This window comes from Taudactylus pleione, unplaced genomic scaffold, assembly GCF_031769625.1.
Source record: "Taudactylus pleione unplaced genomic scaffold, aTauple2 ptg000703l, whole genome shotgun sequence".
Taxonomy (NCBI): domain Eukaryota; kingdom Metazoa; phylum Chordata; class Amphibia; order Anura; family Myobatrachidae; genus Taudactylus; species Taudactylus pleione.
In genome coordinates this window covers 991389-1135567 of record NW_028285105.1, presented here as the reverse complement: position 1 = coordinate 1135567, position 144179 = coordinate 991389, and positions in this window count along the sequence as shown.

The following is a 144179-nucleotide window of genomic DNA, read 5'->3' as shown; positions in this document are numbered from 1 at the left end:
CACATCTCACTCACACTGTGCTCCCCATCCCTCATCTCACCCACACTGTGCTCCCCCTTCCCTCATCACACCCACACTGTGCTCCTCAGTCCCTCATCTCACCCACACCATGCTCCCCCTTCCCTCATCTCACTCACACCGTGCTCCCCCTTCCCTCATCTCACCCACACTGTGCCCCCTCATGTCACCCACTGTGCTCCCCCTTTCTCTCATCTTACCCACACTGTGCTCCACATTGTACTTCCTTTTCCCTATCCCACACTGTGCTCCCCTTCCCTCATCTCCCCACACTGTGCTCCCCTTCCCTCATCACACCCACACTGTGCTCCCCTTCCCTCATCACACCCACACTGTGCTCCCCCTTCCCTCATCTCACCCACACTGTGCTCCCCTTCCCTCAACACAACCACACTGTGCTCCCCCGTACCTCATCTCACCCACACTGTGCTCCCCCGTCCCTCATCTCACCCACACCATGCTCCCCTGTCCCTCATCTCACCCACACCGTGCTCGCCTTCCCTCATCTCACCCACACTGTGCTCCCCTTCCCTCATCACACCCACACTGTGCTCCCCTTCCCTCATCACACCCACACTGTGCTCCCCTTCCCTCAACTCACCCACACTGTGCTCCTCCGTCCCTCATCTCACCCACACTGTGGTCCCCCGTTCCTCATCTCACCCACACTGTGCTCCCCATCCCTCATCTCACTCAAACTGTGCTCCCCATCCCTCATCTCACCCACACTGTGCTCCCCCTTCCCTCATCACACCCACACTGTGCTCCTCAGTCCCTCATCTCACCCACACTGTGCCCCCTCATGTCACCCACTGTGCTCCCCCTTTCTCTCATCTGACCCACACTGTGCTTCCCCTTCCCTCATCTCATCCACACTGTGCCCCCTCATCTCACCCACACTGTGTTCCCCTTCCCTTATGTCACCCACACTGTGCCCCCTCATCTCACCCACACTGTACCACCAATGCCACCCGCACTGTAACCCCCTTCCATCATCTCACCGATGACTGTACCCCCTCCTCTCACCTACACTGTGCCCCCCCTCCAACATTAATCTATAATAATGCTGGCCAGTCCTGCTCCAGCAGGCATGATGACAGCACAGCAAGCAGAGCCTGCTGTGCTGTCATCATGCCTGCTGGCAGCCGGGTCCCTGGAGAAGCTGAACATGGCACAAACTGGGGTGGGGGCAGAGGTTCAGGATGACTCATCTGCTCTCTTAGCCAGTGAACAGAGGAGTCTGAAGCAGACAGCTCAGCTTACTTCAGACTCCTCAGATCACTGACTTACATATATGAGCAGTTATCACAGGCAGCCGGGCCCCGCCCCCTCCCCAGTGCTGCTCACAGTGCTCAGCATCAGCATCCTCTCTTGACTCAACTTCTCTGCAAATGCCAGGTCCTGAATGTGTGTGCAGCATTCGGCTGCAGACTATTAGTGGCACCTTGTCCTCTGGTCCAGCCAGGCAGCCTCTGGGGGTATAAGTGGGCATCCTCAGCATGTTGCCAGAGCGGGCATCGGCCGCACCTGTAACACTTTTTTTCAAAGGGATGTTTGTGGCGGCTGCAGAGTAAGTAGGCGGAGCAGGAGGGCAGTCGGCACACATTTTTACAGTGCAGCAGAAGGGGGTTGGAGCGGGCCCCCCAAGTGTCTGGGCCCAGGACTCTAGTCCCAACAGTCCCCCCATGGTGGCGGCCCTGACTGCATGTACAATGTATGACTTGGCAGGACCACTTTGAACCAGTAATAGAAAGGCACATCAATCTCTTACAGAGATTAATAGCTGTTCTACCTTACTGCAACCACATCAAGTCATTAATACAAATAGCACATAACACTTTCAGTCCTGGATGCAATAAATTACATGTGGACAATGAAACAAACTTTATTGTCCCAGTAAACATGAGTCCATAATGGAAAGTGGTCCGGGAATGCAAACAGTCCCTGTCATTCAATATAGTCTGTCTGACACTAACCTAGAAAATCTGTTTATACTACTAATGCTTTCCTCATCTTGCTGATGACATTCCCATCTGGCTCACAAAAGTAATTCTACTGCCAAAATAATGTAGCCGCCTTTATAAAATGGACTTACATTGTTTCTTGCTTCCTAACAATCTGATGCTAGTTTTCCACTCTTGGGGGGAGATGTACTAAGCCTTGGAGAGAGATAAAGTGGAGAAGAGATAAAGTACCAACCAATCAGCTCCTGTCACTTTCAAATACAGCCTGTAAACTGACATATTGGAGCTGGTTGGTTGGTACTTTATCTCTCTCCACTTTATCTATCTCCAAGGCTTAGTACATCTCCCCTTTGACCAGCATACTCTATGATGGTTTTCTCATGTAAAGTTGAAAAATTTACCTTTTCATGTGACTTAATGGTATACAGTATATAGATTACCAAGTTTAGTTGATTTTTCTTCTTGATTCACACTGAACTTTTGAATGAAAAGAATGGGAAAGATTTCTGGACTGCACAACCTGACTATATATATGATGGGAGGTGCTACCTGATGAGACTAATTGCAGGCACAGAAACAGACAAATCTAAGATGCACAACTCAAAATTATTAATAATATATATAAATGCAATCAAATTTTGCAATCAATAGAGGTTTTTAGCATAATCATGGCCAAGGTTATGGGCCTACCCACCTTATCCAGGTAACCTCTTTCGGGTAGGTCCCTAACATACTAGGGTTCAAATCCAGAGTGCAGGACCCCACAAAACTGGCCCAGCCAAGCCACCCCAGGGCACCACCATAGTAAGAAAAGTGCAGTGTAAAGAGATAGTTAGGAGCAGCTGCAGCTGCACATAAAGAATGAAAATAAAAAAATGATGTACATATATATTAAACACACACAGTGAAGGGTTAAAATGTGTTATAAAGGAAAATGTGTTATAATGCGGTGCCCTGAGACAGATTAACCAACGCAATCCAGGGGGACCCACACCCCAAAAATGAACCAAAGTTGCACTACAGTATATAACTTGTAGGACTTATCTAGAATTGTGCCTAATACAGTGTGCATATACATTACCATACTCCATGCTTTTAAACCAATAAGGAAGGGTGCTAGTCCAGAATGAGGGTGCCTGTTTTCCCTCAGAAGTGCAATAAAGCACATTAAATGGAGCATATGGGAAAGATTTCTGGACTGAACAACCTGACTATATATATGATGGGAGGTGCTACCTGATAAGACTAATTGCAGGCACAGAAACAGACAAATCTCAGATGCACAACTCCAAATTATTAATAATATATATATATGCAATAAAATTTTGCAATCTATAGAGGTTTTTAGCATAATCATGGCCAAGGTTATCGGCCTACCCATCATATGCAGCTGCAGCTGCTCCTAGCTATCTCTTTACAGTGCACTTTTCTTACTATGGTGGTGCCCTTGGGCGGCTTGGCTGGGCCAGTTTTGGGGGGTCCAGCACTCTGGATTTGAACCCTAGTATGTTAGGGACCTACCCGAAAGAGGTTACCTGGATATAGGCCGATCTGAGTCAGGCTCGACTTTTCCCGCCTGACTCGGATCTGAAATCGAGGCAAAACGTCATCATCCCGCCTTCCGGGTCTCACGGGTTTTGAATCCTATATAAGGTACCCACGTCGGCGCCATTTTCTCACTCGGCTGTGGACAGTGAAGAGGGAGGGTGGGAGTTAGGGCTGGCTGGGCTGTGTAGTGTAGTGTAGTGTTGTAGTGTAATGTAGTGTAGTGCAGTGTAGTGTTGTGCTGTGCTGTGCTGCGCTGTGCTGCTGTTGTCCATAGGGGCTGTGTCCACTACTTCAAAGTCCATAGGGGCTGGCTGGACTGTGTTGTGCAGTCAGTTGACCATAGGGGCTGTGTCCACTCCAAAGTCCTGTGCAGTGTACCAGTCCTAAAGGGGTGCTGTAGTGTTGTTCAAGGGGTGCTCTGTCCGTCAGGGGTGCTCCCCCCAAGTGCTACAAAAAAAAATTTTTTTTCTGTGTTTGTGAATTGTGTGCACTGTGGCTGCACGTGCATCAACAAAGGAGCAGCGCCAAGCGTGCCCCTGTGTCCCATAAGTAAAAGGCCAGCTGGCTTGTCCGTTAAAGGGTGCTGTAACCCCCAAAGGGCACTCCAAACAAAATAAAAAAATATATTTTTTGTGTTTGTGAATTGTGTGCGCAGTAGCCGCACGTGCATCAATAAAGTAGTGCCAAGCGTGCGCCTGTGTCATAAGTAAAGGGCCGGCTGGCTTGACCGTTAAAGGGTGCTGTAACCCCCAAAGTAAACTCCAAACAAAATAAAAAAATATTTTCTGTGTTTGTGAATTGTGTGCGCAGTAGCCGCATGTGCATCAACAAAGTAGTGCCAAGCGTGCACCTGTTTCCCATAAATAAAGGGTCAGCTGGATTGACCGCTAAAGGGTGCTGTAACCCCCAAAGGGCATTCCAAACAAAATAAAAAATTTTTTCTGTGTTTGTGAATTGTGTGCACTGTGGCTGCACGTGCATCAACAAAGGAGCAGCGCCAAGCGTGCGCCTTTGTCCCATAAGTAAAGGGCCGGCTGGCTCATTTCTTAAAGGGTGGTGTAACCCACAAAGTGCACTAGTCTCCAACAAAAATAAAAAATTATTTTCTGTGTTTGTGTGCGCCTTAGCCGCACGTATATATCAATATAACATAAATGGAGGACCAAACTTTCTCCGATAAAAATAAAATAGGGAAAGATCAAGAACCACTTCCTCCTAGTGCTGAAGCTGCTGCCACTAGTCATGACATAGACGATAACATGCCATCAATGTTGTCTGCCAAGGCCGATGCCCAATGTCATAGTAGAGGGCACATACAATCCAAAATGACAAAGTTCAGGAAAATGACCTTGAAAAAAACATTTAAATCATCTGAAGAGAAACGTAAACTTGCCAATATGCCATTTACGGCACGGAGTGGCAAGGAATGGCTAAGGTCTTTCCCTATGTTCATGACTAGAGGTTCAGCTTCACATGACGATGGAGGCCCTCCTCCCACTAAAAAAATCAAACGAGTTAAGCTGGCAAAAGCACAGCGAAGAACTGTGCGTTCTAAGAAGATATCACAAATCCCCAAGGAGAGTCCAAGTGTGGTGGTGGTTGCGATGCCTGACCTTCCCAGCGCTGGACGGGAAGAGGTGGCTCTTTCCACCATTTGCACACCCCCTGCAAGTGCTGAAAGGAGCACCCACAGTCCACTTGCTGATATGCAAATTGAAGATGTCACTGTTGAAGTACAACAGGATGAGGACACTGGTGTAGCTGGCGCTGAGGAGGAAGTTGGCGAGGAGGATTCTGATGGTGATGTGGTTTGTTTAAATCAGGCTCCGGGGGAGACAGTTGTTGTCCGTGGGATGAAAAAGCCCATCACGGTCATGCCTGGGCAGAAGACCAATCATTCCACCTCTTTGGTCTGGCAATATTTCTATCCAAATCCAGACAACAACTGTCTTGCCATATGTACCATATGTAAAGGTGGAATAAGTAGGGGTAGGGACGTTAACCACCTAGGAACATCCTCCCTTATACGGCACTTGCAGCACATTCATAAAAAGTTACTGTCAAGTTCTGAAACTTTGGCTAAGACCGTAAGCAGTCCAGGGACACCTAAATCCCGTTGTCCTGTTGTATCCAAGCGCCTGCAAACCACACCGTCAACTCCCTCCTCATCAATTTCCTCCTTAGTCAGGATCGGAAGTAGTCCTGCAGGCCATGTCACTGGCATGACTGACTCTCCTATCCGGGATTCCACCGGAGGATCCTGCATTGCTACGCCTCCTGCTGCCGCTGCTGCTGTTGCTGCTGCTGGGAGTCGTTCATCATCCCAGAGAGGAAGTAGGAACACCACTACTTTTACTAAACAATTGACCCTCCAACAGTCCTTAGCGAGGAGGATGAAGTACGACAGCAGTCATCCTGAAGCAAAATGGATAACTGAGGCCTTGACTGCTATGTTGGTGTTAGACGTGCGTCTGGTATCCGCCATTAGTGCAGTGGGATTTAGACAATTGATGGAGGTAGTGTGTCCCCGGTTCCAAATCCCATCTAGATTCCACTTCACTAGGCAGGCAATACCGAGACTGTACAGAAACGTCAGAAAAAGTGTGCTCAGTTCCTGAAAAATGCGGTTGTACCCAATGTCCACTTAACCACGGACATGTGGACAAGTGGAACAGGGCAGACTAAGGACTATCTGACTGTGACAGCCCACTGGGTAGATGTATCACCTTATACAGCAACAGCAGCAGCGTCACCAGTAGCAGCATCTCAGAAACGCCAGCTCGTTCCAAGGCAGGCTACGCTGTGTATCACCGGTTTCAGTAAGAGGCACACCGCCGACAACCTCTTAGAGAAACTGAGGGAAATCATCGCCCAGTGGCTTACCCCACTTAGACTCTCCTGGGGATTTGTGATATCTGACAATGCCACCAATATTGTGCGGGCATTACATCTAGGCAAATTCCAGCACGTCCCATGTTTTGCTCACACAATAAACTTGGTGGTGCAGAATTTTCTGAAAAGCGACAGGGGCGTGTAGGAGGTGCTTTGGGTGGCCCGAAAAATTTCTGGCCACTTTCGCCATTCAGCGACTGCGTGCCGAAGACTGGAGCACCAGCAAACACTCTTGAACCTGCCCCGCCATCACCTGAAGCAAGAGGTTGTGACGCGGTGGAACTCAACCCTCTATATGCTTCAGAGGATGGAGGAGCAGCAAAAGGCCATTCAAGCCTTTACATCCACCTATGACATAGGCAAAGGAGGGGGTATGCACCTGACTCAAGCGCAGTGGAGAATGATTTCCGTGTTGTGCAAGGTTCTCCAGCCCTTCGAACTTGCCACACGTAAAGTCAGTTCAGACACTGCCAGCTTGAGTCAGGTCATTCCCCTCATCAGGCTTTTGCAGTAGCAGCTGGAGAAAGTGAAGAAGGAGCTAAGACGGAGTGATTCCGTTCGGCATGTGGGACTTGTGGATGAAGCCCTTCATTCGCTTTGCCAGGATTCCAGGGTGGTCAATCTGTTGAAATCAGACCACTACATTTTGGCCACCGTGCTCGATCCTAGGTTTAAAGCCTATGTGGTGTCTCTCTTTCCGGCCGACCCAAGCCTGAAGAGGTGCAAAGACCTGCTGGTGAATACACTGTCAGCTGAAGCGGAACGTGATACGTCAACAGCTCCTTCTTCATTTTTTCCCGCAACTGGGGCTGCCAGGAAAAAACTTAGGTATCCTAAGCAACCCGCTGGCGGTGATGCAGGGCAGGCAGGACCAAGTCTGGTCCGGACTGAAGGACCTGGCAACAATTTCTGACATGTCTACTGTCACTACATATGATACTGTCACCATTGACAGAATGGTGGAGGATTACATCGGTGACTGCATCCAAGTAGGCATGTCAAGACAGTCCATACCTGTACTGGCAGGAAAAAGAGGCAATTTGGAGGCCCTTGTACAAACTGCCTCTATTTTACCTGAGTTGCCCCCCTCCAGTGTGTACTCCGAAAGAGTGTTTAGTGCAGCCGGGAACCTTGTCAGCGAAAGGCGTAGGAGGTTGCTTCCACAAAATGTGGAGAAGATGATGTTCATAAAATGAATTATCAACTCTTCCAGGGAGACCAGCCTCCAGAACGTACAGAGGGACCTGTGGTTCCAGCGGGGACAAATTAATACTCTGTGAGGATGAGGATGTACACACTGAAGAGGGTGAGGAATCGGTGGATGAGGAGGATGAGGATGACATCTTGCCTCCGTACAGCCAGTTTGTGCAGGGACAGATTAATTGCCAGCTTGTTTTGTGGGGGCCCAAACGAACCAATCATTTCAGCCACAGTCGTGTGGCAGATCCTGGTGCTGAAATGATTGGTTTGTTAAAGTGTGCATGTCCTGTTTATACAACATAAGGGTGGGTGGGAGGGCCCAAGGACAATTCCATCTTGCACCTCTTTTTTTTCTTTGCATTATGTTCTGTTTGGGGCCTAGTTTTTCAAACTGCCATCCTGTCTGCCACTGCAGTGTCACTCCTAGATGGGCCACGTGTTTTTGCCACCCACTCGTATCTCTTAGCATAGTCATCCAGCTACCTCGGTGCAACCTTTTGGACATAAAAACACTATTGTGAGGTGTAAGGTGTTCAGAATAGACTGGAAATGAGTGGAAATTAAGGTTATTGAGGTTAATGATAGCATAGGAGCAGAAAAACCCACAATTTCTGTGAATTTAGCTGTTTTTATGCTTTTTTTAAAAAAAATACAGATCCAAAACACAAAACCCAGAACCCAAAACACGGAAGGGTGGTTTTGGCAAAACCAATCCAGATCCAAAACATGAAGAAAGATCCAGATCCAAAACCAAAACACGAAAAGTGGCCGGTGCACACTCCTAATTTATATATATTATTAATAATTTGGAGTTGTGCATCTGAGATTTGTCTGTTTCTGTGCCTGCAATTAGTCTCATCAGGTAGCACCTCCCATCATATATATAGTCAGGTTGTGCATTCCAGAAATGATTTGTCTGTTTCTGTGCCTGCAATTAGTCTCATCAGGTAGCACCTCCCATCATATATATAGTCAGGTTGTGCATTCCAGAAATCTTTCCCATATGCTCCATTTAATGTGCTTTATTGCACTTCTGAGGGAAAAGAGACACCCTCATTCTGGACTAGCACCCTTCCTTATTGGTTTAAAAGCATGGAGTATGGTAATGTATATGCACATTGTATTAGGCACAATTCTAGATAAGTCCTACAAGTTATATACTATAGTGCAACTTTGGTTCATTTTTGGGGTGTGGGTCCCCCTGGATTGAGTTGGTTAATCTGTCTCAGGGCACCGCATTATAACACATTTTCCTTTATAACACATTTTAACCCTTCACTGTGTGTGTTTAATATATATGTACTTCATTTTTTTATTTTCATTCTTTATATGCAGCTGCAGATGCTCCTAACTATCTCTTTACATTACACTTTTCTTACTATGGTGGTGCCCTGGGGCGGCTTGGCTGGGCCAGTTTTGGGGGGTCCTGCTCTCTGGATTTGAACCCTAGTATGTTAGGGACATACCCGAAAGAGGTTACCTGGATATGGTGGGTAGGCCCATAACCTTGGCCATGATTATGCTAAAAACCTCTATTGATGGCAAAATTTTATTGCATTTATGTATATTATTAATAATTTGGAGTTGTGCATCTGAGATTTGTCTGTTTCTGTGAATGAAAAGAATGGTATGATTTCCCTGCTGTGCCTTATAGTGATATGAAATTACACCAGTTAAACTGTTGCATGGCTCTGCATTAGACAGGGCTGATGTAGATGCTTAGACAAACAAACACGAGACCAAAAGACAAACATTATACCTATTGTGTGATGATAACTTTCATTTAATAATAGTTTTGGAGGTCCCCTAACACTCGTTTTAACCCTTCACAAAGCAGAAATTCCAAACTGATTTGTTACCTGCAAAAATGCTCTTACATTGCTGAGCAATTTCCTCCCAGTCCTCCAAACTCACTATCCTCTTTGTCACCTTCAAATGCCTCCTATGTCCTCCTTCTCCACTCTTCTCTCTACCTCTCCACCCTTGAGTTCGTCACTCACTTCTCCAATAGAATCAAGTCCACTTAAAAAGATATCTCCTCCCATCAGACTACCCAAACACCCACAATCCCTTTCTAGGTTACCAACATTGTTCTATTTCCTGGGGATAAAATACGTACATTCTCTCTTCTTCTTCCCTGCCAACTGCCCCCTCGACCCTGTTTCACTTCACCTCCACTCCCACTTTCCTGATGCCTGCACCAACCTTGTCCGTCTCTATAAACAATCCCTCTCCTCTGGTACCTTTGGAACTCAATATTGCACCCAATAGTATATTCATTAGTATATTCACTAGTCTCCAAAGCTTAATCATAGCCAACTTGTCCTCCGCCATCTCATTCCCTACTGCCCCCCCTCCACACCTATTTTTCCCAACTCATCTCCTTCTGCTCCGACACCTATTCATCAACTCTTTCTCACCATCTTTATGTTTCTAGCCCCTACTTTAGATTGTAAAATGCTTATGGCCTGGGCAGAGGTGGTTTAGAGTGGAACGGGCCTGCCTGCAGCCTACTTGTGGGCCCCCTCCTCTCCAGAAGCTTAGTAGACTCTGGTGCAAAGCCAGAAAGGCTGCTGCTGGCTTCCTATTGTCGGCAATGGGGACCACATCGCTATCGCTATTTGTTGATGGCAGCTATAAGCGCTACAGTGACAAACGCAGGAAGCTAAACCTACTGCTATTTGTTAAATACTGAAAGGAGGACATAACCAATTTAGCTAGTACTAAAGGGGTTATCTCTCCTTTTTAAATGGTGCCCTTAGTACTTGTATGCTCTCTCTCTCTCTCTGCCTGAAAGGCCTAAATTTGTCCTGCCAATATAAAATAATGAAAAACATCTTCTCCTTATTGAATGAACAATTAAGAGATATAAGTTGGTCTTTAGATTTATCCAAATGAGCATCAATTATTATTTATTTCAAAGCTCACAGATGAATAAAATTGTTATTAGTAGAAATTGGTATGCTTCTGGTCATATTGCCATAGGCTTACTCATATTGGCCAGCAATCTGGTGACCTGGTACTCTCTGGTTTCTGGGCCACCCATCCCTCCCTGGCAGGTAAGGGCCAGTTGACCATCGGTTCATCCCATGTATCTTCCCAGCCTCATCCCAGTGTCTTCAGCACCATCCCCATGTGTCTCAACAGCCTCATAACTCTCTCTCTTTGCCTCTTCAGCTTTATCCCCATGTCTTTTTCTTCTTCATCATCCTCTCTGTCTCTTCGACACCAGCACCTTATCCCTCAGTGTCTCTCCAGCTTCAGCACAATCCCTGTGTCTCTCTGGCACCAGCACCCTCCATGTTTATCCAGTTACAGCACAACCCCCCCTGTATGTCTCTCCAGCAACATCACCCCTAGGTCTCTCCGACACCTGAAACCCCCCCAGTTTCTCCAGCACCAGCAACCCCTCACACCCAGTGTCTCCTCATTCCCAGCCCTGACAACCTCACACTTACCTTGTTTGCCTTCGACTGTATGACATCATGACGTCATGCCTACAGCACCACAAAAATAAATTATTACACTGACCACTGGGTTATCTCTTCATGTCTGTGCCCTGAAGTATTCACTGCAGTGGCACATGCAGGATGGCCGCAGTCAGATACTGTGCTGGTTTCTGCGGTTCTCTGAGTGACCAGGCCCCCTCGGAGTCTCATGGCCCGGTACAAGTGTCATGTCCTCCTAGTACCGTCCTGTCACCGGGCATGCTTGCTTATCCATTACAGACTCATTTTCTTAGTGGAAACTGGCCACCTATGTTGTTAGTTTAATAAAAGGAATGTGCTGTATTGAACTGTTCAGATGCAGCTTGTCCATATACTGCCATATTCAGCATTGTGTCTTAGAGACATTCATGATGCGGAGTTATAGTTTGTAGAGAGAGTAATACTGTTTATATTACAACTACTGTACTTATGATGATGCATATCACGAAAATCATCAACGCAGCAAAATTTGTTCCATCACTTCTAAGCCAAACCTCTTCTTAATATAAAGAATGCAGTTTTCTTCTGCTATCTGCATATCTATTTGGTGTTGTCAGTTGTGGTGATTCATTTCGATAACAGACTAGTGCTCTGTGTCTCAGCAGTAACAAATGTTACAGTTTACCAACTAGATGGAAGAATGCAAGTAATTTTCAGCCCCCGCCCCCCCCCAAAAAAACAGCGAAATAGCACAACACCTTTCATGCTATGCAAAGCATGCACTTTTACTATATCTACACTTAAGCTTAATAAAAACATAAATGAATGAAAATTGTACAGCGTGTGCTCATATAGAAATTAGAATAGTAAATCTGAGAACACATGTTCAGTAGATGCAAATCAAAATAAAATATCAGTAATTATTCATATTTACATTCTGGGGCTAATTCAGAGTTGTGTGCAAGTCCATTTTATGGATGGACGAAGCAATTTTGCACATTACCAATAATACAAGATTATAACCGACCACTACACTACCAAAGGAGCTGCCAAAAGGAACTGAGGGCCTGACTCAGCAGTGTACACAACTGCAATTACATATGCATATAAATCGATTGTTAAACACTGCACATGCATATGCACCGCACTGCACATGTGCTGTGATCGCACTGCAATTACGTACGCAGATAAATCGATAGTTAAACACTGCACATGTGCTGTGATCGCACTGCAATTACGGATGCACGGAGTGAGTGACAGGCTGCCAGCGTTTGGGGGTGGTGACAGGGGAGTGGTCAGAAAAAACGCAGGTATCTGTCTGTTTGAACGCCTTTCCTGGGTGTGCAGAAATTAGCCACTGTGATTGCATACACAGCTTGAGTACTAACTGCGTGCAAAGTGTCTTGCAGTTTCTGCGGCTGGACCTAATGCAAATGTTGCGTGACGGGCCGATGTGCGTCGATAGTACCAATGTATACACAGGGGTGCGATGTAGTACGAATGTGAGAAAGCACCAGTGGGCGTCTCTATGCCGGATGAGCTATGGCAAGCATTAGCATACATTCGCAGCTGCATATGCAATAGCGGTCCTTACTGAATCAGGCCCTGAGAAGCAAAAGTCATGTCACCTATAACAACCAAACAGATAAATATGAAACCAGAATATGGTGCTCTATGTCCTGGCGCTCACAAAACCATATTGTCATAAACCAGTAGACAGAGAAAGGGAAACAGAAAAAACATGCACACAGTATAACTCCTTCTGTGCCAACAATAGGTCACTCCATGCAATGTACAGACCGATACACCACCATGGAGAAATAAAGTGATTCCCAGATACACACGTTACCACCAGATAATTTATAGGCTACTTACATTGTATTATTCTCAAAAATACATGAAAAATAGAACAAAATATATTGGACCTCATTTATCAAGGAGTTTTATTACTCACAACGGGCAGGATGTACTAAAGACAAAATGCGGTAAAAACCTAGTTTTTGGGGTTTTACTGCATTTTCCCTATGTATCAAAGGCTGGCCGCCATGGATCCGATGCGGAAGGTGACACCAGCTTTTGCTGCCATTACCCTATAAAAGCCTATGGGACTCTACCATATCTCGCTGGAATGAGAAGGCCCGCGGCCGACGCATCTCTCTGCGCATGCGCAGATGGACTCCCCGGTCATAAACTCGGAAGTCCACTCGGTGCAGAGTGGATCGCAAAGGACAGCGTTTATCGGAAGAGCTGTCCTTTGTGCTACTGATCACATATGTTAGTACATATGTGATCAGTAGGGATACGAAGCATGGCGGAATGTACTACGCAAGGTTAGTACATCCCACCCAATGAGTGATAAAACTCGCTGCATATGATAAATGGTGCTCCAGCCAATCAGCTCCCAACTGTCATTTCTCAAACAGATAACAGTTGGGAGGCGATTGGCTGGAGCATCATTTATCATATGTAGCGAGTTTTATCACTCGTGAATAATAAAACTTGTTGATAAATGAGGCCCAATGCGATATACTGTAATATAACTGTACATGGGAGACCTTCAATATTGTGTAATACCCACCGAGGGTACTGTTTTAAGTGTGGTGTGTCGGGGTGTTTCCTTACCAAGTACACTGACTCTGGATCACCTTGGGTCCTTCCGGAATGTTACCAAATATAGATACAGGCAATAATGTGCAATCAGATGGTGAATTTATTCAACAATGTCAGTTCAGCAAAGTAACAACTTCTATATCAGTAATTTAATTCAACAATTTGAAATACAATTTATTACACACACATTTAAGACCGAAAATTACTCTGGGATCCGTAAATTTTATTAAACTGGAAATCTCTTGTCTCCGTGTCTGTACATCTGCGAAACTGAATGGGGTCAACACACAAGGCAATGAAACAGAATATTGTACAAACTCTACAATTTTGCACTATATCTAACCTGCATACCTAAACTGCTAAATTTAACTGTTTAAGTCATTACATTACAACAGTTGCTGGCCAGATAAATGCTTTAGAGGTGGTGCACAATCATTAACTCGCTGCTCTTATGCTCCTTAGAGAAGTGTAGATACAGTACTTAGCTTGACGTAGAACAACTTTTGCTATATTTGTAGCAGTAAAAGTGTTGCAAAGTGAGTACACTAGTTGCCAATGGTTGTAACAATTACAGCTTCTATCCCTGTGTGCTTTGCGTGATCCTAATGCTGCATAAACTGTAGAGGTGACCAGAGGATTACATACAGACACCTGTGTCACTCTTGTTACAATAATGCAGAGACACTGCATAAACTGTAGCCTGACACTGAAATTGTCACCCATCTTCTACATTTAAACAGATATGGCAGAAACCATGTTGATTTACAAATACACTAGCACACACACCTAATGACTACAACAGTTGTGCTAATTTTTCAAACACAGTATTGAAATTAGGACTTAACACTTGTTTGCAGCCATTTTAATATTAAAAAATGGCTGCAGACCTTAATATGAAACAAACAAACAGGGCATTAAAATCTGGATATTTTACATACACACACAAACGCAGAAAGACATACACAACACAAAGCATACACCACGCAATGCATATAGTGCGCATTACTTACCTTGGCAGTTAACCGCCTGCAATTGATCAAGGAGGGCCGAGGTCTGCCTTTGGAGATCCAACCACCTCCTCTCCAGTTGAACTACTGTTTAGTGGAAGCCCATGCAGTGGAGCCTCTTCCTCACCTCCGCGTATGCCCACATTTTAATTCAATTTGGCACATGCGAACCCAAGGGCCCCAGGCGCCGGTCCATCACGTCTATGAGGACACGCAGCTCCTGCCTAGTAAAACTAGAGGATCTCATGATGAGAATGACAAATATTACGGTGTGCAAACTTTATATCACCTAGGGTGCAGTCTGATTGGTTGGCCATTCAAAAATGGAGGAGAAACACAGGACATTAGTTGATTTAATACATCTATAACAACACAACACCTATCATACATCATGTGACTCACCTCATTCCACAGCTAGGATATGCCTGTGTGGGCAGTAGTACACTCCCAACACTCTGCAGCTCCTTGTGAAAGTGTTAGGAATTTTGAGAGCCGCTTTTAAATAGTGTGTTGGTCGCTTGTGTATTGCATAGTGCACTGTGTGGGAGCGGCGCACTGTAGCAGGCACATACGCATATTGCTATAAATAGTAATGCCTGGATTTTTTTAATTTGCAGTCGTGGATTCTGAGGTGGCCAGTGTAGAGGACTACATGATAGACATGCATGATTTTCTGGATGAATTTGGTTTGGGAATAGTATCAGAAATTTAAGTTGTGGACACACTTTCAGATGTGACTGAGAAAAGTATGCCTGAGCCCACACCAGATGATCCTCCTCCAGCACTTACAAACACATCACCTACAAATGTGGCTTGCCCATCAGATGGAACTATACAAGGTCAAGATAAACCTTGTCGGGTTACGGGTACCCTCATCCAGGTGGCACTAACCTGATTCACTTTTGGACACAAAATTCCTTTTTTTAAGGAAAAAAAATCTGGGTGAAATTTGCCAAGATCATCAATCGGAAGCACTCCACTTATTTGGAGGCATCTTTTCTTCGTAAAAAGTAAGTGTTTTTAAAATAATTTTCTGTATTTTGGAAACTGTCGATGAAATGTGTTTTTTTTCTCTTGTTTACCAAACCAAAAAAAAATAAGTTGTTAGCCAAATGGTCAGTATATCTTTTTCACTCATAACAAGATGTTTTTGACAAAAATTAATAGAAGCTAAATTTATCAAAAGGTGGAGTGACATTTGCAGTCCACTCAAGACAAAGCTGAATTTGTGGAGAAAACACTTTAGTGGGCCAGGGGGTCCCCTCCCTGACAGCTTGGCTTTGACCCAAAGGCAACATCAACTTTTGGGGGCCTTAGATTGGAGGCTAGTGTTGGAGGCCAAAATAGATCATCAGGAACCTCCACAAGATGACCCACATGCTGAGTCTGGTAATTATTTGCATACACGTCTCTGTATATGTCTATTTTTTAATAAATTTTTTAAAATAATTGTTTTTTCTACCATTAATTAGGAACTGACATGGCTGAAAGCTTGCAGATGGATGGGGTGATGGCACAACCTCCATCAATTGTGCCTCCCCCATCCTCCACTGCCACCCTTACCCAAGTCCTGGATGGGCTTAGGGTGGCAGTGTTAAGGCAAACACCAGCCATGGAGGCTGTCCAGGCCAGCATGTTGGAGCAAATCTCCTTTCGAAGGTCCATAAGCCAAGATGTCAGGGAGATCAAAGAACATCTGACTGGCCCAATAGAAGGTAAGGTGGACCAGTGCCCTGCTGTGGCTGGACTGAGCTCTCAGCAGGGTGTACGACGGTCCACCCGGATCCGTAAATTCAGCTTTCTGGATTCAGCTGCAAAGAAATAAAATCTGATTGATGATCTTGGATTTATTTCACCCAGAACTTTCCAAATGTTTATGTCCAACTATGTAATCTGGTTAGTGCCCCTGGAAGGCCCACAAGGAATATCTTGATATTGTATTGTGCCATGTGATGGGCCTGCCACATTTTGAGGTGATGTGTTTGTAGGAGGTGGAGGAGGCACATCTGGTGGCGGCACAGGCACACTTTCCTCTTCCACATCTGTAAGTGTGTCCACATCTTCATTTTCTGATGGTAATCCTAAATCAAATTCGTGCAGAAAATCATGTATTTTTAATTATATAAATTGTTTGTAGTTTTATTTATTAAAATCTTATTTTCAATAATGCATTTCTAAAATATGTTAATGATAACATTTTGGGTTTTTGAATTGAAAAAAACCCCCCAAAAATAAAAATAAATAAAATATTTAATTTTTAATGAAAGAATGTTTTTTGTACCATCTTCCCAAAAAAAAACCAGTATATCTACTATGGTACAACAAATCCAGCCCTGGCCTGCCACAGTATTGCTAATAAGGCATGTATTTACTCTGGAATGGCATGCTGGGATGTGCAGTTCCACAACAAAAAAAACTATTTCACTTTAAAAACAACAAAACCAAAAGAAAATGTATTTGTGAACTTTAAAAATATAGGGTCTATTGTTTGTGAAGTAAAAGTTTTTTGGGATTGGTATCTTTAATATCAAAATAACAAACAAATAGAGTCAACACAAATAAAAAAAAATATATGCTAATTTGCACATCCACTTTGATATTATACAATGCAATGAGTAACACCTGCTACTCTACTAATTGACTGCATACAGAAACCATCGGCTGCACACGCAGTGCTTATGGTAGACCCTGGGCTAACACAAGCACTGCGAGTACTTCCATCAAAATAGATGCGAACTGACGTGTACAATGACGCCGCCCATAAATTATGCACTCTCTTAAAACTCCATTTTGACGGTCAGACACGCCTGCGTTCACAGCACCTCTGCCCCGTTCACAAGCACCTTCCCCTGTTTCCACCCACAAACGGCACTATCTGTCACTCAAAGTAGTGGCAAGTTTGTGTACTACGAGCGCACGACTCCCCATCGATGAAGCTGACTTGCACATGCGCACTGCGAATTATACGCATGCGCACTGAGCAAAAATCGCCCGGCAGCGAGCGATCACGCCTTAGCGAGTGGGTCTGAATCAGGTCCTACAGATGTGCCCACCTAGTTTGTTGTTCATGGCACGCCATTCAGGGCACTGTGTCGTGCCATGGAACGTTACGTGATGGCTGGACTTGTGGTGTACTGTGGTATATTTCAACGAAGGATATGCTACGGCATGTAATACAGCGCTTAACCACTGGGTGGCGAGGGCTCCACTGTTGTAATTTGTACTGGATACCATACTGTTAAATTGGATGGATATCACATTCACGCACTGTACAGGTTTTGCATGTTCACACAATCAATATTTTTAATATCACATACAGTACATACAGTAAGCTCTTAGAACAGGATGCATCACGGTATAACTGACACTGTAGATTAATGAGATGCCCACACAGCTTTCAATGAGATGGGGTGAATTATTTTCTAATGGTGGGGTACTGTGTATATACAGTATGTACTAGTACTGTATAATATCTGGAAAGGAAGACACATTTTTATTATTAAAAACAGCAGCGGGTGAGTGGAGTGCCCAAGGATGAGCCAGCTACAGTATGTGCTATTCTTCATATACTTTAGCTGGCTTGTGGGCTAGTGGTTAGGTGATCTCTTTGCAACAATGATTGTCCCGGGTTCGAGCCCTGCAAAAGAATAATTTTTTTTGGGCACTGTCGGCTCTGGACACTATAGTGAAACTACTGTAGTAGTGGGCTGTTTAAAAGTAAGGCATTACAAACTGATTGTGCGTTTAAAAAGTGCAAACTTGCGTTAATGTTTGCGCTGTGGTGGCTGTCAGCTCTGAGGGGTTACAAGGGGATCTCTGGTGCATGTCCAGTGGAGGGTTTACAATGGGATCTGTGGCACATGCCCAGTGGAGCCAAGCCATACACCATGTACCGCTATGCCATGGCGTATGGAAGATCTTTGCACTGCGCATGCCCAGTTGTCTGTATTACTATGCGGTTGAATTTTCACACTTTTGCCACTCTCTGTACTGTCCCAAACTTGGACACTATAGTCAGAAACTTCAGAAACTGGTAGTGGGCTCTGTTTGAGAAAGAGGTCTCTGTATTACAAACTGAATGTGCGTTTAAAGTGCAAACTTCCGTCAATGTCGATGCTGTCCCAGACTTGTACACTATAGTGATTTCATGACTTCAGTAACTGGTAGTGGGCTCTGTTTGAGAGAGAGGTCTCTGTATTACAAACTGATTGTGTGTTTAAAAGCTCAAACTTGTGTCACTGTCGATGATGTCCCAGACTTGTACACTATAGTGATTTCATGAGTTCAGTAACTGGTAGTGGGCTCTGTTTGAGAGAGAGGTCTCTGTATTACAAACTGATTGTGTGTTTAAAAGTGCAAACTTGTGTCAATGTCAATGCTGTCCCAGACTTGTACACTACAGTGATTTCATGACTTCAGCAACTAGTAGTGGGCTCTGTTTGAGGGAGAGCACTCTGTATTATAAACTGTGCGTTTAAAGTGCAAACTTGCGTCAACGTCAGTGCTATCCCAGACTTAAACACTATAGTGATTTCTCATGACTTCAGCAACTGGTAGTGGGCTCTGTTTGAGAGAAAGCTCTCTGTGTTTAATGTCCCAATGCCACAGTATGCCCCGTCCTTTGCCTGTAGCCATAGACACTTATTTGCGTATAGTATCTATCACACACCGTATGCCGCTGATCGTTTGCTAGCCTCCCGCTGCCCCTTTATAGTCTCCCGTGGCTGTCTTCTCCTCTCGGCCAACTTGTGTTTGGTCACTGGCCATCTTGTTTTAGTAACAATACTGCTGTGTCTAATGTGCTGTATAATGTCTCCTTCGTAGATGCATCTTTGCATATTAAGGGGCATATGTATCAAAGCTTGATGTGAGATAAAATTGGGAAATATATATCATCAACCAACCAATCAGCTCCAAACTATCATTTATTAAACACAGCCTGCAAATGTAAGTTACGAGCTGATTGGTTGGTGATACATATCTCACAATTTTATCTCACATCAAGCTTTGATACATACTGTATGCACCTTAGTTACTATCGAGCAGGCCACATTTCACATTATCTGCTGCAGTAAATGTGAGGAAACTTAATGTGTAATACTTTTAGCCTGTATTGTACAGTATGTTTAGCCCTGGCCATGACAGTATGCCTGGTATATATATATATATATATATATATATTATATACACACACAGCAGTGTTAGGAGACAGACAGTGAAAAGAGATAAGGTACTACTAACCAATCAGCTCTCAACTGTAATTTTCCAAACACAACTTTGAAAAATTACAGTTGGGAGCTGATTGGTTGGTACAGTACCATATCTCTTTTCACTGTCTCCTAACACTGCTTAGTACTATATATGCAGTATATACTGTATTTGATTGACTATATATTTACTGTAGAAAAAACACTCAAAACAACCTTTAAACTAAAACTAAAAGTACTGTATCTTATCAAAAGTAAATTTTGCCCTGTCAAACTGTAGTTAATGATTGGTACAGGAACTGAGATATTGATGAAAAATAGCCCCACCCTTTTCACACAGAAATACTGTAGCAAAAAACCCTGTCTTTATCCGACATTTGAAGCACAGGTTTATTTGATGGTTCCGCTTTGTACCCCTTTTGGCACAGACAATCACATTACTGGGCATACAGTACAGTAGCACTTTTACACCATGATTTGCAGATTGCAGAGAATTTATTCTGTGTGAAAGGGTCAACCCATGTCGAAATTACCAGGTCTCAGACCCAAGTAAAATGTAAGGTCAAAGTGACCCTTTCACACAGTAAAAATCTCTGTTCATCAGCAAATTACTGCACCAGGTACAGTAAAGTGCTTTACTGTAACTGCTACAGTAATTTGCTTTTCTGTGTGAAAGGGTTATTACTGGAGTTGTATAGAGTACAGTAGCAGCACATTCTTGATAGTACAGTACTGTACATACAGTAGTTATACTGTAATTGTTTACAGTGCTGTAATGTGAAACATCTATATTTCCACTATTTTGCTTAATATTGTATTTAGTGTCTTTATACTTGTGTATTTCAGAGTGCACTGAACGGTGAAAATGGTGAAGAGTAAAGGTTTTTACTCTGGTGATTCATTTTGCCCACTTCACTGAGCAAGAGGCTGAATTCAGTAGTGCCACAACGATCTACAACCAAACCTTCCAAGAAGAAAGCAGGGAAGGAAAATGTACCTGTACTTGTCAAGGCTAGGAAAAGTGCAAAGCCCAACTGTGTGTCTTTGGATCTGCACATAGGAGAAAATGGCCCAGGGAAAGCGGAGCAACCAATGAACGTGGAGAACCAGGAGGAAACACCAGTGATTGATGGACCAAATACACTGAACAAAGAACTGGACACCTTGGAGCCTTTGGTTTGTACACCTGTGAAAGATGCATCCCACTCACCAACCCGTCGAAAACTGTCTTTTCAAGAAGAGAATGCATGCACATGTAGCTGTGCTAAGATGGTGAGAGCCTTATTGGAAAAGTGTGTCATCTGGAGGCGAAAACTGACAACTTGAAAGAAGGGCTGAAGGACACCATTGCAGAAGCAATGAAAGAAGTAATCCGGCAAACTAAAGAAGAATGGCAAGAGGCCGCTGCCCAGCGTACCAGGAACAGACATGACCAGGCAGTACAGTATGAAATGGTCACACCTGATGAATTTGAGCCTGAGGATAACAACGACCATGAGGATTTCAACTTGGAGACTGACCCATCATTCCACTTGCTAGATGTGGACATTACAGTGGCATCAGAGCACTTGGACATGACACCAGTGCCATCATACAGTCTGCCTCATTCGGAGAGTACACCAGTGACAACGTATCGCCTGCCTGAACGGTTATCTGAAGAATTGAGGCTCAACAATGCAAGCTTGCCTGTACTTTCACTAGGAACGCATGTCATGTCAAGCACCCCAGCACCACAGACTGTATTTAGAACACCCATGCCAGATATACCACTGGCTGTAATCACCGCTGAGAAGGACAATGAACTTTACAGAGCTGGCAATGGTGAGATGCATCGATATGCACAAGCAATATTTCAAGAACATGTGCCCTACGACCTTTATTGCAATTGGACCAAGAGTGTGAACTTTGATGGCAGTTGGAAGAAAGTACCAATCCCCAACAATTTAAAAGAAGATATCCTCTCAAGATTTCGGACAAGATTCAGGATTGGAAAAGTGGAACTGAACCGGATAATGGACACATTGAATGGGGTGCTGCGCATGACAAGGAAACAAGCATGGAGGACTGCCACACAGCCACCAAGTACAGATCTTCAATCAACAAACACAACTTGAAGGGACTTGTCTGAAGAGAGGAAGACCCAGCGCCACTATCCAGGATGTGCTAGCGGCAGAAGAAAGAAGCTGAGGACAGGAGAGGACTACAGGGGTGGAAAGCAAAAGAGCTAAAGAAGTTCCCCCCCCAAAAGACTCTTCCACCATAACAGGTAGGCCCTCTGTGAGGTCAACTGTACATTATCCCCTACCTAGACCACCAGGTCTGAAGAGCGGAATACCCGGTGCCGCTAGCCAGGATGTGCCAGCGGCAGAAGAAAGAAGCAGAGGACAGGAGAGGACTTTGGGGGTGGAAAGCAAAAGAGCTAAAGAAGTTACCCCCCAAAGCCTCTTCCACCATAACAGGTAGACCCTCTGTGAGGCCAACTGTACATTAATACTTTAGTTTGTTAGGCCGGTGAGTTACAGTAGGGCTGATATTAATGTAGATTAGTGTGACACACTGTTAGAGCAGGAAAGGGCCTTGCACTGCATATTCTCTCTCCTACAGGAACATGTGTGTGGGATCGAGTGGGACGAAGAACAAGAGTTTCTCCGGTGAGAACCTGTGTGTCTGTCTTTTACTGTCTGTTCGTCTCTGCCTATCCTCCTTTCTTCAGGGCATACAGTGGACTTTGCACTCCGGTGCGAGGTTGAGTCTGCACCTGGTGCGCAAGCGCCTACTGTAAAGGTGAAACTCTGGATCTGAGGTCAAAAGTGTCAGTGATGACTCCCACTTAAAACCCTAATTTTTTTGTGCAATCCTCGGTCCGGTAGGGCGTATCGGTCGCATTGAGGAAGGACTGTTCTCACGGTATCTCCTTCCTCTTAGGTACTGTACAGTAGTCATGTCTGTGTCCAGCTTGGAATTCCAGGAACATCTGAGCAACATATGGGCTGAAGGTGAGCCAGTGCGACGCAAGCTACGGAAGTATACCTGCACGGCAGCAGGCACTGCACCGCACCCCTCTTAGAAATGCATGCTAATGTCATAGTGTAATACAGTTGTTGAGTAAAGACTTAAAGGTGCCCATCCATTAGACGATTTATGTGAGCGATTGAACAATATCGTTCAATCGTTCATAAATCGTTTGCAAATCGTTTGCAAAAATGTCTAAAACGACCAGCGATGCGCGTGGCCACTGGTCATTTAGACATCTACCATCGTGCAAACAAGCTGGTCAACCTGACGATAACGTCAGGTTGAGCAATGTTTGCAGATGATTGATGAGTCTGCACTGAATGACTGCTCGTTCACTGCAGGCTCATCACAGACTGACAAATGACTGCATGATTGCAATGTCGTGATCGTGCACTTTTCAGCGCGTCTAGTGGATGGGCAGCATACTGTAACTGTAAGAAAACTGCAGTAATGTATATACAGTACAGTACAGTAGTAGATTCTTACTGTATACTGTTAAACTACTGTGTAACAGAATATATTTTTATTTTACTGTACACTACTGTGTTTAACCGTACAGTACTTACAGGTACAATCATTTTTGTTTACTCTTTCTAGTTGGCATCATGCAGTGACCATTGGCAAATCAATTTTGTTTTCATCTTATCTAAAAGCATGTACAGTATTAAAAAGGTGTGATTAACTGCATACAGTACAGTATATTACAGTATGTTAGGTTAAGTAAAAATTGTCATTGATTTATAAAATTGGTGTTTTTGTGTAATTCAGTCTTTAAGTGCGTCTGAGACCCAACACGTGCATTTGTCATTGCAAGGTACAGTACAGTTGGGGTTGTTGTAAATAATGTAGTGAGTTCGACACAGTACCCCAACAGTACTGAACAGGAATTAATCTTACTGTAAATCAGTACGTTATGTACAGTAAGAACTATCGTGCACGGTTTAACTATTTTTATATTAGATCATACGCAATAGCAGAAGATGCTTGCAGCACGGATCAGGGAGATCCAAGTATTGGTGAAAAAAACAGATTACAGATGCATGCACGGATCAGTGCGTTACGTGTTGCACGCGGCTACAGTATGATAACAAAAAGTCAATAACACACAGATGCAGGGGCGTATCTTCCTATTGGCCAGGATTGCCGTCACCAGGGGCGCTGGCCGATGGGGGTTGCCACCTGCAGTCAGTTATATCCCTGTTGCCCATCCCAGTGATATCCCGGCTGCCCGGCACTTACAGTAGTATACAGTATACATACTGTACACACTGAGGCAGTATTCAATTTTGAGCGAAAAGACAAGATCGGCTAAAAAAGTTTAGCTGATGACCTAATTTCGCCAGGCGGAATAGTATCCCCGTATTCAGTTTGAAAGACTTTCCGCCTAGGCGTAAAATAAATGCAATGTAACAGGCGAAAAAGTTTCGCCTATGAATAGCAGGCGTTTTTTTTACGCCTGCTATTCATAGGCGAAACTTTTTTGCAGAATTGGGGTTTTGGGGTGCAACGTTGCTGGAACCCCCGTGCAGCCTTCAGACAGTCCCTCAAAGGTAAACTACGTCGAAATTTTTGGAAAAACACTTAAGAACACTCCAAAAAAAAAATCACTTTTTTGGGGGGCGGAAAAAAAAAGTTGGGGAACAAAGTTAAAAACTAGCGAACTAGACTCCAGAGGGGTCCCCAAGTAGGCCCCAGGTGTTTTTTTCATTGCAGGTGCTTGCGGCAGGTGGATTTTACACAATTTTTTTAACTTAACTTTAGAAACTTTTAAATATGCTGGCCCACATTTTCAAGTACCCCAAATTTGCTGGGATAAGTTATTTTCTGCAAAAAACTCCTGAATACTATTCTTCAGCACTTATGCAAAAACGCTATTTAGCAGCTATTGATCCCGTTTAAAAACATCAAATACCTTCAGCAAGCCAAATCAGGGGGTATCATAAGGAACCCCCATGTCAGAGCATCTTTTGGGGGTGTTAGGCTGATTTCCCCAAATCTGACATAACTTTCCACTTGTTTCAGTTTCACCGGGTCCCGTTTTCGCGTACTTTCAAATTGAATACGTAGGCGGAAAGTCCGGGAGGTGAAAAAGTATCGAGGGTGCAAATCAAATTGTGAGGCAAAACTGACATCATCAGCGATAAATTATCGCCAATTCTGACTTTTCGCAGCCTAATTGACTAACCCCCAGAGTGAGGATCTGGTAGCGCTGGGCGACCGCGTGGCCCCCTTAGTGACGTGTGACATCACACATCATGTGTGCTTTGATAGAGAGGACACATGCCTAATGGCAGCATTTACTGTAGATGCCCTTCACAGCAGGGGCAGGGAACGGTCAAGGCACATGCTGCACTGCTGACTCCGTCGGCTGGGACTTGCACACTACAAGTAGCTTGGCACATCTAGTATATACAGTATAATGTATTGAGTTTAGCAAGGGATAACAATACTAAACTAGTGAAGAATTAAAAAAAAAATTATTAAGGTCTAGAACAGGCGGGACAGGCAGTTAGAAAGACGGAACACCTAACCGCTTGTCCACAAGCCTGTCGTACTGTAGCAAGACCTGCACCTGTCGTGTACTGTACATGATGTGGCTTCCTTGTACAGTAGCTTGCTTGATTGGCTCCATTGTGTTTGACTCCCGACCCACTGGGCATGCGCCAGAAATCCCATTGCAACCCCTCCACTGGGCATGTGCCAGAGATCCAATTTGTAACCCCTCGGAGCTGGCTGACAGCCACCACAGCGCCAGTCGTGCAGACATTGACGCAAGTTTGCGCTTTAAACACACAGTCAGTTTGTAATGCAGAGACCTCTCTCTCAAACAGAGGCCCTGATTGAGACCCGCTCGCTGCCGGAGGCAGCTCGCAGGTCTGAAGGGCGTTTTTTATTTTTTAAGTCCGGCCTTCTGGCCGCTCGTTAAGCTGTAGCGAGCAGCCAGGTGATGGTCGTGACTATAGCAACCATCGGGGCTTGAGACGAGACCCTTGTGGTAGGGTCTCATCTGCCGCAAGCCCCAGTGAGCTTCCGGCTCTAATAGAGCCGGAAGCTCACCACTGACATCACTCATGATGTCAGTGGGGCCGCCCCCAAACGACAGGCGTTCCTTCAGGAATGCCTCCGTTTGGCCAGCCACCCCCACCCGACCCACCTACGAAACGGGGCGAGCTGTCGATCAACATCGACAGCAGCCCCTTTTGGATGCGAGCGCTATAGCGAGTGATTTCTCGTTCACTCCAGGGCTCACGTGCGCACTGCCCGGCCATCGACCCGCTTGCAAACACATAGTGCTTGCTAGCGTGTCTGAATCAGACCCAGAGCCCACTACCAGTTACTGGTCATGAGAAATCACTATAATGTCCAAATCTGGGACAGTGCCGACATTGATGCAAGTTTACGCTCTAAAGTATGTACTGTAATACAGATATCCCACTTTTGATGCGTTTGACTCCCGACCCACTGCGCATGCGCAGTGCTGTGATATTCCATATGTCATGGCATACTGTAGCGCTACATGGCGTACTGTATGGCTTGGCTCCACTGGGCATGCGCCAGAAATCCAATTGCAACCCCTCCACTGGGCATGCGCCAGAGATCTAATTTGTAACCCCTCGGAGCTGGCTGACAGCCACCACAGCATATAGACTGTTTACAGTATCTACACACAGCTATGAAGTGAACAGATCAAATCCTTCCATTCTAAGGACCTATGAAATAAAACCTGCAAGTGATGGAAGAAGATACCACCAATTAAGAAGGTGCTGACAATGGGCCTAATTCAGAGATAAACCTGATGTTTACGCACATCACCGATGTTTTTAGATTTTCGCATGCGCAGGAACTGCTCCAAAGCCGCAGCACGATTGGCATGCTGCTGGTATTTGGGTGCGGTATAGGGACAGCACCAGAAAGAGTAGCATAGAATGGGGGTGCGTTGGCCATGTTTTCTGGGCGTACTAAAGCCAATGGTTGCGCTCAAACTTCACTGGCCCATGCTGCGTGATTTCAACCGGACATCCTGAGTAACCTGAGGTTTACACAGATGACCGATGGTCACACAGTTGATCTGATGCTGCGTCCTAAGACGTAGCAGTGGATCACAGAAGCCAGCAGTGAGCATCTTTTAACTCAAGATACCTCCTGTGACCATTGCACTTTTTATTTACAATGATGCAGCACCAGTGCTATCTGCGGCCATCTCTGCATCAGGCCCTATGACAATTCTGAACCCAAGTATAATTCGTTGACAAAAATACTGTGTTGCCTGAAAACTACATTGCTATTGGAAAATGTCTACAGATATCAATAGCCCAGATGAGAATGAATATAATTTAATATATACAGATAAAAAAAATAACGAATATCACTTAGCAAATAACTAAATGTGCTTTATTTTTTTCCAAATGGGATGGTGGATCATTGACATCACAGGATGAAAGGCATCTGAGAATGAAGAATAGAACACCTAAAATACACAGTTATACATCATAATGAAGCATAGAGACAAGATTCAACCTGAGCTATTTCAATTATAACTAGTAGGAAACAAAGGCACAAATTTCATGAGCATTAGTCCACTGTTGTATGAGAACTAACTGTAGTTTTAATTAAACGTTTGGTTATATTTCAGATTTATTATTATTATTATTGCATTTATTTTATTTGTAATTAAGTATTGTCATTTTTAGAAACTTAAATAGTTCCACCATACTCAGCTTTAAAATTGTGAACAATACCAATATTTAATATTACCAAACAGAAAAAAAGATGTTTGCAAGCTTACAATCTATAGGATGTATGTAAATACTGTAGCATCAAGTAAGTGATATACTCTGACATAGCTCACTGAGGTCTAATACAAATTTATATAAATACATCTGTTTATTAAACTTTTTGGAAATGTCTATCACTATTTATGGAAATGTAACACCACCAAACTCTTTTAATAAAACATGAACAGAACAATTTTGTTTCTTAGAAGGTGACTGACCAGCAGTGATTAAATTGATCACAAATGTAAGCCATCTCATTCTATTTATAGAAAATATTGTAGTAGTATACATTTTACCACACAGATGTACCTATTTACAAACAGAGTAACAATGACATTCCCCTTCTCTAAAAATATATTGTAATCATTTTAAAGTAATAGTTGGACAAATACATCAATAATGTCAAATATTCAGAACCTTTTCTAGTAAAAAAAATTGTAGACAGTATAATTGCCAAAAATAAAACCCACAGCATGTAAACAGTAATTGCTTATCACATGAATATTCATGAGTAGACCCTGTAACCTCTTCAATCTATTGATTCACGTATATCCTAAGGGGCTCAAGTGCAGGCCAAATGACAGTTTGTTAACTGTGAGGGCTCCAGTAAAATAAACAGGTATCAACGTACATATATTCTCAATAGACGCATGATGTTTATAGTAGAGATGAACGGTTTGGTTTTGCTGAATGAAAACCGAAAACATCCTGACCCAGATCACTTTGGGGTTCCAAGTGGAACCAAGTCCCGACTCGGGTCTCCTCGCCAAGTTCGGAATTCAGATCTAAATACCGGATCTCGCACGTTTTGGTTGCATGTAAGTCCCTCCCTTGTGATTTCAGGTGCTTAATGTTTTTAATGTTAATAATACTATAAGAACAATAACAGGTCCAAGTTATATGATTTTAACTGTTCTATTAATTTTTTAAGAAAAATCCAAAATCAAAACCGAGCCAAAACACTTGAGGTAAAACACAGTGATGATTTAGAACCAAAACCAAAACACGGGGGTCCGCGCACATCTCTAGCTTTTAGCTACTCTTTACAGAGCAACTGTGTCCTGTACCGTATTTTTCCTGAGCATAAGAAGAACATTTAGTTGTGGTACATATAGATATGTTTGGAGAAAAACAATTGCTACCTATTACCACTTAGGTTTTTGTGTCATATCTACCATCTGATCTGTGCTTCATAGTTAGCCATCACCAACTTGTTGAATATAACCGAAATACAAGCTATGCATTGCATTCTTTAGGTTGCTCCATTTAGTAAACAAGTAGGAAACCAGGAAAATAAAATATTTTATTTACAAGTGATAAACAGCATTGTTTTTATGCACAGTGCTCACATTGAACACTGCATCCATATTGAGAAACCTTTCTTTACCATAGAAAATACCCTTGGGACAAGGCGGCACAGCCATTATCACAGTGATAGACAACATGATACACCTCAGGGGCAGTCCTCTAAGATTCAACAGGGCCACACATTAGCCTTAATATCGGTAATAAATGAAAACAATGCATATAAGAGACACTTACCTCACAATAAACAGGAAGGAGCTGCTACAGGAGAAGACTCAGACATCATCCGGTCCTAGTGCCAGCTGTTGTTTACATTAGCAAAGCATCAATGTTGGCTTTTTATTTAATTTATTATTATTCTTTATTTATATGACGTCACAAGGAGTCGGCAGAGCCTTACAAAGTACATAAACAGAAATAGTATGAACAAAACAATAAACAAGTGACTTACAGTACAAAACATTGCAGAACCTGTACAAGATTTATAAACATTGCTGCAGCAGCAGTCATAATACCCAAATAAGCCGCAGGACGGCCAATCAAAAAGGTTTGTTGCTAATTAGGCAGTGCGGAGGAGATGATGGTATAATTGAAGGGACGAAAAACACATAAGGTAAGAGGGCCCTGCACGTCAGAGGTTACAGCCTAAAAGGAAGGGGCAGACAGACACGGGTGACACAGAGGGGAAGTAATAAGTTTACCGTATATCTGTATTTGCATTGTATATGGCAATTTCCCATCAAGTACCTACACAACAGATAACATTCATATGATTAAGCACATTTGCAGTTATCTAGTGCACATGTGAAATCATAGAAGAAGAAGCAATGCAATAGTTTCATCCTCTTGCAATCATGACATCTACGAATTCCCCATCTGTTCTGGATGGTAAAAAATAGCCGATGCTAAACTTATAATGCATGGTATTTAAAAATTTATCATTAGAAATATCCAAAGACAATATTTCACAACCTCTGCCTCAATGCAAACATTGTCTGTCACTATCTCTTTAGGATGACATCAGTCATGTAATAATGTTCAGGGGATTGTTTTGCAATCAAGTGTTGACATCTAGTGGCAAATTATGAGAAGAACATTTGCTTTACAAGACAGCTTCTAAAATAATTTGTGTTAATAACCGTTTTTTATTAGTATTATTTAAAACACTCAATTACACATTTGGCAAACACTGCATATTTTAATTAGCAAAATATCAAATTAGTTTCATTGTATATTAAAAAATAATCCTCTGCTGTGACACATCCCTGTAGTTTGTAAACATCTCTAGCTCTCCGGACAACAAAGCCACATCTGAAGTCTTTGTTCTTGCATGTTCCTTGTCTTTTGTTATGTTTCTTTGAAAACATTTAATAAAGCCACATCAGCAATAGTCTGCATCCCCAGGCTAAACGTTTATAAGAGTTTTTTTTTTTTTTTCAGATGTCTATGCCCTGGAAAGTGTCCCATTCTCCAGTTTACAGCAAGCAGATTAAATTTGCACTACAAAACATTTCCCTATTGTAACAATTAGTTGAAATTTCCTGCTCTGTAATTCACAAATTGAATTCAGTTGCAGATAATTCTTCTGCAGTCAAGAGCCAAGTTCAAATCTGCAGCCTGTTGGGCAATACTTTCTTTTTCTTATTTTAGTAATTTTAAACCCTATTATTATGTCATTGTTATGTGGTTACCAGGGAATTGATTATATTGCAAGCTTTTTACACATTGGACCTAATGCATTCACTTAGTACATTGGTAATTAATAGCTGACATATATGGAATATTACCGTAGGTGGCAATGCGCTGTAGTTTGTGGTGCATTGTATGTAAATTATATCATTAGACTTGGACAATGCTAAATATACAAGCAAATTGTATATTATCCACATGATAACAGTATACAGATTTCTGCTGCGTTGACTAAATTTGACACATTTTTGAAAATACTTATTTCATATTACTGTTATATTTAACAAGATATGATGTTTCATTGGTCCTCTAAATGAGACAGATCTTCAATTAAATTTTTTCAGGAACAATTCTGTTTACTAGTATAATTCAATTCATGTGCAATTTAGGGAATGTAATTTTGTGCCACATTTTGCAATAAAGATGTCTTAATGCATAAATCTGATTATTTGATTAAAAGATGATTTTATGGGGTGAATCTCTAACCTCTATGTACCTTATAACCATCTAATACCAAAGTCAAATATTAGTGATACAAGAACAGTTGCAATAGCTTCAAATTTGTATTTGATAATTGTTACCAAAACATCTTTATAATTTAATCCATTACACGAATAAAATTGCTTCATTTTTTGGCCCCAAAATTACATACATTTCATGCAGATATATACATTTCCACATACTGTCTATAACATTAGGTTAACAATAAAGTTTTTTTTTCATTAAAAAAACACATGTATTTCCGTAGAAACAGTCAAGTACTCTGAATGTTGTCTGTGATTTTGCAAATAACTGTTACATTTTGTATCCATGTATTTGTTTCCTATGTATTGTCCATACAGCAGAATGATGATGCCATCTAGTGGTACATAAGAAAATACATGAAGCAGCTTAAGAACCAGCCATATGTGCAGAAGGAAGTCTGAGTCTCATAGTGGTGAAGATGTTTCATTGTGAAGCCCTCTAAGGCACTTCTTCACAGCATGATCCTACTAAAGAGCAAAATCCAGACAGAGTCTGTCTGTCTATAAATCTCTTATTACTAGTTAGGCACTGTTGGCTCTCATCCACCTGATTTCCCTGTGATTTATTAAGTGTTATGCCATGTATATGAGAATCCGGTTTACTGTAGTTACATTTACAGTAAATTCTGCATACAAAACAGCTACTGCAAAGATGGTACATTGTATCCTTTCATCCTGACAGGCCTCTTGCTCTGAAGTGTCGCAAGATCTTTAAGGACTAGGATGATTTAGTTAGCCTTATTTCTGGCTGGTAATGCCACTATACATTCCGATGAGCTGGAGCAAATCTGCTGCTGTGTTATGTTCTGAACATGATGCAGGCACATCACAGACACATTACATATAGAAAAGGCAATGCCATGTGCAGAGAGCAAAATTAATCACTTTATTATGTGTATAAGTACATACATTGGTCTTAAACTAAAGGTGAGATACATACAACCAAATGGAATGACATACTCATGAAAGCATTATTACCCATACGGCAAATATCCAGCCTATGCATGGTTGATAGTTTAACCATGTTTTCAAACTGTACGTATATACTGTATATATATATATATATATATATATATATATATATAAAGAAAAGATATGGTGGCACTCCAGGTGACTTTTAAAGATGTACAAGTGCTTACAATTAAATACGACATCTTTACCTCGTATAGTAGGTATTTTGCCTATGGAGGGCACTTAATAATCTACATCTACTACCATAGAGTGCCGGGGACATTGTATATATATATATATATATATATATATATATATATACATATATATATGTATATACAGTCAGGTGCATAAATATTGGGACATTGACACAATTTTCATATTTTGGCCTCTATTCACCACCACAATGGCTTTGAAATGAAACAAACAAGATGTGCTTTAACTGCAGACTTTCAGATTTAATTTGAGGGTAATTACATCCAAATCAGGTGAACGGTGTAGGAATTGCAACGGTTTGTATATGTGCCTCCCACTTTTTAAGGGGCCAAAAGTAATGGGACTATCAACTCAAAAGCTATTTCATGGACAGGTGTGGGCTATTCCCTCATTATTTCATTATCAATTAAGCAGGTAAAAGGTCTGGAGTTGATTCTAGGTGTGACATTTGCATTTGGAATCAGTTGCTGTCGACTCCCAATATAAGATCCAAAGAGCTGTCACTATCAGTGAAGCAAGCCATCATTAGATTGAAAAATCAAAACAAACCCATCAGAGAGATAGCAAAAACATTAGGTGTGGCCAAATCAACTGTTTGGAACATTCTTAAAAAGAAAGAACGCACCGGAGAGCTCAGCAACACCAAAAAACCAGGAAGACCACGGAAAACAACTGTGGTGGATGACAGAAGAATTATTTCTCTGGTGAAGAAAAACCCAGTCACAACAGTTGGCCAAATCAAGAACACTCTCCAGGAGGTAGGTGTATATGGGTCAAAGTCAACAATCAAGAGAAGACTTCACAAGAGTGAATATAGAGGGTTCACCACAAGATGTAAACCATTGGTGAGCCACAAAAACAGGAAGACCAGATTAGAGTTTGCCAAACAACATCTAAAAAAGCCATTACAGTTCTGGAACAACATCCTATGGACAGATGAGACAAAGATCAACTTGTACCAGAGTGATGGGAAGAGAAGAGTATGGAGAATGAAATGAACTGCTCATGATCCAAAACATACCACCTCATCAGTGAAGCATGGTGGTGGTAGTGTCATGGCGTGGGCATGTATGGCTGCCAATGGAACTGGTTCCCTTGTATTTATTGATGATGTGACTGCTGACAAAAGCATCAGAATGAATTCTGAAGTGTTTCAGGCAATATTATATGCTCATATTCAGTCAAATGCTTCAGAACTCATTGGACGGCGCTTCACAGTGCAGATGGACAATGACCCGAAGTATACTGCAAAAGCAAACAAAGAGTTTTTTAAGGCTAAAAAGTGGAATGTTATGCAATGGCCAAGTCAATCCCCTGACCTGAATCCGATTGAGCATGCATTTCACTTGATGAAGACAAAACTGAAGGGAAAATTCCCCAAGAACAAGCAGGAACTGAAGATATTTGCAGTAGAGGCCTGGCAGAGCATCACCAGGGATGAAACCCAACGTCTGGTGATGTCTATGCGTTCCAGACTTCAGGCTATAATTGCCTGCAAAGGAATTGCAACAAAGTATTAAAAAGTGAAAGTTAAATTTAGGATTGTTTAGTTTGTCCCATTACTTTTGGCCCCTTAAAAAGTGGGAGGCACATAGAGAAACTGTTGTAATTCCTACACCGTTCACCTGATTTGGATGTAATTACCCTCAAATTAAATCTGAAAGTCTGCAGTTAAAGCACATCTTGTTTGTTTTATTTCAAAGCCATTGTGGTGGTGAATAGAGGCCAAAATATGAAAATTCTGTCAATGTCCCAATATTTATGCACCTGACTGTATATATACAATATATGCACACAAATGTGTCTGTCTGTACATATTTTATTTTTTGTAAAACATACTTCTGCTTCTAAATTATTAAAATTCTAATAAGACTAAATGTACTGTGAATATTGTTGTCAAGTTGGGCATGTTTTTATTGCGCACAATATAATATCACTTATTAAATTGAATCTGTATAACCGTGTCTGGGGTTACTCGAAATCTATTCACAAGCGTCATTTTCTAAAATGTCATCAATGTATTTGAGTATGCCTAATGTCTCAGATAGCAGGCAACAGCAGTTTCTCAGCATTTAATTTCCCTGATAAATGGAACACTCTTGTCTTCTAGTCATATTTAATTATGTTAAGTGCAGCTTGCGAGGAAAAAGTTTGGTTCAGATAACCAAAACAGAGAATGTTGCTTATGGTGACAAACCCTCCAGCTTTTATTTATTACCTTCCAGCAATAAGGAACTGACAGCTTTGTGAAGAACTACTATTAGTATATTACTACAGTTATATATATATAGATATATATATATATATATAGATATATATTAATACATATACAGTACTATATATACATACAAGATGACAAGAAGGCGCTGATAGTGTAGTATGTCAAACAACCATTTGGTTTCAAAGTAGGTAATGTGCGCACATTTAATAAAAGTAATCGCGCTTATCTCAATTTATATATATATATATTTATTTATTTTGTATAGTATTTGGTATATTTGAAATAGAATTTTTTGGAAATAAGAAAAAAGTCCCTTTTATCTGCAGCGCTACTTTTTGGAGAGATGTGTAATGCTTATATTACTTATAATATCTATATAAAAAAGGTTTTCTCACCATATTGCTATGTACCCATTGCTGGCACTACGGAGAAGAAATCTTGCTGCAGGAACACTTGTTCATTACGGAGAAGAAATCTTGCTGCAGGAACACTTGTTCACTACGGAGAAGAAATCTTGCTACAGGAACACTTGTTCACTACGGAGAAGAAATCTTGCTGCAGGAACACTTGGTCACTACGGAGAAGAAATCTTGCTGCAGGAACACTTGGTCACTACGGAGAATAAATCTTGCTGCAGGAACACTTGTTCACTACGGAGAAGAAATCTTGCTGCAGGAACACTTGGTCACTACGGAGAAGAAATCTTGCTGCAGCTACACTTGGTCACTACGGAGAAGAAATCTTGCTGCAGGAACACTTGTTCAAATGTTACACAACGCATGTAAGTTTTTTCTTCTTTTCCAGGTGGTGAAGAACATTGAAAACCAGAACTGAAGACCCATGGGGTACACGTTCCAGCAGCGTATATACATTGTCACGCAGTACATGCCCGTACGCAGGAGACCTTCACAGAAAAGTACAGAACAGTTGCTCTAAACAAATCCTCTATCAAGTGTCTATACATCAAGTTTCAGGAGCCTGGTAATGTCGCAGACGCAGTGAGAAGCGGTCGGCAGAAAGTGATAACAGAGATAAAGTCGACTGCAGCGCGAGTAGCATATGTCATGAGTCCCCAGAAGTACATGTGATAAATTGTAGAACATGTGGTTTCAAAAGGACAATGCCACCACCCATACAGCCAGAAACACTATAGCTTAATTGGAACAGTGTTTTCCAGGACTATTTCTCTGCTTTTTCTTGTGGGGGTACCTGGAGGATGCTGTCTACGCAACTCACCCAAACAGTATTCCGGAATTGCAAGCAAACATTCAGAACTGTGTGGGTGCAATTTCAGGGGAAAAACAGCAATGGGTGACCAAGAACCTGATTAGACATGTCTGTTTGTGTGAAGCACAGAACGACAGCCACTTCCGGCACTTGTTTCCCCATATTATTTATTATTATTACCAATTATTAATATAGTGCACACATATTCCGCAGCGCTTTACAGAGAATATTTGGCCATTCACATCAGTCCCTGCCCCAGTGGAGCTTACAACCTATGTTCCCTACCACATGCTCACACACATACCCACTAGGGTAAATTTTTTTGTTAGGGGCCAGTTAACCTACCACTATATTTTTGGAGTGTGGGGGGAAGCCGGAGTACCCAGAGGAAACCCGTGCAAGCACAGGGAGAATATACAAACTCCACACAGGGCCATGGTGGGAATCGAACTCAAGACCTCAGTGCTGTGATGCAGTAATGCTAACCATTACACCGTCTGTGCTGCCCCATATGGTTGCATGACTTTTTGAACACCCTGTACATTGGGGCACAGCGGCATGATTATCCTGCCGGTTTTGGTTTCATAATGAATTTTGAGACAACGTTGCTGTGAGCAAGTCACACAATGCAGTTATTGTTGGGTTAATGTGTGTATCCACTACAGCGATTGAACGATTATGACACAATTATTGTTCAATCTTTCATTAGTCGTGCAGTGAATATACCAGCAACAATCAGCGATGTGCGTCCCGCTGGTCTTTGCCGACATCTGTCATCGCCTGAACATGCAGGCCAACCTGCCGATATCGACAGGTTGTGCATGTTCGGGGGTGAGGGAGGGTGCCTGCACTGAATGACATATCGTTCAGTGTGGGCACATTATCCACTGCACAGGATGATGAACGATTGAATGATTACAATGTTGTAATTGTACAGTCGTTCCACTCTCGTGTAGTGGATATGCACCTCTATGGTGCGTACACATGCATCGTTTTAAATGATCAATTTGAACAATAATGATATCGTTACCGTTCAAACCGGTCATTTAAATGGTCCCTACCAACTTACCATCAACCAGCGATGCGCGGCTACTTATGGACTATAGCGATATCATCCATCGGTCGTGCATGCCGGTCAACTTGCTCAATATCGAGCAGGTTACTATAGGGACCCACGACGGTTGTTTTCGGGTCACTATAGTCAGCAAGTATGTGGTGTGGTAGGTGATCGATATCGATCATCCAGCACACCAGGGAGGGTGCCTGATGATCAGCCAGCGATATCATATCGCTGGCTGATCGCTATGTGTGTATGCACCATTATACATTCAAATAAATGTTTACAAATGCTGTTATACATATAAATAAATATTTAGAAACATTAATGATAACATGTATAGTAGTATGAATCAGTAAATGCAGGGAAAAACAGTAGTCAGAGTAGTGTTCAAGTTAATGACAGTTTTCTTGATTGTATTACTACAATTACATGCTGGTGTAAAGGCCCCCATACATCAGAGATTGATTGCAGCAATCGTGCAATTTGCAATCGATTGTGTATAAAAATCTTTCCCTGTTTCAATCGATTGTGGCAATTCTGCAATCTGCAATCGATTGAAAAAGGGAAAGATTTTTACACACAACAGATTGCAAATTGCACGACTTCTGCAATCAATCTCTGATGTATGGGGGCCTTTAGTCATAAGACCTGTATATGAGACAACTGTAGCTTCTGATGAGGGTCAACACAAAAACAGCTTTGCCACATACACCTCACAATAACAAGCCTGCAGATTACTAAATGCTATCCAATGACAATTGAATATTACAGAGTACACACAACTCTTACATAAAGATACCCTACAGAAGAAAATATGTGCATGATTTCATGTAAAGTAGGTGATTATACATGATGGTATATATATATAAAATAATGCATATACTGTATGCCACAACTTACCAAGTCATTGGTTATGCAAGAAGAAATCATATCATTTATTGCATCATGATGTATACAGTACGAATGTATGTATTGTATGCATCCTCCCCATTAATGTTAGTGTCAGGCAGTAGGATATGCAGCACCTTAATTAAGTGTAAGAGTAATGCCTGGGTTATATGGTAACAGTTTGGTAGGTATTGACACAAGCTAGTATTCTGCTGTGTAACAATTCAGTATCATCCTTTGGACTTCAGTGATAGCCCACTTAACTATCTCAGCTTTCCTAGTGATCATCTCATTTATCTAGGATTATTGCACTAAATTTACTATTTGGTTTTCGTCCAGCACTAAAATGTCAAGTCCACTGTCATGTGTGCAATAGATTTGTGCTGTTAGAGCTGAACAGATCCTCTGAAAGCTGCTCGCAGTTGATCTTTGGATAGAGCTAGAAATAAATAAATCCTCTTTAGAAGATCAATATTCATCCCATTTAATACATGATGTGAAACGTGTGGCTTTAACCCCGTAATGCTGATGTACAGACAATCATTGCAAATGGGCATGGTGGTTTTTGCAGTGTGGCAACCTATTGTCATGACAGAGAGATGGAAAAGAATTGAGCACATCCTCGAAAAAGAAAATATGAGTGAGTGTGATTTACATGTTTAATCCAAGGCCTGTGTTTTACATTACACTGCATCTGCAGCTTGCAAATCAATGGACACATAAGGAAACCAGGTGGCTCCATTTCCAGAGGAAAGATGTATTTGTTAAAGGTCTTTAAAAGCAATCAAAATCAAATTGAATTCTTTCATGTTATCTATCCGCCTCAAAAGGTCAATTAACTCTACCTGTGCCGGCAGCAGAATGGTGAGCTGGTTAAAGGCCCTCTACAGGTTCATGTGTGTACCATGCATCAGACCAGGGTTCATGTGTGTACCATGCATCAGACCAGGGTTCATGTGTGTACCATGCCTCAGACCAGGGTTCATGTATGTACCATGCATCAGACCAGGTACAGCACTGAGCCGAGATTGAATTCTTCATAAACATTAAGCTTGAGATACCCTAAGAATGAACAGTATTGTCGACAAAGCTGTCGTCAGTATAAATATTATAGCGAATTCATTTATTTCTGCACTTAGAGGTCTATTTATCAATATTATTTAAAAAAATTTAAAAAGAGGGTTGTCACACCCTTTTAACATTATTTTAGTATTACAAAATGTATTAAAGGGCAATTAGAGCAGAAAAAAGTGCAGGTTAATGAAGCTAAAATGGGAGAAGTGTTCCAAGCAGTGGTGTAACTAGGGTATTTGGCGCCCATGGCAAATGTAAAAATGGAGCCCCCCATGGCGCGTGCTGCAAAAATGGGCATGGTCAAAAGGGACGAGGCCACTTAAAATGGGGCGTGATGACATGACACACATACCCCTTTCTCATCACTCTGAGCATTCCTTTCCATTCCATATGCACCTTAACCCCTGTAGTGCCCCTTATGCAGTGACCCAGTAGCGATCCCCCTTATGCAGGCCCCCAGTAGTGGTCCCCTTATGCAGGCCCCCAGTAGTGGTCCCCCCTGTAGTGGACCTCCCTATTCAGTACCCCCAGTGCAGTGTCCCTTGTGCCTCCAGTAGTAAGCTCCTTATATAGTGTCCCCAGTAGTAGACCCCCCTATGCAGTGCCCCAGTAGTGGTCCCCCTAAGCAGTGCCCCTAATATAGTGCTCCCAGTAGCAGTCCCCCCCTATGCAGTGCCCCCCAGTAGTAGCCCCCCCTATGCAGTGCCCCCAGTAATGGTCCCTGATGGAGTGTCCCCAGTGGTGGTCTCCCCAGTAGTAGTCCCTCCCATTAGTACCCCAGTAGAGGCACCCCCCATTTGTGCCCCCAGTAGAGGTTCCCCCCATTAGTGCCCCCAGTAGAGGTCCCCTCCATTAGTGCCAGCAGTATAGATCCCCTCCATTAGTGCCCCCAGTATAAGTGCCCCAGTATAGGTCCCCTCCATTAGTGCCCCCAGTATAAGTGCCCCTAGTGTAGGTCCCCTCCATTAATGCCCCCAGTATAAGTGGCTGAAGTATAGGTCCCCTCCATTAGTGCCCCCAGTATAGGTCCCCTCCATTAGTGCTCCAGTATAGGTCCCCTCCATTAGTGCCCCCAGTATAAGTGCTCGCAGTATAAGTCCCCTCCATTAGTGCCCCCAGTATAAGTGCCCCCATTAGTGCCCCAGTATAAGTACCCCCAGCATATGTTCCCCATTAGTGCCCCCAGTATAAGTGCCCCCAGGATAAGTGCCCCCAGTATAGAAACCCCCCTGACAAATACACACTGAAAATGAAACAATAAATAAAAGAAAAATACTTACCTGAATCCACGGTCCTGCTCCCGCCGCCATCCACATGTCAGTCCTCCCGGGCTGCCATGCTCTGCATTATGGGAGAGACATCATGACGTCATGACGTCTCTGCCATTACCCACTGCTGGAGCCGAAAGGGAGCCGGCTCTTGCAGTGGGCGCTGCAGCAGTCAATGAGAGTCTATCTGACTCTCATTGGCTGCTGTTTAACACACACATCGCCGCCAGCGCTGGCGGCAATGTGTGTGCAGCAGCAGCAGCCAATGAGAGTCTGTCTGACTTTCATTGGCTGCTGACTAACACACACAATGCCGGCGTGCTGGCGACGATGTGTGTGTTAGAATGCACAGCATGAGTCCACCTGCCACCCTCCTCCTGGCACTATTAGGCAAGCGCTCAGGGTGAGGGAAGCCTAGCGCTGGTCCTGTGTAAATGTGCAGTGCTGACCGCACTCACTGCGGTCGGCACTACACTGGCTAACTAGGACGGGCTGGTATCGTGGCCGGTGGGGCCCCCCCCACGCTGCCAGTCCCACGGCACCCAGGGCACGTGCCCCGCTCACCCTGCCCTAGTTACGCCACTGGTTCCAAGATGTGTTCACATTGAAACAAAAGTATGATAATCTTTATAAGCAGCATCTTCATACTCTTAATAAATTGGACGATTTAGAGAACCGGTCTCAGCAGAATAATTTACGCATTGTGGTATTACCCGAAGCCATTAAGGGTGAGTTCCTATCATGTTTTATTACTACATCATTGCTGGCATTGCTGGAAATTGGTGACCCTTGCACTGACATGACTGTCGAATGAGCACACCGTATTGGTCCACTGCACGATAAACCAGATGCCCGGCCGAGAGTGATGATATTTTGCTGCTTGAATTTTCTGCACCGTGAGGCGATATGGCAAGCTTCTAGGAGAAGGCGCTCCCTGGTTTGGGAGGGTCACAAGCTATTTATCTTCCAAGATTATTCTGCGGAAGTAACCAGGGCTCCTAAAGCTTTTACTTCAGTTTGTGCTGGTCTGGTCAAAGAAAATCGGTGTTTTGCATTAATGTTTCCAGCAAGACTTCGCCTGTTTAAAGAAAATTACTATTTGGATTTGTGAACCCCAGATGACGCAACGGCATATCTTCAGGAAGAAGCTGAAGCCGTGATTGGTGATTCTTCTCCTCCTCACGTGGACTCCTAGGGGTGACTGCTTATCTCAGAATATACCAACTGATAGTTGATATATCCGTTGTCCCCTATGTCTTATACATATGCCTTTAATCCATTTTTTTCTCCTATAATTATGGATGTGTTTTGTTACGCTTATGTATTATTGCCATTTTTGATCTTTAAAGATCCTATTTTGTATGCGTTTTATACTGTTGAATTCTATATTGTTGTCGCTGGTGGTGGCGACTATTCTGTCACTATTTATATATATGCATTCCACTGCTATATGATATTTGTTGCTATACTGTCTATAGATGCTTATTTAATGTGGAATGCGTTCACTAGCTGCGGCTCCTTAGCGCCGTGTCCCCGTGATACATATATTGTTTCCTGTAGTTTTACTATTCTTATTGCTAGGAAGTCCCAATTTTGGCCTGATGGCCTGCAAGGTTATTTTTGCCTTGCTTTGATTTTTCATTATTATTTCTTTTATGAAGATTGTACCCACACTTTTATTTCCCCTCATCTCTTTTTTTATAGTTTCCTTTATGCAACCTCCCTGTTTTTTGCTCCTTTCATTTCAATCATGATAATTTCTCTTCAAGAAATCTTCACTATCAGTGATGTGATCCCTATGGTACTGTTTATAATAGCTATCTGCTCTTTGCTAATTTTACTATACACTGCAATTGATACATATATGCTGATATTTTTGTATTTTCTCACCCTCTGGTATGGCCCAATTGAAGTTTAGTTCATGGAATGTTGGTGGGATTAATTCCCCCATCAAACGCAAGAAAATATTCACATATATACGAAAATTGAATATAGATGTTATTATGCTACAAGAGACACATTTGCTGCCACCTGAAGTCCTTAAGCTTAATTGTATGGGTTATTCAGTTCTGTGTTCTGCTTCATATTCCTCTAAAAAAAGAGGTGTTGTCACGTTGGTTAGAAATCAGCTCTCTCCCACACTTCTTACTGTATATGCTGACCCTTCTGGTCGATACACAATATCTGAGGTGAATATCTTGGGTGACAAGTTTGTTATATGCAATTTACAGTATATGCTCCTAATGTATATTCCAAGAGCTTTTATACAGGCATTATTAGCTACGTTATCTATACATTTAGACTCATCTATCATATTTGCGGGTGATTTTGTTATGGTATTTTCTGAATACATGGCCACTTTTCCATACAAAATGGCCACTGTGGAACAGACATGATTAATTATACCTCCAGCAGAAAACCAGAAACCAATCAAAAACAACATGCTCCTATAAAAGAAAGGAGAGACCACCCGTCAGGATACTACACCCCCACAGGAAGGCCTAAGGGCTGAAATGCGTTGGGACCACATACTGAACACTTGTGCCTAACACTGTATGGTTACCTTCCATCCACTGATAACGTGACTGCACCTGACACTAGAGCGTGCTCTATCCAGAAGTCAAAGAAGCCGGACACACAGCACTGCAACCATCAGGAGACCACCTGACAACTGCCAACCCCGAGGAGAGGAAGGAGCAGCCACGCGCGGCATACCCCTGCCGGGAACACTGCTAACCCTGCTGCACCGACCACAGACCCACCTTTCAGGTAGATGCCCAGCGGACCACCAGGACCAGGTGAGCCATTTGCTGTGTCCTTTGCGAGAAGCCCGAACTACTCCAAATGGCCAGCAAGCAGATGTCCCCACATACCAGGTACTCTGCACTTGTGACCCACATCACCAAGTGCCAGCATCCACTGTAAAAGACTTGTTTTTTGAATAGGAAGCCACCAAGAAGGACTTACACAGGTTGGGACGCCACCTGTCACTTCTTATCAGTGTCTGAACTCTTTCATACCACTATTTTTTAGATTGTACTGTATCCCACTGTGTGCTGTTAAAACCACATCACAGCATAACATTGTGTGCATTGTGAAGCTGATTTACATTTATGTTTATGTTATACCCTATTAAACATTTGTCATATCGCTCAGTGGAGCTTAATTTATATAGTACCTCATTCAACTTATGGTAAGAATATATCCATACACCACCAGGGGTTGAGTATCCATTAACCACTAGACATGATTGCTACACCACAAGGGTAAGCGCAATAGATACTACACTATTACTATTATCCCCCAAGAGGGCTGACACCCTCTTATCTAAGTGCTGCATACCCTGGCCACTAAACTCCAGTGTGCAGGAATACCAAACTTTTGTCTATAACTTTGTGCCAACAATTCCATGCAGCAAGGACACACATATGGGATCAGATAACATTAGACAGAATAGAACCCATAGGGCAGTAAAATTCTTTGCATTATTCACAAATGCTCCAATCACGAATACTACTTGTTTCTATACTGATTTTACAGAACTAGAGAAATTAACAAACAAAGAAAACAAACTATCGTGGGACACACACACACTCACATGGTATAGTAACAGCAAACTGGTACCTAAGGGCCTCACAATCAAAAAAATTCCATCCCATAATAATCAAAACACAGATTTCTTGAAACAATGGAACTGCATACTACAAGATTGCTCTCATAAACTCATGCAACTATTAATAGAAACCAATGCTGAAGCATTCAAATCCTTAAGCACACAAATACACACACTAAACACTAAATTAGAACCTTACAAACTAGACAAGGAGTATCAGGACCTTGTACAACTCAAATTAAACAAAACCAAAGAAAAGAAGGAGCATATGATAATTACAAAGAAAAACAAAATACTAAGAGATAAATTCGGAATACATAAGAGAAAACATGATAGACCTGTAAGAAACACAAACAACACCACAACACCTTGGAAAAAGCATAATGCCATTCAACAAAAGTTAGAGAAACCCAAAAAGATTAACAGTCCTGTCTACAAATGATTACATTTAACATACCAGCAGTACATGTCACAAATACACTCCAAGACAACACATATATTAAAACCACCAATAAAACATCACAAACCACCAACCCATTCAATATCAAACAGTGAGTTTGAAACCAGTACTGACAACGACACCTCATTCTCCACTTACAACTTTGATGACAGAGAGGAAGAAGACCCAATTCAAAATTTAGCAAGACTATCCCTTGAATTGGGTTGGTCCAATGACCCCACTGAAATACAAACAACACCACAGATCATTAACACAGTACCAGAGAGACCCAGACACTCAGATACATGGGGGGGACAATTTTTTAGATTTAGAGACAGGTGCAAGACACACCCTACCCACCCAGGAACCTGTCTCAGTATGCAAAAAATCAACAAAAAGAAAAATGGGGAATCCAGAAGAGGTTGTAGTGGTATTAGACAAACAGGATTACATTAAAGAAGCCACATGAATTCTTGAGTACAAAGTGACTTATGAGCCACTTAAAACAGATCCCACAAATACATACAAAAACAAGCTACATAAATTATTACAATAAGGTAAAAATTAAGGTATACTAACCAAACAAGAACATGAATATCTGGACATTAAACACCCATGCATCCCCGTCTGTTACTACTTACCAAAACTACATAAGAACCCCAAAAAAAACCTAGGCCATCCAATCATTTCAGGAATACAATCACTCACGTCAAATTCATCACATTACATAGCCACCTTTCTCCAACTGTTTGTCAAAAAACAAAAATCATACATTAGGGACACAACTGATGTACTCAATAAATTGCAAACAATCAACTGGCATGATAACTACTGGCTCATAACATATGATGTAACATCACTCTACACTCTAATTAAACATGAACAAGGATTAGAGAGTATCAAAAACCACCTAACACAAGATTCAGATATGCAGGACTTACAGACAATCTTCATTCTAGATACTATTCACTTCATCACAACTACACATGGTTTAACGACACATATTACAGGCAGACTAAGGGACTGCGATGGGGACAAGATTTGCGCCAAGTTACTCAAATCTCTTTATGAGCACATGGGAAAATGACTACATCTGGTCCCATGGCGAACTTGACGCAAATCTAATCCTCTGGATACATTTCATTGATGATATACTCTGTATTTGGGATGGAGACAAACCTTCTCTGAATGCATTTTTGAAGTATATAAACACCAATTCTCACAATCTGACATATTTCATCCAAATATAGTAAAACACACATCGAATTTTTAGATCTAGAAATCTTCATTGAACAAGGCAAAATTTAAACCAAGACATTTCACAAGTCAGTGGACGTAAATAGTTTTATTCTGGCATCTAGTGGACACTACCCCAAATGGCTGCAGAACATACCGGCAGGACAATTTAAAATATTGAGAAGAAACTGCTCAAAGACTTCAGACTACATAACACAAGAGCAAACTCTCACAACCCAACTCATCTCCAAGCAATACAACAAACAATTAGTGAACGAGGCTAGAGATAAGATACAACAAGAACAGAGACTACCTTTACTTCTATAGAAAAACAAGATGAACTCTAGAGATCAGGGTATGAACATGAATTTCATAACACAATTCACCCAACAAGCTAAACATGTCAAACACACTCTAAATAAACATTGGCACATTCTACTTCAAGACCCATTCTATCAGAGATTCTCCACCCCAGACCATTAGTAACATTCTGCAAAGCACCCAATATCAAAAAGAAATTAGTGCAAAACCATATTCCACCCAAAACAATGAAACAGACTACCTTACTGACATCAGGTACAGAAGCAAGCAGCTTCTACCACTGTGGAAGCTTTAAAGCCTGTAAAACCATGGGACACAGAAGTACAAAACCCAAAGAATTCATCATTAAAAATAACATCACATGTAATACGAAAGGGGTAATCTACATAATAAAATGCCTGTGTCCCAAAATATATTTGGGAAGAACCATAAGACCCTTGAGAACATGCATTTGCGAACACATACAGAATATTCTAAAAGGATCAGAAGATCTCCCCCTCGCGACACATTACAAAAAGATGCACCAGTGCAAAACACAATCAATAGAGTTCAATGGCATAAAGAAAGTAAAACAGAACTGGAAGGGAGGAGACTACACTCTAATAATAAATAAAGAAGAGCTAAAAATGCATGATAGAACTAGATACCTTGGCACCTAAAGGCCTAAATCTAGACCACAAGGTCAGATCTATAGTCTGCAACACTTGATTTTTACTCCAATCCACAACATCACTCAGGTTAGATCTATGATTTACTAGTTCTATACTGCTATATTAAGAGGTCTTAACATACATTTGGAACTGGTACTCACCATCCCCCTCCCATTTTTTCATGTATTATATAAAGCAATGAACAAGTTAAAGAGCTGCACACCATTTAAGATATCTAATATCCACTGTACTATTCATTGGAACTGGACGATTAACGAACAACAAGAAGTTCCTGCATAATATAAGATTCTCCATACAATGAAACCCATCCCAAAATGGCTGATGAACCTGTTCTACACTGGATAGACTCCAACAAAATGGCCACTGTGGAACAGACAAGATTAATTATACCTCCAGCAGAAAACCAGAAACCAATCAAAAACAACATGCTCCTATAAAGGAATGAGGGACCACCCGTCAGAATACTACACCCCCAGAGGAAGGTCTAAGGGCTGAAACACGTTGGGGCCACATACTGAACACTTATGCCTAACACTGTATGGTTACCTTAAATCCCCTGATCACGTGACCGCACCTGACACTAGAGCGCGCTCTATCCAGAAGTCAGAGAAGTCGGACACACAGCCCTGCAATCATCAGGAGACCACCTGACAGCTGCCAACCCCGAGGAGAGGAAGGTGCAACCACCTCATGGCATACCCCTGCCGGGAACACTGCCAACCCTGCTGCACCGACCACGGACCCAGGTTTCAGGTAGACACCCAGCGGACCACCAGGACCAGGTGAGCCATTTGCTGCTTCCCTGGTGAGAAGCCCAAACTACTCCAAACGGTCCAAAAGCAGAAGTCCCCACATACCAGGTACTCTGCACATGTGACCCACATCACCAAGTGCCAGCATCCACTGTAAAAGACTTGTTTTTTGAACAGGAAGCCACCAAGAAGGACTTACACAGGTTGGGACGCCACCTGTCACTTCTTATCAGTGTCTGAACTCTTTCATACCACTATTTTTTAGATTGTACTGTATCCCACTGTGTGCTGTTAAAACTACATCACAGCATAACATTGTGTGCATTGTGAAGCTGATTTACATTTATGTTTATGTTATACCCTATTAAACATTTGTCATATCGCTCAGTGGAGCTTAATTTATATAGTACCTCATTCAACTTATGGTAAGAATATATCCATACACCACCAGGGGTTGAGTATCCATTAACCACTAGACACCATTACTACACCACAAGGGTAAGCGCAATAGATACTACACTATTACTATTATCCCCCAAGAGGGCTTGCACCCTCTTATCTAAGTGCTGCATACCCTGGCCACTAAACTCCAGTGCGCAGGAATACCAAACTTTTGTCTACTATAAATATCCGCAAGGTGGTCTTAGTGATACAGTTGACTGTCTTGACTTCTGATAGTTTACCGAAGTCCATTATTTCAATGGACGCTAAAAAGGCGTTTGACCTTGTCACATGGGATCACCTTTACTGCACTTTATCCAAATTTGGTTTCCCTAATCAATTTATATCTCTTTTGTCAGCATTATATTCCACCCCAGCTACCCAGGTGTCTAGCAATGGTTATCTTTCTTCCTTGTTTTGTGTTCAGAGAGGCACTCGCTAGGGGTGTCCTCTATCTCCCCTCCTATTAGCTGTGGCATTGGAACCTCTTGCCATCGCTCTGCGAGCCTCCACGGATTTCAAAGGCATTTCTATGGGATCTACTGAACTTAAATTGTCCCTATTTGCAGACGACATGCTCCTGTTTGTATCTAACCCAGTTTCTTCCATCCCGGCTATAATTACATTGTTGTCTAGTTTTGGATCATTTGCGGGGTACAAAATCAATCTCCATAACTCTGAATTGATGCCTATTGCAAATGCCTCCTTTATTGACTTACAGTCATTTTCGCATTTCTCCTACCCAATTTAAATATCTTGGTATTAATATCCCAGTGTCTCTATCATCATTATATCACCTAAATTACACCCCTATTATGTCACAATTAACCAAATTGCTGGATGCCTGGAAAATGCTGCCCCTTTCCCTTTGGGTAGAATAGCTCTCATTAAAAGTGTAGCTTTCCCCAAGTTGTCCTACCCAATTCAGATGCTACCTATTTGTTTAGGTTTATCAGATGTGAAGGCTATAACCAAGTTGTTCACTTTCTTTCTATGGAAAGGAGGTCACCCCCGTATTGCAGTGGCTAAATTACAGTTACCCAGATAGAGAGGGGGCTTAGGACTGCCTGATATTCTTACGTTCACGAGAGCTGTACATTTTACATACATCAGTGACTTGTTACTGTGTAGAGACACCTATACGCACCCAACAACTGAGTCAGCCATGTTTGCACCGTATTCTGCGGCTGCATTACTTCATTCTCCTAAGCGTCTAATTCCCGCTTATATTTTTGACATTGTATTATTTCATGACACTTATGCAGCTTGGTGCACTATATGTTTGAAACTCAATAGGCCATATACTAGCTCTAAACATGTTCCGTTTGTGGGTAACCCGCTGTTCCCCCCAGGTTTAGATAATTCCTTGTTCCTTCAGTGGAAAGATAAGGTCATTGCCATGGTGAAAGATGTTTTTGATCCCGGTGGAATTATCATGCCTTTTAGTGTCTTGCATGATACAAATGGTATACCCCACAAGCAATTTTATATGTATCTCCAAATAATCCACTTTGCTCGCTCTATTATGTCACAAATCCTATCTCTAAACTCTCCGGATTCGCTTCACAATTTATTATCATTCATAATAATCCATCCATACAAAACTAAATATCTTACACTAGATCTTGTTGGCAATTCATACAATCGAGTTTGGAAACAAACAGTAGCGGAGTGGGGTAGAGACATACCATCTATAACTTCAGCCGATAACTTGCTTACACATTACAAATCCACCTTGAGATTCTTGCGCTGCTCCTGGCTACAGGATGTCCGTATCAAGACTATCAATAGAGTATATATATATCACAAGCTCGCAGGAGCTTCATGGTGGCAGAGGAGTCAAGTAACTGTCTCAAATGTAGGTGCCCAAACGCAACTTTTTTTCACAATCTGTGGTTGTGTACAAAAATATGCAAATTCTGGGGAAAGGTAGTAGTTTTTATTAATAATATTTTACATCTACAACTTAGAAGTGATCCTTTGGCGCTTCTATGTGCCAATTTTATGGATTGGAACCTTTGTGCACATAAAAAATCTATAATCCCTCTCCTAACGGTTATTGTAACCATTACTAAAAAATTATATTATTTAGTTGGACCACCTCTACTCCTCCATTTTTGGGCTCAGTAAAATCACTATTGCTTACTACCTTATACTATGACAGTCAAACTGTTTTCCCAGCAGTAGAGACTGGTGTAGTTTCCTTTTACAACAAATGGGGCGCTTATATTGAGTCACTCGACTCCCCCACACAGTCGAAAGTATTAAAAGTATTCAAAACCACATCTTGGTATTTACATATAAATGTGACATGATGGATGACATCTATATTATTGTTTAGTGTATTTTGTAATGTCATTATGATTGGCAGGAGCTGATTCTGACCATGTTCAGAACTGCTTCACTTAGGACCATTCTTGATCATAGAGATAGTTCATTCTCAAGTATTACATGATTGAATATCCTCCATTCCCCCCTGTTCCCTTCCACCTCCTTTATTTTCCCCCTTTTCATGATTTTATTTTATTTTATATTATTATACCATTTCTACTGTATTTGTATTACAATGCAGTTTATGGTATTGTGTATTTGAATTCCTGAATATGTGGTAAAAAATCTGACTTTAAACTTTAGAATCATTTTTGTTCCAGTGATGGAATTTGATGTATATTTTGAACATGTGCATAATATATATGGTTCTTTTACACCACTATTTTGAAATTTGAAATTTTGGAAACATTTTTATATATGCTGCTGTATTGTCTAATGTTTTATTCAAAATAATAAACAGATTAAAAAAAAAAAAAAAAATGGGTACATAATATATAAAAAAATTAATTTGTTTCAGAACATATATATTATTTAAGTAAATAAATCAATCAAGCATTTTTACTCGGGCCTGCCCCTGCTGTTGCCAGCCTAATGCCAGTTACACATGCTGGGTACACACTAGACTATATGTCTGGCGGATAAGATGACATATCGGGCACATTGGCCAGTGTGTACCCGCTATGTTGCTGACAATGTGCGCTTTTGCAGGGGCCATGCAGCTGAATGTAGAGATGGAAAGAAAAAAATGTCACGCCATCGCTCCTGGCTTTGGCAAGTGTGTACGCACTTGCTGATGCCGGGACCACGCCGAATCCCGTAGTTAACAAGGTTGGTACACACTAGACATCATCTAGTGTGTACCGGCCTTAAGAGACAGATACAATACTGATACAATTCTTCTTAAATAAGCAAAGAAGCCGTCACTGGATAAACCTGCCGAATGTTTTTACCGGCAGGGTCTAGCACCATAGGAAGCGATCCACTGAAAATAAGAAGGGCTTATTTTCCATTAATAATAGACACCTAAATAACAAAAACACAAGACGCAGGTGCACTAATAAGCCAGATGATACAGTATATCATGAAAAAACAGGCAGCTCTCACAGCAGGTTCTGTACCTGCTTAATAACAGAATAAACCAAATAAAAAGTGGAGCGCTAGTTTAATAAGGTGACCACATAAATATTGAGTTAAAATTTATTGAAAAAGGAAAGCGGGTCAAAACATATATAAGCAGCACATGGTTCACTTATACATAAAATAGACACAATGAAAAATAGGTTACATGGATCAATGAGAGCAGGTATTGGTTACAGTAGGACAGAATGCGGGACGCCTATTAGAGTCCCTCTCCTGTGTGTGTCCACAATTTCAAGCTCTTACTAAGTAGTCCACTCCCTATAGATAAAAGCCTCTGGACGGGATGAAATTTTCTCTTTCAAGTAAAGAGAGTTCCGTTAAGACAGCACTATAAGCAGGAAATACTTTCCCAAATGAACCGAAGTATGTTTGGATCACCTGTGTCATCTAAGCTCCTGATGGAGTCATGGGTATCTGCCACTGGTTTGATCAATTCCTGGCAGTTCACCGAGAGCCACTTCTGTATGTCTTTGCGGCTGGGAGCTGATGATCTCCTGTCTACTTAGAAGTATGAAGTTATGAAGGCGAAGGCGCGGAGCCACAAATCATGCCCTAGCAATCCTTTGCCCTACTGTGCGATACTGCTGTCAGTGACATAATACAGCAGGGAAGGACCATGATGATGCGTTTTGCTGTGATTCTCGTTATCAAGCCCTGTGCTACCCACTTTAATGGGAGGTGTGCATCATCCAATAGTGTTTGTAGAAATTCTAAAGTCTCCCGGACACTCCAGAGGAGAGTAAGCGAGTACAGCATGAATTAATAATGAAAAACAGACCATCTGACAAGATTTCTTCCACTGGCTATAAAATGGTCTGCACACACTTTCCACTCTTATTATTGCATTAAAATGAGCTGAATAAATTAACTAATGAGGAAGATGTAGATAAACATTTGTTAATTGATCCCCTAACTGCAAGCCGTATGCTGCACAGACACCAGTCCCTCACTGTTAGACATATGTACTGCACAGTCATCCACCACAGTTATCAGTCATATGCTACCCAGTAGTCATTCATGGCTTTAGGTGAGAAGCACTCCTTGAGAGAAACAACATGAAGTCCTCTTGTGGAAGTCCAACTGCTAGGGCAATATACTGCTTAGCACTTATTGGTCTTATGCCTGCAATTCTGCCTAGTGCAGTGAAATCAGAAGTAACACCTAGGCCATGTACAGGGGCCTAAAAATGATATTCTTCAACCAAAAAGAATAGTCAATATAAAGCAACCGAAGAATCTATACAGTGTATACACTAATTATAATGCTGGGGACAGGAGTTGAAGAATCCATATACACTAATTATAATGTCCAAGTGTACAAGGGTGGATCCAAAAGTCTGTGTAGTAGATGTTGCTCTGTAATTATTTTCTGTATGTATGTACCAGAGGTATTAGTAGAACACTGTGGAAAATTACAGCACAATTCTTCTTTTATTTTTGCAGATATTGAATAATAAACGAACAACATCACTAAAAGTTGGGAACAACATCACACTGGACGGGATACATGACTTATCGCATTTGGGATGCGATTCATCCCACCACCATTTGCATGCACGCCGGTATGCATGATGAACACCGCAAAGGACCGCTCTCTCAGTAAGAGCCGCACTTTGTGATGTAGGGACTTCTGGGTCTATGACTCGGAAGCCCCTCTGGCGTCCTTTTGCGCATGCGCAGAAGGACGCATGCGCCGTGGGAGGAGATGGGAAGGATCCGATTGGATCCCTCTCACAGCACTCTCCCAATAGAAGCCCATAGGCTTCTATAGGATGACACCATCAGGAAGATGGCATTACCCACTGCATCCAAGTCCCAGAGTGCATTTCATTCCGGGGCTTGGTGCATATGAGAAAAGCGGTCAAACCCACATTTTCAGGGTTTGACCACATTTCTCCCTTTGATGCATCCCACCATAAAAGTTGAAGAATGGAGAATACTGAAAAATTGAGAAAACTGAAATTCGAGTCATCATTAAATATCTGCAAAATGAAGATGACGCCTACTGAAATTCACACTCAAGCTCCAGGAACACATTCATGGGATGACTTTTGTGTCTGATGGCGATGTCATGACTGCTGTACAGGACTGGTTTGAGGAGCAATCACCAGACTTTTTACTGAACGCAATCAAGAGGTTGGAGCATCAATGTGTATGTGTGTATTGATGTAAATGGAGACTACTGTATGTTGAAATATAAATGCCATTTGAACTTAAATGTCTCTGTTATTTATGGTCAGGATGCTGACTTTTGGATCCACCCTCATTTTTCAAATGACCTGTTTGGAAACGGCTAAAGTAAAAACAAATTATAAAAAGAAACCAAAGCAAAGTATTTTAAGGTGTAGTTGACTATGGGCTAAACATCTTACTGTATACAATCATCCACTCCTGTCACCAGTTTTGAAGTGTACATGGACAGAACTGTAGCTTTCCAGATCACTGGTATAGGCTGATTGCGCTGATCTTGTGGGATGCAGGTACCCAGCCATTTGCCTAATTAGTGTTAGTGAAGAAAATGCTGCACATAATAGAAGCAGCATTAGAAAGTGAGGGGAACTGAGTGAAGCAGAATGGTATAATCAGGGAGAAAGATAATGGACATGCCAGGTATAAGCCTCAGCACCCAAGGAAACTAACTTGGATCCCAAATGTTATAACTAATTAAAACTGTTATTCTTTTTTTGTAAGGCCAAAGTCAGAACATACAGAAATTAAGTTCATCTGAGGAATATGTTATCTGAAAATATGAGGCCGTAGCTTCTCTTGTGGCCCCAGCACCACCAGTGCTGTACCAAGAGTCCACACACTTCCATTAATTTTGATATACAGTAACAGCACTCCAAGCTGCATTCTGTACAGCTGGGATAAGGTATTGTAGTTAGTCCGCCATGGGTTTTAAGCCTAGCACAGTGTGATGGAGGACAAGGATTGAAGAGGCACCTTTGACCGGTACCATTGTGGATGTAATGACATTGCCATGTTGCCTATAAGAGGAGAGGAGCTGACAGGAGAGGGAAGCTCAAGAAGAAGGCGAGAAAGGTATTGGATCGGGGAACACAGGAAACAAACATATAAATGTGTGGTATATATAAGATATATTAAGCATAGAAATAATATAAATAACACATTTTTAATGATATGATAGTTTTTGCTAGCACAATTTAGTAATATAGTACAGTTTAATTTAAAATATCTTGATTATATTTATTTCTAATTCATGTACTACTGCGCATGTGCCTTTTCCAAAGAGTGTGCCATAGACACTTTGCAGTACATATAGACGCCACTGTATAGCTACCCTGTATTAGCCGGCACCTGGCTAGATCTGTCATTCTGTATGTTCCTGCATTGTATTCCTACAGCATTAATCCTGTGTTGATTAGCATCCTACATTGTACCTGATTAATAAACCAATCCTTGGTTAAGCTATTCCTGTGGACTGGCCTCTATCACATACCTCTGACACCTATCAACATCATAGGTTCTGTCAATATTACCATGGTCAAAGGGCCAAAAAAATACATGCTTTGGGCCCAACAAAGCCAAGACCATTCCCGATAGTGGGAAGAGAAGGACGCTACTACAGCACGAAGTGCTACATCCAAACACACCCCATACATGTGTGAACACAGCATACAGAATTACAGATATGTTCAATGTAGATGTATCAATAAATAAAATGAGTCTACTAAAATTGGATGTGGCTTAATTATTTTCATTGTGTAATGATATGGAACACAGGGCCTGATTCAGACCCGGTCGCAGCGGTGAGCGCTCGCAACCGGGTCGATGTTTGCCCACTGGGCATGCACACGACAGAGCTGGCTCCATTGTGCGCATGCGCGAGACCCGGTAAGCGACGGGCGCTCTGTCGCTCTGGGTCTCGCACCAAAGGGGGTGAGCTGTCGATGGTGATTGACAGCTCGCCCCGTTTGGTAGGCGTGGCCGGGGGGGACTTCACAAACGGAGGCGTCCCCAAGCGAACGCCTACCGTTTTTGGGTGGCCCCACTGACATCACCAGTGATGTCAGTGGGAGAGCTTCCGGCTCTATTAGGCTTGCGGCTATGAGACCCTACCACAAGGGTCTCGTCACAAGCCCGATGGTCGCGATGGTCTTGATCATCGTGACCATCATCCTGGCCGCTCGCTATAGCTGTGGGTGGTCACCCACAGCTATGCGAGCGGCCAGGAGGCTGCACAAAAAAAAAATAACGCCCAGATTCAGAGCGAGCACTCTTTCAGAGCGTCCGGCTCTGAATCAGGACCACAGTTCATTTGGTCATTTTATAGATGGTCTAGTTTATTTATTTATTTTTTCATTCAATATTTTCAGGTAGCAGAACACTGTATGGAGATTAATAACCCCAAAGAACACACGTGTTTACTCTTGTAGTTTTGCAAATGTTTACAATCAGTGAAATTGAGAGTTGTGTATCTCACATCTGGCAATGTACAGAAAGTGGTTACACAGATAGGTAACGCCATGCTGTCTATTTCTTTTGCAGGCTTTGGGAATGCAGTTCTTACTACGTAGAACATAATCACATCTGTGTCTTTGCTGTTTTTTGTTTTATTTTACTTTAGTGACGCCGGGGTGAGGACAAAATGGTGAGAAATGCTACACCATGCCCCCTTAACTTTTCTGTTTGAGTTCTGAATAGTATGGAATTATGATTTATATTAATTAAATTGCATAAGATCTCATTAGAGCAGATTCGCTTTAAAGTGGTGTGATCTCCTGCATGTATAAAACCTTGGATGGATAGGGGGAGCCTACAGAGAGCAGAGACTGCCACAGCTTCAGCCAACTGTGTAAATCCGCTATAATAAAGCAAGGCCTCTCACTGTTTTTTGGCTATTTAAATTCTATCTAACATAAAACGTTATTTTTTCTTTAGGAACTATTAGCTTATGAGCTTAGGCAGCATGAGTATCCAGCATAATATGTATGTTGAAGGTTAAGAGTCCCCCCCTCCTCTCCATAAACATTAAGCACTGCTTTAGATTTGCCCTGGAATGTAATTTTCTCTGTCTGTTCTTTGGTTTTTCTCCATATTCAGTATGGACGATATAAAGCTCATGCCTGTCCCAGCCTCTGCATTGTGTAACAAGCAGTGCTGACTGCGAGTATAGCTTGGAAGCACTTGCGTCTTCTGGAAAGAATAAACTTAAAACGTGTCTGGCATTTCTGAGAGGTAGAGTGAAAACATTAGAAGACATTAGGTAAAATCAAAGTTCTATAAACTTGACTCTCCTAGTTCACACATCTTGTTTTCCAGGATTTTGCATGATTAGTGCACTTGTTATACCATATAATAGTTATGTACAGTATTAACTAATATGCTAAATAATCAGATTAAGGTTGTATCAGTGATTAGTACTTTGTAGTATTCGGGGTACAAATTGTTCCTGTTATTTCAATAGCAAAGCAAATGAGGGATGCTTCAGTCAACAGCCACAGGTCTGTTACAGCTCTATCTGATGGGCACATACTGCAATAACCCTGTTAGTAGTTAGTATAGAAAAACAATTATAACTGACAAATGTGGTGACCTGGAATTGTATTTCAGTTATTGAGGCAGCTCACATTAAACAGATCCTAAACTTTACAGATGTGATATTACACTCTGAAATCCAAATGAAACATTCATTTTTGAGGTGAGAGACAATGAGATGACCTCTAATTTTAAAACACAGAGGAAAATCTACGGTATGTAATAATCAGGTACTGTACAGCGTTCAGGACCATTTACTAGTGGTAATATAACAAAGAACAGCCAAGGGGTTCACTGCGCAAGGAGCTTACTAAACATATCTATTGGTACAGTAGATGCCTACAAGTTGGTAGGTGCATGGTGGATATGAGCAATGAGGTTAGACCACACATTGATTCCAAAACAGAGTAGGTTTTAACGAATATAACAGGAAACACGTTATAAAAGATAAACAGCAGTCAGTACGATAGGATATCAATCTCTCTTGGGCTAAGTACTGTACAGCCGTGCAGCACTGTGATGCTCCAATAACACAGTGATAGTCTTGTGCACATGCAGATACTTTTATAGAGGCAAATAAACAAATCCTGCACCTGGAGTCTAGAAACCCCATATCTTTAAAAAGGGTGAATAAAATGTACTCAGACATGTGATTTTATTCAGACTCATGAGTCATGCACAATAACACACAGTCAAGAGACTGCACAAAGTGATTAACTATTACATCATACTTGCCTACAATCAGCTCCCTCCTTCAGGGAGGGAGCTGGTTGTCGGCTAACAGCAGGGGGGCGTGCCCAGTCATTCACGACACATTGGGCTGGAGCCAGGGGCGGGACCACACGATTGCGCGTCACCGGCCCCCCCGCTGCGGGGATTTCTAGTTTATTCTGGGGGGAGGTTCGGGAGGGTTGCTGGCTGCCGGGAGGCTTGCCTGCCTTTCCAGGGGGCCGGGAGTCGGGAGTCAGGAGGCTCCCGGCCAAATCGGGGGGTAGGCAAGCCTGCATTACATATCAACAATATCTACCCTAACAGGGCTAATCACTGGTTCCCTTGGAACACTGTCACAGACTCTGAGCCATCTGATATGCTTTTGCTTTAGCAGGCCTACAAAACAGCAAGGCCACTTGAGCCTTACAGATGCGATCACAGATTACAATAACAAGAGCCATTACAACTAGTCAGTCTTTCTCAAACAAAAAACATTGAGGCTATCTTTTATGTCTGGCCTGGTTCCCACTATGGTAAGACTACTGCAGGGCTGTGTTTAGATAACTCACTAGCCTAGGATTGATATCTGCCCTATTGGAGGGCAGCCCTTATGTTGAGTGGCTTTGGGAATTCAAGCTAGCATTAGTGGGAACAAGGCTACAGCCATTTGGGTATGCAATAAAACAGACTGTAAAAGGCTCTAATGTTTCTGATGTCCAAAGTCCATATCCCTCATTAATGCCACTGACGCAACCTCTCAGGGTGCTTCCAATCAACTCGGTACCGCAATTCTTTCTTGCTCCTTCAGGGAATTGGTTAGGGTATCTAGTGGTGCCCCTCTGGCTACACTTAAAAAACATAAACAAATTATTTTCAGAATACATGTATTCAAAGTTGGTAATGACTGGCACCCTTGCTTTCGACACATACTGTATACATAAACATTGTGCCACTTGCCATAACAGAAGTTATCTGAGATAAAAGTGATTGTCCAAGGAGATATTTTCCTATGCATGTCATACTTAATTTCAGTAAACCCATCAAAGGGCACTGCAATCAGTCGCATTTAATCATCATTTTCAGAAAAAACTGAAAACAGATAGCAATAGCCTTCACACAGCTGTACAGCAGTTTTGCTTAAATGCACTCACTTTTGTTGGATAACACATATATTTCCAGGTGGTAGAGACTATGGCAGTTTAACAATGTGCAACTCTGTACCATCTTTTTATAAGATAGATTGATGGCAATCCTAGCTTTGTATAGATCAGGTGGATTAATGCACTTATTGTTCGCACCAACATGCAAATGTGAGATTATGTTTTGCAGGGCAGAATTATTTAAATGAGATAAAGCAGAGGAAAGTGTCTATTTACAGGGGTTTTCTCCCAGCAAAAAGCCTTTCCCCACCTTGAAGGTGTCAGATGTCTGAGCTCATCCTATATATTTAATGAAAAACATTTCGCAATTACAAAAACTTTAAAAAAAAATTCTAGGCATACAAGGTATGAAAACCTTGACATATTTTACTGTGACTGTTGTTGGTAGTTCTTTTATAAGGAAACTCAGGGATCCCTGATCTCTCAAGTTTTACAGCTTTTTTGAGTTAATAAAATAATGGAGCAATTCAATATTGCTCAGGTATGAGGACAGCTGCTCCGAAAAGCGGCAGTCCCCACGATCCCTACCACTGCTGGCACCGTCGCTAATTACTAATGGAAGAATTTTACAATGCCGGGTCACATCTGAAGATGGCCGATGGTCTCAATGCCGACAGCTGAATCCCGGCAAGGGATGTAATATAGGCATCGAAATACCTATGCCTATGTTAATCCTGATGCCAGAACGCCGAGGATGCCAGCCCGAATGAAGGTAAGTCCGGGGCGTTAGCCGCGGGGATGTGTGTTAGTATTAAGGAGTCTAGCGGGGTTAGCATTAGGTTTGAGGGGGGAGATTAGGGTTAGGCACCCCTAGGAAGGAGGGTTAGAGTTAGGCACCACCAGGGGAGGCTAGGTTTAGGTACCCCCCGGGAGGGTAAGGTTTAGGGTGAGGGGAGAGGGTGTTAGGTTTAGGCACCCCTGGGGGGAGGTTAGGGTTAGGCACTAAGGGGGGAGGTTAGGGTTAGGCACCACTAAGGGAGGGTTAGGGTTAGGGGGGGACAGGGGAGGGTTAGTATACTTACCTACCCCAGTCGGGATCTTCTCATGTCGGGTATCTGCTGTCGGGATTTCAATCCCTTTCTGCCTGCATTACCTATGTAATGAATAGCCTTGATACTTGTATTTTACGATGTAAAAAGTGGAATTTACTATTTCACTTAGTTTACGAGATAATTAATGTGACACATTTTGAAAGATCCTCAGCTTCTCTGGAAACATGATCTATTAGGGGTCCTTGAGAGCTGAGTTTAGCTACTGCTTATTACATTTTAGAAATATGTGAATTTAAGGGTCTATTTATCAAAACATGGTAGTAACTATCATTATTTATCACTGCATGACGCAGCTGTACATAATGTAATACTACTGCAATTTACCATCCAAGAGCACAGGCAAAAACAGGTCTCCTCTCTGTGATGGTTATCTGACATTCTCCAGCAGCCTGATGGTGATGCGCATGCATGGCTTACATCCACGCACAGTTGTTTAACCCAGTGGGAATCCAACAAAACCTCCCGCTGGTCCCCATTGCGAGGTACAACTAATACCATCTTAAAAAGGCTACGCAATTAACCTTGGTAAATTATGAGGAGCTGAGGAAAGCCCTTTCTCTAGTGAAAGCAAAAAAGAAAGGGTTTATCTCAGCTTCATAAATATATCCCTTAATGAAAACGGCACTAGTTAGATGTAAACTGTCAAGTGTAGCTGACACTAACTCCATGATAAGATATAAAACATATTAATTTGTAACATATGAATTACATATGTTCATTTCAATGCTGTATGACAAGTATTGAGTATTTTATATCCTCAAGTGGCTAGAATAGAAATGCCAAGGGAAGTTTGGGGGTTTTAAATTGGTACAGGATACTTTATATTACTCAGAAAACTAAAAGTCCAGAGCTTCCTGTATAACAATATATATGTTTTGAAATAACAAAATAATTACTATTACAAAAACACAGCTGCTGCTAATTAAGATATACTATTCTTAGCACTAAGTTTCAATATAAAATGTATGACTTATCAGAAAGTCTTTTTCTCCTAGCAAAAGATCTTCATTTTTATGGGTGCTTACAAGATGCTGGTAATTGGGAGGTAGCTTATAGCTGGTAATTGGGAGGTAGCTTATAGCTGGTAATTGGGAGGTAGCTTATAGCTGGTAGTTGGGACGTAGATTATACTTTTAAGTGGGACAATTATTTTTTTTTACCAGGTACCAGATACATTTGATTTAATGCACATTTATATGCTTGGAAATAACTGAATCACACAAAAGTAACATATGTAAAAAATGTAATCATGACATTCCCTTACCTTCATGATTAAGTTAAGACATAGGGCTCTATTTATTAACATTATTTTGACTAAATAAAGTGAAAAAAGGTGTTTTCACACCCTTTTCACATTATTTTAGTATCACCTATAGTTATTACAGGGCAATTGGAGTAGAATTCGTAAAATTCTCCAACCCCTAAGTATCACTTATTTTTAGTAAAGCAGATCGCATTTCCCATAATTGTAATGGGAAATGTGATCCGACCAGAGTTACTAAAAATAAAATGTGAAAAAATATTGGGGAAAGCCCTGTTATAATAACGCCACCTGGAGGTGGCGTTATCCAGGGTCTCCCCCGGTTACCGGATTCCTGCCCTGCTCTAACGGGGAGAGCAGAGCCCGGAGTCGGTCCCTGTAATCAGCTGTGTGGTCTAAACAGACCACAAGCTGATTCACTGCAAAAAAAAAATAGTAAAAAAAAAAATTAACTTACCTGACTCCAGGGACCAGTGGTCAGGGCTCCAGTGATGACTCCCCTCCGGTCAGCTGGTCTCCCATAGTGCACTGCTGCCCGGTCATCAGGTGATCGGGCCCCAGTGCAGTATGGGAGATCACCTGACCGGAGGAATGGCGAACATCACCGGAGTCCTGGAGCATGCAGGTATGTGTAATTAAAGAAGAGGGGGGTCGCAGGGAGGGGTCACAGGGGGTCCGCGATCGCAGGGGGTGGGGCTTAGTGCCAGGGGGTAGCAGCAACGACTGGTCGGCGCATGCGCGGGCACTTAATCACGGTATTTTTTGCAAAAATACCGTGATAAGGCTCCGAAGGGGATTCGCAGGGACAGAGCTTTTTCGCAAGCTCTGTCACTGCAAGGGATTTGTAGTAAATCCCTGTGATATTGCCTGAATTCGCAATGCGAATTCAGTCGTTAATATCACACTACAATCTGCATTCAATATGCGGATTGTAGTAAATAGAGCCCATAGAGAGGTATTCAATTATATACGAAAAGTCAGAACATTTTCGCCTGTCTGACTTTTCGCCTCATTCGCCTGTTTCAGAGGTGAAATCATTCCATGCGCGTTCCCGCTTTTCACCTAATTCAATTGTAAAACAGGCGAAAACGGAATTAGGCGAATGCGGAACAGCGAAAAGTACTGAAAGAATTGGGGAAATCAGTTTGTACCCCAGAAAAAGATGCAGTAACATAGGAGATCAATATAGATGTGTACTACTAGCCTAATAAAACTATTTTACGTACTTAAGTTGTGTAAATTGCTTGCTACAGTATTAGCGACTTTGCAAAAGTGGTGAAGAATAACATTAAGCAGTATTTTTTGGTGAAAATAAGTAGTCCAGTCAAATTTGGGGTACTTGAAAATGGGTGCTAGTATATTTTTATATATCTAAAGTGAACTTTTAAAAAGCGTGAAAAATCCACCTGCAATCCCAAAAACACCTGACCCATCCTGGCAGCCCCTCAAGAAACCTATTTCGCTAGTTTTTATGCTTGTCCCCCCACTTTTAAATTTTTTACCCCAAAAATGACATGTCTTTTTTGGGGTGTTCTTAGGTTGTTTTTTTTTTTTGCAGATTTGTCATTTGGGGGGCTGTCCCAAGGGGTCTGAGTCGTTTCCCCATGTTTGCACCCCAAAATAAAGATGTTGCACTTCTTTTCACCAGCTATTGATTGGATAATCTTTTTTGGAGAATTCAATGCATTGAGTTTCCGCTTAGGCAAAATTGTCCTGGAATTGAATTTGGTAAAAAAAATTTAGGCAAAATTTTCTCAAAAAAACAGGCTCTAATTGAATATGGCCCATAAATCGGGCTGCAGCAATAGAAAAAAACATTTTTGTTTTATCTTTTCATCCGGTCATAGCCTTTGTGACCAATAACATTTATGCAGGGTATCCCAGCTAGTTATTTATATAATAAAGTATTTCTAAAGTCGGGTACACACCTAGCAGATATATCTGCAGATCGAGTGATCTGCAGATATATCTGTAGATGATGGTCGTTCATATACACTGATGACCATCATCTTCTAGGCAGTGGGTCCCGCAGATATCAGTCCGTCGGCTGTGCAGCACAGCTGAATCGATACATCTGTGAACGAAGTGGTTCACAGACATATCACTGGTACACACTGGCCGACGGACACCAGATATATTGGCCGATCAATTGATCGGCCAATATATCTGTCAGTGTATACCCAGCTTTACTCTAAAGCCATTCCGCTATGCCCATCCAGAGATAACGAACAGATTTAGAAGGGGACGCAGCAACTTATCACCAGCTAGACCCAGTGAGAACTATCACTGGCCATGAAGCTTTGGTAAACATCCATTTTCACTGTAAAATAGGTCTTCTCAGTGTAATAAATAGGCCCGTTAGTGAGAGAAGTGATCTAAATTGTATTGCACAACTACACCAAGCAGTTTTAAAACAAAGACTTTAAACAGAAGGATTTTTTCCTGCAGACAATTTATACTGCTTGTTACAATTACATGTGTGCTAGTTCAGTTTAGTTCTGATTTACAAGCCAATCCAAGCATTAAAACATTTGTATGTACTACAGATTAACAAAGCCATTCCCCTTTGCACTCTGCAGGCTTCTATGAAAGTATTTCATATTTAAAGTTAAACCCAACAATGTTTTAGTGTCAGAATGTAAAAGCAATGTATCTGTTTCTATGACATAGCTAAGTACCACATGGAACTTGTTCTGAGTCATCTCTTTATAGCTCGCTGTTTAATGAGACAATTTTTTTAGGCATCCAGAACAATTTACTGCCATAAAGATATATATATATATTAGGGGTGAGCGGGTTCGGATTTCTGAAATCCGAACCCCGCCGAGCCCCCCCGATCCGAGGCAGATCCGAGTCAGGCTCGACTTTTCCCGCCTGACTCGGATCTGAAATCGAGGCAAAACGTCATCATCCCGCCTTCCGGGTCTCGTGGGTTTTGGAACCTATATAAGGTACCCGTGTCGGCGCCATTTTCTCACTCGGCTGTGGACAGTGAAGAGGGAGGGTGGGAGTTAGGGTTGGCTGGGCTGTGTAGTGTAGTGTTGTGCCGTGCTGTGCTGCGCGGTGCTGCTGTTGTCCACTACTTCAAAGTCCATAGGGGCTGGCTGTGTTGTGCTGTGCTGCTGTTGTTAATAGGGGCTGTGTCCACTACTTCAAAGTCCATAGGGGCTGGCTGGACTGTGTTGTGCAGTCAGTTCTCCATAGGGGCTGTGTCCACTCCAAAGTCCTGTGCAGTGTCCCAGTCCTAAAGGGGTGCTGTAGTGTTGTCCAGGGGGTGCTCTGTCCATCAGGGGTGCTCCCCCCAAGTGCTAAAAAAATAATATTTTTTATGTGTTTGTGAATTGTGTGCGCAGTAGCCGCACGTGCATCAACAAAGTAGTGCCAAGCGTGCGCCTGTGTCATAAGTAAAGGGCCGGCTGGCTTGACCGTTAAAGGGTGCTGTAACCCCCAAAGTACACTCCAGTCCAAACCAAAAAAATAATTATTTTCTGTGTTTGTGAATTGTGTGCGCAGTAGCCGCACGTGCATCAACAAAGTAGTGCCAAGCGTGCGCCTGTGTCATAAGTAAAGGGCCGGCTGGCTTGACCGTTAAAGGGTGCTGTAACCCCCAAAGTACACTCCAGTCCAAACCAAAAAAAAAATTATTTTCTGTGTATATGAATTGTGTGCGCAGTAGCCGCACGTGCATCAACAAAGTAGTGCCAAGCGTGCGCCTGTGTCATAAGTAAAGGGCCGGCTGGCTTGACCGTTAAAGGGTGCTGTAACCCCCAAAGTACACTCCAGTCCAAACCAAAAAAAAAAATATTTTCTGTGTTTGTGAATTGTGTGCCCAGTAGCCGCACGTGCATCAACAAAAAAGTGCCAAGCATGCGCCTGTGTCATAAGTAAAGGGCCGGCTGGCTTGACCGTTAAAGGGTGCTGTAACCCCCAAAGTACACTCCAGTCCAAAGCAAAAAAAAAATAATTTTCTGTGTTTGTGAATTGTGTGCGCAGTAGCCGCACGTGCATCAACAAAGTAGTGCCAAGCGTGCGCCAGTGTCATAAGTAAAGGGCCGGCTGGCTTGACCGTTAAAGGGTGCTGTAACCCCCAAAGTACACTCCAGTCCAAACCAAAAAAATATATATTTTCTGTGTTTGTGAATTGTGTGCGCAGTAGCCGCACGTGCATCAACAAAGTAGTGCCAAGCGTGCGCCTGTGTCATAAGTAAAGGGCCGGCTGGCTTGACCGTTAAAGGGTGCTGTAACCCCCAAAGTACACTCCAGTCCAAACCAAAAAAATATATATTTTCTGTGTTTGTGAATTGTGTGCGCAGTAGCCGCACGTGCATCAACAAAGTAGTGCCAAGCGTGCGCCTGTGTCATAAGTAAAGGGCCGGCTGGCTTGACCGTTAAAGGGTGCTGTAACCCCCAAAGTACACTCCAGTCCAAACCAAAAAAATATATATTTTCTGTGTTTGTGAATTGTGTGCGCAGTAGCCGCACGTGCATCAACAAAGTAGTGCCAAGCGTGCGCCTGTGTCATAAGTAAAGGGCCGGCTGGCTTGACCGTTAAAGGGTGCTGTAACCCCCAAAGTACACTCCAGTCCAAACCAAAAAAAAAAATATTTTCTGTGTTTGTGAATTGTGTGCGCAGTATCCGTATGTGCATCAACAAAGTAGTGCCAAGCGTGCGCCTGTGTCATAAGTAAAGGGCCGGCTGGCTTGACCGTTAAAGGGTGCTGTAACCCCCAAAGTACACTCCAGTCCAAACCAAAAAAATATATATTTTCTGTGTTTGTGAATTGTGTGCGCAGTAGCCGCACGTGCATCAACAAAGTAGTGCCAAGCGTGCGCCTGTGTCATAAGTAAAGGGCCGGCTGGCTTGACCGTTAAAGGGTGCTGTAACCCCCAAAGTACACTCCAGTCCAAAAAAAAAAATATTTTCTGTGTTTGTGACTTGTGTGCACTGTGGCTGCACGTGCATCAACAAATGAGCAGTGCCAAGCGTGCGCCTGTGTCCCATAAGTAAAGAGCCGGCTGGCTCATTTCTTAAAGGGTGGTGTAACCCACAAAGAGCACTACTCTCCAGCAAAAATAAAAAAATATTTTCTGTGTTTGTGTGCGCTTTAGCCGCACGTATATATCAATATAACATAAATGGAGGACCAAACTTTCTCCGATAAAAATAAAATAGGGAAAGATCAAGAACCACTTCCTCCTAGTGTTATTGCTGCTGCTGGGAGTTGTTCATCATCCCAGAGAGGAAGTAGGAACATCACTACTTTTACTAAACAATTGACCCTCCAACAGTCCCTAGCGATGAGGATGAAGTACGACAGCAGTCATCCTGAAGCAAAACGTATAACTGAGGCCTTGACTGCTATGTTGGTGTTAGACGTGCGTCCGGTATCCGCTATTAGTGCAGTGGGATTTAGACAATTGATGGAGGTAGTGTGTCCCCGGTTCCAAATCCCGTCTAGATTCCACCTGCATCCTTAAAGCAGCAGTGACAAGCGTGCGTCTGTCTGTTAAAGGGTGGTGACACCCTCAAAGTGTGCTACACAAACAATAAAAATATTGTTCTTTTTTTTCTGTCTTTGTGAAATGTGTGGGCTGTAGCCGCACCTGCATCCTTAAAGCAGCAGCGACAAGCGTGCGTCTGTCTGTTAAAGGGTGGTGACACCCTCAAAGTGTGCTACACAAACAATAAAAATATTCTTCTTCTTTCTGTCTTTGTGAATTGTGTGGGCTGTAGCCGCACCTGCATCCTTAATGCAGCAGCGACAAGCGTGCGTCTGTCTGTTAAAGGGTGATGACACCCTCAAAGTGTGCTACACAAACATTTAAAATATTGTTCTTTTTTTTCGGTCTTTGTGAAATGTGTGGGCTGTAGCCGCACCTGCATCCTTAAAGCAGCAGCGACAAGCGTGCGTCTGTCTGTTAAAGGGTGGTGACACCCTCAAAGTGTGCTACACAAACAATAAAAATATTCTTCTTCTTTTTTCTGTCTTTGTGAATTGAGTGGGCTGTAGCCGCACTTGCATCCTCAAAGCAGCAGCGACAAGCGTGCGTCTGTCTGTTAAAGGATTACATCGGTGACAGCATCCAAGTAGGCATGTCAGACAGTCCGTACCTGTACTGGCAGGAAAAAGAAGCAATTTGGAGGTCCCTGTACAAACTGGCTCTATTTTACCTGAGTTGCCCCCCCTCCAGTGTGTACTCCGAAAGAGTGTTTAGTGCAGCCGGGAACCTTGTCAGCGAAAGGCGTAGGAGGTTGCTTCCACAAAATGTGGAGAAGATGATGTTCATAAAATGAATTATCAACTCTTCCAGGGAGACCAGCCTCCAGAACGTACAGAGGGACCTGTGGTTCCAGCGGGGACGAATTAATACTCTGTGAGGATGAGGATGTACACACTGAAGAGGGTGAGGAATCGGTGGATGAGGAGGATGAGGATGACATTTTGCCTCCGTAGAGCCAGTTTGTGCAGGGACAGATTAATTGCCAGCTTGTTTTGTGGGGGCCCAAACGAACCAATCATTTCAGCCACAGTTGTGTGGCAGACCCTGGCGCTGAAATGATTGGTTTGTTAAAGTGTGCATGTCCTGTTTATACAACATAAGGGTGGGTGGGAGGGCCCAAGGACAGTTCCATCTTGCACCTCTTTTTTTTCTTTGCATTATGTACAGTTTGGGGCCTAGTTTTTCAAACTGCCATCCTGTCTGCCACTGCAGTTTCACGCCTAGATGGGTCACGTGTTTGTGCCGCCCACTCGTGTCGCTTAGCATAGTCATCCAGCTACCTCGGTGCAACCTTTTGGACATAAAAACACTATTGTGAGGTGTGAGGTGTTCAGAATAGACTGGAAATGAGTGGAAATTAAGGTTATTGAGGTTAATAATAGCATAGGAGCAGAAAAACCTACAAATTCTGTGATTTTAGCTGTTTTTATGCTTTTTTTCAAAAAAATACAGATCCAAAACACAAAACCCAGAACCCAAAACATGGAAGGGTGGTTTTGGCAAAACCAATCCAGATCCAAAACACGAAGAAAGATCCAGATCCAAAACACAAAACACGAAAAGTGGCCGGTGCACACCCCTAATATATATATATATATATATATATATATACATATATATATATATATATATATATTGTGATACAGTTAGGTTAGGGGGTCCCTCTCCTGGGTAGAGGACTCCTTCCTTTCACACACAGCAGAAGGGAAGCAGCACGCCAGACTGGATGCAAGTACAAGCTGGTCGGCGCCAGTCTTTATTGTACAATGTCAGAAACAACATAAAGAAAACATAAACAAAAATCCTAGCCCTGTCGGGGCACTAACTTCAAAGGTAGTTCCCTCACTACCAGAACCTGGCAGGGCCTAATGCCCTCACCAGCATCAAGGGCACAGCACAACACTTACAGTTAGGTTTTCAAGTGTCTCTGAGCAAACTCCCTGTCTGCTCTCCCAGGTGAGACAATCAGCCCTCAACACACTAGGTTTATATTGGCCACTCTCAGGTGGAAACCCTAACAAGCCTGTTACCAGGCTGCGAGAACCAAAACCTGGAGTGGCCCTGGGTGGAGCCCTCCCTCTCCTCTCACCCACAACCCCCAGGTCCCAAACCGGCTTTTCAAAAAGCCGAAACTCAAGCCTGCTACACTGCAGACTTTCTCCTAGGATTTTAAAACACATAAGACAGGAATCTGGGGCAAATGTACCTGCCACCGACCACTTTACCAATGATCCTATCACATATCCCCCCCCTTTGTTTCAACCTGTTGGGCGGAACAATTGAAGCCCCCAAACAATGAACACGTGACAACGCGTCAGCATTGGCCAGCTGGCTTCCTGGCCTGTGCTCCACTGAAAATGTAAAAGTTTGTAACGCCAAGAACCATCTTGTAATTCTCGCATTACTGTCTTTATTTTTGGACATCCACTTCAAAGGGGCATGGTCAGTGATCAATTTGAACTTTCTTCCAACCAAGTAGTACCTGAGAGCCTCTAACGCCCACTTTATGGCCAACGCCTCCTTCTCCACTGTGGCATAGTTTCTCTCATGTACATTCAACTTTCTGCTTAGATAGAAATTAGGGTGTTCCTCACCCTCCTTGTTCTGGGACAGGACCGCTCCTGTACCTACTTCTGATGCATCGGTTTGTACTATGAATTCCCTGTCAAAATTAGGAGTCATCAGGACTGGTTGGGAACACAACGCTACTTTCAACTCCTGAAAAGCTTTCTCCGCCTCAGGACTCCATTCTACCATGACTTTTTGTTTGCCTTTGGTCAGGTCAGTCAGTGGGACTGCCATGGTGGCAAAGTTGGGTATAAACCTCCTGTAGTACCCCGTAATTCCCAAGAAGGCTCTCACCTGCTTCTTATTCAGAGGCCGTGGCCAGTTTTGTATGGCATCAACTTTATTGAGCTGAGGCTTTATCAGGCCTCTGCCAATGGTGTATCCCAGATATTTTACTTCCTCCATGCCTAGACAACACTTTTTTGGGTTGGCTGTCAAACCTGCCTTATAGATGGAGTCCAAAACTGCTTGTACCCTGGGTAAGTGAGACTGCCATTCAGGACTATGAATGACCACGTCATCCAGATAAGCAGCCGCATACCGTCTATGGGGCCTTAGAATCCTGTCCATCATTCTTTGGAAGGTAGCAGGGGCCCCATGTAGCCCAAAGGGCAACATCTTGTACTGAAACAAGCCCTCTGGCGCTGAAAAAGCTGTCTTTTGTTTGGCGCTCTCGGTTAACGGTACTTGCCAATACCCTTTGGTTAGGTCAAGAGTGGTTAAATACCTTGCCGTCCCTAGTCTCTCAATCAATTCATCCACTCTTGGCATCGGGTAGGCATCGAATTTTGAAACACTGTTCAACTTTTGGAAGTCATTGCAGAAACGCACACTCCCGTCGGGCTTTGGAATCAACACAATGGGACTTGACCATTCACTATGTGATTCTTCAATAACCCCTAACTCTAGCATATTTTTAATTTCTTTCGACACCGATTCTCTTTGTGCTTCTGGCAACCTATAGGGCTTTAGATTAACTTTAACCCCTGGGTCAGTGATGATGTCATGTTTAATGACCGAGGTTTTCCCAGGTACGTCAGAGAACAGCACCCTATTTCTGATCAGAAACTCCTTGACCTCTTGTTGTTGAATTGCCGACAGGGTTTTTGCCACTGTCACTTTGGGAACTAAGGGCCCTGGATTTACTGGAGGGGCTTGGACGGCCGACAGTGCCGTTCTATCTTTCCAGGGCTTTAACAGATTTATATGGTATATCTGTTCCGGCTTTCTTTTCCCCGGCTGGTAAACTTTGTAATTGACCTGCCCCACTCTTTCTAAGATTTCAAAGGGCCCTTGCCATTTAGCCAAAAGTTTATTTACCACAGTGGGAACCAATACTAACACTCTGTCCCCAGGAGAAAAGCTGCGTAACCGAGCATTGCGATTGTATACCCTCTGCTGTGCCTGTTGAGCCTGTTTCAGGTACTCTCTCACTATCAGCACTACCGCAGCAATTCTCTCCTGCATTTGAGAAACATACTCAATCACGGTTTTGTAAGGACTAGACTGCCCCTCCCATGTCTCTTTGGCAATGTCTAGTAACCCCCTTGGGTGTCTCCCATACAACAAGTCGAAGGGTGAAAACCCGGTGGAGGACTGGGGAACTTCTCTTATGGCCAACAATAAATACGGCAATAAGTAATCCCAATCCCTACCATCCTTGTCGACCACTTTCCTAAGCATGTGTTTTAACGTCTTGTTAAACCTCTCAACCAGCCCATCGGTTTGGGGGTGATAAACCGAAGTTCTTAACTGTTCAATTTTGAACAGGCGACATAACTCTTTCATGACTTTTGACATAAACGGTGTACCCTGGTCAGTTAGTATCTCCTTGGGTATACCCAGCCTGCTAAAGACATGAACTAGCTCTCTGGCAATGGTCTTGGTTGACGTATTGCGCAACGGGATCGCTTCCGGGTACCTGGTAGCGTAATCCATTATGACCAGAATATACTGGTGTCCCCTGGCAGACTTCATTAAGGGTCCAACCAAATCCATCACTATTCTTTCAAACGGCACCTCTATAATAGGCAATGGAACTAGTGGACCCTTAAAATGTGGCCTGGGAGCATGATACTGACACTCAGGGTAGGATGCGCAAAAGTCAGACACCTCTTTATGAAGCCCGGGCCAGAAAAACCTCTGCATTATTCGCTCAGTGGTTTTCTCTACCCCTAGATGGCCTGCCGTTATATGACCATGGGCCAGATCCAACACTGTTCTTCTGAAGGCTTTGGGAACTATTAGTTGTTCCACAATATCTTCCCCCTTCTTAGTCACCTGATATAACAAATCCTGACACATTGCCATGTGGGGATAGGACAAAGGACTATCAGGGTCTACGGGTTTACCATCAACTACTTTTACATTCTCCCTGGCTTTTACCAAAGTAGGGTCATTCAACTGCTCCACGGCAAAGACCTCTCTTCTGACCTCTAAATCAGGCATATGATCACCTTGCCCAACAACACTTCCCACCTAAATGGGAGGCACATCAGTTGGCGGGCCACCGTCACGTTCCACATTCTCTAGTTCGCCAACCATAGTAGAAAAAGGGAATAACTCTGACTCAGAAGAAACTCCCTCCTCCACTACATCGACAACCTTCTCAAATGGATCGGGGATGTTCACCTCTGGAACAAAACGGCTTTCCCACAACTTTCAGAAGTGAGCAAAGTCTCTCCCCAATATTGCATCGTACACCAGACCATGCACCAAACCCACAGAAACTATAGCAGAGCCACATGGTGTCTCGATGTTCACCTCGGCCGTAACATAATATTGAGTATCCCCATGTATGCAGGTCACACCAACAGTTTTCCCTGTATGCCTCAAGGGGTTCACCAGCTCAGCTTTTATAAGTGTCACCAAGCTACCAGAGTCTAACAGTGCCTCTACTCGGTTGCCATCTACAGTGAGTACACACATGTGCTTATCAGTCTCAGCCCGCCGGTCAGCCGTACAGGCTGTCTGTGCAAAGAAAGACCCCCTGCGGTAGACATGAGCAGTATCACATTGCATAGGTTCAGTTGTAAGTGAACAATTAGCGGCAATATGGCCGAAGCCACCACATTGGAAACACTGAGTCATATTAATGTCTAGTCGTTTACGGGGCAAGAACCTTCCTGGCCTGGCAGGCCTGTCTCCAGGTTCTACACCCTCAGTCTTAGGTACATTCCACCGCCCAGCACCCTTCTGCCCTGGAACAGTCTTACCAGTGTCTGTTGGAGTTCGCAGTGCGCCATCGGGGCTCGGTGGGGCATACTCATCAGCTCCTCAGCCGCCACGTACCTCTCCACCAGCTCGACCAACTGGTCCGCGGACTTAGGGTCTGCATGGCTCACCCACTTGCGCAGAGTCTCAGGTAACGATCGCAGGTACCGGTCCATCATGACCCTTTCCACGATCTGTGGTCCCGTCAGCGTCTCGGGCTGTAGCCATTTTGAGGACAGATGGACGAGGTCATGCATCTGCGAACGTGGAGGCTTGTCCATATGGAACTCCCAGAGGTGGACCTGTTGGGCACGAACAAAGGTGGTGACTCCCAAGCGAGTTAGGATCTCCTGTTTTAGTTTTTTATAGTCCTTGGCATCAGCCAGGCATAATTCGAAATAGGCCTTTTGTGGCTCCCCAGACAAAAAAGGGGCCACCAGACTTGCCCACTGCTCCTTGGGCCAACTCTCCCTTTCGGCCGTTCTTTCAAATGCGGCGAGATAGGCCTCCACATCATCGCCCGAAGTCATCTTTTGGAGGAAGTGACTGGCTCGTACGGAGTGAGTGGTGGTGGGAGGACCAGTAGCAACAGCTCTGGGCCGGGCGACCAGGTGCTGTACCACCTCTTTTATGGCCTGGCTGTTTTCCGCTAAGGCCTGGCGGGTTTCCCATGATGGCGACCTGTTGTTGCCTCTGGGATGTGTCTCCAAGGCCAACAGTTGCACCCTGGTGGATTCCTGCTGAGCCCAGGTAGATTCCTGCTGAGCCCTGGTAGATTCCTGCTGAAGTTTGTTCATCTCCTGCTGAGCTCTGGTAGATTCCTGCTGAGCTCTGGTAGATTCCTGCTGAAGTTTGTTTGTCTACTGCTGAGCTGCTGTAGCTTGGAGCAAGGCCTTAATAATGTCCTCCATTTTGTCCTGGGGTGTAGGTTGGAAGCTGAACCTTGCCTCTCTGAGCATTGGCTGACGCCTCCTCTATGGGACTCCAAGGACACAGTGTTATTTCCACACTCACAAATTGGGTGTCTGTCCCTTTTTAAACGGAAAGTTTTCCTCTTGCTGCAACTTCAGTGTGTGTGGTTGCCCGCATTCTCCACCATATTGTGACACAGTTAGGTTAGGGGGTCCCTCTCCTGGGTAGAGGACTCCTTCCTTTCACACACAGCAGCTGGGAAACAGTACGCCAGACTGGATGCAAGTACAAGCTGGTCGGTGCCAGTCTTTATTGTACAATGTCAGAAACAACATAAAGAAAACATAAACAAAAATCCTAGCCCTGTCGGGGCACTAACTTCACAGGTAGTTCCCTCACTACCCGAACCTGGCAGGGCCTAATGCCCTCACCAGCATCAAGGGCACAGCACAACACTTACAGTTAGGTTTTCAAGTGTCTCTGAGCAAACTCCCTGTCTGCTCTCCCAGGTGAGACAATCAGCCCTCAACACACTAGGCTTATATTGGCCACTCTCAGGTGGAAACCCTAACAAGCCTGTTACCAGGCTGCGAGAACCAAAACCTGGAGTGGCCATGGAGAGCCCTCCCTCTCCTCTCACCCACAACCCCCAGGTCCCAAATCGGCTTTTCAAAAAGCCGAAACTCAAGCCTGCTACACTGCAGACTTTCTCCTGGTGGTTTAAAACACAAAAGACAGGAATCTGGGACAAATGTACTTGCCACCGACCACTTTACCAATGATCCTATCACAATATATATATATAGAGAGACCTATGTTAGAGACCTAGAGACCTAGAAACAACAGCTAATATCAGTTCCCCTGTACAGTCGTTCACTTCTAATTTCAAATGTCATGCCCTAGGGTATAGGACATGCCCTAGGGTATAGGACAGCTGGCGAGAGAGCTAATTGGGTTTTGTTGGGACTGATAGGAAATGAGTAGAAAGATTTTTGACAACCAGGTGGGGTATGTCAGGATACAGAAGGATGGATTATTTATCACATTCTCAAATAGTGATCCAGTTTAAAGAAAAAATTTGTCATATCCATATTCTCATTAGAATTATCACTGTTGATAATGTAGCCTGATTAAAGTGCATTGACTTGAAAAACAACAATTACAATAGTTAAGCAGCAATGGTATAAGTTGGAGGCTATTTGTCCCAAAAGTGCAAGTGCTAATAAATAAAGTGCCTGTGCTGCATGACTATAGCAATATTAGCTTGCCAGCATCCATAAAAGATATAAGATAGAATGTTGACAGACAATCTAAGTCTGTATTGTACACATAACATTGCTAGCTTGTCAGCATCCACTTAGAAAAAGTTTAAATGAAATTAATCTACTGTGCAACTATGCATCCAACTTAAGGTGCCCACATACTGTCAGACATTTTGTACGATTTGCCAATTTCGAACCACAAATCGTGCAAAATATCGGCAAATTGTGAGTGTCCACTGACGATAACGAAGCAGATGCGCGTACCCGCGGGTCGTACATCGCATCTTCAGATCTTACCTACTGCCGGTAAGATCTGGTAATCTCGTTAATGATTTTGTGCAAATCGGTAGTGGTTTTGCACCTGCGATCGATTGTACGATCAATCGTCCGATCATCATCATTTGACTATACACTCCCACCCTCCATTTTGTGCAACATTGTGAGGAGAGTGGCAGCACACGCAGCAGAGAGCCAGATTTCACCCCTGATGCTGGGTTCGGTATGTGTACTGCTGGCTACCAATGTGTATCCCACTGACCACCAATGTAGGGACATATGTGTATTTATTTAACCCCCCCTAAACCCCAATGTGTATCCCACTGACGACCACTGTAGGAACATATGTGTATTTATTTAACCCCTCTGAACTCCAATGTGTATCCCACTGGCCACCAATGTAGGGACATATGTGCATTTATTTAACCCCCCCTAAACCCCAATGTGTATCCCACTGACGACCACTGTAGGAACATATGTGTATTTATTTAACCCCTCTGAACTCCAATGTGTATCCCACTGGCCACCAATGTAGGGACATATGTGCATTTATTTAATCCTACCTGAATCCCAATGTGTATAAAATAATTTATTAAATGAGTAAATGAATAAAACTTTATTATTAAAAATAATGAAAACTTTAACATTAACCACTGTTGGGGGTGTCCACATATCAAATTGTATTCCATAATTTATTATTCTTTGATTCTTTTCTCACAGATATGGCCATGGATAAGTATAGAGAATTTATCCAAGGTTTTATTGAAATGTACAGGGACCATGAGAGCCTTTGGCAGATAAAATTAAAGGACTATGCCAACAAGTCCAAACGTAAGCAGGCCTTACTACGAAGCTGCCTCACTGGATTGGGTATGAAGAAAAATCCAAAATCTAAAAACAGTTTTTGTGATGGAGCACAAACAAATCTAGGAATACAGGGGCTCCGGTGTGGGGACCGATGAACTGTACCAGCCCACGCTGTGGTATTATGATCAGCTCCTTTACACCCACAGAGAAAAGGACTGGTAGTAATGGCTGAGAGAATGGAGAGGAGCCTGTAGATGTGGGGGAAACATCTGAAGCACTATCGGTAAGTAGAGACAAAGTAATTAAATGCAATTGTGAAAATGTGAGAGTCCAGATTTTTAGAGAAATCTTTAATTTTGAGAATGTCCCCAATAGTCCACTCTATCTTTATTTGATAGAGTCCTTCTACCATGGCACAGCACCTTTTCCATTAAAATAGGCCAGGTAATCCTCCCTGACCTGTTTTGCTCGTGTAGTCCCTGTGAACAGAGCTCCAGGCGCTTCGTACTGCCTCCTGTGGCTGTTCTGGGTCGTCTAGTACAGCTGTGCCTGCTGTCCTTTGCTGGGTGGCTTTGTGGCAGAGAAAGTTGTGCAGGACACAGCATGCAGAGACTACCCAGTCAATTTTGTCCACCCGCCAGTTTATGGAGGTGTGGAACAGTCGGAAGCTGTTGCTGAGGATTTCAAAGGTGTTCTCCACAATATGGTGTACCCCTAACCTGTAGTTGTAGATGCGCTTCATCTTGGTTAAGCCCCATTGTGCATATGGCTTCATGACGGCCATGCTTTCCAACATCAAGAAAGATTAACTCAGAATTTACGTTTATCACCACCAAAAGAATGTTACTAAAGTAGCCCTTATAGTTATAGTAGCATGATCCGGTGTTGGCAGGTTGGGTTATCTGGATATGTTTCCCATTGATGGCTCCCCCACAGTTAGGGAAATTCCAATGCCTTTCAAATTCCTCAGCAATGGCTTGCCAATCTTCCATGCTTGTAGGGAACTAGAAAAAATGGGGAAAAAATGGTTATTACAAGTTCTTTTTTTTTTCAACAGACCCCAGACCAGGACATCCCGAGCACCCCAGACCTTTCTTTTAATGCAGAAAGTGAGGGGGATTCTTCTGCACCACCTCCTTCAAACCCATCTAAACCCCTAAGAAACAGCGCTGATAGACCAGGAGCAGGAGGATGCTTTTTTAAAGTAGGCACAGCAAGCCCTGGAAAAACCACTTGATTATTTAGATCATTTTGCAACGTATGTGAGCAGTACAGTAAGAAAACTGGACAGTGACCAGCAAGTCCAATTTGAGCACCTCGTGAGTGAAATGATATTTCAGGGGAGAAGCCACCTCCATGCATCTGACATGTACCTGGCAGGACGTGCAACCAGCACCACTGCTCCTCCCACCACATCACACCCTACTCCCCCACCCCACCTACTCGTCCACCTCTTCACAACCTGCTCCCCCACCCTCCTACCCGCCAACTATATACTCAACCTTATTAGAGGCAGCGGAAGAGAGTTCAGATTATTATAATCTGTGAAGTGTTCCCCAGCTCTTCACAAGTTTTATCATTCCCAATAAATATGGTGCTGTATGGTATATGGTGCTTTTGTCGCAGTTTGAAGTAGGTCAATAAACACGTGCTGTAAGTGCACATTGATGGGGCCGGGACCTTAGTATGCACTTACAGCAGAGCCATAACTAGACTTTTTGATGCCCTGAGCCAGAGAGAGCATTGGTGCCCCCTCCCAGTGGCGTAACTAAGAGAGGGCGAGTGGGGTGCGTGCCCTGGGCGCCGTGGGATTAAACAGCAGCCAATGAGAGTCAGATAGACTCTCATTCACTGCTGCAGCACCCACTGCAAGAGCCGGGCTTCCGTCTGGCTCCTGCAGTGGGTAATGGGACAGACGTCATGACATCATGACGTCTGTCCCATAATGCTGAGCACGCCAGCCCGGGAGGAGTGGCGGGCGGCGGCGGCGGGAGCAGCGGGAGCGGTGTCGTGGACCGGAGCAGCAGCAGCAGCGTGGATTCTGGTAAGTATATTTTTAGATATTTTGTTTTAAAACCTGTCTGCACTACTGGGGGCACAACGGTGGAGGGGGGTGGCTACTACTGGGGGGACCTCTACTGGGGGTGGGGGCACAACGGGGGAGGGGGGTGGCTGCTACTGGCGGGGACCTCTACTGGGGGTGGGGGCACAATGGGGGAGGGGTGGCTACTACTGGGGGCACCATTATTGGGAGGACCTCTACTGGGGGGGGACTACTACTGGGGGCACTTAATCGGGAGGGGGAACCTCTACTGGGGACTACTACTTGGGGGGGGGAACTACCACTGGGGGCATTATAAAAGGGGCCTACTACTAGAGGCACTGCACTGGGGGGACCACTACTGGGGGCAATAATAGGAAGGGCCACTACAGGGGGCACTGGATAGGGGGGATCACTACTGGGTGCCTGCATAAGGGGGACCACTACTGGGAAAACTGCATGGGGGGACTACTGCTGGGGGCACTATATAAAGGGCACTGCATAGGGGGGGACTACTACTGGGGGCACTATATAAAGGGCACTGCATAAGGGGATACCGCTACTGGGCGCACTGCATTGTGGGGACTGCTACTGGGGGCACTGCATAAGGGGGAACACTACATGGGGCACTGCATTTGGGGGGGGCCACTACTGGGGGTATTGAGTAAGGGGAACTAATTGGGGACTGTATAAGGGGGACCACTACTGGGGATACTGTATAAGGGGCACTACTATAGGCCTGCATGAGAGGGACCACAACTGCATACTGGGGGTACTGTAAAAGGGGTGCTACTGGGGTTAAGGTGCATATGGATAAGAATGTTCAGGGTGAAAATAAAGGGGTGTGTCATGTTGACACGCCCCATTTTTAAGTGACCACGCCCCTTTTTTTGCACATTGGGGGGGGGCTCCCTTTTCAAATTTTCCCTGGGCTCCAAATACCCTAGTTACGCCACTGCCCCCTCCCCCCATTTTTTAAATAGGGACATAAGATAGTTCACCTGAAACGGGGCCATGGAGATGCTGGGGGTAAATGGTGTGAATGGTAATAAACAGGAAAATTTACAGGCCCAAACATCGCCCCCTGCCCTGTGGTGCCCTGTGCCTTGGCACAGGTTGCACTATCCTAGCTACGGCCCTGACTTACAGCACATCTTTCTTCTCCATTTCAAATCTGTGCCAGAAACACCATATATCATACCGCACCATATTTATCGGGAATGATAAAACCTGTGGATAAATTAGTGTTGAAATTGTATTAATCTTTTACATCACAATATTTTGTACAGATGTACGGTATATTATAAATTTAATGAGGCAAGCAGCCTTGTTGGTTGCAGAAAAAAGTTTTTCTAGTATTTTACTTAATAAAAAAAAAAGTACATAAAATGTTTTTTTTACAAAGTTTAATAAAACTTGTTTTTACATTAGCAACAAAAGTTTGATGAATTTTCCTTACCTTACAATACTAGTACTGCAGCACTATAGCTTTGCAGGTCTCCGGGATTATGAGGGTCCCAAACTTCAGGTCTTCAAAAGACCTTCCTGTAGCCAGGTACCTCAGGGTAGTGATTAGCCTTTAGTCAGCAGGGATGGCCCTCCACAGGTTCGTATCCTGCCTCCGGATATAGGGTGTCACCCAGGACCGGACTGGCCATCGGGCACTTCTGGCATATGCCAGAAGGGCTGATGGCTTAAGGACCGGCTCGAGGAGGGGTGAAGCAAAAGACCCCCGCCCAACACCCAACGGCTCCGATATCATTAAGATTTCATGGAGCCGGAAGGGTTGGAGGCATGTATGGGCCGGCGGCAGCTGTGCTGGGCCAAAAAGAGACAGGGGCATGCCGCGAGGCCAGCCCCCGTGACTCGCGGCACGCCCCCCTCTACACGGAAGCGCAGGGCAGACTGCCAGGGCTGATATACAGCCCCAGTCCGTCCCTGGGGTCACCAGACACAGCAACTCCTGGAAGATGGAATCATCCATATGCAGGTAATTGCGGTAGTCGTCAGGATTGTTCTCATGGATCTCCATCAGCAGTGACATGTGAGAGTGACTATCTCTCTGCAGCTGTCACTCCTTTGTCTGGCAAGATCTCAGCCTCCTCCTATTCTGGGCCCTCTCCCTCTCAACTCTCACCTTCACCACAGCTAACGCTAACTAAACTCTATAGCTGTAAGGATTCATCACCACAGAATGTAGCATAAAACACACTTTGCTAAGGCAAGCCAAAATTAAAGCAGAGCACAATAGCAATGTACAGCAGGTATACACCAAGCCTCACTAGTCACAGAGCAGAAGTGCACAGAGCTAAAAAGGCGCCTGCTTTATATACACTCTAGTTAGTCCAGCCCATTATTTAAATGTAGATGAAATCTTTAATAAAATCATCATATATTTTGGTAGGCTAACGATATATTGTTAACGTTCTAACGATTTTGTAATCGTTAGCGCCGATTAGTAGATACAGTAGTTTGTCAAAATGAACACTTTATGCACAATATCGTTCGTCCAGGATTGCAAGAGAGCTGCTGGGGAGTTCAAGGGAAATCGTTAACGACATTACATTGTTGCATTGTTTGCGAGTCGTTCAGTGTGTGGGCACCTTTAGTCACTTAACACACATAAAGAAAGTGTCAGTGCTATGCAGCTATAGTATTACTGGCTAATTAGCATCCATTTAATAAAGAAGGGGTACATTGTTTATTAGTAAACTGTTAGTGGCATACCTATGTACATATACTGCATTATACAAGCACTCTCCAGAGCATCAAAGGAAAATTACTTCACATACGACCTGGGTGTAGAGGTGTCCCACACTGCGCAGTTGTGGGGCGCCCTAGGATCCATGCCCGATGTGCGTTTTGACTGCGTGGTTTCACTGCAGAGCAGAGGGGGTTATTCAGCTGTGGATGAATATGCGATAGTAGCTGTTAACATGTTAGCAGCTGCGATAGCTGTAATATGATAATGCAGCAGGAGGCATCACGCCTCCTGCATCCATTACTAATCCAAGTTGCGTCCAAGGACACAGCACTGGATCATCTGCGATCTCTTCGGCCTGCTGAGTGACCATAGTCACGCAAGTCGGCCTTCTGCAGATGAGTAAAAGAGGCCAGGAAATTTCCGTCAGAGATCTTCACCTCCACTCCCCCCAACAGCAGCAACACACTTCTGTTTTGGGAAACAAAGGCAGTTGCTGTCCCCTTCCCACCCAGAATGGCAGCAGACTGTCAATCACTGAGAGTCTGCTGCCGGATTGTGTGTGGGATCGCAGACTCGTACTGCACATGCGTAATAGGTATCAGGGCAGCCAGAAAGTTGGCTAGTATGTTTTATATAATTCTGGCACTATATCATTATCTTTATGCTGAGCAGAGAGACCAACTTCTCTTTACAGATAGATAGATAGATAGATAGATAGATAGATAGATAGATAGATAGGTGGGTGGGTGTAATGGATGGATGGATAGATAGATAGATAGATAGATAGATTAGATATATATACCTTGACAAAGGTCAAAGAGGACCGAAATGTCGGATTTTTTATCATGATGGAATAAAGATATCTTCTTAAATTAATTGATTTGAAGACTGGTGAGTGCACCCCTATCCTGCATTATACCTTTTTTGGTCTGTGAATGATCTCCATACTGAATATTGGCATTGCACCCCAGCATATTGATTATACCAAAGAGTGTGCGGATTTCTATGCATATATATACAGTATATATATATATATATATATATATATACGGGTTAGGTACACGATTCTGGTACTGATAGTGCCGGCATTCAGAATCCCAGCAGTGGAATGGTTGAAATCCTGACCCTTCACCTAACCCTACCCCTAACCCTCCCCTCCCGCAGCCTAACCCTAACCCTCCCCCTAGTGCCTAACTCTAACCCTCTCACTAACTCTAAACCTAACCCTAACTCTAATACTCACCATCGGGATCTCAGTCATCAGGATTCTGACTGCTCTCGGGATTCTGGCACCGGGATTCTGAAAGCTAGCATTGTGTGCGCAGTGTTGCTGTCTATGTCCCATTCATACAGTAGATATATGTGTGTGTGTGTGTGTGTATTTAATTAAAAATATATATAAGAAATGGCCTTGTCATTAAGAGCTCATGATTAATCTTGCTAAATATTTTGTCATGCAGTGAAGAAAAAAAAAATCTGCTGCATTCATAAAATTTCTTTTGAAGTTTACCCAAGACAGCATTCTTAAAAACATCTATTTTGTCGGTTTTGTTTTGCTTTGGGAAGTTTTCACAGCGCATTGGCGGGTACGGACAGGAAATGTAGGCCATAAAAGTAGGCCAAATCCAGGGTGGATTAGTGTTTGTCTAAGCGGCTGTTATGTCATTCAGCTGACTCACTTTCTTTGCTGTGTGGCAAATATTTCTGGATAGTCTACATCTTTAAGGGAAACAACTAAACTGAGGAAACAAAAAGACAAGGGATGTAACTTCCTAAACTGACATAGAACGCCTGCAGTCAAGGAGAGAGATACACTTTGCCCAACGCTCACTGCCCATGTGCTGAAAAGGGTTAAGATTCCTGCACAGACATCTCACAATAGAATGTAGACTTATTTTTACAACCTGGTTTGAAGAACCAGTAATGGGATTTCAGTAATCTTTTGAGTGCTGGCGTTTCTCCTGTTTGTTGCTGGGCGGCTGTTTCTGTATGTGACAAGCAGGATTTTTATTATGCAAGTAAATTGGCTACAGGAAGCATATTAAGATGTATTATCTATTATATACCACATGGATCTCCATTTTATGTACATAAATGTTGAGGCACATTTTGCACTTGACTTAACTTTATGAAATGATCCAGTTAATTTAAATGTTAATATTTTCTCACTCAATGAGAGTGATATATAAGAGATGTAATAATAGGATATACTTTAAGAGGCAATTGTGATGAGTATATTAGCTAAAGTGCAACAGACAAGATATGATTTCAACACACATTGAATAAAATGGTAAATAAGTGTCTGACACACTAACTACCCAAAGCTGTGCACCAACTCCCTATTATGTAGTTTAAATACAAAAATCTCTCCCCAGTCTTCAAACTTTGGGTCACCCACTTTTATAATACTGATCAATTCAGTCACCCTCTCCTCCAAATTCTTGACTCTCTTGGCCTCAAAGAATGCCCTTTCCTGGTTTTCTACATGCTTTTCCAACTGAGCAGGAAAGTACTTTGTAGAACTTGCAGTTCTACAAGTGTCAGCATGCCCAAGTAGTCAGTGGCCATAAAGGATCACAACAGCAATAACCAAGTGTAGTCAACCAGCAGAGTGACCTCAACTGAAGGCTACTGTATTTTATTCATAGGAGTCTAAATTAATTTGTAAAGTTAAGTCTACCAAATGTTTGAGAGACCATACTTTACTAATACATTGCACAAAAGCCCTTCTGGAAAACACCAGATTTGCCATATTGGAGATCAAAGGCAAGTATATTTTTGTTACTGAATTATTAACTGCTAAAAATGTCACGTCTTCCTTATAATCTTACCCTTACCTAATTATATGTCATGTACAGGCATCTTGTAGTGCTAAAGCGTTTACTGAACTACAACGTTTAGTATGCTCTAGCACATAACTACTTATCCCTGCATCCTAGCTCTTTTTGAGCAATACAAAATAGCATAGCAAAATAAACTTTAGTATATACTGTAATTCAGGCTCAGAGGTGTCACTGGGTCTGATGACACCCTGTGCGCACTCTGGATACCCCCCGTCCGGCCAAAAAAACGGTGTAGCCTAAATAAACTGGCGCGGCCTTGCAGGGGATCCCCATAACATCAGTCCGGGGGCACCCCAGCATCACCGGAGATGCTGGGCTGCCCCGGAGTCTTGTCAGTCTGCACTGTCAGTTCCTCTTCTATGACAGGAGCCAGGTGCTGCAGGAGAATGTCACACAGCAGCACCTGGCTCCTGTCACTGCAGAGGAGCCGGCATTTTGGTGTCACCCCCTCCAAGGTTGACACCCAAGTGCGGCCCGCACAGCCCTCATGATGCTACTGTTCAGGCTTGCTATTTCTGAAGACTTAATAAAGATATTACAATATTATTATTATTATTATTTAATGAACACATCTTTATACACTGGGCATTTGAGTTCTATATTTTTACATGTTAACATGTTAATGTGAAACAACGCAAATGTAGAGTTGTTTGTATAATTCATTTCTATCTGACACTGGGCCTGATTCACTACGGATCACTATTCTGCTTATACGCACGCAGCGCAGTGGCTAATATCAGCGGTGACATTTAAATGTGTGCATTCACATTGCGATCGCAGCCTGACATAAGGACGCCCACTTCCCCTCACTCACATCCGTATACTTGGCCAACGTTGAGTACTATCGGACCCATATGCACAGTTAATGAAGCCCAGACCTTACTCAGGAATTGCTTACTTTTGCGCTATGACACCTCAGGCGGCGTCTGGTATCGCAGTGGCTAATTTATGCACGCCCATGCCACGGCACTGAAACGCACTGGCACGCCTGCGTCACCAGCCACAAACGGCACTTCCTGTGAATCACTGTGTCATGGGCCTGCATATCCTATGCGATCGCAGTCCCGTTCGCAATAGCTAGCTTGCGCACGCGCACTGCGATGAATACGCATGCACAGAACGCAACAATCCTCCGATTGTGTGTGTATAAGCAACTGCGTTCCTTTCTGAATCAGGTCCGTAGACAGTAAGAGGCCTATTTATCAATTATGATTTGCAGGATAAGCCCCGAATGTATGTAGCTGGGGTCCGAAGTCTCCCGTTTCGCTTGCAAAAGCCAAAGGTTTCTGCTTTTTAGGCAAATAACCAAGTTCCGGAATGCATCCTTGGCCTCTAAAGATGGCGTTAGTCCATTGTTAGCCCACTGTCGCCTATGAGCTACATTTCACAAAAAGTACCGGAGAGGAAACTCACCACTAACGCATGCACGGTCAGCAAACCGCACATGCACAGTAGTGCGCCCTGCTACCAAAGATGTAGTGAATGGATCTCCTGCAAATGTATTTTAATACATATGGGCAACTCATAATTTATTATTGCCACAAATAGCTGCAATTCTAAGATCCGTTAGTTAATAAATATGCCTCTGATTGTTCATTTGTATTTTCCTCTCATCTTTTTTTACTTTGTCATTAGTAATATTAGGCCACTTAGAAACAGAAGAGGGAGCCCCAACCTGCCATAAGAAGCAACCAGGCTGTATCCAAATGAGTGTAAGTTTTTTATCAGAGAAAAGCATGTGCTGCCCCCACTGGAGCTTTCCTGGGACAGTGAGTGAGCACATTCCACTTATCAGGAATGCCGTGCTTCCCCACTAATCCAGGAATATTCTGTTCTCTCCCTTCAGGCTTGTTGAACTATTAGTGTGACCTGTGAGCAAACAAACAGCTCCAGTCTGCTCAACGCATGCAGTTATAATGTTCATTCCTAGTTATCAGATATATTTTGTCTTCAGAATAATTGATTTCATTAATCTATCTAAAAATAAGGAAAATAGCACAATGCTTTCCTGCTAGAATTTATCATGGCTGATGTTTTCCTCATGTCATATGCAGGTATAGTAGTTAACGACACTGAAAATGATCATATTAAATATACTGAGAGTAATAGTGTTGGACATTTTAGGCCCATTGTAACTGTATTTATGTTGAATTATATTAATATGTCTGATCAGGGCCAGATTAAGGTTTGTGGGTGCCCGAGGACAACTAACTTATGGGGGACACTCCCAATAAAAATACACTCGAGGGCTTGTATAAGCTGGAGAGAATATAAGCACCTGGATTTTTATGGGAGCAAAACGGTCGGTAATTGGTTGATGTGTTTTAGTTGCGGATTGGGTTGCTGGGTTGTCAGGGAGTAGTTTAGCCAATAGATAGCTCTTGGTAGGCGGGGTATTGTAGGTGATATATATTGGCTGGTCAAGGAGTGATCGTACTCTTTCCAGGTTGTGACGGCTGGCTAAGTACTCAGTGTCTAACTGATCCTTCTAATCAATAATTTGTTTGTGCTTTTCTGACCCCTTTTTCATATATTGCAATTATTACCTAAACTTCCCTTGTCATCCCTATTTCTTTCCATTCCTTACAGCCCCCCATTCCCCTGTCATTTAATTTCTCCATCAGCCCTCTCCTCAAAGCCCCGCCATTTTAGTCACCATGCCCTGTCCCCGCTGCAACTCCCCCCCTCCCTGTCACCTCATGGAGGCCTCTCAGCCACTTTCAACCGCGATGGCTGCTTCAATGCACTGCGGAACTCGTTTTGCCCCCTCCTCATGCTCTCGCGCCGGCCCGGTACCTCCCGGGGGATGCTGAGTCTCTAGTGGGACCCGCTCCCTCACCTTCCACCTTGCAGGCCTGGGTTTCTCGGGGGGGTGCTAGCATTGTGGGCACACCTGGTCCTGCTTCCCAGGTCGCATTCCCACAGGGCAGACCATGCTCGGCGCTGGTGTTTGGCCCTGCCCCTGTTCCCACGGCCGCCATTTTAGACTTCCCCAAGATCCCGGGAGCCAGAGTTTCTCCCGCCACTGTGTCCACAACCACCATCTTAGACCCCCCAGGACTCCAGAAGCAGGGGGGTTTTCCTCCGCAGGGAGGAATTTGACTGTGATGTCTCCGCTGCAGTGCCCGAACACGCTGCTGTCGCCAGAGCCGCCATCAGGGGGGGACTGCCGGGACTGGAGTCCCGGGCCCGTATCCTGGCTGAACGGAGGGGAGCCCGGCCACTTCTACGGCCACTGCAGAGCCTGCAGCCCAAACTACCCCCTTAAAAAGAAGTAGGGGACCTGACCGCCGCTGCTACCGCCCGGCGACCTGTTCCCCATGGATGGAGCTGGAGGAAGAAGCAGCTCGGGCCGCTCCTCCACCAGTTTACATGACAGCCGGCGCGCGCAATGTCATGATGTCACCCTGTGCGCAGCTGGAGGGAAAGATCGTCAATGTCGGAGGAGCCGCGGATCAAGAGGAGCAGCGTCTGCAGTGCTGGTTGAAGAAGCCTGAATCTTCCTTCTTCCCGAAAATAAGGTAAGTGGTGAAAAAATTGGGGGGGGAGAGATGGTAAAAAAAAAAAGCCTGGGCAGAGACCAGACTTAATAAATGGGGGGAAGAGGGCTGGTCGGGAGTAAGGTGTTAAAAAAAAAGCTGGCCAGATAACTGGATGGAGATGGGGGGGGGGGGCAGTGAGGTGGTAAAAACAAAAGGAGGCTGGGCAGAGACTGGACTTAATAACAGGATGGGGGGATTGAGGTGTTAAAAAAAAGAAAAACTGGGCGGAGACTGGATTTCCTAGCCAACCTTGAGGAGAAAAAATAGGCTTGGCAGAGACTAGACTTAACAACCAGGTGGGGGGCTGTGAGGTGGTAAGAAGAAAAAAAAACAAAAAAAAGCTGGGCAGAGACTGGCCTTAATAACCGGGGGAGGGGGGTAGAGCGGGGTGTTAAAAAGAAAAACAAATGGACAGAGACTGGATTTAATAACCTGGGGGGGTATGAATAAGGTAGGGAGGGGGGCCTGGGGCCCTTCTTATTTTGGCAGACCTGGGCCCCACAATTTCTGACGGCAGCCCCTGCTGTCGCCTTCCCCACTTGGCCATCATCCGGGTAGTTCCCCAGCGGGAAGCGGGGCTGGGTGGCAGTCGGTGATTCCGGTGGGCATATCATCCCTGGTGCCAAATTTGATAACGCCCGCTCCCCCACTGCTTTCCTTACCGCAGACTGGTTTGGGCTGGTCACTCTATTTCCCGGGTATGCCGCAGCAGTTTGGCCCATCCATTATGACCTTTTTACAGCAGCAGCAGCAGCCCATGTTTGCCCCTCCCACTTTGGTTGCGCCACCTCCCCCTCCGCCAGTGGGGCAGGTCCCCCCCCTATGCCCCGTCCACCCTTATGGTTTCATCAGATACTGTGGCGCAGGAGGCTAATGTGCCTGTTTCAAGTCCGCAGGTTTCAGCTGTGGTTTCGACCGCATCGGGTTCGCAGGTTGCCTAACAGTGAGCCAGCAGAATTGGGATCGGTGAATCAAGCCGCGATGGGCGCACTGCGCAGAGTGGGACAGGATTCGGTTTCCCAAGGGGTGCCAGTTGTAAATACAAGCATGTCTGTATGTCATGTGGGGGAGGCCATCCTGCCAAAGATTCTAGTCGTCCCAGCGGTCAGGCAGCGGGTCGAGGAGAGCAGAAAGGATCTGGTAAACATAGCTAGATCTCCTGTTAATAGTACTGTTTTAGAAAGTTGGTTAAGGTGCTATCCTCAGAAGGACAAGGCGGCCTTTTTGTTAAAAGGTTTTTTAGAGGGTTTTCGGTTGCCTCCGGTGCGACCAGTTTTGGTTGTTGCCAGAGATAATCTTAAATCAGCTAGGGATTTTCCAGAGGTTGTGTTGGCTAAGGTTAATAAGGAAATAGAGTTGGGGCTCATGGTAGGTCCCTTCCAATCTCCGCCTCTTGATGGTCTCTGTGTGTCACCTTTGGGGGTTGTACCGAAAAAGGAGCAGAGTAAATTCAAGTTGATACAGCACCTGTCTTACCCGGAAGGAGGATCTTTGAATGATATGCTCAATCCTTTGGATTGTTCTGTCAGTTATCTATCCTTCGAGGATTCACTGAGTATTGTACAGAAATTTGGGAGGGGGTGTTACTAGCTAAGGTGGATGTTGAGTCAACCTTTTGGCTGCTTCCCCTTCATCCTGATTCTTTTAGATACTTGGGGCTTAAAGTCGGTAGCCAATATTATGTGGACAAGTGTCTGCCGATGGGTTGTTCAATATGTTGTTCTTTTTTTGAATGTTTTAGATCGTTCTTACAATGGTGCATTCAAGCGGGCACACGGCAATCGGCCTTGGCTCACTATTTAGATTACTTTCTCTTGGTGGGGCCGGCTGATTCCACAGTGTGTAGTGACCTTCTTTTTTCATTGAGGGCACTTTTTTCAGTTATGGGCGTTGCCATAGCAAAGGAGAAAACAGAGGGGCCAGCTGCTAGGTTATCCTACTTAGGTATCGAGCTAGACACGGTCTTGGGTCTTTGTAGGTTGCCGGAGGATAAAGTGTACCGGTTGCAGCAGTTGTTGGTGTCTTTTGTCTCCACTAAAAAAGTTTATCTGAAGCAAATGCAGTCTTTGTTAGGTTTATTGAATTTTGCTTGTAGGGTTATCCCAATCGGGAGAGTTTTCTGCCGTAGGTTGGAGAGGGCTACTGCAGGTGTTAAGAAAGCTCACCATTTCATTTGTTTGTCAGTGGAAGTGAAAAAGGATTTACGGGTTTGGTTATCCTTTTTGCAGACCTTCAATGGGGTTCGTATATGGCTGCCGCAATCAGTTGCTAATGGCGAACTTCAGTTATAAACTGACGCTTCCAGCTCGGTAGGTTTAGGGGCTTATTTTGGTGGTGAATGGTGTGCAGCGGCTTGGCCTGAGTCTTGGAGAACTGAGGGTTTGACTGCCAACATGTTGCTTTTGGAACTTTTTCCGATTGTGGTGGCGGTCGAGTTCTGGACTTCAAGACTCAGTAATCAACATATAGTTTTCTGGTGTGATAACTTGGGCGTCATGAAGGCCATCAATAACAGAGAATGGAATGTGCTCAGGCTTTGCGTTTATTGAGGCGTTTGGTATTGCTTTGCTTAAAAGGGAATATAGAGTTCACGGCTTTTCATGTTCTAGGTGTTGATAACGGTATAGCAGATGCGCTGTCCCATTTTCAGTAGGCTAGGTTTAGATCTCTAGCACCGTTGGCTAGCAAAGTCGGTTTAACCTGCCCTGATTATATCTGGCAGGGTATCAGGCCGGCATTGAAGGACTAGCAATGAAGGCTTTGGCTCTGGGTACAATGAGGTCTTATTCTGCAGCTTGGAGGGATTGGCAAGTGTTTTTAGTTTCAAGAGGTTGGGGTAAGGCATTACAGGACGTAATGTTGGAGTTTCTCTGGGATTGGCATAAAAGGGGCTGTTCCAAAGCTGCTATGTCAGCATCGTTGGCGGGGATCTCTTATTTTTCTAGAATTTTATGGTTCAGCGATCCTACCAAATCATTTATCCTTAGTAAAGCTATGAAGGGCTGGGCAAGGGAACAGGTTCAGGGGGGTGAGTTGCACAGGCCAATAGATATCAAATTACTAAGACATTTAGTCATGGCGGTGTCAGGTATTGCTTTGGAGCCTTACGATGCTGTTTTATTTAGCTTAGCTTTTTCTTTGGCATTTTTCGGGGTGCTCAAGGTTGGTGAGCTGACAGCATCTAGTAAGGATTCGGCTGATTCCGGGCTTCTTGATGCCAATGTCATAGTACAGTCAGATCTGGTTTTGGGTAAAATTCAAAAACCAATCAATTGGGGAAGGTTCGCTGGATCTCTGTCCCTTCGATCGGGATGCCGGGCGCCGGTCTCCCGGCGTCGGGAAAATGTCAGGCATCTACATCTAGACGCCCAGCATTTCACCCTCGCCAGGATATGACAGTCGGGAAGCCGGCTGCCGGTATTAAGGCAGCCAGCTTTCCGATTGTATACCGGAAGGCTGTGCTCCTTGGCAGCTAAAAGTTTGCACAGCAGGGCTTGACTAGCGTTTCCCCTATGGGAACAGCGAGTCAGTCACTACCTTAAAGGGGGGGACCAGGTCACCATCTCATGGAGGGACCAGTACTGGGCCATGTAAGGGGAACTGGTTCTACCCAAGTCGGTCATGCACAGGGTGTGGATTTCCACCCCAGCGGTTATTTAATAATGTATTCATAGAGCTGTGACCGAGGTGCACTGCCTTTCACCACCATTGCTAATAGGTTGATCAATAATCAATAATTCAATCGATAATTCAATTTGATTAATACATTTTGCTTAGACCTCCCTTTTTGCAAACTTATTCAGTTGTCCGTGTTGTTATTTTATCGGGGTTAGAAAGGTGAATAGTAATTAATAAACATTTAGGTTTGTCTGTGTCGTTATTTTATTTAGTCAAGTAAGTGAAGTGTGAATAATAAAACCTATAGGTGGCTTAATGTCAATAAGATATGCTGGTGATGTTATTAAAAAATATAATATGTAAATTAGAGATGACCGGGTCCAGTTCGCTGGGAACTTCGAGGATCCGGGGGCATCTGAGACACAGCTCGGATCTCCCTGCCTGCCCCGGATCCCTAATCGAGGCCAAACCTCGCGATCCTGCTGTCGGATCTTGAGGTTTTGCCTCTAGCGGCCATTTTAGAAAGTCCCATTAAATTCAATGGGCTTAATGCTTGTCGGCCTTATGGCTAAGATCAAGTGTTGTATCTGTTCTTGGGAAACATGGGGTGGAGTACCTGTTCTGCCTCCAGAGGTTTAGATGTCGCCTCTGGGGGTGAATGTGGAAAAACCCTGTGGAGTACTGTGCTGGGGGAGGACTGACTCCTGGTAGAGAGTGGGGAAACACTCGGTGCTAGTATCCGCTGTCCTAAATGGGGGTGAAGGAGGCCCCTGCATTGGAGCGGAGAACGGCTGGGGCGTAGTACCTGCTCTCTTAAGGGGGTTGGTCCAGTACCCTGGCAGGGAACGGAGAAACACTTGGTCTTGCCAGGGCCGGGAGCAGCCTGAAGCCCGAGGTGCCTGTGCCCCTGGTATGGCAGAGCCAGGGGTGCCTGAAAATGCATGGGTATTGGTCACACCCATTGCACTAGTACGGCACTTTGCACTTGCACTTCACCTACTTCTGTCTGCACTTTTCATTTGCCCCAGCCTTTTGGCTAGGGCAGGGATAATTTTTATTTTTCCCGCGGCCTGTAAGGCTGGGGTCTTATTTATTTATTTATTTTACAGGTGTGTTTGCACTTTTTTTGCACCTTCACCACACATTTTTATGTTATTTTTGTGTTGTGTGTTGTGTCACATGTTTGATGGGGTTTAGGTGAGACCCTTGTAGCCATGGCCCTCTCCTTTTGGGGAGGGCTGAAGATTTTTGTTCGTTCCCCAGGGGGAAGCTTTGGCCAACCCTGGGGAGAAAGGGACGACCCTTGCCCCCTAAGGGGCCTTTTGGCTCCGGGGGTTGGGGACTCAAGGGGTCTCCCCAAGCTTCAGCAAGGGGAGATCCGAAGACCCTTTTTCTCCTCAGTTGACCTTTTGGCTCTGAGGAGATAGGGAGTAATGGGGCCCTTCTCCTTTTGGAGATGGTCCAAAGTCCTATGCCCCCAGCACAGTTTTGCACTGTTTTTCACTGGGTGTTAGAAGCCATTGCACCTCGGGCTTCAAGAAAAAAAAAACAGGTCATATACAGTGCATGTCAGATCATACATGCCTACTCTCCCGATTTGGCCGGGAGTCTCCCGAAAATCAGGTGCCGCTCCCGGCCACCCAGAAAAGTAGACAGGCCTCCTGACCCCTCCTTTCCCTCCCGCAATGTAGCTCTAAACCCCCGCAGCAGAGGGGCTGAGGACGCGATTCGCATCATCATCATCATCATAACACCGCCCCCTGCATCGCAATGCTGGAAATATTTGCATTGTGTAGCGGGGGCCCCCAGCCCCGCACTTAAACGGCCTGTAATGTGTCCGGCCATGCCCCTCTATGCAGGTCCCACCCCCCTGCTAAACCTACCTGGCTGCTTCCTCCCGTAGGAAGCAGCCAGGATGTAGGCAAGTATGTGTCAAATACAGTGCGGGTTGGATACAGTGCGGGACACAGTGTGGATTGGATACAGCGCATGTCAGATATAGTGTGGGATACAGTGCAGGTCTGATATAGTGCGGGATACAGTGCGTTATACAGTCTGGGTTGAATACAGTGCCGATCGGATACAGTGCAGGGTACAGTGTGAGTCGGTTAAAGGGCAGGTAAGATACAGTGCATTTTATAGTGCAGGTCGGATACAGAGTTGGTTTAATACAGTGCTGGTCGGATACAGTGTGCGATATATAGTGGGTTGGATGCAGATGCAGTGCAGGTCAGATATTGGCGTCTATTTACAAAGCAGTGTTATGTATCAGACCCGCACAGTAACCAACTCACACTATATCCAATACTATGGGGTCTATTTACTAAGCAGTGTTAGGAGACAGAGTGAAAAGTGATAAGGTGCCAGCCAATCAGCTCCCAACTGTCATTTTTCCAACACAGCCTGTGAGATGACAGTTGGGAGCTGATTGGCTGGCACCTTATCACTTTTCACTCTGTCTCCTAACACTGCTTAGTAAATAGACCCCATAGTATTGGATACAGTGTGAGTCGGTTACAGCGCGGGTCTGATACATAACACTGTATAGTAGGGGGCGGGGCTAAAATTACGCAAATCTTGTCATTTAGCCCTGCCCTCTATCCGCGGACCCGCAAATCACAGCGTTTCCCTGTAGTGGGGCGGGACCTGATTATGTATACAGTCCAGCCCCGACCCCCAAAGTAGTCAACGTAATCCCCTCCCCGGGCTTCTTCCGGAGAGGAAATATATAAAGTTGCCAAGTATGAACTAGGGGCACTGGGAGTGGGAGAGCATGTACTAATTATCCGAGCCCAAGGCCCTGGGCACAATGTGAGCTGGGGAACTACAATGTGTTTAATGTGTATAATACATTTGTGGTGCTGGGAGTATTTACATTAGGGATGTGCGCCGACCCCCATGTTATGGTTTTGGATCTGTATCTCCTTTGTGTTTTGGATCTGGATTTGGTTTTGCCAAAACCACCCTTTCATGTTTTGGTTTTTGTTTTGGATCTGTATTATTTTTCAAAAATTAATAAAAACTGCTAAAATCACATTATTTTTGCTTTTTTTCCCTACAGTGTTATTAACCTCAATAATATTAATTTCCACTCGTTTCCAGTAAATTTTGACCACCTCACACAATATTCACCAACATAGGCCAAACCAACTCACAAATATGTTCAATAGAAAACAATACAAAACAGAAATTTACTAAAAATCATACGTGGAATATCCTTGCTCAAAACAATTAGTCGTAGTTAACAAGCAGCAAACAAAAAAATCCTAAACCATGTGTAAATAGCAACAGCAAACATGAATGCCCCCTACACAAGTGCACATGCCCCCAGCACATGCCTATTCTCAGTGCCCAATCTGTATTTTCCTCCTGGGGTGCTGGGCCACCGATGACTGGCCCATGTAATGCCCGGATAAATCAACCTTTTTGTTGAGCAGTTCCCCAAAATCTCCCCAATCATTAAAAACAGTGCTCCATACCTGCGAGTCAGAAACAGTGCAGGTCGGGTACAGTGCAGGGTACAGTGCGGGTCGGACACAGTGCAGGTCAGATACGCTTTTAATCTTTTTTTTTTTTTTTAAATCCAGATCCAAAACCAAAACACTTAAGGGTGGTTTTTCAAGACCAGATCCAGATCCAAAACCTTGAAGGAGATACAGATCCAAAACCAAAACCACAACACGGGGGTTAGCGCACATCCCTACATTTTTATTGAAACTTACATTACTCCATCTTTCTACAACAGGACACCTGCTTTATATCCTTAGGCCACTGTATAAGCACAAATGCTTATTAGTTTTTTAGCTATCTGAGATGATCCCAGCATCTCTGAGCTCACCTCCCACTGGTACCAAGGCAGTCCTAATCCATTGTAAACGTTCAGGGGAATTAGCCGTCACCATCCAGGCTGAGCTGCAGCTTCTTTACCACACTACTCCAAGAAGTAAGAAGCCCTAGGACTTGGTGTAGAAACCTGTTATGACACATTAGGAAGAGTCAATATCAGGTAGTTACTAACAGTAAGAAGGAACGGTATGTGCAAATTCGGTCCGAGATATTGATGAGCAGCACAATGTCACGGTGGTTAGCACCACAACCTCATAGCACTGAGCTAATGCGTCACATTCCTGTTCAGGACCTATCTAGCTTTATCCCAGGCACCAAAAACATTCTAGTATTTTAATTAGGTTATGACAAAATTAACCCTAGTGTGTTAGGGAATTTAGGCTGTACAGTAACTCCTGTGGAGCAGGGACCAATGTGAATGACACGTATTTTCTGTACAGCACCACATAAAATGGTTGTGTTATATAAAAATAATGGGTACAGTGTGTATTTTCAACCTTCAAAATGTCAACAATGACAACAAGGACACTGTTAGGTTGAACACGACATAGCAACATGCTAATAATGCGATTAAAAGCATTTTAACAGTGTCGGCTTTACAACGTCAAACATGATGCTTTACCATCCTGTATTTCTTTTTACTTATCACTTTTTACAGCTATGTAATGTTAGACTTTTGTTTGTTCTGCCAGTAATCATTATCGTTACCTCTGTCATTGAAAATGCTTTTCATCATTTGCTTGCTAAAGCCTGCATAGGACAGGGTGGTGGCATCAATAATTCAAGTGGAAAGGTGGCAGCAGTGAGAGGAGTGAATGTTGGTGTTTAATATAGTATGAGACAATCTAGGAAACAAATATTTTACCTTCGGCATAAACTTAAAAAGAATCTGGGAGGGTTTTGCATTTACACATACAGGGGCTGATCCTGATGTGGAAGCAGAACAATAAAAAGCAAGCAACATTGCACCTGGAGCAAACCCTGATCTAAAGCAAGGGATATTTTTTTTTTTTTCATGCAGGATAAATACTGGCTGCTTTTGCATGTAGCTCACAAATGCTGCACAGCTTTATTTTTACACTGCAATTCATACTTACTTTCTCTCCTGGAAGGTGTGGGAGACTCACGATTTTTGGGGTGCTCCCCCACACCCTCTGAAGAGTGCGAGGTAATTACCAGGAATTGTGGGTACATAGGGAGGGAGTGGAGATAAAATGCTGCAAATTACATCATTTTAACCCTGCCCCATCCCCACGGTCCTGCAAATTGAAGCATTTTGCAGTGCTGGGGGCGTGGCCTGAAGAGATGAGAGCTCGGCCCCACCCACATAGCTGCCAGCTGCATCTTCTCTCAGGGCTTCTTACAGAGAGGAGCATATCAAAGTCAGCAAGTATACTGCAAGTTAGATTTTAGTTTGGACAAACCTCTATCATATATATAAATTTCTCTGCACACAAATTTAAATCTGCCACACCAGCAGTGCAGCATGGCTTTACATCATCGGATTATTTGCGTAAATGTCGGATATCTGAGTAACCCTCAGTGTTTTCATGCTGCTGGGACAAGTGAAGCTGTGCCCAAGGATGTAAATAGGGCAGACACCCATCTGTTTTCTGGGACGCTGTACATTGCCGCCCCTTCCCCACCCCCAAAGGGTTGCAACATATTAATCATGCTGCAGCTTAGAGGGCAATCAGAGATCTGTACATGCACAGTACAGATCCTGTGCATTGGGAGATCATCAAACATTGGAGATGTATAAACCATCAGGCATAAAGTTACTTGCTTATATTTTGCTTTGCACCCAACTCAGTATGAGCCCCACTGTCTGTTTTTCTTGTGGCTGACATATACTGTAGTACTAGTTCGACTAGTCACACCAATAAAAAAAAAATGCATGTTAATCTTTTCTTTTGACAGGTTGCAAGTGTAACTACTGTTTAGCATTTTAAAAGGGTTTGCACTATGGGGTTTGCACAGTGAGGCAAAAAACCTTGCGCCTCTTGAGCCCTATTTTGGATTACTGCGGGTATGCACGCTCCCGATACCCGTGGTATCCAATAAAAAAAAATGGTTGTGGGGTTTTCAGAGTTGAAAACCCCATGGCGCGTGAAGAAAAAAGAAAAATGTACATACTTACATGACAGGTGGTCTCCGGTGGTCTCCGCGGCTCCCGGTGGCCTTCCTTTATCTTGGCGCTGGGCACATACTCACCCTGCTGCAGAAGACCCAGCTTCCGACGCTGGATGCAAAATATACAGATTCAGAAGGTGAGTAATTAAGGACTAATTAAGCTGATTGGAAATTTCCAATAGCTTAGTCCTCAGGGGGGATTCACCAGGGTCCCAGAGCAAGTCCCACTGATTTTTCCTGAAATTAACGATTTTAGAAAAAATCAGGCATGTTCTGGAGGTGCAAGAAAATAAGACACAGTGATTGCTATAGAAATCACTGCATCCTATTTTCAGCAGCCTTATTGAATAGCAATACCCTGCGGCTGCGGGAAAAAAACAGTGCCGTGGGGTTTTTTCATTTTAATGCCCACAAATGTGTTGAAAGTTGGAATGTGCTACTGAGCAGACTCCATTTTTCCTGTCCCTCCAGGGAAGCTTTGTGCCCTGTTCCACAACTGAGCATGTGCAGGGCCATCTTTTCTTTAGTGTGTAGAGTGACATGGTGGGAGACAGAAGTCTCCTGCTTAGCTCATAGGAGAGACCAGTTCAATAACTGCATTTTTACACTGGTCCAGAATCCTGCACCGCAACTCCTTTGCAGCATACACATATCCTGGTGAGCTGTATTAAACCCCACTCCGCTCCATCACCTGTGTACAAGTAACAGTAAGTACTGCTGTACCTGCTATCTATCAATAAACCATCACCACTGGTTAAGTAACTGGACTATTGAGTAATCAGCTGGTGTGTGTCTACATAACTCTGCAATATCAACACATGCACACACATTATTTCCAACAGGTTATAGGCCCAGACTCACAGGTGTAAAGTACCCAGGCAACCAGGTACCCAGACATACAAGTTATTAGAGCCACCCAGAGCAGCATACAGACACCATCCTAAGCACGTGTAGTGCAGACTGCATAATAACAGAGCATTAGCCAGCACACTATAGCAACAGCAAAGCTGATTAAAGTACAGAAGCTGCACAGTCAAGTCTGTAAGAAGCATAAATACAGGAGCTACACTCATAATGGGGTTTATCAAGCAAAAAAATATACAACCTGGAAGTTTGCTATGGAAATGCAATTATAGAGTGAAATGTTGTGGAGGGTTACTGTAGAATAGAAACATAGACCGGGATGTACAAAAGGAAAAACGCGGTTTTTACAACATTTCCATATATACTAAGCCCCGGCTGCACTTTTATGGGTGCAGAGGGTAACGCCAGAAAAACCTGGCATTACCCTATAGAAGCCTGTGGGCGTCTTACTGCACCCCGCTCCCGACAATTCGCTGACGCTTCGCCGCCCCGCTGTCACTGAGCGCTGGCCCCCGGCCCGCGGTCCTCCTGGGTCCCCTGCCTCCTCCTCCTCCTAATCTTCTTCGAGGTGCAGAGAGGAAGAGGAGGAACCCAGGGCTTCCTGCACAGGTGACCAGCAGGGAGCTCGCGGGGCTCGGAGGGGGCGGGTCCCACGGAGACCCCGTCACTCGGAGTCGGCTGCTTCGCGATGGGCAGCTCTTCTTGCAAAAGCTGTCCTTTGCGATACTAATAGCATATGTTAGTACATATGCGATTAGTAAGGTTGTGGTGACTGGTGGAATGGTCACCGCAACCTTAGTAAATCCCGGCCATAGAAACATAGAATTTGACGGCAGAAAAGAACCACTTGGCCAATCTAGTCTGCCCCCTTTCATTTATCCTTTTGGCAACCTCAACCCTATTTGCTCCTTACATCTCTCTTAAGGATACTCTTATGCCTATCCCAAGCGTGTTTAAATTGTTCCACCGTTTTAGCTCCAACCACATCTGATGAGAGGCTATTCCACTTATCCATTACCCTTTCTGTGAAGTAATTTTTCCTCAAATTTCCTCTGAGCCCACCTCCCTCCAGTTTCAGTGCATGTCCTCGTGTTCTGTACATCTCTTCCTTTGAAGAATGCTTCCCTCCTGTCCCTTGTTAAAACCCTTCATGTATTTGAAAGTTTCTGTCATGTCCCCCCTTTCCCCTCTGTGTTCCAAACTATACATATTAAGATCTTTTAGTCTTTCTGTGTAAGTTCTGTGCTGTAGGCCATGCACCAATTTAGTTGCCCTTGTTTGTACAGTCTCTAATGTGTCTATATCCTTCCGAAGATATGGCCTCCAGAACTGAACACAGTATTCTAGATGAGGCCGTACCAAGGACCTATACAGTGGCATTATCGCTTCTTTTTTCCTGCTACTGATTCCTCTCCCTATGCAACCAAGCATCTGACTTGCCTTCCTCATTGCTTTGGTGCATTGCTTGCCTGCCTTCAAGTCATTTGAAATGGTGACTCCTAAATCTCATTCCTCCTCTGTATATTCCAATATAGTGTAGTTGATAATATATTCAGCGTTTAGGTTATTGAGACCCAAGTGCATGATTTTGCATTTTTTGACATTAAACTGTAGTTGCCATGTTCTTCCCCATTCCTCTAGTCTACCCAGATCCTCAACCAGTTTTACCCCTCCTGGTGTGTCTACCCTGTTGCATACTTTTGTGTCATCTGCAAAAAGGCATAGTTTCCCTTCAATACTATTTGCAATATCACCAACATAGATATTAAAAAGCACTGGCCCAAGTACAGATCCCTGGGGTACTCCACTGGTAACATTTCCCTCCCGTGAATACACTCCATTTACTACAACTCTCTGTTCCTATCCTGCAACCAACATCTTATCCATTCTATAGTCATAGAATCCAATCCCAAACTTTCCAGTTTGTTTATTATTCAGATGTAGATTTAAGCCCAGATGTTATAGAAAGAGTCATGGGGACCATGGACCAAATACTGCATGTACTCTATAATACATGGGAAAGAGTCAGCAAAAGACATGTGGACAGCACGGCAAGCAGAGGTCTAATGAGGAGGTTAAATGTAAGACATGCATTGTATAATAACACCAACTTCAATGAATGCAGCAGTAAGTGAGTGATTACATAAACAAAATAATGTCTGTCGCTCCACAACTAATGTCTGTTGGAGTGCAAGTAGATGATGAGATTGCTACAACATTGCAACAGAATTTGTTGCCTGAGTTTGACTTCTTGGTTGTGGTGTTAGAGGTAAACACAGCACCTTTAACAACAGACACAATCAGAGCAAAGTTATTACAATTTCAGGAACGTGAGCCCTGTGATTTGAACGCTGAGACAACTGCATTACATACACTGGCCCTTATTCAATTAGAGGCGAAAAGTCGGAAAGGTTTTGCCTGTCCAACTTTCCGCCTCCTTCGCCTGTTTTAGAGGCAAAAACATTTTGCGCGTGTCCCCGCTTTTTGCCCTATTCAATTCCAAACCACGTGAAAACAGCAAGCGGCGAATGCGGAACAGGCGGAAAATACTGTCAGAAGTGGGGAAGCTAGTCTGTACCCCAAAAAAAGATGCACTAACATAGGGAATCAATGTAGATGTGTACTAATAGCCCTAATAAAAGTGTTTGGACTACTTACGCCAAAGTGGCGAAGAATGGCATAAAGCAGTATTTTTTTTTTTTTTAAAGTAGTCCAGTCAAATTTGAGGTACTTGAAAATGGGTGCAAGCATATTTTAATGTTTCTAAAGTTAACTTTTATAAAATGTTAAAAACACACCTGCTACATGCACCTGCAATCCCAAAAACACCTGACCCATCCTTGCAGAACCCCAAGAAGTCTATTTATCTAGTTTTTATGATTGTCCCCCCACTTTTTACTTTTTTGCCCCAAAAATGAATGTACTTTTTTGGGGTATTTTTATTTTTTTATTTTTATTTTTTTCAAGATTTGGCCTTTGGGGGACTGTGCCAAGGGTTCTGGTTCATTTCCCCATGTTTGCACCCCAAAATAAAGATTTTTTACTATTTTTCACCTGCCATTCATAGGCGAATCTTTATCGCCTATTACATTGCATTGAGTTTCCGTGTAGGCGAATTCCTCTGGAATTGAATTTGGAGATAAGTTCCGACCAGGCGAAAAGCGGCAATAGGCAAAAAATGTTTGCCGATTACGGCTTTTTGCCTCAAACTGAATACGGCCGACAGAGTGAAAAATTCAGAAAGTTCTAATTTTAGTGTTACAATTGTCATAAGGCAAATCACAAAGTGAGTGCAAGCAAAAAAGTGTGAATCCTATACAAAGCAAGAAATGCAATGGCAGATGAGTCAGCACTGAGTGTTACAGAAGCCGCATAAAGGATTGCTGATATATCGATTCAGGCTCAACAAGGCATTTCAGCTTCAAAGAGGAATGATTCACCAAATTAACCAAATGTGACCCTATCACTGTCAAAGAAATTGGCAATCAAGTCCTTACAGTAACAAAAGTTGGGACAATTAAAGCTCACTTAAAAATTGGGACAAGAACAAAAGATTCATTGTTTATGTACCAGAAATGGAAAAAAAATTATTGCCATCAGTGTCCTAGAATAGAGAGGCCACATGGTTCATTTCTTTAAAGGAAAGTGCATTGTGAGAAACAGAAGAGGGACCGTCATAGCTATAGGCAAAAGATGTCAGCAACTGTATGTCCTTGATATACAGCACTGTTATGGGATGATGACAACCGAGTCATAGTCTCTGGAATTCTGGCATAGAAGATTTGGTAACCTTGAAACTGACAGTGTTCAGAAGCCACAGAGTGGGATGGTCACAGGAATGTTAATGACTAATGCAGAGAAACCCGTATGTGAGAGTTGTATAATGGGGAAATAATGTCATCAGCCATTTCCAAGATCAACAAACAGAGCTACAAAAAAACCTTGAAATAGTACATTCAGATGTGTGTGGTCTAATTGAAGTAAAGTCTGTGAGTGGACACAGGTACTTTGTGATGTTTATAGATTATTTGTCAAGGATGATACATGTGTACTTCATCAGAGAAAACTCGGACATAGCAAAAAAGATTGCAGATTGCAAGAGACTTGTAGAAAATCAAACAGGTCACAGACTCAAGACCCTGAGATCTGATAACAGTGCAGAATATCTCAACATAGAAGTGGAACAATTTTTAAGAAAATATTAAAAGTGAGCATCAAATGACCATTGTCTATACTCCTGAGCAAAATGGTGTGAGTGAATTAGCAAACCATACACTAGTAGCGAGAGTAAAATGCATGCTAAAGGATGTAGGCCTAGACAAGCAATTGTGGGTGATAGCTGTGCCCACAGCAGTTTATCTCAAGAACCTTTCTACTACAGTTGTACTAAAGGACATGACACCTATTGAAGAGTGGTCAAAGAGAAAAACAAGTGTAAAACATTACAGAACCTTTGGAAGTACAGCCTATGTGCATATATCAGAGTAGAAAAGACAAAAGCTGGATACAAAGTCAGTAAAGTGCATCATGCATGGCTATTGCCATGAGAGCAAAGGTTACATATTGTGGAATCCAAATACCAGAAAGATTGTTAAGTGATGAGAACAGCACAAATTGATGAAAAGTTGGCAGCTGGTATACAGAGCAAGTATGTGTCACTGGACATGCCAGAAGCTGAGGATATATCTAAGTCAGAGACTAACAGCGTGGAAGTTCAACCAGAGAGAAAATCTTCCTCAGGGTAAAATATTGGTATGATGAGGATTTGAAAACATGTTTTTCCTGTGCATTCACAGAAGCCGCACTGCACAAGTGTAGATCAGGGGCTGTGATGCTGCTCGCAGTGCCCCAAACGCCGCAGCATGATGGACATGCTGCTGGCATTTGGGGGTGGTGAAGGGGCAGCGTCAGGAAGTGTTTAAGAAAATGGAGGCATGTTTGAATTGAATTGATGCCAAGACCTCAGTAATGTCAGGCAGTAATTCTATCAATAATAACAACAGGTGCTTAACACTTACAGAACATAATTAATTTTACATATGTGCAGCCCCTTCTGTGCTGTTTTGGAAGGAATGTAAAACTGCACACATTCAGCAGGTTAAATAATGTCCTCTGCTATAGGTAAAACTGCACTACTGTCAATAAAAGAGTTTAATTTAACGCAGTAAATCTATGGAGAATGTTTGGTTACCATAGCGATGTCAGAACTGTTATAAACAAGGTGAATTAGTATAGTACCAAACTGTAACCCAAGACTAATAACCAGTCCCCTTATTCAGTCTCGGCCCTTGGGAGAGTGCTCCTTGTCACTTGACTTAAGTGCATGACCTTGCATGGTTACATTCCAGACTATTTCATTCCATGAAAGGTATATAAATCTGTATATGTAAACTGCACATTTTGGATTATAATATTTATCCTCTTTGGCATCCACAACAGTAAATTATCTACATGGCGTTAACTGCAAAATCTGTTCCTTTTCCTGTGTCACTGAAAAGGTCAGATCCCACTTGTGATAAAGCTGATATTTTATTTCAGCTTCTGAGTGTGGCCTACGTAGTCAATTGTTAATGAAATGTAACTGGGACATGTGCCTACCTTTATCTTGCATCAGCTACAGTACTTCACTAACTGGATATCTGGTTAGGGTATTTTTAAATAGTATTTGCTTAAACTTAGACAATGACACAAGCAGCACAGTTACCAGCAGGTTTCTTTAACCCTTAAAATATCATTCATTATCAATATAATTTTATAATCTATAGGCTTTGTACGACAATGGGGTCCTATTTACTAAAGTAATTCTGTCCTTAAAACATATGGAAAGTACTGTTTATGTATGTTTAAGGCAGAATTAATATCACTCTTTTTAAAGAAGACTATGGGGCTTATTCATCAAAACTTAAATTCTCTGGAGATAATTAGGTTTAGAACTCGCATGGAGTTCTACCTAATTACCGGAGGAATTCATCATTCCTCCTCTCCATAACTATCTATTCTGAAAAGCTGTCATTTTGCGATGACAGCTTTTCAGGAAATAGATAGTTTTCCCTCTCTACACTAACTTACCGCAGCTGGAAACAGTGCTGCGCATGCGCTGTTACATCTGTAAAACCAGTGCTTGCGCAGCAGTACCTACAGCTGCAGTAATTTTATGTGTCCCCCCCAACCCAAAAATCTCCCCCCTGTCCCGCACTTACCTGCCCGCTGCAGCACCTTCGGCTCCAGTGTCTGCTCTGACACGTGTTCTCCCAGCAGACCACAGTACAGTTTAGAAAAAAAAATACTTTTTTTTCTTCAAAACTTTATTGTGTTCTGCTGGGAGAACACAGTGTCCGAGCAGCCACCGGAGCTAGAGGATGGACCAGAGCACCGGAGGGAGATGCCGGGGGGCCTCACCAGCTGGAAGCAAATAAGTCTCACCTGCTATTCGCCACCTCACAGTGGCGGATAGTAACTCCATCAAATTCCAAAAATACATAATTTTCGGAATTTGATGAATACCATAATTTCCATATCCCCATACTAATGTATGAGGAGTGTGGAAATTAACGCAGTGATATCTCCTATGTTAAGTCTCTTCATGAATACTAAAATAACGGTATTTAAGGAAAATGTCCTTAAAAACATTATTTTAGTGTTGATGAATAGGCCCCTATAACTCATAACTATAAAGCAGTATTTACAGCAGCTGTCCACGTAATTTTCTATGGGGATGGTATTATGGGGCTATTTAACAATCTAAGCTTTTCAAAGCTTATCTCTGTAAGGGAATAGCATATGAATATGGCTTCAGACCTCTTTCATCTATGGGGGAAGCCCAGCCAGAGAGGGATCTTCTCATCCCTCCGTAGTGTTGGAGCTCTTCCCAATGCACATCACATATATTTTGCTTTGCATGTACAGTTGTTGGTCAGGTACAAATACAGAAGTAAAGTGATAGCAATTACTTTTTTACTGGTATGCGCTCTTGTAAATAAGCTCCAATAGCTCTTAAATATTAATATTTAAAACATAAAACAGACACTGTAATATGAATGTATATGTAAAACATAAAGACAGATATACTAACTATGTTCACGTAACATCATGATGGGGAAACCACAATGTTGCAATAAAATAATGCAAATGTTATGCAGGCATCTCGGAAATGTCTCTCATGTCTACCCATTGTAATGACACAGTGGAGTTGATGAACTGTGGGATACATTTTTCATTAGATAAAGTTTTAATTACACCACCTAATTATTATAATAATAAAAAGCATATAATGCCTTCATAACAGAGAGATCCCACATCCACTGTTATTAACATATATCCCTGGCAATTCAATAGACTTGAGATAGGATGTGTTTGTATGGGTTTGTCTCTTGGGAAATAATTATATTATTAAATATTTAACCTGCAAATTTAAATAGGTTAGAACTTATATGTTTATTACATTCCAGCAGGGCTATTTTTCAGCAGCTACAAGCAGCAGTTCCTGAACCTTTCATTAACTATGACGTAATGTCCTTGGCCAAAATGTAATTTCCATAACATAAGTTTTATTTTAAAGTCCCTTTTGAGTGTCTCCTTCTATATATAACATATATATATCTATATATATATAGATATATATATATAATCGTTTTTTATAGCTCCACCCCAAGTTCCAGAACCTATTTTTCCAGAAGAAATAGCCCTGCATTCCAGAATATAGCGTTTTCCTTGTCATTTTAAGAACTGATCCTTGCCAGACAACAGTTTTATTGCAGGTCTCGCATTTCAAGTCATAAACCATATGGAGGATTGCACAAGATCACACAGGCAAAAAAACAGTCAAGTGCAACAATTGAGAGATACATTTACATGCTTAAACATTTGGGGGTGAGAGTAAATATTGATAGAAGTAATAGCTGCAAATCACGTAGGAACTGGTGTTTCACTTTACACAATTTGCTATTTCTGTTTCAATTGTTTCCTGAAATCAAAGACTTTCAAACCAAATATACAGTACAGTGGGCCGGATTCAGAGCCGGATGCTCTTTGAGAGCGCTCGCTCTGAATCAGGGCATCCCTTTTTTTTTTAAAGACGGCCTCCTGGCCGCTTGCATAGCTGTGGGTGACCACCCACAGCTTATGCGAGCGGCCAGGTGATGGTCGCGATGGTCAAGACTATCGTGACCATTGGGCTTGCGACGAGACCCTTGTGGTAGGGTCTCGTGGCCGCAAGCCGCAGTGAGCTTCTGGCTCTAATAGAGCCAGAAGCTCACCACTGACATCACTTGTGATGTCAGTGGGGCCGCCCCTCGTTTGGCAAGCCACCCCTCCGACCCACCTACCAAACGAGCGCTGGAGCGAGTGATTTCTCGCTCGCTTCGAGGCTCGCGCACATGCAGTGCGCTCACTGTGTGTGCGCACTGCCTGACAATCGATCCGCTTGCGAGCGCATAGCACTTGCGAGCGGGTCTGAATCAGGTGCAGTATCTGCAATTTACTTTATATTTATGTATAATTGCAGTAATGCCAGCCATTGGTAACCATATACCGTAAATGTGGAAGCGCTAATTGTCAGAGTTACTCGCAGGATGGACACAATCGCAATAGTACTGTGGACACGTAACTTAATGTGGATATTTGCCTATATGTAGACTTGCACACATCTATTTGATAGCACCAACCATATCTCTCCGTTTGTGGAAGTAGTCCTCATCATTTTCAGCATGCACCTGTTCCAGCTCTATACATTGTTCAAGAGATCCATCTGAAATAACCTTATATAGCCTGCAATTCCATCTACACACCCTCACTCGTGCGAACGCTACATTGCCTCTCAGTTATGCTTAGTCAGTTACGCTATGTCTCCCGGGCTATGTCTCCAGGGGGAACCAGTATGAATGATCGCCAGATGTCAGCCTGGCAGTTCAAATCCTGACGCCGGCAGCCCGATGGGTGAAAATACAGACAGAGCAGGTAAGTATACAATCCCTACCACTCTCCCCCCCCTAACCCTAACTCTCCCTTAGAGGTGCCTAACCCTAACCTCCTCCCTAGTGCCTAACCCTAACCTCCCCCCGTTAGTGCCTAAACCTACCCTCCCCCTCCCCGCACCCTAAACCTAACCCTCCTAACCTCCCCCCCAAACCTAACCCCCCCTTCCTCTAGCCTAACCCTAACCTTCCCCGGGGGGGCTAACTATAAATCCCCCGGGGGTCCCTAAACCTAACCCCCCCATCCCCGTTTAAGTGTATACTCACCCCCGGCAGAGGACGATCTGTCCGGCGTCCACTCAGCCTTCCGGCATCGGGATTAACATAGGCGTCGGTATTTCGACACCAATGTTAAATCCCTTGCCAGGATTACAGTGTCGGGATTGACTTCATACCCTCCAGGGTATCGGTCACCACGGCTGTGTGCCCAAGATGTAGCACCATCTTTGAGCTGAATTTAGCTCCAGGTGATTAAGAGCCAGGTCTCTATCACTAGCAACCAGAGCACACAGAGCACTGCTATGTTGTTTTGCCTGTAGTGAAATGCTTCTTCCTGTTCATTGGAAAAAAAGTTGACGGTGTGACCATAGAGGAATGGTCACTGCAGACACCCCAGCTCAGAAACATCTCTCTGCCGCCCGTCTCTATGTTTTCACTGTCAAAGACTAAACATTTGGCACATAACTGTAGCTCTGTCAATGCTGGGAACCTAGAAACTCATGCTGCAATATCAGAAGTTATTTAAGGCAATTAGGCCAATATCACAGGATTACAAGATATGTCACCCCAAAATTATTGCTTATAATGGTACTCTCAAAATCGATCCTTAAAAAAATGTGATGGAAATGTCATTATTATTATCATTTATTTATATGGCGCCACAAGTGTTCCGCAGCGCCTTACACAGTACATTAACAAGTTGTAGACAAACAACTTACAGAACAATACAATACATTAGCGACCATAACACCCAGATAAGCAACAGAGCATAAGCAGCCAAGTGTTAGGTGCCCTAGTGGTGAGTAAGAAGTAGATGAAACTAAAGTAGGGAGAAGCACAAGAGGGTAGAGGGCCCTGCTCGTAAGAGCTTACATTCTAAAAATTGTGTCGTTGGAATGAGGTGCATGAGTAGACAACGCATCTCCTTGCTGAAACGTTCCTCTACCTTGCCTAGCTTATGGGTATGGGCAGCTAGTGAATAAAGGGTCTCTGCTCCTTCAGACCATACAGAATAGTTTTTTATTGCATAGACACAGGTGATGTTATGTGGTGGTTGTGCAGTGCAAACACAATAAATTGGGCGCAAGACCATCTCTATTCCAAAATATGTTTTCTTTATTTAATGACTCCTCCAGCACATTACTTGGCTGCACAATGATAAATGATAAAGGAAAAATATCTACATCTTCTTTCCCATTCCTGCACAGTACTTACGTTCTGTTAATGAAAACACAAATATGTATAAATCCTTGCTAGTGCTTGTCATTCCACTATCTTCATTTATCAGACTCTCACTGATTTACAAGCACTAGGCATACACTCAGCTCATACTATATGTAGCTATAAGTATTATTCAGAGCTGCTTTTCACTCCCTGTTGCTCTACTCAGTGAAGCGTAAGGCTAGCTGGTAAGCCTGAGTCCACTTTAAACCCCGAGGTTAAGTTGTGAGTAGAGATGAGCGGTTCGGTTCTACTTGGTTGCGTTCGGATCTGAAAAATGGCATCTTATTGGCTATCTGGCTCTCATGTGTTTTGGGTAGCCACTTAGATCAATCCAAACTTGTGCTAATTTGGCAAAAATAACCAAGTAGAACCGAAGCGGTCATCTTTAGTAGTGAATAGACCCACCTTTAATAGATAAGTGATTGTCACTTCTAGGTGGTCATGTTCTTTTCCCTAGTGATTAGGGAGTGTTTATGGTGTGTGAGGGGTGGAGTTTTGTAAGTGTTATTATGGATTTATGGATTGCATTATTCATTTTGCCTTCTGGAAATTTCCTCCCTCCCTATAGGGTATTTTTGTTATGTTTGTTGTGCTGTCGTTTGTTGGTGGCCAAAATAAAGTACATCATTTTATTTGTGAAAATTGTATTTTTATATTAGCCTAGTGCACTCTCTCCATGAATTGTGATGTATTAGGCTTTATTGTCCTGCCTGGAAAATTGGACTCCACCCGTCTGGGAGTGCTTTTTGGATTAGGGGATGGTTGAATACTAATGATTGAGTTCTATGCAAGTCATTATGGTTTGTTTTTCGTTCGTTTTGTCCGCCACCATACTATCATTTTAATAATTCAATTCGATATCAAAAATAAATTTGATTAATTTTAAATGCCAACTTCAGTTGTCATGAGTCGTTATTTATTTAATTAAGGTTTTAGTTATTAGATATTTATTAAAGGGGGACAAACAACAGAACAACAGACTTCAACCAGAGATTATGGGCCAAATGTAATAGGGTGAGAGTTTAGAAAATTTGACAGTTTAGCAGTAATCTCTCACATTGGTCGAGTTGTATTTTCAAAATTGGAAACATCTAGATGAGAGTTTAAATCATGACAGTTTTTTTCAGTCTGAAAAACATGGGTTTGTATGTTCTCTGACTCTATTACATTGGCCGAGTTAAAAAAATGTGAGAGTTTACTGCTAAACCCTCATATTGTCTAAACTCTTAACCTGTTACATTGGCCCTATAAGTCTTTATATTAATCTCATGCTCTTATTTTTTTTATCACAACCCAGCTTCTCTTTACTATATCACCGCTCTGCATCTCTTGTTTGTCACAGCTCTGCATCTCTTTATCATAGCTCTGCATCTCTTTATCACAGCTCTGCATCTCTTTATTACTGCTCTGCATCTCTTTATCATAGCTCTGCATCTCTTTATCACCGCTCTGCATCTCTTTATTTATCACAGCTCTGCATCTCTTTATTACTGCTCTGCATCTCTTTATCATAGCTCTGCCTCTCTTTATCATAGCTCTGCATCTCTTTATCACAGCTCTGCATCTCTTTATTACTGCTCTGCATCTCTTTATCATAGCTCTGCATCTCTTTATCACAGCTCTGCATCTCTTTATTACTGCTCTGCATCTCTTTATCATAGCTCTGCATCTCTTTATTACTGCTCTGAATCTCTTTATCATAGCTCTGCATCTCTTTATTACTGCTCTTCATGTCTCTATATCATAGCTCTGCCTCTCTTTATCATAGCTCTGCATCTCTTTATCATAGCTCTGCATCTCTTTATCACAGCTCTGCATCTCTTTATCACCCAGCTTCTCTTTACTATATCATAGCTCTGCATCTCTTTATCATAGCTCTGCATCTCTTTATCACAGCTCTGCATCTCTTTATCATAGCTCTGCATCTCTTTATCACAGCTCTGCATCTCTTTATTACTGCTCTGCATCTCTTTATCATAGCTCTGCATCTCTTTATCATAGCTCTGCATCTCTTTATCACAGCTCTGCATCTCTTTATCATAGCTCTGCATCTCTTTATTACTGCTCTGCATCTCTTTATCACCGCTCTGCATCTCTTTCTCATAGCTCTGCATCTCTTTATCACAGCTCTGCATCTTTTTATCATAGCTCTGCATCTCTTTATCACAGCTCTGCATCTCTTTATCATAGCTCTGCATCTCTTTATCACAGCTCTGCATCTCTTTATCACAGCTCTGCATATTATTGCACGGCTGCTGCGTACAAATCTGCTGCATACAAAGTCACTGCGGCTGTGCAATAGTGTACAACGCTGAATCAGGCCCATAGTTCACAATGAGAGATCTGAATTATGAAAAGGAAAATAGTTGTATGGTATCAGTTCAGCAATTGCTTTGCAATCACTCCAATTGATTGCCCTGTAAAATTGAGAGCTGGTAACAGATAACGTTACTATATTTCTCCATCCTTGTGAGAGTGTGATATATTTTTAATGCTGGGGATTTAAAGTATAAGATTTCCAGTCTCTGCATGGCACCACTGCCAGCAATGATTGCAGTTATTAAAGTGCCGTACATCTGTCAGACACCCTGGGAAGTAGATTAGTACAGCTGGTAATATGATCAGAAAAAGACAGCGGGTAGCTCACCCAGCGAGGGACATGTCTCACTTTGTTAAGAACCATGACATGAGTTTGTCAGCTCCTGATCTAATATTAACAAACAGAATGGATTCTTATTGAGCAAATAATATATACAGGGTGTCCACCCATCCATTTACTATATTTTCACATTAGAAATGCAACTCTTAAAAAAAGCTAACAAAAGTCTAATTATCAATCATAGAACATCAAAGATGAAAAAGTTCTGCAGCTTGTAATTGTAATAAAGTAACATTTAGTGATGTCAAATGGACATTTACCAATGGATAAAATGGGATGATGCTGATTACTCCAATAAAAGTAAATGGAACAAGAGTGAATTCAACACATATGCAGCAGTGTAGTATGCCTGCAATGGCAGTGTATGCTCCTACTTTACTATAAGTCATCCTCAGAGGGTATTTGCACTTGCCCTGTAGCAGGTACAAAAGATAAACCACCTAACAGGCATGGCATATTTGCTGGTCTGCTAGGGCTGCATTTGCTTGAACAAATCCTTACGGAAAATTCCCTCTGTGAGAATGCCCCTTCCCTCCTATTTTCCGCCTCTCTGGTCATCAGGTTTGACACATGCAAAATGCATTTGGGTCTGCATAGCTATATAGGCAATGGCATATGTTCGCTTGTGCACAGGGCAGAATCATACAATATACGCTACACAAATTGGTATACCAATGGTGGTTAAGAGGAGAGGACCCATGTGCAGGCTCCGTGAGGACCCCCTCATCTCTGGTAGCACAGTAGACGCTGGGTTTCCAAAGCTCTCCAGGAACGTGGCGTCTGTACCATGTTCCCGGAGACTTTTCTTATTCACATTCGCAAAGCTCCACTGCACCATTTTTCCAGTGATTTCTGCTGTTCTGCAGTGCCAGCCAAAGCGGGACTCTGGTAAAGCATGAAAAATTAAGGGTGAACGATGGGTAAAAATTATGGATTAAGGGCCTGATTAAGACCCGGTCGCAAGCGCTGAGCGCTCGCAACCGGGTCGATGGTGGCCCAGAGCGCATGCACACGATGGAGCCGGCTCCGTCTTGCGCATGAGCGAGACCCGGATAGCGACGGGCAATCTGTCGCTCCGGCTGCCCAGACGGAGGCGTTCCCATGAGAACGCCTACCGTTTGGGGGCGGCCCCACTGACATCACAAGTGATGTCAGTGGGAGAGCTTTCGGCTCTGTTTGAGCCAAAAGCTCTCTGGGGCTTGCGGTCACGAGACCCTACTACAAGGGTCTCGTCGCAAGCCCGATAGTCGCGATGGTCTTGACCATCGCAACCATCATCCTGGCCGCTCGCATTAGCTGTGGGTGGCAACCCACAGCAATGCGAGTGGCCAGGAGGCCGCTCCATAAAAAAAAAAAGACGCCCTGATTCAGAGCGAGCGCTCTGTCAGAGCGTCCAGCTCTGAATCAGGGCCTAAGTGTACACGCTATACGTCGGTCGTGAAGATTAATTCAAAGTACCAAGTTTGTACAATATATAGTATAGTGTGTACCCAGCTTAAGCTTCTTTATCAGCGAATCTTCTAAATGGTTTTTGCATTCCTTCTTTCTTTATGGCTTTTACTGTCTTGTTTCTCTAGTTTATTGTTCTATCAGTAGTTTTCTTTCATTTCTTCTCTTCCCCTTGCTTTTGCTGATTTTTTCTTTCTATTCTATTCCCTTCCCCTTTCAAATCTGTTCTCACCCTCTTCCCTTTGCTACCCCACTGCAAGTATGTCCTCGCTGGTCTGTGCAACACCCCTCACTTATGCTTACTAGATGCCCTGTCTGGTAATGATGCAACCAACCTGAGCCGATCTGCGCTCAGAGCCACGGCCAATTGCTCTGGAGGCTTGGAACCTGGCTCCGCATCCTGGCCTGCTCTCGGCACCTGCTCTTGATCGTGGGCGTGCAGCGTTTCACAGCAACACCTGCGATACTGCTCTAGTAAGGTAACTAGGGAGTCTATTAACTAAGCCTTGGAGAGAGATAAAATGGAGAAAGATAATCCCAGCCAATCAACTAGTGTCATTTTTCAAACACAGGCTGTAAACTGACAGTTAGGAGCTGATTGGCTGGGACTTATCTTTCTCCATTTTATATTTATCCAATGCTTAGTGAATAGACCCCTAGGGCACTGTCACCTGCAGCTTTCTGTAGTGAGTGGCTTCTTGGCAGCCATGGAGAGGTCTGGCATCCTTAGCTGTAGTCACAAGGAATAGTTGCAATTGCAGTGGGCGGGGCTTGCTGCATCCCCACAGGGTAATTTGCAGGGATGTCCCCAGGGCTTGGTCAAGACATAGCTGAGGAGATCCCAAGCATCTGCGTGGCGCTGAGGCTGCAGTTGGGTCTGCAGCGCCGCTTCCAGACAGTGGAGGTTGTGGTGGGGCTTTTGCGGCTGCTGGGGGTGATATAGCTCGTGTGGCCGGTGGGCATCTGCCTGCCTCTAGGGCCCAGAGGGCTGAGATGGGTGGTGCACAAAGTGGTGCATGTTTGTATTTCGGTTGGCCTTTGCTATGGCTTTTCGCATGGCGTTCCGGGCCTCAGAGCTAGTTGTACCCTTCAAGACAGTGGTGGCGACGCTGGTGTTTGATGATGTCCTTACTGGTGAGGAGTCGATGTTGTGTAAGATTCAGCAGATCAGCCAGGCAGGGGGCTTATGTTTAATCCCCCCACCCCTAACCCTAACCCTCTCTTAGGGGTGCCTAACCCTAACCTCCCTCCCTAGTGTCGGCTTTTCGACTGCCGGCTTCCTGACTCAGGCTACAGTCTGGACTAGAGCGACAGGACTTGGAAGGTGCTGCTCCTTATGGGACCAATGAAGGCATTTAAAAAAACAGCACAATTTTCTGGTTTAATTTTATTTATTTTTTACATAAAGGACCCGACTCTAATTTTATTGATTTGCTTCCTTCTTTTGCTGCGCTGATCTTCTCATTAGGATCAGTGGCGGAACTAGAGAGGGGTGGGCCCAGGTGCAAGAATATGCTTTGGGCCCCCCCCCACCCATTCCTGGCACCCTGAATGCCAACATTTTTTCACCACCCCTCATAGCCACCCAAGTCAGTAAATCTGTCCAGCCCCAGTGTGTCAGCCTCATTTTCTCCCCCAGCCCCAGAGTGTGTCCCAGCCCCAGCATGTGTGTCAGCCTCTTTACCCCCCAGCGTGTGTGTCAGCCTCTTCTCTCCCCCCCAGCGTGTGTGTCAGCCTCTTCCCTCCCCAGCGTGTGTGTCAGCCTCTTCCCCCCCAGCATGTGTGTCAGCCTCTTCTCTTCCCCCCCAGCGTGTGTGTCATCCTCTTCCCCCCCCAGCGTGTGTGTCAGCCTCTTTCCCCCCCAGCGTGTGTGTCAGCCTCTTCCCCCCCAGCGGATGTGTCACCCTCTTCCCCCCCAGCGTGTGTGTCATCCTCTTTCCCCCCCCAGCATGTGTGTCCGCCCAGTGGCGTATTTATAAATTTTGCTCCCCCATGCCAAAAAAGTTTCAGGCGCCCCCCCCCCCAAAGATCAAACACACCCAAAGACGACGTTTAAGGTGTGTGGTTACATGATACAGCAACATGCCCTACACATTATGACACACTAAGTAATGCCACTTATAACACAGTGTGCCACACCGGAATGCCCCTTACAACACATTATGCCACACCTGAAAGCCCCTTACAACACATTATGCCACACAGCAATGCCCCTTACACATGCCACACAATAATGCCACGTATAACACAAAATGACATACAGTAAAGACCTTATAACAAATGTATGCCATGCTGTAATGCCCCTATTTCACATTATGCCACACTGTAATGCCACATACAACACATTATGCCACACAGTCATGCCACATACAACACATTATGCCACAAAGTAATGCCTCTTACACATTATGCCACACAGTAATGTCTCTTACACATTATGCCACACAGTAATGCCCTTAATAGCACATTATGGCCCTCATTCAGAGCCGTACGCTCTGAGCAGAGCGCACGCTCTGAATGAGGGCCGGGCTCCATTTTCATGGAGCATCCTCCTGGACGCTCGTATAGCTGTGGGTCACCACCCACAGGCTATACGAGCGTGCTTTGTGATGGCCGCGATGGTCGAGACCATCGCGACCATCGAAATTGCGAGCCGGAGCCTGCGGTTGAGGTTTTCAACCGCAAGCTCCGGAGTGATTTTGGCTCTATCAGAGCCAAAATCACTCCCACTGACATCACTAGTGATGTCAGTGGGCCGGCTTCTGACGGGAGGCGTTCCCGTGGGAACGCCCCCGTCAGGGAGGCACGCCCACCAAAGGGGGCGTGCTGTCAATCAACATTGACAGCACGCCCCCTTTGATCGGACACAACGAGCGAAGGACTTTCCTTCGCTCGTCGCGTCTGGCGCATGCGCACGACGGAGCTCCCTCCGTCGTGCACATGCTCAGTGCATAACATCGACCCACTTGCGAGCGGACAGCCGCTCGCGAGTGGGTCTGAATCAGGCCCTATGCACTCAGTAATGACAGACCTACTTCACCAACCCTCCACTCTGCTCCTGCCAGTCTGTCACCTCAGCTCAAGACAGGTTGCACAGTTTTTATGTCCGTGTAGAACCAGATTATTGGGAACATAGGGCCTGATTCAGAGTCGCTCGTAAGCGGCCGCTCGTTCGCTCCGAGCAATGTTCACACATCTGCGCATGCGTATGGGTTGTAATGCACATGCGCCAACAAGTCAGTGTGGTCGGAAATCGTGTGCTCGCAAAATAGTGAATGCCTGCTAATTTGAGTGACAGGATGAGGCGTTTGTGGGTGGTAACAGGGGAAGGTGCTTGAAAACGGGGAGTGGAGATCCGAACGCGGGTGTGCCAAACGATCAAAACGGGCATTTTAAGGGTGTGCATAATTAGTAAAGCAGCGTCATCGACCATGTCACTTGGTTGTCTTTTAGTCTGAACTGGTCGCATGATTGCGGTATGAAAATGCGAGCAGTTCATACGCCTTTCGATGTACTCGATTAATCTAATAAATAGTGGAGATGACATATGATGCGAGCGGCCAAGGGGCGTCTTTACAAAATAACGAGCGCATGTTTCGAACGCTCGTTCAGACATAGAGGCGTCAACAGACCGCAAAGAGTGAGCGCTCAATTTAAATATCCAGCCCCTTTTTCTGAACGAGCGTCCACAAATAGCGCCCAGCTCTGAATCAGGCCCATAGTTTATAACCTGTAAACTGTGTGTATCAAGTTAGTGCCCCTTATACAGTGCCCCCTGTAGTTGTACCCCAAAATGCAATGCCCCCTATACTAGTGCCCCTTATGCAATGCCCCCTGTAATAGTGCCCCTTATGCAATGCCACCTGTTGTAGTGCCCATTATGCAGGGCCCCCTGTAATTGTGCCCATTAAAGTAGTACCCCCTGTAGTTGTGCCCATATGCAGTGCCCCTTGTAGTTTTGCCCCTTCAAATAGTGCCCCCTGTAGTTGTGCCCAGTAGTTGCCCCCTGTAGTTGCCCCCAGTAGTGAGCCCCCTGTAGTTGCACCCAGTAGTTGCCCCCAGTAGTGAGCCCCCTGTAGTTTCCCCAGTAGTGAGCCCCCTGTGGTTGCCCCCAGTAGTGAGCCCCCTGTAGTTGCCCCCTGTAGTGAGCCCCCTGTAGTGAACCCCCTGTAGTTGTCCCCAATAGTGAGCCCTCAGTAGTGAGCCCCCTGTAGTTGCCCCCAGTAGTGAGACCACTGTAGTTGCCCTCAGTAGTGAGCCCCCTGTAGTTGCCCCCAGTAGTGAGCCCCATGTAGTTGCCCCCAGTAGTTTCTCTCCCCCCCAAGTGCACACAAACACACACAAAAGAAAAAAAAAAACACTTACCTTTTTCCCTGCTCCAGTGCTGCTGCCGTCCATACCCCGGCCTCCGTTCCTCGGCACTATGGGAGTGACGTCATGACGTCACTCCCATAGTGCTCTGCGGGACCCGGAAGACGGAGCTCAATCCTGAGCTCCTTCCCTGGCGTCCGCTCCTCGGCACTATGGGAGTGAAGTCATTACGTCGCTCCCATAGTGCCCTGCGGGACCCGGGAGCTCCGTCCTCCGGCTGCCGCTGGGGGTTTGAATAGGAGCCGGCAGATGGAGGGTGCAGGAGGTGCGACCACACCCCCTGCACCCTACATAGTCATGGGAGTTCTGCCACTGAGTGACGTAACTACTGCCCCCGTCGCCCCCAAGCTACCCAGCGCCTCCAAGCCACCGCGGGGGCTGCGGGGGCAGTAGTTACGCCACTGTGTCATCCTCTTCCCCCCCCAGCGTGTGTATCAGCCTCTTCTCTTCCCCCCCAGTGTGTGTGTCATCCTCTTCCCCCCCCAGCGTGTGTGTCAGCCTCTTCTCTTCCCCCCCAGCGTGTGTGTCATCCTCTTCCCCCCCCAGTGTGTGTGTCAGCCTCTTCCCCTCCCAGCGTGTGTGTCAGCCTCTTTCCCCCCCAGCGTGTGTCATCCTCTTCCCCCCCAGCATGTGTGTCAGCCTCTTTGCCCCCCAGAGTGTGTGTCAGCCTCTTCCCCCCCCAGCGTGTGTGTCATCCTCTTCCCCCCCAGCGTGTGTGTCATCCTCTTCCCAGAGCCGGATTTAGACCTAGGCAAGATCCTGGTTCTGGGCCCCCGACCCTCAAACAGTTCATAGCACTATACTTTTATTCTTAATTCATGCCACTGTACAGCACCCTGAAGAAAAAGTCCGCCGCAGCCTTGAAAAGTCAGCTATGTATAATACACGTTTTTTGCTAGCTTTCACTAAGCTTTTCTGAGTTGACCCCACTGATTGACCCCTCTATAGCTCTCACTGCCAGTCTATTCCATATCACACTGACTTACTGGCCTTCTCACAGCAATCACTCACTCAACACACTGACCTCCATCCAAGCTCACTTATTGCCCCCTTATAGCACATCGTACCCCCACAGCACACACACTGACCCAGTTACTGCCCATCTCATAGCATCACATACCGCCCCCTCACAGCACCACATACTACCCTCTTTACTGCCCTCACCCAGCATCATATACTGCCCCCTCACAGTACCCCTCACAGCACAGACCACCCTCTCCCTCAGAGCCAGCACCCCTCTCTCCTCACAGCACAGAAGCCCTCTCTCCTCACAGCACAGACTCCACTTAGCACAGAAACCTTTCCCCTCACAATACCCCACTCAGCCCTCTCAGCACTTCCCCCCTCCCATACCACCGCCACTTACCTTATTTCCTTCTTCCTCTTCTGCTCCTCTCGATCCACGGCTCCTCTCCATCCGGTCCTCTTACTTCTGCAGCCCGGCGCCTTGTTATGACACGGTGCGCCGTGTCCTAACAAGGGGCCGGGTCGCGGCGGGTGTCTCTCATAGTGGAGCCGGAGCGGCCGAAGCGGGCCCGCTCTGGCTCCAACTATTTACTTAATGGGGACCAGGTCGGCGGGCAGCGGTGCTGGCGGATGCGGGCGGCCATGGGTCCCTGCACCACAGTGGGCCCCTGTGCAAAGCACCGGCTGCACCGCCGCTAATTCCGCCCCTGACTAATATGGTTCTCTGTGCTGTCTTTCTGCCACATAAGCAATCAAATTTGAATGTGCTGCAGCAGAACATCCTGCAGGACCCTTTTAGTCAGGAGAGTCATACCTCATCCTGGCTGGCCCCTCAGCACAGGGAGCGCCCCCAACATTGCAGTTACAGAAAGCAGGCAATAGACTTTGAATAGCCACATACTTTTTCACAGGTACCCAATTCAAATCAGGCATTGCCTTTTTCAAGCAAATACAGAGAGTAAAATGAGTATTGAACACATCAACATTTTTCTCAGTAAATATATTTGTGTATGCAGAGACGTCCACTGCCCCACGTCATCTCCTGGAAGTTTGTGAAAACATTGGTACATCGAGTAAAAAAATGGCTGGTGACGTGTACTATGACGCTGCCTGTTAATTATGCACACCTCTAAAATGGCGTTGAAACACTCGGGCACGCCTGCGTTTGCACCTCCACTCCCCCGTTTTTACTGGACAACCCCTGTTACCACCCACAAACAGCCTCTCCTGTCACTCACTCTGCTGGACTGGCTTTGCTGGGCGAGCGAGGGATCTACGAACGCACTGTGTAGTTTGCACACGCGCACTGCAATGCATACGCAAGCACAGATTAGCAACCATCGGCAATAACGAGCGCACTGTGGATAGCGTCCGGGTCTGAATCAGGCCCTCTGATCTTTAGTTCTTTCCATAGATTTTCAATTGGATTCAGGTCAGGTGATTGGCTGGGCCATTATAGCAGCTTTATTTTCTTTCTCTGAAACCAATTTATGATGAAATTATGTTCTTTCAACTTCCGGATTATAGCCCCAACAGTGCTGACTGGAACATTCTGAAGTATAGAAATCCTTCTGTAACCAATGCCATCAGTATGTTTTGCAACAATAAGGTTGCGAAGGTCTTGAGAGAGCTCTTTGCTTTTACCCATCATGAGAAAAATGTTGATGTGTTCAATAATTATTTTACCTGCTGTATATGATGCACTTATAAATAGAGGCTAACTTGTGTTAACATTTGCAGCTGACAACTGAAAGAATACTGTCTATACCTTCAAAATAGACAAAATAGAAAATAGGTATTAACACACATATATCCCAAATGTTGTTATAAACATAACAATTCATTAAAACAGTAGATTTAATATAAACGGACTGCACTGCAGTTCAATAGATGCCAATTGTGCACATAACAGATCTAATGCATAAAACACTATAATCATACTGTACATGGACATAGTAATCTCATTTCAACTGTATAATGAATGAGCAGTGTTTGTCAGAAATTACCAGAAGCCACAACTGACTATTAAATTAGAGGATACCTGATAGTAAGTCCTGGTACAAAGTTTATTAAACAATAATATGAGTTTCCTGTCTAATAGGCACTATATTAGAGAGCCTCCTGTTAAATCATCAAATTTAAGCAGCTATAATGGTGAGTGAAAACATTGTTCTTGAACAGCTGGTTGTATGTAAACCAGGATGTAGTCAACAAGATGGCGGTCAGCATTTCCCGATAGTGAAAGCCCGGCATGGGACCAATGATAGGCGTCTAAATACTGATGCCTATCATTAGCCCCATGCCGAAACACTGATGCCCGGCATACCGAACTTAGGTAAGCCGGGTATCGGGAGCTGTTAGGGGTGTTAGGTTTAGGGACTCCCGGGGGAACTTAGGGTTAGGCACCCCCCAGGAGGGAGGGGGGTTAGCATCAGGCACCCCCGGGGGGAGGTTAGGGTTAGGCACCTCCCAAGGAGGGTTAGAAATAGGGTGCAGGGAAGGGGGGATTAGGTTTAGGCACCCCTAGGGGGAACTTAGGCTTAGGCACTAGGGTGCAGGTTAGGGTTAGGCACCACTAAGGGAGGGTTGGGGGGGAGGGATAGGGTTAATACTTACCCTTTCGGGATCTCCATCTGCCGACCCTTCGGCATCGGTATTTCATCCACCGTGCTTAGGTCCGTTAGTATAAGATCCAGATTCCATATTTAGTGCTCACGCCGCTTGGTCCACTTTGAGAACAAATGTCAGGTGCCAATTGTTGAGATCCTGTAAACTTTTAGTGTTGGAATGCAGAGGTACTGTAGCACTTCTTAAACCACCCGGTAAATTAGCGGGATGTCAGCGGCTCCAGATGGAAAAAGCCACTTGGCATTTCAGCCAGGGACATATCTATAATGGGTGCAGGGCGTGCCGGGCACACGGGCCCCTGGGTCCAGGGGGGCCCCGCACCGCACACCCTGCACCCATAGTATTACTTACCTCTATAACTCCGGCGCTGGTACGCACAGCTCAGTGCGCTGCCGGCCGCCGGACAGAGAGGAGGGGGTCCATGTTAGAGACTGCTCTCTAGAAATGCCCCTGATTTCAGCAGGAACTTGACGGCTGCAGGTGTGATTCCAACATATAGTGTAGAATGCAATGTGCAGCTTCAGATGGTGCCAGAAATCCTCCAAAGGTGTCACTGGACATTTACCCACAACAGTATAGTGGCTAGGCACAGCATCAAAAGGTGATCAGGTAAGGCAGTGTATGAGCTGCAGCTTTCAGTTTCTATAGCTCCTTGACATGTTTCTCACCTCTTACAGGGGTTTTATCAAAAAGCCATTGTGCCCTGAGGCTGTCACCAGCATTACAACCATACAAGGCCACACAGGTGCCCCAAACGGGTTGGGTATGGGTTCCCTGGCGATCTGGATGCTGGTCAGAATACCAATAATGGCATCCCAACAGTCAGAATCCCGACACCCGCAGGTAAGTATACTACTGCTAACCCTAACCCCTACCCTAACCCTCCCTCCCCGGTGCCTGAACCTGACCTCCCCCCTAGTGCCCCCCTAGTGCCTAAACCTAACCTCCCCCTCCCTGCAATCGGGATACTGGCTAGATATAGACGCCTATCATTTAACCCACACCAGGCTAAAGCAGTCGGGAAGCCGGCTGTCGAGATCACGTCAGCCGGTTACCCCAATTGCATCCCGGATGGCTATGCTAAGCGACACAAGTGGGCGGCACAAACACGTGGCCCATCTAGGAGAGACACTGCAGTGGCAGACAGGATGGCAGTTTGAAAAACTAGGCCCCAAAGAGTACATAATGAAAAGAAAAAAAAGAGGTGCAAGATGGAATTGTCCTTGGGCCCTCTTACCCACCCTTATGTTGTATAAACAGGACATGCACACTTTAACAAACCAATCATTCCAGCGCCAGGGCCTGCCATACGACTGTGGCTGAAATGATTGATTCTTTGAACGCACAGTTCTTTGCTGTGCTTTTGCCAGCTTAACTCGTTTGATTTTTGTAGTGGGAGGAGGGTTTCCATCGTCATGTGAAGCTGAACCACTAGTCATGAACATAGGGAAAGACCTTAGCCATTCCTTGCCACTCTGTTTCGTAAATGGCATATTGGCAAGTTTACGTTTCTCCTCAGATGATTTAAATGTGTTTTATTTAGGTCATTTTCCTGAACTTTGTCATTTGGGATTTTATATGCCCTCTACTACGACATTGGGCATCAGCCTTGGCAGACGACGTTGATGGCATTTTATCGTCTATGTCATGACTAGTGGCAGCAGCTTCAGCACTAGGAGGAAGTGGTTCTTGATCTCTCCCTATTTGATTTTATCAGACAAAGTTTGGTCCTCCATTTATGTTATATTGATATATACGTGCGGCTAAGGCGCACACAAACACAGAAAAGAAGAAATTTTTTTTTTTTTTTGGCGTGCACTTTGGGGGTTACACCACCCTTTAAGAGATGAGCCAGCCAGATCTTTACTTATGACACAGGTGCATGCTTGGCACTGCTACTTTGTTGATGCACGTGCGGCTACAGCACACACAATTCACAACACAGGAAAGAAGAATTTTTTTTTTTTTTGGAGTGCACTTTGGGGGTTACACCACCCTTTAAAAGATGAGCCAGCCTTTACTTATGACACAGGCGCACGCTTGATGCTGCTACTTTGTTGATGCACATGCAGCTACAGCCCACACAAATCACAAACACAGAAAAGAAGAATTTAAAATTTTTTTGGAGTGCACTTCGGGGGTTACACCACCCTTTAACAGACTTATGACACAGGCGCACGCTTGGCGCTGCTACTTGGCTGATGCACGTGCGGCTACTGCGCACACAATTCACAAACACAGAAAAAAAATATTTTTAATTTTTTGGAGTGCACTTTGGGGGTTACAGCACCCTTTAACGGATGAGCCAGCCAGCCCTTGATTTATGACACAGGCGCACACTTGGCACTACTTTGTTGATGCACGTGCGGCTACAGCGCACACAATTCACAAACACAGAAAAAATTATTAAATTTTTTTTTGGAGTGCACTTTGGGGGTTACACCAGCCTTTAACAGACGAGCCAGCCGGCCCTTGATTTATGTCACAGGCGCACACCTGGAGGCTACTGCGCACACTATTCACAAATACAGAAAAAAATAATTGTTTTTTTTGCACTTGGGGGGAGCACCCCTGATGGAAAGATCACCCCCTGGACAATACTACAGCACCCTTCTAGGACTACAGCCTTTATAGGACACTGCACAACACAGCCCAGCCAGCCCCTATAGACTTTGGAGTGGACACAGCCCCTATGGACAACTGACTGCACAACACAGCCCAGCCAGCCCCTATGACAGCAGCACAACACAGCCCAGCCAGCCCCTATGAACAACAGCAGCAGAAACACAGCCCAGCCAGCCCCTATGGACAACAGCAGTACAACACAGCCCAACCAGCCCCTATGGACTGAGTGGACACAGCCCCTATGGACAACAGCAGCACAACAGAGCCCAGCCAGCCCTAACTCCCACCCTCTCTCTTCACTGTCCACAGCCGTAGTGAAAAATGGCGCCAATGAGGGGACCTTTTATAGAATCCAAAACCAGCGAGATCCGACAGCGGGATGATGACGTTTTGCCTCGATTTCAAATCCGAGTCAGGCGGGAAAACCCGAGCCGGACTCGGTTCCCGGCTCGGATCGGGGGGGCTCGGGGGGGGGTTCGGATTTCAGAAATCCGAACCCGCTCATCACTAGTCCTAACCCTGGTAACTCTACTAATAAATTGTACTACATTTTATGAATCTGTGCCTTCTACACTGACCTTTGCCTGTACTACTGTTTATTAGTCTGTGTTTCTGTCCCTGGCTTTTACTATGTCATTCTTCAGTATTGTGATTCCATACCATGCCATATTACCGTATACCCTCCAGGATATATGAAGTGGGTAGTTAGATGGCAACGACGAGTGGTCCCTGCCAGTGAACCCCATACCACCTTGCGGCAATTCCTGCTGAAGAACGGGAGTCTGTTAGACTCCTTGCCTTGACACTGCCAGTGCCAAACCTAAACTGGCAACTAGAATCTGTCTAACTAGTCTATTGCGTGACAATCATGGGACTATAATACTAACCCAACTGAATAGAGCTCCCATGTCAGCATTAAACTTTTTTTTATAATAATACTATAATACTAGCCCAACTGAATAGAGCTCCCATGTCAGCATTAAACTTTTTTTTTCAATGGACAGTCTTGTTTTTGACACTGGGGGTATATTTACTAAAGTGAGAGTTTTTAGAAGTGGAGATGTTGCCCATAGCAACCAATCAGATTCTAGCTATTATTAGATTCTAGCTATTTGCTAGATAAATGATAAGTAGAATCGGATTGGTTGCTATGGGCAAAATCTCCACTTCTAAAAACTCTCACTTAAATATACCCCATGGAATCTTAAACTCAGTATCCTTATATGCATGAGATTATTTGTGCATCGAAGTCACGAGGATTAATGGAAGTAAAACCAATAATTGAGGGAGGGCATATGAAAAGGAAATAATAAGGCATACAAACTATTTGGAAGTCATATATAACAATATATTTACAAAACTGAAATGTTTTTTGAAAATTCTGAAATCTATATACACACATAAGTTAGCATTTAATAGTAATGCCATATAGTAAAAAAGTAAAAGTACTGACTGGAAATGGAAAGTATTATCATTCTAACAAAGCATATTCAAAATCCTCCTTTTCAAGTGCTATTAGTAATAGAAAACTAAAAGCTAAGTAAACCTAAAAACGGACATAAAATTTATCTATACTGTGTCTAAGAAAACATTTAACAAGTGATAAAATAGATAGCGCGCACAATTTACAAAAAAAACTTCAAAGTGCTTAGGTCTGGGAATAATTAATGATAATGTGTGGGTACCTTCAAAGAACAGTAATTACACACAAATATAAAAACAGAATGTCACATAAACACTCTGTAGAGCTTGTGTATGTGAATATACGTGACAAGGGTGCACAGTTGAACTTAACCATTTAAATGCAAAGTATGAACTACTAAATTCAATAGACCTATAAGTGGCCATACATTAAAAATGGCATTTGGTGACTTACATGTGGCTGACATATAGCGGACACTATAGTTCCTACATTCATAGTGTATACACTTTAAAGGAAAATGTTCAAAATTCAATATAATAGGGTTAATATATAAAATGAAAAAGATGTGCCTACACTGCTCATTTTATATTGTGCAGACCTGCCTATTACTCCAACCGGCATATAGTAGATAAGTACATGCCCAAATTCTATCTTATGAAACTCAACATGGTGGCACAGTGGTTAGCATTCCTTGCTCACAGCACAGGGATCATGGGTTTGCTTCCAACCAGGGACTTATCTGTGAAGAGTACTTATGTTGTCCTATGTTTTTTTTGTATTTCCGTTGGGTACTCTTGTTTTCTCCCACAAACTAAAAACATACTGTAGGTTAGTTTATTTCAGAAAAAAAGAAACCTAGTATGTGTGTACATGTGACAGGGAATATAGATTGTAAGCCATTGGTGTAGCCAGTTAATGATATGAGGTGGAACAAAGATGGAAAAATAGACTCCCTAGGCCCATCCAGACTATATGATGAACGAACATCCTCAGTATAATGTTACAATCCTCAGGAGAACAATGGTGCTTCCCCGTACTTGGGATTGGCAAAGATCCAGTACAGAAGCGCCAGTGGTTTTCACCAGGGACCCCTGCAAGGAGATATGGACTTAGCTGCGCCCGACAAGCAGGTCGTGGCCCTCGTACAGGTGCTTGTATACACTGATGTGTGGAATTAGTACGTCGGGAGGAAGACGTACAAGAGAGGTAGACAATCTGGGTCAGAACCATCCGAGCTGTGCAGTACCAGGGATGAGACAAAATCAGGTAAAGGAGAATAGCCAAGGTCAGAAACAGTGAACAGAAAAGGGACACGAATGAAGTATGCAGGAGAAAGGTAAACTCTCTCAGCCTGTACTCTGGCACCTGCCTAGTGCCAGAGACTCCCTCTTATAGGGAGAAGTCCAATTCTCGCGCCAACTGTGACTCCACGTTTGCCTCGTCTGTCACTTTAAATTTCCCGAAAAAAGAGAAAAGACAGAGGTTGTTTTGTATGGCGCACTATTCTTAAATTAAAATATTACTTTTATTAATATTTCTTAAAAAGTTGTGTCACAGCAAAATATTAAAATCAGATTACAAACATAAATAAACATACAAAATAAAATAAAAAGGGTTTTATGACTGTAAAAAAGCTAAAATGAAGTACCACTGTGTGTTTATTTCTTATTGTAATATTCTGTTAACCTACAGTATATACCAGGATGTTTTTTACATATTTATCATAGTATTCATATCTGAAATAATTTAAAAGTGTGATGAGGACAGACCATATATAAATATGAATATTGGTCCTTTTAGTAATCAAGTGAAGGAGACATACACTTGGTAAATACCCTCTAACTTAGTCCAAATTATGTGTGAACAAAAATTATCATTAATGAGGTCCTTCTGAATAGAATGTACAAATCTAAAAGGCATTTTCACTTAAAATGCTGCTCAGTTGAGCCTCATGTACAGTATGAATGATGAGGGTAAATTGAAACTGACTTTATTTTATTTATGAATGTATCTAGCTCATTGTCAGAAATGTGTCTACATAGAGGGAGAGACCATGACCTGATCCCTGCAAACTATAAAGACATGTTACAAACCTTAAGCCCTTTAGCAAAATAACAAAGATTAGGGATTCCCTGCTAAATAGGGAACACACCCATAAATGAATTGTGGTCACCCATTGAATTTCAATAACTCAGCTCACAAAAACAAAATGTGCTACACTGGTCAAGAACCGTGGGTCAGGTGAGGCAGAGCCTTTCCTGTCATACTTAGTTATACACCACAGTTTGACTATAAAAATTATAAGACAAATGTAAAGACATTTTTATAAATATTTTCTTTGCATTATTCTAGTCATTTTTATAGTCAAAACTCTGGAGTAAAAAGTGTATGGCTGGTGAGGCACTGCCTCCCCTGTCTACCTTTTCCGCACATCCCTGATCAAAACTCACCAAATTTGCAGCACTATATACTGCTGCACCGTATGTGTAAATCTAGCTCTGACACTAGCCCGTGCCTTCACAGCCATTTACCTCACCGCACGTCACTGGTCAAGAAATACTTTTGCTTCGCTTCACATAACACACCATCTTGAAGCTTTGCTTAAAACCGGTTGCCGTCACTTAAAAATATAAAACAAAGGGAGGAGTAGTAAAGCTACAGACTATAGGTGGTGTATACGTTTTAAAGGAGACAAAGAAATTACAAAATATCTTATTATTTACTATTGACAATGCAAAAGGGTCACTTACACTGGAGGGAAGAGATATACCCATGTTTTATTTTTTTTTACATTTTATAGAAATTCAAACTTCTATTTCATCAGACCCTGGGGGTGATTAATCAAATCTTGGAGAGAGATAAAGTACCAACCAATCAGCTTCGGTCTTTTTACAGGTTGTGTCAGAAAAATTACAGCTAGAAGCTGATTGACTGCTACATGCTCCTTCCTCCCTGTCTACCCCATCTGTGTCATACCTGTTTGTCTGTCCCTCCTCTTTAGAATGTAAGCTCTAATGAGCAGGGCCCTCTACCCTCTTATGCTTCTCCTTATACTTTCAACTACTCCTTACTCCCCACTAGGGCACCTAACACTTGGTTACTTATGCCCAGCTGCTTATTTGAGTGTTATGATCGATAATGCAGCAATGTATGTAAACCATGTCCTTGTCCTGTATTGTATTGTAAGTCAGTAGTTTCTTGTTCACTTATTTGTTTATGTGTTATGTAAGGCGCTGCGGAACACTTGTGGCGCCATATAAACAAAAGATAATAATAATAATAATACCCATCTTACTGCAGACACATATATATGTACTACAGAAGAGTTGTTAATTGATCTGTCAAAATTAAAGTGTCATAAGTCAATGGATTCAAAAGGTATACATCCAAGAGTATTAAAAGTACTAAGAGCAGTGCTTGCAGCATCATTAAGCAAACCTTTGAACCAGTCGCTGTTGACAGGAGACAATTCTGGGGCTAAATGTAATAGGTTCCGATCTTCAGCCACTGCGGGGATTTATTATTATTTATTATTATTAATATTATTATTATCCTTTATTTATATGGCGCCACAAGGGTTCTGCAGTGCCTTACAAAGTACATAAACAAATGAGCACGCAAAAGACAAGTACATAGACAAATGAGCACACAAGAAAAACAGTTCTTAACAGTACAAACAATGGAGGACAAATACACGATTTATACATTGCTGCATAACACTTAAATAAGCAGCATGGCGTCAGCAACCAAGGGTTAGGTGCTGTTGTAAATTAAAGTAGGAGTAAGTGAGGGAGAAGCACATGAGGGAAGAGGCCCTGCTCGTGAGAGCTTACATTCTAAAGGGGAGGGGGCAGACAAACAGGGGTGACACAGATGGGCTGGATTGTGAGGAAGGAACATGGAGTAGTGGGTTAGGATGAGAGCTGAAAAGCTTTGAGGAAGAAATGGGTCTTGAGAGCCCATTTCAAGGTTAGGAGCCAAGAAGCAAAGTTAACATGGAATTTTGAGTTAAGGCCAGGGGGACGAGGAAAGTCAGCTACTTGAGGAAGTTGGAAAAGGCAACTGATATGAGCATTGAATGAAAATAATAAAGTGGAGAGTTTAGAAGGTAAGAGTTGGTAGCAGTGACCAGATGATAGAAGTACCCTAACACCAACACTGTGGCAACCTCCAGGCCAGGGAGTGTGAAATAATGTGAGGCTCCCCTTGAGATAGCTGCAGGAGAAGTGGTGTCAGATGGGTAAGTCCAGGATTTGGTGATGTTTAGGAGATTGAAGGAATGCCGTAATGGACAGGGACCAGTTGATTATAGACAGGACTGGCATTCCAGAGGAGACAGGAGAGAGGGACAGAGTTGGGAGGAGAGAGAAGGAGATTGTTAGGGTTGCTGTAGTATGGGGTTGAGATTGATTTAGAGCAGGGGGATAAGGAGAGTGTGGATATGTGGTGGGCTTCTGAGGAAGGAAGGGTGACAGCAGATGGTGGGCAAGGTGGAGGTTTAGTGTGGTGTGGGTTGAGAAGAAGAGGTGTAACTTGGAGACAAGGGAGGGTGCAGGGCTTATGAGTTATGGGAGATGCAGTGTATGCGAGTTTCCCAGTATTTTTTATGTGGCAATAATTTTAAAGGTTAAACTAAGCTTGCATAAATTCCCACAGTGGCTGAAGATCGGAACCTATTACATTCATACTTGTCGACATTCAGCTCCCTACTTCCAAGAGGGACCTAAATGCCTGCATACAGTGAGGGGCGTGGCCAGGCAATGACTCTGTATTGGGGGCCAGGGGTTTGACCACCAGATTGCGTCACCGTGGCCACGCCTACTCTTCACAATGCCGAACTTAAAGGCATTGTGAAGCAGGGGGCGGGGCTACGATGACACGGGGGGGTCGGGTGCGGTATCCGATATTCGGGAGGTTCTTGACCAAATCGGGAGGGTAGGCAAGCCTGATTATATTTAGCCCCCAGTGTTTGGAGAATGATAAATGTAATTGCACTACTTAAAAAAGACAGTGGGGAAAAGTTTGATATCTGTAGTTAGTGGATCTCAAACTCTATCCTCAGGACCCCAAACAGTTCATGTTTTTCAGGTAACCTGTGGATCTTTAAAATATGACAGTTGGTCATACACCTGTGCACCTACTAGGTGGTCTGGAAAACATGAACTGTTAGGGGTCCTTAGGACCAGGGTTGAGAAACACTGCAAAAGAACTATGGGGTATATTTACTAAAATGAGAAGTTTTAGAAGTGAAGATGTTGCCCATAGCAACCAATCAGATTCTAGCTATTATCTTCTAGAAGATGCTAGATAAATGTTAAGTAGAATCTGATTGGTTACTATGGGAAACATCTCCATTTCTAAAAACTCTAACTTAAGTAAATATACCTTTGAGTCTCCAATCAATACTAGCAAAAAAAATGAAAATACATTTTAAAAATAATTGCTGATTATTTAGAATCAAACAGTAGTTGTATCAGTTACAGGTACCTGAGGACTCATGCTAATACACACTGATGATAATTATGGTGGCCATCATTAGCTTGCCCTTCTGATTGTCTGGTTGCAATTTTTCATTGATCAAACAAATTCACAGGGAAATGTATCACGTCTTGGAAAGAGATAAAATGGAGAAGTTGCCCAAAACAAACAATCAGCTTCTAACTGATTTCATAGACTGTGCTAAATAAATTACAGTTATGCTGGATACACAATGGCCGATATATTGGCCTATCAATTGATAGGTCAATATATCGTGCCCCCTGTCGGCCAGTGTGTACAGATGATATGTCTGTGAACAACGTCGTTCACAGACATATCGCATTAGCTGTGCTGCATAGCCGATGAACAGATATGTCTGCAGACATATTTGTCCATCAGCAAGTGTGTACAGGTGATCAGCCGATCACCCGTACACAGGGGCGCCAAGAGGGGGGGAGAGCGGGTACTAATTACCCAGGTTCGGCACTGCTCCCCCTCCCTCTTAGGTCAAAGCAGCCCAGCACATGCTGCTGCGGCTGGGCTGCACTTGGAGACTGTCCAAGGCTACTAAAGCAGCAGCCGGAGCAATCTCCTATGATAAAGGGGGGAGCAATCGCGCCCCCCCCATTGGCTGTGCGCTGGGCTGAGGGACACACAGCGCCCCCCTCCCTAGCGCGCAGCGTCGCAAATTATTTTTACATTTTTTAAGGGGGTGTGGCCATGCCTTTCACAATTAGGCCACGCCCCAGCCAAACGTGCCCCCAGCCCAACCCGCTGCAGCATGCAGATGATGGTCGTTCAGTGTGTATGAACGACCATCGCCTACAGATCACTTGATCTGCAGATACAGTATATCGCTATAGTGTGTACCCACCTTTAGAAGCTGATTGGTTGAGTTTTTTAATCATGTTGTTACCACCTACTGTACCTTGGCACAGCATCAGGAATTCACACAAGTGTTCCTGTATTTTTTGAAGCAATTAAAGCTGGTTTTACCTTTAAAATGATTGCGCTTTAAAAATATGGGAACACTCGCAAGAATTCCTGCAGCAGTGCCAGCGGGCACCCTTTTACATAAGCCCCTTCATGTAAGTAATGTCATATTGTATCTGCAAAAAATGTTAAAACAGCTAATCTGACAAAAACATTGAGATTTTTTAACTCTTTATTCTAGTCATATTGGCATATTAGTGTTTTAGTGGGTAATAAAAGTATATATTTTTAAATATATTACACAATAATCAATGTTTATTTTGCATTATGTGTGTAGATAATCAATATTGCAAATTGATTGATAAGAGAAAAATGACATCTGAATATTCAAAAAGCTATACACAGATAGGCTTATATTTTATTCACGTGTCAATGTATGTACGGTGGAGTGTACCACCAGGCATCAGAAATATCTGCTGTGGTACCATGTTTTTGATTGCAAAAGCAATGGCCGCTGTCACATGCATTGTCTGATGACATGCAAGAAGCGTGGCTGGATTATCAGGAATCTGCACATGCCACCCATGTTTTCCGGGAAGGGTCTGCGTCCATGGATGAAGACTTCCTGGCCTTGCATGCCGGACAGCCTGCGTAAGCTGAGGCTTACTCAACTGGCCAGTGCGGCCCAATGTCGTGACCTTTGGTCTTGATGGTGATCCTAGGCTGCGACCTCGCTCGCAGCGCTGGGGTCGCAGACGCTGACAAGAGGCATCTATTCACTGGAGACGCTTCCTGAAGTTTAGCAGAACGGAATTACAAAGCCTCTTGTGTGCGGCTTTGCAATTCCGTCCACTGCTGAATCAGGCCCTTTGTGCGTTGGGTCACCTGTAATTTCTAACTATTAGCTTCAATCTCTAAAGCTAAACTATCTTTAAAAACTAGACATAGTAATGATGATAGTACATATTTCAAAATAGTTTTTATGTGCATTTTTTTAATTAAATGCAATGAACTTTAAAATTTTGAATTGAATCCTTAAAAACCTGTCCATTTTCCCAGTAAAAATAAAAATTATTTAATGTACAAGTTACTGTTGAATAGAAAAGCATGATCTTGGGTGGGTTCTACACTTCATATTCAATCACAGTGTTTAGGGCAGCATGAAGTGCAGCAGGACTTATATTTATATTCATATCATCTACTGACAGCCAGGGCTGGATTAGGGGCCACATGTGCCTGGAGCTGAACATGACCAAGGGCCTATTATGAGAAGCAGAGGAGGTGGACCAGTGCTGTGTGGGTGTGGCCAGTGCCATGTGGGCGTGTAGCCCCAATGTTGCCATAAAAAAAAAAAACGCTTTATTTTGTGAGGTAAATAGAAATAGTTTTACTAATTATTATTTATGGCTGACCGTGTGGAAAGCAGATGGTCAGTCAACATGTTGTCATAACAATGGGCCTATTTTTATGTGGAGGCCAGGAGCTGTAGCTCCATCTGCCCCATTGTTAATCTGGCCCTCCTGACAGCACTACAGTATGTGTGTGGCCAGATTGATCTGTCACCGGCTGCTCAGACCTAGCAGCACTATCCGTCTATGAGTGACTGACTAATAAGACGTAACATTTCATATCATATTATTCAATATCAGATGGTTAGCAAATGCTACAATTATTATGGCTTTGAGGGCATCTAGGGCAAAAACAAGCGCTAACTATGTGGCAGACAATTGTTTCACAGCCAAATTGTGTTCTGATACCAGTTCAGCAAATGACCTTATCAAGAGGCAACATCTATGGAAACTCCCAGACATACATGATTTTAGTGGAAAACAGATGCTTCCAGCCTTGTTTGAAAGTGTACTTTATTTCTTCTTGGACGAAAACACAAGTTTCCATTACTGTACTTCCACAATGCCCCTTAGTTTTCTTCTTCCTTTTCCTTTTTTTCTTTCTTCCTTTTTGTTCTGAGTTAATCTGTGTCTGTTATTTATATCAGGGAAGTGCAACTATAAATTCAGCCTTGGAGCTGCCTCAGCGGTGTGAACCTTCAGATGAAGCGTAATCCAGAGATTAGATACTGAAGTGCTGCTTCAATTGTGCAGCATTATCACGTACTATCGCTTGGCCTGCTTTCAGACTGGAGCATATGCTGTGACAATACTTTTGAAGCTGTTGCTAAATTGTAAGCACTCCTCATTATCAGTGTTTTCCCTTTATTTACAATTTGGTTCAGTTTTTTAGCAGGAAGTGTCTGCGAGAGGCTAAACTGATATGTTAGTCACCCTTTTTTCCTTCACAGGTTGCTAATGGTCTGTGATACCATTTACACGCCACCAATTCTAAGGCCAGAAATCAGTTGACATTATTTGGAATCTGTCACCGTCATTCTTCTGTATTTTGATTTATGCTGTTTTCTCATAGGAATTAAGATCCCCAAACTGGAATACTATGCAAAGCTAAGAACTTGTATATTCGGTTATGTTGTACTAATTTGTAACTACACATATGCCGGGGTTGATGAATGAAAGGCTCATGAGAGGTTCTCGGTAAGCACCTTTAAAAAGCTGGGCATTACTGTCCAGTTATCGATCTGTAAAGCCAATAATCATCTGATCAGGCTGATAAATAAACAGTGTATTACAGTGACCAATCAGTAATTATTGGTCTGTCAGACATGCTTATATCGTCAATTAGTTGGCTCATCTGGCAAGGTATGCACCAATGCGGCCGCCCGTTCATCATTTTCCCTGTCCGTAACAGGAAGGATTGGGGAAATATTTCCTCCTCAGAGGAAGAATGCTGACATTGTGGCCATACACAGTGAACTATCTTACAGTGTATGGCCACAATATCTTGCTTATCAGATAAAATGTCTTACGGTCTGACAGACATTTTATCTGACAGTGTATGCTCAGCTTTAGTCTAACGATACTGACTTTAAACCTCTGAACAACCCTGCCTATACCTTCTAAACCTTTATACGCTCCTGCCTATACCTTCTAAGTTGACGCTATTTGCGTATGCAGTCATACAGTGAAATAAAAACCTTCAGACATTGAAATGTGTTTCCGATGCACAAAGTGTAATATTCAACATAAAAACAGTAGGTTACATGCTGTGATCTAAAGACAATTTAGTGCAAAGAAATTATACAGACCCAAGGTACAGTTATACATACACACGCGCACTGGGATCAGTTATCGGCATCCATAAGAAATCTCCATCAACAGCATCAACATGAAGACTCTAGATTGAAGTCTGTACGCACATTTACACCATTGCAGGGATTGGGAATACAATAGATAAGTTTGGCGTGATTCCATTGGTTCTTCTTAAAGTTGTCTTTGTTACAGGATCATTTATTGGACAATTTCAAATGGATACAAACGGTTTCCAACCTCCCTTTGTATCCTTTTTCCCGCCGCATTCAAATCTAAGCTGCTAACATTACACAGTACATTTTAGTGTTTTAACTCTCTACAGTCCATAAGTTGAGAATGCATGTTGCGATCTTCTCTCCGATGGTACCGGAAAGCTGTTGAGACAGAGTAGATCAGTACGACATTAAACACGGTTTACTTATCATGTACTAAACCGTAGTTGTAGAAAACAGTAATTTCTTTACACGCTGGCATTGTGAATGAATCATGTAATAATAACCCTTTTGCACTACGGAACTAATGCTTTAAGTGTATGTATGCAAGGGAGAACGACACTAAATAGCGTTGTGTGTCTGGGGGTCTGTGGGGTACTTAGCAAGCAACACTAAGCTGGAAAGGTATCTCTGAGTGTATGGGAAGTCGGTATTGGTTGTGTAGGGATTGTAAAAAAGTTGAACGTGCTAATAATTAGCTATTTTGCGTTGTGCACTGTTTAACATTGCGTGTATGTGTTAATGTGAATGCAGGGAAAACACCACTAATTTGCTACTTTTTTAGTGCTGTTCATATTTAAGTCTGTAGTGATTTTAATGTGTTGGAAAGTAATTGTTATGTATGTCAGACACTGTCGGTATGTGTTTGGGGAAGATTGTTAAAAAGCTGGCCTTGCTACTTATTAGCAATTTTGCGTTGTGTTTTGTGTACTATGTGGTTTTGACAAAATGGCGCTGTGTGACCTATTTCTAAGATGGAGTCTTGTCGCCATTCGCAAGATGGCGTCGCTCCGATCTAATTTTAATACTGATTCTGTCTCAGCCAATTATCCAGCTTTGACAGTCAGAGTACCAAATCTGGCTCATTCTGCATAAACCTTGACTATAATACACTATAAGAAAGACAGAAGGCATTATATATAATTGGCAGAATTTAAACTACTAGGCTGTGACAGAATACATTTAGGAATAAGGGTTAAATATTTAAAGGGTGTCCCATTCTATGATTTGATTTGTGCAGTTCTATTACAGTTAATGGGTGAAGTTTTGCAGCTGAGTTGCTAGTTTCTAAATGTGATTTCTCAGTTGGGAGGTTTCTTACCTCTTTGGAAATGGCTATCTAGTCCTGCCTATAGTTTTGCCTATGTTATGGCTGCTTGTATCATTTCCCTTGTATGTTCCTTTTCATCATGACATACTCTCTTTGGAGGTCATGATTCAGATTGTGCCATTGAGAAAGGTGCTATTAGAGCACCAAAATGGCTGTCGAGCAGCGCACTTGCTGATGTTACCCTGTCATCCATGGCAATGCTGCTCTTGTTACTGGAACTTCAAGATTTATAAGTACCCGTATTTATCATTGCACTGAAATAAAAGCTCTAAAAGCTGGCTTTTGATATTTGTCCTGGCCTCTGGTTATTGATCTGGAGGGTGATAGAAAATGTGCAAGTCACATTGAAACATTGGTGAACAACTTTGCCTCCAACTTGTTTCTATGTCGAGTGCCACCGTTGCATTGATATATATATATATATATATATACAGTATACACACACATGTACACACACAGGACCTCATTCAGAGTCGGTCGTTGCGGCCGCACGGTCGTACGCCACCGATGTTCGCTAAATTGCGCATGCGTAAAGTTCGCAATGCGCGTGCGCAAACTAGCTGCTACGATCAGAAATTTCTCTCTCCTTGAACACAGCCAGGACGGTAGTTTGAGTGACAGAATGAGGCGTTTGTGGGTGGTAACAGGGGAAGGTGCTTGAAAACGGGGGAGTGGAGATCCGAACGCAGGCGTGCCTAATTATGCGAACGGCGTTTTATGGGAGTGCATAATTAACAAAGTAGTGTCATGGCACACGTGACATGGGTGGTTTGTACACTGACCTGATCGTACTGCTTAAGAGAGGGTAAGCTCTACGACCAGTTCCGATGGTTACCGATGGTCTCGATTAATCCTTATATGGCCGGAGATGACGTGTAATGCGTACGAGAAGGGGGCGTATTTTTTGTCTTACGGCCACATCCTCCCCTTGGTCGGCCAGCTAACGATCCGATCTTAAGGACGCAACTTGCGAGTGCATCATTTGCATATCCGGCCCCTTTTCCCTTACGACCGTGCGGCCGCAACGGCCGACTCTGAATGAGGTCCACAGTGTAGTTGTTAATATAAGATTTCAAATGTGAATTATACATTTTTAAACTACTAAACCATTTAAAAAAAAAAAACTTCTTACATGTAGGCGGCTATCTTGAAGGCACCACATGTTAAATAGTGCCTGAAAAGTTGTAAAAAAGAGAATAAGCTGTATCTTACAGTGCAGTGTCTTTTTATTCACTGTGACTGTATACAGAAAAAAGTAGTGACAATAAATATATATATAGAGTATATATGTTTGTGTTTACATAATTAAAAATTACCTGAAGTGGGGTATTATTTCCAGGCATCTATATTATAATAAATATAATTTGCAGTTTCCCTTTGAAGGTTTTACAAATGCAGAATGTTACCACTCAGAGCGTAGTTCCTATAGATTGTAAGCTTGCAAGCAGGGCCCTCTTACCTCTATGTCTGTCTGTTATTACCCTGTGTTTTTCTATAAATGTTTACAATTGTAAAGCGCAATGGAATATGCTGCGCTATATATGAAACTGTTAATAAATAAATAGTTGCCTGGGACGGGTAGACTACAGACTACAGAATAGCCATAGCATTCCCCTCAGTTTAACACCAAGTCTGCATGGTTATTACTCAATCATTCCCCTCAGGTTAACACAACGTCTGAATGGTTATTACTCAATGTTTTGGGTATGACTGTAACTTTTTAAACCAAACAGAACACATTCTACTCCATCACTGCACGATAAGATATATTTGTGGTTCTGGCAGCAGCGCTACCTCTGGAGAACAGATTTGTTTGGGGGATGTTCAGCTTGAGTGATAGGAAAAAAACAGCTCACTTTATAGATTGCCAGAAAGTGGGAGGACTGTGCTTCAAAATGAACAAGTACTTTACACACAAGTAAATTCCTTCACAAAAGCAGCTTTTAGTGGTGACCCAGGTGATCTGTTTTTATCTAGCTTTTTACAATTCACCTTATTTGTAATCTTTTTGCTGGCTATTTGTCAGTCTGACTTCCAACTCTTTGCAGGGGATACACCTTTCTCACTGATAACCACACTGTTAGCACTTATCTTGACACTCTCCATAGAAATGTAACAAGATGGAAAGAGAGAAATTGTCAATACCCGACTTGCATTTTTATTATCTTAATGTAGAACTGAACCCGTAATATACAAAGTTGCAAAGGTCCAAATGCATGAGGTTATATCATGGTTCATTCTAAAAAAGCAAAGCATGAATGATTGTTAACATATTGCTTCTTATACCCCTGTCAGACTTAAGATCCGCTAAATTCCTGGGTCTATCAACCCAGCAAATTCCCGGGTCTCAGCCCGACCCTCGCAAAGAGCAGGGTGAGGATTCCAGGACTTTGGCCTGGGTTGTTTCTTTTAACCCTGAACCATCAGGGTAAAACATATTGTTTAATGTAACACTGACATTCCATTATTCCACCATTAAAAAGTATTACCTCCTCACTCCATTATAGACAGCAGACAGCAACTCTTCCCACATCTATAGGAGAGTATTCTGATGGGACCTCATGAGGTCAAAAAGCTGATTCTGTAGACATTTGAGTTCCATAGCATGAGTCACCTATCACACATTGCAGGTCTGCAAAGCTCACTCAACATCTGGCAAAGGGGGATGTACTCAAAATATAAACCTTGAAAGTGTGTAATTGAAGACAGGAAGCTACAATATATATATATATATATATATATATATATATATATCACAAAGGGGGGGGGGTGTTTAGCAATTAATGTAAAGTGAATATATTTTTTTCTATTCACTATACATGGTAATTAATAAACATCCCCTTTTTGTGATATATATATATACATTGAACTTTCCTGTCTTCAATTAGAGTACACACACTTTCAAGGTTTAAGCTGAGCACATCCCCCTGTAACGTATTACATTTCTATTGCAGAGCAGGAGCTCTCTCTTAGGGTTGCAGCCACTAATATGCCTACATTATCTAGAGAGAGCAAATCCTCCCTGTCCTAGAGTCACTCAACATCTGTCTGTCAGAGGAGTCCATCTCTACTAACTAACAAAGTAATCCTCTGCAGTGGACATTTTTATTGAACTAATAACATACGTATCAGTAAATTCATGTTTATTACTGCACTCAGTAAAAACAGTCTTTGCAAAGACTGAGTGCAGTAATAAGCATGAAATTACAAGCTTGGTAAATCATATGGTGCTGCATTTTTGGACAGATATTGGAGATATCTCGATGATACATCTGGGGGAACCTTAATATTTGCGGCTGTTTTAGGGGGATATCCTGCAAATATTGAATGATAGGCCTCCTAGTCTTAACTGTCAGATTTCCAAGAAAATAAAGGTTAACATTTATGTGTGCATATCTATAACACAGGACTTATGCAAATTATTGTACATAGATGAAACATTGATTTTGTCAACACAGCTAAAACTTTGCCCTTTTTGGAACAAATGTTTGCATGGTAGAGCACAGTACTTAGGGGACAGATGCAGTGGGTGGTAATGGGTCATTCATATGTAGACAAAGTTTAGCAAGGTCATGTTGAGGGTGTGTCGAAGCAACTGCCAGCTATGCAAAGTTGTGCGTAACCTTGGATACAGCCTGTGGAAACAGTCAGCAGACTATGAAACATGTTGCCTGGCAGGCTGAGGAGATTGATATATTTGGATAGTAACCATTCACTCCTCTAGACTAGTGGTTCTCAAACTCTGTCCTCAGGAGCCCACACAGGTCATGTTTTCCAGGTCAACCAGCAGGTGCACAGGTGTAATCATTACTCAGTGACACATTTTGAAAGATCCACAGGTGGAGCTAATTATTTCACTTGTGATTGTGAGGAGACCTGGAAAACATGCACTGTGTGGGGTCCTGAGGACCGAGTTTGAGAACCTGTGCTCTAGGCCATACCCCGCTGTCCACTTTAATAAAATTAGCCTTTCCCTCTTTGATATTTTGGTTTTTACAATTCTCTGGTCAGGTGGTATAAATAGAATATGTATCTATAGGGTTTAATTTGTTTATTTTAGTGTTGTTCTGGTTTTCCTGTATACAAAAATGTTAATAATAAAGTGTTTGAATTTACTCTTTTGTTACATTGTCATTAAGCACCTTATAGTAGGTATAATTTACATATCCATCCACTTGCAATACTACCTCATTCATCTTTGTGATATAAAAACCAACAGACATTCGGATATATAAATAAATATCCAAGTTGTGATAAAATCTAACAAGAGATGAGAACCTATCCATTAGAAGCATGACTGTTTATCACATGGATAAACAAGCTGTTGGCTTTCATGTAAACCTTTCTGAGTGACTTGATCAAAGTACCGCCAGAAGCAAGCATATCTGTTGCTAGGCAACCACCTTAGGACAACTACACAAATCTGTCCAATGCCGAATACCCTCTACTACTTCTAAAGTATACACTACATCTAATCTGACTCGCACAGGGTACACTATATTTCCCATTTTTATTTATTTTTGGGTCTCAGCACACATCTGAGTCACACAAATTATCCTCAAAAGACATCATAGAGGATGACTATAGACAAAAGATTATGATCCTTTAACAAATGCGCATGTAAAAAACCTGCAGCCTAGTTCACCGTTCCAAAAAAGAAGAGCTTCACCACACTCCAATAAAATATTTCTAGAACAGATGTTCGGCGCTGGCTTAAAACATATCAGTACACAATGATACTTAGACCCCGTATGTGTTACCTTTGATGTAATAGTTAATGTCCACCTTATAGTCCCTTCGAGCTTCAGCTCATATGAGGTAAGTTTTCACAATTTAAAAAGAATGAAGGAAAAAGAAAATGGCACAATCAGGGTCTATAACACATAGGTAAAATGAAAAAAAAAACAGTTGCAAAAGTCCATATAAGGTTTATTATCAGAGCGTACCCCACTCACATATGGTAGGAGTTATATAAACATATAAGGGTATCTTTATCGTTCCCTTCCATCCAAGACACTTCCCCCAGCAGATACTCCAAAATACTTTACACAGTGTGATGGTGCATACCTTCACTTACAATCTATTTGGGTTCTTTATTCTCATCAAGGTTTCTTTGTATTTTCCAAAAAAACATTAGTTTTCCACCATCAAAAGAATTCATCCTCCCCTCATATGGGTATTTAAACATAAAAAGGAAGAGGGAATGAACCATGTGTCAGAAGATATTTATTGAAAAAATTATTATAATTAAAAAACAGTGGAATGATTTTCCTTGTAAAATCAAGTATTGGACCAAGGTTGGTATAAATGGGCTCAGGTACAGTATAGTTGATATCCGGATAATCCCCCACCACTGACTCAAATCAAATATGTCCAAAACAAAAAGAATACAAGCATAAATCAGTCCATACCATGTCCAAAAAAGTCCCTCCACCGGTGGGTACCGGCCACCCGACATGTCAGCTTCTTGGCGGGGGGGTCGCCCGTTGGATTACTGGGTACACACATCGTTTAGTGTGTACCCAGTTTAAGATCCAATGTGTCAGGCACTAACATAAATGATTCAATATACTTCAAAAGTGTTATGTAATATGGTGGTGCTATATAAATAAAATGCTATTATTATGATTATTATTATTATTATTATTAATAATAATAATAATAATAAATAATAATTACAATAATAATATCAAGTGCAATAAAGGCAATGGTCTGAGAGCAGAATTTTACAGTACATGCTAATTTTGAAAACAGTAGCGAGTACAGTACCATCAGAACACACAGAGACAATGATACAAAAACCTGCAGCTCTCAAAGTTTATTATTATTATTGCAATATAAACTTTATATGCTGAATTCTTACATATAAGAATGCATGGAAATAATGGTATGTCTGCACCTAAGCAGAACAATGTATGAATCACGAAACAATAACAAAGAGATGATAAGAAAACTGTAAACAAATGAATCACATCTGGTTACTACAGACCTTCCCAAATTTTCTCTAGCAGAGTAAAATATAATTCAGTTAATGAAGATGTCTTTATATGCTGTGCTCTGAATACTGTTGATTTCACAGAGAACATTAGGGTAAAGTGATATATAGAGCAGTACAGGTTGAGTCTCCCATATCCAAATATTCCGAAATACGGAATATTCCGAAATACGGAATAATTTTGGCATGACTGAGATAATGAAACCTTTAATTTTTGATGGGTCAATGTACACAAACTTTGTCTAAGGCACAATTTATTAAAAATATTGTATCCTTCAGGCTGTGTGTATAAGGTGTATATGAAACAAAAATGAATTTAATTTCTGTACACAAACTTTGCTTGAGCCAAAAATTATTGAAAATATTGTATAAAATGACCTGCAGGCTGTGTGTATAAGGTGTATATAACACATAAATGCATTCTGTGTGTATATTGGGGTCCCATTCTCAAGATATTTCATTATAATATGCAAATATTCCAAAATACGGAATATTCCGTTATCCAAAATGCCCCTAGTCCCAAGCATTTTGGATATGGGAGACTCAACCTGTACCATATAGATTAATATATTATTCTATACACACAGTGCTAAAAATAACCATTCTGTAATGCTTGATACACTGTCCTCCAAAGTCATTATTTATCTGTCTTCTAGTTTATTATTGTTCTCATGTCCTAACAAAAAAATTATTACAATAGTAAGAGATAAAACATTTCAAGCCCATGAGCAAATTCACATTCTTGGCATAGAGATGTTTTGTAACCATAAACGACTTTGATAATTAATGATATAAAACAGGAGCGTTTAGATGAGATTGCCCAGCACACATAGTAACTATAAATCATATCCAGGAGTCATGTTACGTAACATCCCACAGAACTAAACACTTGTTTTTTAAGTAATAATGTTAAAGGGTAAGTAAGTCATTAAACACCTTAAGTATAGACACTTGTTTCCAGATTTAGCTTTCTTCATAGCAATGTATTTGTATCAATTGTATTCCCTTTATATTGTATATTGGTGCAATGTTTATGCTCAATATTTGAAGTGAATAAAATATACTGATTTTCAATTTGCTTTATCCATCTAGTTTGACAATGAAAACAAGTACTTAATCGGTTGCTATGCCTTTCACAAAAATGCAATGTTAGTAGGGGGTATATTTACTAAAGTTAAATTTTAATCGATTTTGAACGATTCAAATTGATGAAAATTTATGAAAATCGATGCTGTGTTTCTGGGGCTAAATCATACTTATAGACAGTTTTCAATTCGTTTTTTTTAAGTATATTAGTAAATGTGTGATTTAGCTTTTGTTTTAGTATAGGTTGTTTTGACCAAGTGGTCTATTTGCCGAAGGAAAGAGTTATTCCTACTTCCTGTTATTTAACAAGAGGGCTACTGCAGAGAAACCACAGATAGCCTGGTGTGGGCACTGCAAAGTGTCTTAAATTAACAAGAGATGAAAAGTTGGTATATAACTAGGGGTGCCGGAATAGCCCCGGGCTATCAATCTAGGCCAGGGGTGCCCTGGAGAAGGGGACTCCTTTATTGGGAGGTCCCCAACTCCCCAGGGATTCCCGGCCTGGGCTGACTAGCGGTCAGGGGTAATGCTTTGGTCGGGGGACCCAGTGAAAGGGTTCCCCTGGCTGTGGCATTCCTTCCCTGCTAGAAAGGGTCCGGTGCTGGTTATGGATAATACAGGGCACCCCTATGCTTTTTGTCCCCTGTATTTCCATAACCAGGACAGGCTCGGCTGAGCCCAGTGCTGGTTGTGCTAAATACAGGAGACGCTACGTCTTTCGTCCCCTGTATTTTGACAACAAGGACTGGCTTGGAAAAGCCTGGTGCTGGTTGTGCAAAATACAGGGGACCCCTCCGTCGGTTGTCCCTTGTATTCAGCACAACTAGGACCGGCTGTGAAAAGCCTGGGGCTGGCTGAGCTTTGGGGTGTGTGGGGGGGGGGTGTCAAGCCGTTTTTTGTTTTTTTTTCACTTTGTTTACATTTTTTTTAACACAGATGTATGGAAAAATCTCACTAATCTGTCCCTCCTCTGTGTCTTTCATCACTGGTGCTTGCCGCACGAATTTCACTGGTCCGTGCCGACATCTCTGTCTTGATGCATCTATCACAGATATCCCTGATGAGTGCATGCAGATCCGAACAACATATAATTCAGGCATACACACTGAATTATATGCCGCCAGTTCGTGGACGATACCGACAGATCTTTCCTGCAGCAGGAAAGATCTGACAAGACGATGAATGACCCGCGGCCGCCCAGCCTCTGCTGCGTACACTCCTGGACCCGGAGGACCCATCCCGGTCTCCTCTGCCACTGCCTCTGTCCCAACTGGGACTCCCGACCCGGCCACAGGCACACGCACCCACCCACACCACAAAGATAAGGGCTGTCCTGCGGCTGAGCAATAAGCCCCGGGGCAGGGTGAGAGACACAACTGTTCATACACAGCAGCCTATCTCCAGTGCTGCTGTGGGATATTTATTTACTATTGGGGACAAAAAAGTTTTAGGTGCTTGATTTGACTGCAAGGGATGGCTTCTCAGTTCCAACTCCACTCCTGATTACCAGGAGCAACCACCAGCGCTCCAGTGCCTATGTTTTATATATGATTCATTTTGGAAAGATTGCACAACTTTTCTTTTTTGGGGGGCATCTGCAGCCTATCAATTACCCAGATACAGTATACAGTACAGAGTGAGCGCCAGGGACAGCCATACCTCTCTATTTTTTTTACTCAAATGTCTGACTGATTTTGTTGAAAGTACTACTAAATCTAAATTTTTTATTTTATTGACCATTTATATTTTTTTGTCCCGTGAATGGGTGGGTAGGGGCCCCAGTGCATTGCTTTGCCCAGGGCCCATACTGCTGTTAAGACAGCCCTGCTTTCTGTACCATGTAAGTGTGCACACTGTTATACCAGTATCTCACCACATCAATACCTAGTTGCAGAGTACCATGAACAATCCGTTGAGTTTGAAAGGACACACGCTCACGGTGGGCACTCCTGGTAAGTAGTGGGGGTCCGGTCAGTGTTTAATTTGTGCAGCTGATAACCAAGGCAGTTTCCAATGCACAATCCGAAGCAAAGTGAGCTGTTCTGAGTCACAGCCATTTGTATATATGTGCTGATGGAGCTTCCATCTCCTGGCTTGAGTCTCAGGGTCTCATTCAGACCCGGTCGCAAGCGCTGAGCGCTCACAACCGGGTGGATGTTAAGGCCCTGCGCACGTGCAGCTGCCGCACTGCGCGTGCGCAAGCCCAGAGCGAGAGAGAATTTCTCTCGCTCCGGAGCTCACTACAAAAGGGACGGCTGTCGATGTTGTTCAACAGCTCGCACCGTTTTGTAGTCGGGGCGGGGGGGTGGCTACACAAATGGAGGCGTTCCCAAGCGAACGCCTGCCGTTTTGTGGGCGGCCGCACTGACATCAGCAGTGATGTCAGTGGGGAGCTTCCTGGGGCTTGCAGTTGCCGAGACCAAACCTTAGGGTCTCGTCGCAAGCCCCGATGGTCACGATGGTCTTGACCATCGCGACCATCACCCTGGTCGGTAGCTAAGCTGTGGGTGGTAACCCACATCTTAGCTAGCGACCAAGAGGCCGCACTTAAAAAATCGAGCGGCCGCCCTCATTAAGAGAGAGCGATCGCTTCTTGTAACCGCCTCTGAATGAGGGCCTCAGTCTTTTAGGCTTCCACAGTTTCAGTAGCGTGGCAGCAAAGCTACTGTAATATATTATCACTGGCAAGTAAATCTCTGACCAGTTTCACTTTGATAAAGCCCCCATGTTGGAGTGATTTACCTGCCAGTGATTATATATTACATATATAAGTTGTACCAATATTAACAATTATATATAACTGCCCCCTTCTCCCTCAATATA